Genomic DNA, 144179 nt, shown 5'->3' with positions numbered 1-144179 from the left:
ACCTAAATTTGATTACACTACTTTGGTAATCTAATTTAGCCATCTCTAAAGGCATCATTAATTAAATTCTTATTTAATTAATCCTTTGCCATCCCTAGTTGATTAATTTAATTAATCATCTATAGTCCTAATTGATAAATCAAATAATCTATTATTTATCAATTAAATCCTTTTCTCCTATCTAATTCCAAAAATCCCCATTTATTAAATAAATCTATTTGATAAATGAAATCCTCAAATTCAAAAACCCCTAACCTATCTCTAATCCTCCATTTAGCCTAATCCACCCCATCCACCCATAACTAACCAAGCTTAGCCACTAACTCACCCACCCTCATTAATGCCATCCACTTGCACATCTCTAACATCCCTAATCTAATCCTAAACCCAAGCCTAATCCACCCCCTAATGTTGTCACATTCCTTAAACAAGTTTAAGACTTTCCTAATCCAAACAAAAGTCTCCCCTCAAAAAGCCCAACCACTAAGTCATGAGTGCTCTTACAAAACATAAAAGACTCTTACAAGCCCACTCATGACTCTTACACCCATCTTCCACACTCTTCCCTCTTCCACACTCATTCCTCTTACATCCCTCTTACATACTCAACCCCACTCATCATGCCTTTAACCAACCCTTTACCCTACCCTCTCACACTCATCCTCCTTGTGACAAGTGTCACCTTCCCATTGGTGCTAAACAAGCACAATCCATGTGCTCTCCTTTGAGTGCATCCTAGCCCTCCTTAAGCCTTCATCCATCCTTTCATCTAAGCCCTCCATCCCTCTACCCCTTAGCCTATAAATTGAATCCCATCCCAAGCCATTTCATCAACAATCTTTGAGCTAAAGTTACCATGCTATTTTGAGAACCAAAGCCATCAACCATACCCTTATAATGCCAAATTGAGAGCTCACAAAGCTACCAATTTGCCATTACCCATCTCCATTGAAGCAGCTTTTGAGCATCTTGAGCATACATCCACAGCAAAAGGACACATCTACAGAATCAAAAAAGCATGGAGTGTTTTCTCTTGTGAGGTTTGCACTTCTTGTTTTCTTTCTTTGTCTAAGCATATATGTGAATTTAGTTTTTGGTTTGTGAATGTTTACTTTATTTGTTAATGTTCTTTGCATACTAATTCTTGTTCTACACTTCTTCCTTGGAGGTTCTTCACATTAGTAGTTTTCTTCTTGATGGTAGAGTTTTTGTGGCTTCTTCATGCTTCAGTGATGCTCTTCATGATCACTCCTTGTTCTTGTTTTAGGGGGCATTTCCCTAGTTGGAGGCTTCTTCAGTTCTTCACTAGGTTCTTACCTCTTTTTGGGGGAGGGTTTTTCCCACATGGTTTTCTCTCTTTCTTCATTTTTAGAGGTTGCATCTTTTGCATTTGTACATGGGTACCTAACATGGCCTTATTGCCAAGACCCATTTCTGTATTTCTTAGTTTCATGAGCTTAAGAAAATTCCCTAAGTTGCACTTAAGGGGGGGTGTTAGAGTAAACAATTAATTATTAATTATTTATTCTATTTACTTAAGCTTACTTAGGTAAATGCATTTTATTTATTAGTTGTAGTCTAGGAGTTTTTTCTTTCCTAAGTCATACTTATCCTCTCACCTTGTTCGAGGACTTTCCACCTCATGTGGATGTATGCTTAGTTGTCACACTTATCTCCTAGTATGTTCTAGCTTGTTCTAGGATATTCTTGGAGATCTTTGTATTCGGCCTCCCTCATTGTATTTTACAAAACATTCTCATTGTAAATACATAATTTCTTGTGTTGTAATATCTTATAGTCTCTCATGTCCATTTAGGGTTTTTCCCTTGCTCCACGCTCTTCTCTCCTTGGCTTTCTTTTGAGAGGTTTTCAAATGTAGGTGATCTTGGGAATCTTCACAGTTGGATTTAATCAACTCCAATAGTTTTTAGTTGATTGATGTAATAATCATTGGTAATTGTAACTCGTAAATGAGCTAACTTGATAATCTAAAAGGTATATATGAAAGGTCAAGTTATGAATTCTAAATTGTAATGAGCGAGCATGCAAGTGTGTTGATTGTGTGAAGAAAAAAGTGTGAGCAAATATTGAAGAAGGATCAAATATCCTTGAGGAGTAGAAAATTTATATTCAATCAGAGAGGATCTAGTAAAGTAGAACTGAGATCTGTATCAGCAATTCTGTTGCATCTCATTCAGGTCAAGTCATTGTTACTTTCTCACCATTGTAGTAGTGATTCCTAAATCTCTTAACAAAGTTGGTCTAACATCCATTTTGTAAATCCTCTATCAAGGTGATAGTTCTATTGAATTTTTCTAAAGTCCTCTAGCAAGGCCACTCCTAACAAGGTCACACCTAACAGTGTGTTCTGTAACCTTTAACAGGGTTGGCTCCTAACATGGCTCACTTCAGAAAAGTAAAAATCAGTAGCTAGTTACTTGGTGGTTTTTCCCATACTGGATTTCCACATTAAATCTAGTGTCTCTTGTGTTCATGTTATTTCTTTTATGCATGCATATTAATCACTATGAATGTTTAAGTTTCGTTATAGATAACACACGCTACATCTACCAAGTCGCAACATTTTTCTGTCTAGTTACTGAGTGACAACAGTAACTAGTTTATAAGACATCTAAAGGATGTGTGGATTTTTTTTTGTGGTAACTAATTCACCCCCCCTCTCAATATCTCCATCTATATTTTCAACAATTGATATTAGATATTTTGGTGCCTACAGGAAGGATTTCAAGAATCTAAGGCAAAGATTAGGATGTCTTACAAGAGGGAAATTCCAAGGCTTAACAAGGATAACTTTTCAGCATGCCAAGGTCTCATGAGACTCCATCTGGCTTCCATTAGAGATACAAGATTGAAATATCTTGATGAAGAGTATGTAACTCCTTCTAGTACATTATCTGTCAATGACATTGCTGAGAAGAAGACTCATAACACCATGATGATAGACATTGCATCAGCCCTAAGCTATGAAGAATTTGATGATATCAAGGACTACAAAATTGATTTTGCTATGTGGAACAAGCTGAAAGATATCTATGGAGGTGATGAAAATGTGAGGAAAGCCAAAGCAAAAAGTCTAAGATGACAATTTGATCAAATGATGATGAGAGAGGATGAAAACATTGCTAAATATGTTGAAAGAGTCAAATCAAGCGTCAGTGCAATCAAGGCTTCTGGAGGAGATATCAAAGAGGAAATAGTTGTAAGTAAAGTTCTTAGAATATTGCTTCCCATTTATGCAATTAGAGTTTCTACAATTCAAAAAAGAATATGTGAAGAAAATCATAAGATAAATTTTGAGGCCATAGTAGGAAGATTGACTCCATTTGAGCTAGATAACTATAACAACTATGTTCTAGCTTCCAAGAACATTGAATCAACATTTGAAGCCAAGCTTTCACTAAAAGAAAAGGGTAAGAATATAAAGGATTCTTAGTTAGAAAGTGAAAAAGAATTAGAAGAGAGTTCTAATAGTGATCTTGAGGTGGTTGAAGCTCTACTTGCAAGGAAATATTCAAGAGGCAAAGGAAAATACAAAGGTAAGGTTCCTCTAATTTGTTTTTCATGTGAGGAAATTGGTCATATTGCTGCTAGGTGTCCAAACATGCAAAACAAGGATGAGAAAAGAGGTCACAAGTGCAATTGCAAAAAAGATTTCAAATAATTCAAGGACAAAGGTAAGAAAACATGTTTCATGGCTAAGGATTCTAAGGATTCTGATAATAGTGAAGATGAAATTATTTACATTGCTATGAAAGATGAATCTAATAATGATGAAGAAGATAAAATGGCACTTATCTCTTATGTGAGCAAAAATGATACATGAATCATAGACAATACATTGTTCTCATCATATGATTGGTGACAAAACAAAGTTTGAACAATTTGAACATTATCGTGGTGGTAGTATGAGGTTTGGTAATAATGAACCTTGTTGCATAAAAGGAAGAGGAAGAATCTCACCAACCAAAGAGCTTGTATCTGATAATGCCTATTGGGTTGAAGGACTAAAAAACAATCTATTGAGTGTGGCACAACTAATCAATATTGGATTCAAAGTGGAATTCATGCATGGAAAAGCAAGACTGCTGGATGAAAAAGGAAAGTTGATTGGATTAGGCATACAGACAAAAGGTAACTTGTTCTATCTTGAACTTGGTGAATGTTCATGTTTTATTGCTCAAGTTGAAGAAAGTTGGTTATGGCACAAAAGGTTATGTCATGTGAATTTTGATAACCTGGTGAAAATAAGAAAATTTAGGAAAGTAAGAGGCATTCATAGTATAAAGAAACTTGATGTTGGTCTATGCAAGAATTGTCAGGTTAGTAAGAGAGGAAAGACTAACTTTAAAAGTAAAAACTATCAGTTTGAAATTTTTTTGGAAATTGTGCATATTGATTTGTGTGGACGTATTGGAATTAAGAGTTATACTAGAGAAAAGTTCTTCATTCTTTTTGTTTATGATTACTCTAGAATGATGATTGTCATGTATCTGAGAGAGAAATCAGAAGCATTTGAGAAGTTCAAATGGTATTTGGCTAGAGTAGAGAAGGAAACAGGGAAAAGATTGAAATTTTTGAGATCAGACAGAGGTGGTGAATTCATCTCCCATGAATTCAATAAGTTTTGCATTGAAAGAGGAATCAAAAGATAGGTATTAGCCCTTGGAACTCCCGAGCATAATGGAATAGCTGAAAGGAGGAATAGATCTATCATGGATTGTGAAAGAACTCTAATGATTGAAAAGAACATTGCTATCAAATATTGGAAAGAAGCTATTAGCATTGTATTTCATACCTTGAACTGAGTATAGTTGAAGAAGGACTCATTCAAAATCCCCTATTAGTTATGGTATGGCTATAAACCCAATGTAAGTTACCTAAAAGTATTTGGAAGAAAATTTTATATTTTGAAAGAATCTAGAAAAGAAAAATTTGATGTTAAGGGTGATGAAGGCATATTTTTGAGATATTCTTGCAAGAGTAAGGCATATAGATGTTTGAATTTGTCTACTCAAAAAATCATAGAAAGTGCACATGTGAAAGTTGACGAGTTTACAAAAAGGACTAAAGAAGAAAGCAAAAAGGAACTAGAAGATTACAAGAGATTTGTTTTCATTGAACCTAATATAGTGCCAGATACATCTGTGAATCAAGAAACTTTTATTCCAAAGTCTTCAGTCACCGAGTTGCAAGAAGTTCAAATCAATTTGTAGGAACCCGAGTCATATTCAGATGCTACCGAGCTAATGCCTAATGAGCTAGAGTAGCCAAAAACTAAAGTTGAAGTTCAAGAGGATGAGAATGCAATTCATTCAAAAGGCAAGAAACCTATATTAGCCAAGTATGTCAGGAGACATCATGCACTAGATCAGATTATTAGAGACAAATTTGAAGGTACTATGACAAGAAGTAAACTAAAAGGTACTTGTTTACTTGCTGATTTTGAACCTAGAAATGTCAAAGATGCATTGGAAAATAAAAGTTGGATTGAAGCTATGAATGAAGAGATAGAGCAAATAGAGAAGAACAAAACATGGACTCTTGTACTTAGGCCTAAAGATAAAAATGTGATTGGAACTAAGTGGGTATTCAGAAATAAGTTGAGTGAAGATGGTAAAGTATCAAGGAACAAAGCTAAACTAGTATGTAAAGGCTACTCCTAAGAAGAAGGAATAGACTATGGAGAGACTTTTGCTCTTGTTGCAAGACTGGAAGGTGTCAGGACCTTACTTGCATATGATGCATACAAAGGATTTAAGGTATATTAGATGGATGTCAAATCAACATTTCTCAATGGTATTCTAGTTGAAGAAGTCTACATTAAGCAACCTAAAGGTTTTGTTGATCTAGAAAAAAAGGACATGGTCTACAAATTACACAAAGTATTGTATGGTCTAAAACAAACCCTTAGAGCATGGTATGAAAGATTGCATAACTATCTTATTCAGATTGGCTTTTAGAGAACTAATGATAACAGTAGCTTGTATATCAAGGAAGGACTAGATAACAAGATTGTTTTGGCATAAATATTTGTGAATGCTACTTTTTTTATGGGGAATGATGATTTATGCAAAGAATTTTCAAAGAAAATGAACAAGGAATTTGAGATGTTAATGTTTGGTGAGATTAAATTCTTTGTTGGTCTTCAGATTTAGCAAAGCAAAAATGGTATCTACATTACTCAGTCTAAGTACATCAAGGAGATACTCAAGAAGTTTGGTATGGAAGATTGTAAACCAGTTGGAACTCCCATGTGTACTAGACTAAAGCTTACCAAGGATGATGAATCCAAAGAGGTAGATTAGACCTTATATAGATCAATGATTGAAAAGTTGTAGTATGTTGTTCATACAAGGCCTAATATTGATATTTCAACTGGTATAGTAGAAAGATTTTCAATAAAACTCAAAGAAAATCACATGATGGCAATCAAGAGGATCTTGAGATACTTGAAAGGCACTAAAGATTATGGATTGTGGTACAAATTAGGAGGAAATTTGGACTTGAAAGTGTTTAGTGATGCTGATTGGGCAAAAAACATTGATGACAAAAAGAGTACAAGTGGTGGAGCACTCTTTCTTGGAAAGAGGTTGGTTTCTTAAACAAGAAAAAAACAAAATTGTACATCCCAATCTACAATAGAAGCATAGTATGTTGTTGCAGCAGTAAACTGTTCTAATATTGTTTGGTTCAAACAATTGTTGAAAGGCATGAAGGTTGAGATCAAAGAACTAGTTGTTATGTTTTGTGATAATACAAGTGCAATCAATATATCAAAGAATCTAGTAATGCATGCCAAAATCAATCACATTGCATTAAAGTATCATTTTGTCAGAGAAATGGTGCAGGATAAGGAGATCAGATTGGAATATGTCCATACAAAAGAACAAATTTTTGACATATTCACCAAGCCATTACCTAAGGATGCATTCTTGTATCTAAGAGGTAAGTTAAGGGTCATTCCCCTATCTAAAGCTCACTAAAATAAAGTTTTAGTGATGCATCAATAGGAACCAAGTTAAAGATCTATCAATTGATGTAGCATAGTCATGGAAACATTGCATATGAATTAGTACTCAAGGTACATTATTACTCATTTGGTATGTGTTGTCTTTGGCATGTATTGTCAAAGAGGGAGAATGTACTGTCATATCTTTCTAAAATTTAATTTTTTTTGTGGAGAGTTTGCTATTTGAAAAGAAGCCATGTAATTCCTTCATAGAGGGAGATTATTGCATTAGAGAAGTTTGTGGCATAAATGTTCTGTCAAAAAAAGACTTGTTCTCAAATTTCATTCTGCAATGACATGTTATGTTGCCATCAATGTCAAAGAGGGAGATTGTTGAATATAATTGTTTAATTGTGTGTTGTCTTTGATATTACACAAATATCATATCAGTTGGTAGACATAGTCTACCGAGCTCAGTTGGTTAGCAAAACAAATTCTAGAGTCTACCAAGCGTTTCTAGAAATTACTCTATGGAAACAGTGTCTACCAAGCTCACTTGGGTATTAAAGAACTTTGTGGTAGAAGTTAGTGGTAACCAAGCTCACAAGTTTGGCAAAGGAAAGTTAGTGTTTACCGAGTTCACTCGATCTCCAAAATATTTTGTAGAGTTCATTGTGTTAACTAAGGTTCAATTGGTTAACACTAAAAATCAGTTCTGGAATAGTGTTTACCGAGTAGGATCGGCCAATGAAGGATTTCATTATTTTGGGAAATAAAGTTTAATTATTTCATGTAATGTTTGTAGCTGATAGATGTAATGATTATTGGTAATTGTAACTTGTAAATGAGTCAACTTGATAATCTGAAAGGTATACATGAAAGGTCAAGTTGTGAATTCTAAATTTGAATGAACGAGCATGCAAGTGTGTTGATTGTGTGAAGAAGAAAGTGTGAGAGAATATTGAAGAAGGATCAGATATCCTTGAGGAGCAACAAAGTTGTATTTGATCAGAGAGGATCTAGTAAAGAAAAACTGAGATCTGTATTAGCAATTTAGTTGCATCTCATTTAGGTCAAGTCATTGTTACTTTCTCACCATTGTAGCAGTGATTCCTAAATCTCTTAACAGAGTTGGTCTAATAGCCATTTTGTAAATCCTCTATTAAGATGATAGATCTATTAAATTATTCTAAAATCCTCTAGCAAGGCCACTCCTAATAGGATGATTAAATCCTCTAACAAGGTCACACCTAACAGTGTGTTTTGTAACCTTTAACAAGGTTGGCTCCAAATAGGGCTCACTTCAAAAGAGTGAAAATCAATAGCTAGTCACTTGGTGGTTTTTCCTATATTGGGTTTCTTTAAATCTGGTGTATCTTGTGGTCATGTTATTTCTTTTATGCATGCATGTTAATCACCATGAATGTTTAAGTTCTGTTAAAGATAACACACACTACATCTACCGAGTTACAACATTTTTCTGTGTGGTATAGGACAACAATAACTAGTTTATAAGACATCTAAGGGATGTTTGGATTTTTTTTTGTGGTAACTGATTCACCCCCCTCACCCCCCCCACCCGCAGTTACTCCATCTAGCAGTAACTAGTTTATAAGACATCTAAGGGATATGTGGATTTGTTTTTGTGGTAACTGATTCACCCCCCCTCTCAGTTACTCTATCTATATTTCCAACACCTCCATGCATTTTACTTTGATTTTTCAAGGTTTCCCTACCCTAAAATTGTATAAATAGTTGTAAACCCTTGGATGGTATAGGGGCATCTGAGATAAAACCATATTTATCAAACAATCCACCATCAACCTTCCAACCCTTAACTAGTTTTGGACCTTCATATTTATCATTGGTCAATGGATTTAACTGGTACAAGAAATCATAAAACATGTTCCTTTTATGTAATTCATCTTGGTGAAGGATTGATGAATTTTAGGGCTTCTACAAAAATAATTTAAACTATATAAACTAGGGCTTGTATAGAAATAATTTAAACTCTATAAATTAGGGATTTCTAACCTCATAATTTCAATCTAGTAAACAATGTACCCTAATTATAAAAATTCACCTCACTACAATATTTTACCCACCAAAAAACCACAATCCTCCATCAAAATTCAATATAAAATAGCCCAAGAATTATATAAACAAACACTAAGAGAAAATCCCACTTACAACTTTTTTTCTTAATCTTGTCTTGAATTTTTCTTTAAAACACCACCTCAATAAAATGGATAGCTTTAGATAAATTTTACGACTTGGTAGAATGTAGAATGAATTGAAAATTGGGCACTTCATGTCTTTTTATTACCTTTTATAATACCTTTTTGTCTTCTATTAATTCATGTGAATGAGAAATTAATTTGAAACCTTCAATTCTTCTATTTTAAATCTCCATCAAATTGGCTTGATCATACAACAATTAAATTTCCAACCTCTTTGGACCACAAACTTATTTAACATTCCCTCAATAAATCAACTAGAATATTCCACATTATAAGAACCTCCAAGACAACATCCCCATTAAGATCAAGCAATACTATGAGGGGGGTAAATCACTATTGCAATACTTTGCACCAATCGATAAATTTGAAACTTGTTCATAAACATCCACACATAGAAATATATACTTTTTATTGCTCCTGACTACTCTAGATATACTCTTTGTTTAGGGCTTGATGTTTGACCAATACTATTCTGGGAAATAAAATTCAAGTAAGCAAGAAGATTGAGTCCATATTAAGACTGCTCTATAGGGCTACCCATTAATAAGAGACACTTGATCCTATTAAGAATAATTTTCATGAAGACACAATGATATAGTATTCACATGAATGCTTCACATTTCAAATCAGAAAGCCCTGATGTTGTAGCTAGTTGTCTTTTTTCATTATATCTCCAAAGCTTAGTGGAAGAAATAAATTGCCAAAACAAAGATTTTTGGTTATCGAGTAGATGATAGTTGCATCACAAAACTTCAAAACTTATAGTGTTGTGAGATGGTGGGGTTTTTATTAAAGACTTTCATCAATCCTTAAACGAATGTGTCAAGTTCTTGCACCCTTCAATTTGTCAAGGAGTTTGAAAGTCTGAATGTGCATTACAAAGGTACTTGTTTGGTCAAAGACATAATTGTTTTAGCAATCAAGATATGTGGCTTGTTGCTGAAGGTGCAAAAATTACTATGATTTCCTAATTGAGGCTCAGGTTAGTCAATGGGAAGTCAATTGGACATGTTTGATAGAATATCAACACCATCAAACAAGAAAATTCTTAGTTCATTTGCCTTGGTCAATCATATCACCATAATTGCACCATTAGGCATCTAAGATATTAATGTTTGATTGATCAAATTCAAATAATAAACACCTACAAGAGCCCACATATAAAAAATGAACCTCAATTGGTAACTATATGAGATATCTAGTCATGGCCTTCTATGAGATGATGTGACAAAGAACACACATATTGTATCAAAGATAGAAGTATGATTGCCACATGAATTTGGGATTTTCGACATTTTACAATAATCACCTGAATAACGTAATGGATACATTCTCATGCTTGCTGGTAGAGGTGTCAACTCTTTGGCTTATTCTAATCAATGATAGATTGAGTAACTACATTATGAGCCATTAAAAGTCTTCAAAGGGGAGAAGATTCAAAGCCTGCTATTTCAAAATCTAATGTGATGATATTAGGCATCTCGTATCATACAACATAAAGTCTCTATTATTTATATGTCCAAAGTCATCTTCTTTCCAATAACCAATAAATACATATCATTAAATAATAATGTTTTATTCTTTTATAAGAATAAAATATTATCCTATCAATACAAAAGTAAAGTAATTTCAAGAATCGGTTACATAACCAACAAATTATCAAGAATAATATTTATTGTAATTGGAGGGGATGTGCCATGGTTCTTTCAGGAGTTTTTGTACTTCAAGGAGGGAGTCTTTTTGTTATTGTTTTTCTTGTAATAGAGATACTCAATTTTTTAATGTCATATATTGTATAGATTATAAAAATATGGGTTTGTTCTTTGAGATTGGATAAAAGGGGAAACATTATTGAGTCCGTGAATTGATTACTAATTCTTTGGATGATGTTGAGTTGTGTCTTATTGTAATAATTTTTTAGTACCATTGATAATGCAAATATGTAGCTTAGTTTGGAAATTTGTTTTCAGATAAAGTTATTTATTGAAAGGTAATATAATCTTTCTTGTTTCTTTTATTTAATCTTCATTGGTGAATGTGAGGGAGTGAGCTATGTACCAGTTCCCTGTGTTCACTTTCTTTATATTTAAGATTCTTTCACATATATTCTATGTTTACAGGTAGATGTGTGTATGTCTTTATTGATTTCAAGTTTAAAGCATTCCCAAAATTTATATTTATTTGAAGAAGGGACATATACCTTCACATAAAAATTCAAAGAAAATTTGCATGTAACCATTGCAAATGTCTCAATTTTTGGTTATAGATCATGTCTTAGGTTTTAAGTATTAGAGGGTAATTTGGTTAAGTTTTTGAAAAGCAAAATCTGTTCACTAATATCATATGAAATGCTTCAAGGGTCTGATTTGTCAAGACTCCTAAATGAAGGATTTGGTTTTGTAAACTTTAAAACACTTGGACTCAAGGGTTCTAAGGTTCCAATTCAATTCAAAGACCCCCAATCCACACAACTCTTCATCAAACTATTCAAAAAGCCTAGTAGGTTGTTTAGTAGACTACCAGTAGAACAAAAAACTAAATAACTCAAATTTCTTCCAAGATACTTGACAAGGTAATGGTATTTATGGATACCCTTTTCAATGTTCTAAAGAATATCAATTAATTTCATACAATTACTTTGGACCAACACACTTGTTCATCACTTATGCCCTATTTTTAATGCATAAAAATCACCCAATTTACAAAGGAAGTACCCTTCAATGATCTCCTATCAATCCCAGCTCCTAGACAATATCTTCTTATGTCTTCAAATGCTTAATTCTAAAAGGAAGTAGACTCCAACAATCTATAACCTAGAAATCCCCAAATTGTCCCCTCAAACCCTTGTAATCTAGGGCTTCCTCAATCTTCTAATTCTCCACACTTTTGAGCCAAATTTGTGATTGAATCACCTTTCATTCTCCATACTCAAATGTTCCAAAGCATAAAATGTATTCCTTAAGTGGACAGATCATCCACTGCTACACCTTGGTGTTCAACTTCAATAACTTTTCCCAATATCTTGACTATGGTCACCTCTATTCAATCCAACTCTACATATGCTTAGTTAGTCATTTATAATACAAGTTAAATTAATTTATTCCATAAATATCAAGCCTTCATACTCATGGAATGTTATTCATTACTCCGAGAACCCTACTGCAATAATAAACTTAAACAAAAACCCGACTGGTAATAGTTACTGGCACAATAGAAAACTTAAAATAAATTGCAAAATTGGTCAAATAGAAAGTAAAATGATCAAGAAAACCCTGTCAGTGCATAAGAAATTCAAACCAATCCAATTAAGATTCTAGGAATCATACAATTTGCTAAAAACAGAGTAGTTTTATTGCTTCATTCTCCAATTCAATACACCAGTCTTCTCATACTAGTTTGTCTCGTAACAGAGACTTCAGAAAAATATATACAAACCTTTAAAATAACTTCTCCAAACTACTTCAACCAACTCTCATCATTGAGTTGAATAGTTTAGTCTTAAAGCAATAACAAGTTAAAAATTCCCTCTAACTTCCTAAAGTACCCATTATGATTTAAAAATCTGAAGTAAAACATAAAATGGCTTTATTAAACATTAGATCCCTTCTCATTATTAAAGCCTTTCACCTAGTTTCCTAATACCCCTCCTAGACTTCTTAAGCACAATTCAAGACTTTTACATCATTAGTCCATAACAATCAAGTTCTTAGTCCATAAGAGGACATTACAAAATGAAAAGTAGTCCTTTGAGGACATTGTAAATATGCTAATGTATTGTACTATTTGAAAGTCATCATAGGTACTAGGATCCTCCAATTAATCTGTTGACTCTAATTGTGTATTCCATCCTCTAGATTTTCTTTGAAGGTCTTGAAAGTCTGCATAGTCTCCTTTTCCAAATTGTTTGTGAGGTGTTCTAGCACCAATCTGGTTCATTTTGAAGGAGGGTTTATTGTTAATATTACAATAGAAAAAAAATAGATTTGGAAGTGCAAGTTGTAGATTATCCACCATCAATTGGCCATACCTCTTCCTCAATTGTCTGTCCCACTTTTAGGAGAGACATGGGAGTTTGAGGGCCAAGCAACTAGGGTTTGGGTGGTTTCTTTCCATAATTGTTAGCACCTAGGTTTGGAAAATACATGGATATCAGCTGTGGGGAGAAGTGTAGATTTGGAAGGATTTGCACCATCATTGGAACCCTAGTTTACTAGTTAAAATATTGCTTCATACCTATAGCAAAATCAAATTCCAAATATGAGTTGAACATGTTAATTATTGTAAAACTCCATCTAGAGTCCCAACTCAATGTATCTATTTCAAACATAACTACTCTTCATGAATTTATGGGCATTAGACAACCTATATATTTGCTACTAAAATTGAATTAAATCTAAACTTGTATTGTAGCCTATAGATAATGTGATTAGTCCATCTAGGTATTGGAGAATATTTTTCTATTTGAATATTGAGAATATTTGTTATTGGGAACCTTTATAAGACAATTAGTAGTAAAGGTGCTCCATTTGCTAGTTTCCTTATTGGCTGAAGGAGAACATTATCTTAGAAAAGACACAATAAAAAATTAGTGAGCATATAACTGAGAAGAAGATAATAAGAGGGCTGGCAATTAGTCAAAATTCACAAGAAGTTGTCATGGGAGTAACAAAGAATTTGTGATTAATCTCCTCCATCCTGAAATATCATTTACTAAAAAAGTTTTAATGACCCCAAATCAAAGTCCCATATCCATGATTAATCACTGATATCTTTCATAAATACACACATCATAGAGTGAAACTAATCACATAGGCACAACAACCAAATATTCCTCTGAGATAAGCTTTATCAATTATATGCTTTAAACTAGCTAAATTTTGACAGGTTTTCTGATGTTGTGGATGATATTGTTTTTTGCCCCCAAAGATCTAGCCTTCTTATGAGCTCATTATAGATGATTTGAGTGCTCTTGTAAGTTCTATGCCACTCAAATTAGTTAAGCCTATGATATCTCTTCTATCTTGCTTTCATATTATGGAATATGCAGGCACAATGGTTCAAGAGGGTTTAACTTTTAACTTATAGTCTACTACAGGAACATTTGTAATTGGTGCTCTTAGACTATTATTGTTTGTGTGTTAGGCAATTTCAAGTTGATAAGTAGGAGATAATTTCCACAGCTAGTCAAATTGTGATATGAATATCAGGATTTAACTGTGTGATTTTGAGTCAAACTCGATGACCCATATTTCATGAGTAATGATTCAACATGAATCCATCTCTCATGAGAATAAATGGAACACTTAGCACTCATTGGATCTAGGTGATGCTCACAGGGGTGAAGCACCGGGACTTCCCGGGAGGTCACCCATCCCAGTACTAGTCCAGCTTGAGCGCGCTTAACTACGGAGTTTCCTCCTTAGTTAAACCCAAAGCTTGCAACCCCATTTTCTATTTCAATATAAACTAGGTCTCTCTGTTGAAGTATCTTGTCCACTAATTCATAGATATAATCCATGTATAAAAAGAAACTCCTTAGCTATGGTAGCTAAAAAGAAACTAAAATTTGCCTCTCAAACCTTGGTCATAGCATATAATATTTTTTTTACTTAAATTCTTCTTTTGAAAAATACAATCAACATTTCTAAAATTTATTTCTGACAAAATAAGACCTATTGTTTATAATATATAACAATATTCAGTTATGTGTAACAAAACTGAAAACTACTAGATTATGTGCCTAGCCATATACCAAAGGAACTAGAGACATTGACATACCTACTTTGTTCTGGCGTAACCATTATCAAACTAATAACATCCAGACAATAAAGTATTTTTTGTGAATAAGGAGTGGCAATCCTTGACACCAATAGCACATTAACAGTTAAAATTAGATGTACATATGTATTAGTAGAAGAATAAGATGTTTGGAAAATAGTGAAGTCTTATGAATAAGATGGTTTTCCTAGTTGCATTAGAGGAATAAGGATTACTCCAATATTTCGATGAATTTTCCAAGAAATTGGGCAATATGTCAATCATACCAAGTATGTATCTTCATTGTCATTAACACATTCAAGACATCATCATGAACTTTATAGACTACGATTGTGTAGATCAATTGATTAAAAATTGCAAAGGACAGTTAGAATCAATGCATATTGATGATTCATCTGAATCCTACTAAGACTGATCATATAATTAATATCATGAGGAAGCTAACCAACAAAGAAGGTTATTGAGCATCAAAAAGAAGATACTAATAAGATTACATTCATCAATATCAATTGAATATATCAATCAGATATCTACTCAAAACAAATGCATTGCAGAGTAGTGAGCAAGATTATCACCTCAGTCAAGAGAAGTGTTAGAAATCACAAACAAGATTAAGGGAGTTGATAGAAGCATCAATGGTTGATAAGGAACAACAAACAATATTGAGGGTTGAAGAGTGAATGCAAATATCAGTATATCTATTTGGTTTTGTAATAACTAAACAATTAAAGAGTAAGAGAAAGATTAATAGATCGACTAAGAGGAGGATCCATGTTTGCCATCAAAGAACATAATTAATGGAGAACATTTTCAAGAATCAATGATGGCCATTGGCAACTAGTATTGGCTAAGGCATGAACAAATCACATTAGAGGCTAATGTTTTTGAACATTAATGATTGAATAACATTCATAATCAATATCATAAATAGTGATTGATAAAGATAAAAAAGACTACCTTATCCATAATACTATAGTTAATGTTAATGTTAGCATTGAGTTGTTAACAAACTGATGTCATTATGCAAAGACAAAATGTTAATCCATTCTTGGAAATTACTAATCATGAATAGGTACCTTGATGATGGTAATCAAGTCCAATCTGGATTAAGACAATGAATTATGATATGTTCTAATAAGTAATTAATAATGGAAGGAGGCAATTACAAGGCTATGTTACAATTAGCTATTATGAAGAGTGACATTACAAAGAGACAGAGAAAATTCTTTATCCTACGTGACTTCTCACACCAAGTGCATCGTATAAAAGGACATTCGTTATCATTTATTTCAACATCAATTTGAAATAAACATGTTATGTTGAATGACTACCTCTGGCATTATTGGTTGTACACATTTAAAGAAAGATCAAACATAGCACCCCTGTTGCAAGAATAATTTGATCATATCAGATATAGTAGCATTTCCAAAATTTCATAAGCCTATCAAAAAATTGGAAACATCAATCTCACTTTAAGCAATAATTAGATTTGATTGTAAGCATTGAAGGATTATAATAGAAACAACATTAATACAATTGTATCACCATTAGCAATAAATAAGGATTAGATATTGCATGTTATTAAACTCATACTAGTGATAGCAATTTGCATTGGTAGAAGCAATACCATTACATCTCCGTTGCATATAGTTTATATCGACATAATTGACATAGCAAGGATCATTCCACCAAGTGCAAGAAGTATCAATTTTTTTTAGCATATATATAATTGTATATATCAGAGATAGCAAGTGAAATTGTTCATTGTTATTTTCCACACAATTATATTCATAGCATCCATTGCATAGTTTAATTGCAAACTCAAATATTCTAAGTTTAGGGATTGCAATAATTATCTTATAATGAAATTAAATAGGGATTGCAGTAATTATCTTATAATGAAATTAAATCTGTCGAGCAATTATTGTTGACATAAAAAAATTAAAATGTTGAAATCACTTATAGAATATACTATGGTAAATGTTGTTTGATGACCCATAGCCATTTCTATTCTGCTTTGAATCTGATGTGGGTCCAACACCACCCACATTCTGGTTTGAATAAGTTGATAGCAAAGATGGTCCACTAGCTTGAGCCAATGTCTGGACCTGTGATGGACTAGATAGGTCAGCATATGCCTGCACTCCTCCTAGGATGGATAAATAATTATGAGGTGCTACATATTGATTGCTACAAAGTGAAAAGAAACACTCCAATTAGATTCTTAAATATACAAAGTGAAAAGGAATACTCCATTAGTTTCTTATATAAGGAGATTATGAGCTTCCATTCGAGTAATTGAAAACTTCCATTATTTTGTTTGTAGGGTTCAACTATGTTGTCCTTCAAATCAAAATTCAAAAATTCATAAACCCATGTTTCATGACCAATAGTCTCAAAAAGCTATTTGTTATGAAAATGAATGGATTCTTGAGAGATGAATTCTTGAAATGAAAAAAATGAATGAATTCTTGAAATGGAAAGAATGAAGGGACTCTTGAAATGGAAAGAATGAATAGATTCTTAAGAGATGTGTTCTTGAAATGAGATGGGTTCTTGAAATAGGAACCTATTTCAAGAACCCATCTTTCAAGAATCTATTTATTTTTTATGAGAAATTGGTAAAACCATAGAGAATGAAATGTCTGATTACACTTAGTCTACAGTCCTTGGGATAATGATAACTATCTCTTACTCTAGTCTCAAACTATACAAACCTCTTAATAAATTGATGAAAATATGATGCCTCTGTTGAACAATTTTCAAAAGGTAATGTCTGTATGCTTGGAGCACACATAGATCACATATAATTCATATTTCCTTTTATATCTTACTGAAGAGCATATATTTCCTCAAGAAAAATATTGTTATACATTAATATGTTTCGATTTTTTAGTCATCTTCATTAGTTGATGCATTAATCACATTAGTCATTGCTATCAGGATTAGTCAAGGCATGTTGATGATAGCACCTAAGTAACTTTCACCTTGTGACATCTATTTGAGGTATTTTGCAAATAATTAAGATACTTTGTCTATAACTCCACATTTTGAAAACATCTAGGCCTTCTAGAAATTATAGGATCATTTTAGTTACATTTGAAAACATTAATCAACAATTTCCATATTTGCAGATATAAACATTAACTAAAACATGTCCAATTTATTTGCAGATATATTTTCCTATGAAGAAAGACCATGCCTAACAATATGAACCCAAAAAAAAGTAATGAGAAAATGGATACATTATGGTCTCAATTCTGAAGAAAGCCTGATAAATGTTATTGTCCTTGCAAAAAGCGTAAGGGCTTAAAGAATCAAAGAATTCTAATCACAACAGCCCAGAGTCATTGTAGGAAACATGGTCATGTTGAAGAGGGACATGATTTTTGTCCATTCTTGAATGTGGATTTCCTATTGGAGGAACATGGAGGTGTGAATATCCAAGCTAAGGATAACACTCCCATAGAAGAAGCTGATAATGTGCCAGAGGAAATTATTGAAGAAGATGGTATTGGAGTAGGTGATGAAGAGGCTCACAATGATGGTACTAGAAAATCTAATAATGATGATGATGATGGTCTTGATATACTTTTACTTGAGAAGGCACACGAGCCCTTATACGAAGGCTCCCAAACAACTCTACTCTTGGTTATAGCGTTGTTGGTGAACTTAAAGGTTATGAATAGTTTATCCAATGTAGCAATGTCATGTATGCTAAGGTATGCCATTTTTGTCATCTTCAATATTAGCATACAATTACTATTCATCATATTAATAATGCATATTTGTTGTTGTAGGTTGATAGGGGAGTTTTTTTTACCATCATCAAACATTTTTACCTTGTTCGTACCAAGAATTATCTACCATTATGAATTAGATTGGAATGAAGTATCAAACAATACATGCATGCCCCAATGATCACATTCTATATCATAAACAACATGAATTTGCAACAGAATGCCCTGATTGTCATATTAGTAGATATCAGTCAAATCAAATAACAAGAAAAGTGTCTCACAAGGTTCTTTGGTACATTTCCATTATTCCACGTCTTCAACAATTATTCAGGTGCACTAGCTTGGCACAATTTATAGATTACCATGCACGCAATAGAAGTCAAGATGACATTATGTGAATGCCTATTGATGGTTCTACATTTAAAGAGATAGAAGAAACATGGTCACACTTTAAAGAAGAACCTCATAATCTGAAGCTTTCATTGGCAGTGAATAGTGTCAATCCATATGGATATATGAGATCTATTTACTTAGTGTGGCCTATTTTTGTTATTAACAATAACATTCCTCCTTGGATGTCCATAAAGAGGGAGCACATAATGTTGTCAATGATTGTGTTAGGTATTTTTTTCATTTTATAGTTATCTAAATTAATTTATAAATAGTGCATGAAAATGGTCATAATAATTATGTAATATTTATGTTCATTCAATTACTAGGTAAGTACCAAGTTAAAGATATGAACATGTATATTGAGCCCCTAATTGATGAGTTGTTGAAGTTATAGAATGGTGTCACTATGTATGACATCTCTAGACCAATAGGACATCAACAATTTCAATTCCATGTAATGCTTATATGGATAATACATGATGCCATTGGGCTAACTCATTTTTGTGGTATGCTATATTGTTAAGATCACATATTTTTGGTCTATTATAGTGTTTATGCATTACTATTATATGCTTAAGTTGTGCATGATAATTGTATATGATCCAATCGTACATGATCTTTTAGGTCTTTAGATAAAGGGAAAATTTGCATGTCCAATTTGTGGTTCGAAGATGAAATCTCGTCATTCGAGAAGTTTAAGAAAGTAGGTGTTCAATGATTTTAGGCACTTTATCCACACTAATCATAGGTATCGAATTGCCAAAAAACATCTTTTCAATGGAAAAGAAGAGACATCATCAAGGCCATGAAGAATGACACCTCATCTATGGAAGTTGGAATATGATCGACTAAATCCTCGAGGTAATGTCCAATTTGTCATTGGAAGTTTAAAATTTGTATTTTGATATTGTCTTATATTTACTAATGCTATAATTGATGCTCACGAAGGTCGTCAAGGCATCAATGACCAACTTCTTAGAGGAATGAAAAGTTATTCTACTCAATTTAATAGGTTACCATACTACAAGGATCTCCTAATCGTGCATTTGTTTGATGCTATGCATATTGGAAAGAATGTAATAGAGACACTATAGAAAATGTTGGATGCAAGGTGTGATAGAGAATAAATTGCCAAAATTTGTACTAACATTCATGAATCCAATCATGCACTAAAATATTTCATTGAATCAAATGCAATGAAGACCACATAAATAAAAGTGTCCTTCCTTGGTTATTAATAGAGCAACAAAGTGATGCATTAAAAGAAGTCATAAAAAAAAAATTTTAAAATTCCAACAGGATTTGCTACAAATATAAGTAGTCTTCTATCAAAGGAAGGTGATTTTGGGGCAAGATTGAAAACACATGATTGGTATACCTTTGTCAAGGTAAGTCATGTTCTCTATTTATAGTATATTTGTAAAATTGAATGTACTACTTACTACATTATTTAATAATATATTGAAATGATCATTTTTTAATGATTGCAGTACATCCTACCTCTATCCCTTCCACACTAGTTTGACAATAGTATTAAACAAGTTATATATGATCTTGGAAAATACATGACGTTAGAAGTATTTTTTCTGAGATTTGTAGCTTTTTTATCTGAAATCTATTGTATAATTTTATTTAAAATATCATTTATATGTTTTTGCATGTTGAATCTCTGTTAGGTGGTTATCATCTAAAGAAATTGATAAAAAAGATATAAAATATTGGAAGAGAAAAATTCCACAGCTTATGTGTGAAATGCAAAAGTGTTTACCTCCAATCTTATTCAATGCTCAAGAACACTACCTCATACATCAAGTTGAGGAGATTAAATTGTGTGGACTTGTACAAATTAGGTCAATGTGGATGGTTGAGAGATGCTTGAAATTTATGGATGGTTAAACTGCCATCAGAATGCGTTTTCAATGCATGGAAAGCTCTATTTTTGGAACTAGCAATTTAACTCCTACAAATGCCCCATGAAAGATCAACTTCCATTTTTGGTGCTCCTAGACACTTCCACTTCGACTCAAAATTTCCTCTCTCATATTTCTTTGTTTTTAAATATGTAAAAGGCTCATGCATCCAATTAAATGAAAAAAATATGGATAGAGTCTTGTTTTAGCACCAGTTAGATTGTAGTTTGTGTATAATTAGTTTGTTCTATTAATTAAAAGCATTTTATTGCATGAAGAATATCTCTCACTCTCAACACAAATTAAGGAGATGGTTTCTTATAAATACCCCATTGTAATATGTAAGGAGGTCCACTATTATTTTGCAATAAAATTATGCTTTTGGTGCTCACATTTGGAGTGTAGTAATTCTTGCCTGAATGTGTCATTATTTTCTGGATTTATTTTCATGAAATTGTGATTGAGCCAAAGGTTTATTTCTTTAGTTTTTGGTTTCGCATTCCATTAGTTCTGGTGTTTGTTATGGTATTGACGAATTCTACTATGTAACTAGCTTGAGAAGAAATCATAGAATTATGCTTACATAACTTTTTGTCTCGTATGAGTGCACTTTCTGTGGCCTTGTGATTTGATGAAGGGTGAAACATCATACGCTCACAAAGTTTCTCACCAATGATTGTATCAGTGGAATTAGGGAAGCATTTCTCCTTCTTTCATTGGTTATTTACCGATCTCTTTGAAAGCTTAATTCACAGATGTGTTGTTCTCCATAACCTATCTCCATTAGAGAATTTTTAATTTCATGTTATTTACTTTTGAGATTTGTTATTTTCTTTGATAACCCCTTGTCAAAGTAGGAATTCATACTAGTTGTATTGTTAGATTGCATTCATCGAAAAAAAAATTAAAAATATGAAAAAATAGTTTTCTTGCATGTGTTATTTTGAAGCAGCGTGTAGATTCTTCATCTCATTCTAAAATCAAAACAAACTAGCAAAGGCCTCCATGTGAAAAATCATATTTATCTTCAACTAAGTGGATTTTAGTAGGTCACAAGATCAACCCAAAACCTTGGAGTTGATTCGCAAAATCAGCTTTTCAAGATAGGGATTCACAAGAATTCCTATCATTTAGCATCGTGCATAATGACAACTCAACAAGCATGTCTTGAGGGTTCTATGGTAGAGGGATATATGGTATACTAGAACATGGTGTACATTAGTGAATATCTTCCAAAGTTTGTAGCTAATATCCATGTAAATTGCATTTACGATCCCAACTCTAATGACAAATTTGAAGGGGAGTACCTAATGGGGAAAGGTAGATTGAAGACAGCGAGAGGTAATTATAAGTTTTTTTGTCTTTTTTGTAGTTTAATAATTCTTATCTATCATCAATATATATAAGTTATTTCTAACAAGTGTAATTATCTTCTTTATAGTTGGTTGTGAGTGAGATGCCCTACATTTGTATATAGCAAAAAATCTTGATTAGATGATGGTATGGATTGAAGAGTCTCAAGAAAATGGTCACTCATTAACATGGGATGATGTTGCATCATTGGTTAAAGAAGCTCATCGTAATAGAGATCCCAATGTTATACCAATGGTACTTGATCTATTATATGGTTTAATAAATACAAAGGTACACATAAGATTACTAATCATGAGACATAAGTTTAATATCAACTCACTAATCAATGCAAATAATCTTAACATGTTTGAATAATTGTAGGTCAAACACTACAAAGCTTTGTACTACCATGGTTGTAAATTTCACACAAAAAAGTGAGATGAAACAAAGAAAATGTGTGATTCTAGGATAAGTGTTGTCTTCACAATTACCAATATCTCATCTAGAATTGACATACATCCTCAATCTGAAAATTGATACTATGGCATTTTGGATGATATACTTGAGTGCAACTTTAATTCATTCAAAATAGTTCAATTTTTCATCAAATCGTACAAGTTATGGCTAAGTCAAAATGATCCTGATAGGACTATTATTGAACATGATAGTGGATTTACTATGATTAATACAAGGTCATTTGAGCTAGTCAGAGATGAGCCCTATGTTCTTCCAAGCCAATGCAAGAAAGTGTTTTGCTTTGGTGTTCCACACAAACTAGGTTGGTCATTTGTTGTTAGACATGACCCAAGAGGAAGGTTAGTAAAGTATAATGTGATGGAAGAAGAAGATATTAAAGAAGCACAAGATGAAGTAAATGATTATCAAGAATGATAGTTACCTAGTGATGAAGAAAAAGAAGATGGTGATGATTTGGTTCATGTTGACGATAATGGTGATAATGATGATGATGATGATGCTGATGAAGATCATGATCATAGTGATGAAGATGGTGATGATGGTCATGATGATGATGGTTATGAAGATGCTGATGATGGCGATGAAGTAGGTGGTGGTGATGACGATGATCAAAGTGAGAATTATGATGATGGTGATGATGATGATGATGACATATATAAAGATCATGATGATCAATGAAATGTTCAAGTAGGATCAATGTCAACTATGATGGGGTCATGTATGACTAAATTTTTCTTTCCAAACCATATGTGTAGATATAAACATTAAATAGAACATGTCAAATATTTTTTTGATATACACATTAGTTACACCAAATTTTTGGCTAACATAAGACAAATGATTTACATATACAATCTACTTTATTATTAATATTTTTTTTGGTAAGTCTATTACTTTAATTTTGCTGCTGATTTCTAAGACTTACTAATCTTTTTCATAAGGCAACATAGATGCACCATCTCACACACCTTCAACGGAGGTAAACATTAATTATTACAATTTTAATTTTAATATAGAAACAAATTTTTATTATTATGTTCTTTTCTTTATGGCTTTGGAGTTATTTTGATGAAATTTTACTAATATTTGATGTCACAAATGATAGGAAAAAGCTAGAATGACAGTTGATCAAATGTGATCTGAAATACAGACATCATTTCTACATGACATTGCCCTTAATGCTAACCCTATGTTCATGGCCCAAAAACTCAAACAAATATATACTAATTAAATTGTTAACATTATCGTCGAGGGTGACACAAGTGAGGAGAAAGAGGCACTAAGAAAAGAATCAGACCATAGGGTCCAATCTTTGAAGGTAAGAAATAATTAGATTAAAGCAATAATAGAAGTTTGATATATGTTAATATTTTATAGTATCTTATCGATCATGATCTCTAATTTTATGTGCTCTTGTATAGAAATATATGATATTTGTGACATCAAATGGTGAACATGGTGAGGGTTGTAGTGCACAACCTTCATGTAAGTAACTCTTTCTTTGTTTGTTTTCATCAACATTATAACACTTACCTTTTTTTTGTGGATGCTTCTAGATAGTATCCCATTTGATCTTTATCCATTGCAAATGTCTTTGCTAACAATATTGTATTCTTTAGCTCATGATGAAGTGTGAATGCCTCCTTTTGTCGACAGTCTAGTATTGCCTTGTGCATTGTTGGCAACAAGGTCCATGCAAACATCATTGTTTATGCCCACTACAACTGGTAAAACCTTGTTTTTCTATATCTTTTAACGTGCTAATCATGCATTTTTTGGTTGGGTGGATTTTGTACTCATGTACCTATCATACATACCAAAGTACAAAATCTAGTGATTAGTACTCTAGTACATATGATTGATCCATTTCTTGGAGCAGTTCACGTGATTAATACTTTAGTTCCACCACCAACAAAGCATTCCTCGTCAATGTCATTTTCAGCCTCATGTCTATATCACTATGTATAACTATAGATAAGAGCCTAGGGCAAATTGTATTTAAGACATTGGGATTTACAAACCTGAGCTATTAAGCCTTGCATGCAAAACATACTTCTTTGGCTTTTCATTTGTATATTTAATGGTAGATTTTGTTTATGCATTTAAAATCCTATTGAACTTTTGTAAGCCTATAGATCATTGATTCTTTCCACTACCTGATAGTATGGATATCAACACATATTAAATTACTTTCTTTCACATGCATGCTTTAGTCAAATCTAGCTACTGGAAAAAAAAATACATAACAGAGTAGGTTCCTCCCAACAATAGTAGTATTGGATGCTAACAAAAGAAGCTACACTCAAAAACATTGAGATACAATGAAATTCACCATAAGTTGTGTGTTATCCCTGCACTCTGGTTACAAACTAGAGAGAATAGTGATGCTTAAAGGATGTTTCTCAAGAACCCAAGTACTCTAGATGCAGTGTAAATCAAGTGTTTCAATCGCTGAAAAGTCATATTAAATGAAACATTAAATATGTTGTCTCCTATAGTGACATGCTTGAGGTATAAAACACAAACTATGTGAAATAGTTTCTAGGGAAAATTGTATATGCTTTTTGAATCAACTTTTCCCTTCCTGATGATAGATCACTGACTACAAACCAAACAATCAATTCAAAATACATATACAAGTTTTTCTATGAAACTCTTGCACATACTATATGAACCGTGGAAAGCTCATGCCTACTATTAAAATGATGATTTATATTCATCCATTTGTGTACTACCGTCTATTGTTTTTGTAATGATAGATTCTGTATTCCATGACCTGTGTGAATTGTTAAACATATTCAATTGAATAGTTTAGAATACTTTTACTACTATTACATGTATAGGGAGTAGGAAAAACATTATTTTACATGACTGTTGTATACTTGTAAATAGTAACAGATGCCTCAGCTAGAGAAATTGACAATTGATTATTAGTGCATGCACTCTGTCATTGGCACTTCATTTCTTTGTGTAAATGTTAAAGTGTACACCTGATGAGGTCAATTAATATTACAAGTATTTAACCCCATAGTAAGTGGCTCATGCCAAATGATTTGTCACAAACCTCTTCTAACAAAATCATCACGGAATCAGTTGCCCTTTTCTTATGGAAAAAACTACTATCACACACATAAAATAGAAGTTAAAAATGAAACTATTATATGTTACTATATGTGTAAACTGAACTATGTCAATATCAGATCTAGAATTGTTCAATATCAGATCTAGAATTTTTATACTACATGCATCCACCAATGCCAATCTATGATCAATGACAATCTTTATCAACTCTAGCTCTACCTATATCACTACTCTGACCACTCATGCTAAAATATTTAATTCTATTTAATGTTGCAAATCAAAACACAACTTAACTGATCACTCCAAAGTTCAGCTGTCAACTAACATAAAAGCTCTTGACCAAGGGCTTTCCAGAGGAAATTACATGCTATGCTACCATTATGTGCAACTCAATGCTAACCACTATAATAGAACAATAAAACTCAAAGAAGCCACATATTACATCATAAATAATCATAATTATGTATTAATATGAAAAAAGTTAGTTTGTAAAAACCACAAAGCAGTGATTTTTGAATCATTGCCACCATAAAAAGGAATTTTCAAACAACATACTCATTGGATAGCCCATGTTCTGCCTACATCCATATTTAGCTGGTCTTATAACTTCCACTCACCTAGACAACTAATAAAACATAGACTTAAGCTAATTCATCAAGTTGCTCTGATCTCCTCGTAGATTAAATTATTCCACTATTGTCAACTTTTTTTAATTCACAATACTAGTAATGACAACTTTTTGTAATTCACAATACTAGTAATGAATAGATAACTTGAGACTTGGATAAATTTTTAATTTCAAACTTAATTCACAAATTGGTCACTAATTTGTTTGTCTTGAAGGTTACTTGGCATTTGAAACTTATATTTGCTAGTCACACGTCAAATTCCTTGTAAAACAACAATGTGAGGCAACTTTCCACTCAACAGAACATATTTTCAACATAATGAGGTTTGCTCCACTTCTACTCAAGAAATTTTTCTTTTCCATAATATATGTGCTGAGAAGTAATAGCATTATTGTGTGTCAACACAAGGAGAATGAGTAGTGATAGGAAATATTAATCACCCTACAAATTTTACTTAACTAATTGGAAAAAGTAAATGTCAAAATAGAATAGAAGATTCATTAAACATTCCAACCTTTTGTTTGTTTGGTTTGAGTGGGCCAGAAGGGGTGTTTAATCAATATTAGCACTTATTCACTACTACTACTAAATAAGTTCACCAATGTTTATCTAAAATTCTGGGATGAGGGGATTGTAGTGATACAACCTGCAAAAGGTTTCCCAAATTTTGATGAGCTAACTGCCAAGAGTAGCTATTAAATTACTGTAAACAAATTAAAAGCTAGGGGCAAAAAAGTCAATGCAAGTAAAATGTTCGTTAGAATGTGTTTTGCAGTTAGAATGTGTTTTTCACATGTTGTTTGAGCTACAAAACCATGCATTTTATCTTTAAGATGTCATTTTAGCTACAAAACCATGTCATTCAATTCCACTTTAAGAGTCATTAGATGTCAATGAAGTAAAATATTTTAAATCTTTAAACTTGTCATGAGGAATGGTAGTAAAAGAATAGTATGGTTTTTAAATGTTTTCCCTAATTCATTAGCAGATGTAACTAGTGATAAAAGTTATGCTAGATAGATCTTACTATAGTCCTATTTTGTGTAGTAATAGATAGACCTTTAGTTGATAGAGCAACAGAGAGTACTACTACTGAAGTTGATCCATTTCCTAGAGTAGTTTGTGTGATTAGTACTGGTTCATATGCAGGGACATTGTTGTTGAACAAGAAAACTATGTTTTCGTTAAAATTAGAAAAGCTTACAGGTGCTTTAAAATTGTTATTATTTAAAGTGTAAATTTAGTTTACTTTTACATTACTCATTTTGGACTGATAATCCCTTTATGTTTTTCTAGGTAATAATGTTTTTTTTTTTTATCATCTTTTTTATATGACATTAAAACTATTTGGACCCACCATACATAAAAGGTACATAGTTTCATATCATTGCTACATAATTTTTCTTTTCTTCCATTTATTTTACTATACTAAAGTTATTGATATAACAATCTATTTTTTTTTTTTTAATGTAGAATTTACAAGCCGTGGAATTAAAAAATTAGTTGATTACATCTTTTGAGGAGAAATTTGGAAAAAACATTTTTGACACTAGCCTACTTCTAAAAAGAGCATCAAAGCATATAAAGACTGTGACGGATCAATATAGAAGGGGTCTTAAGGAGAACCCAAAGTATGATTGTCCTCCTATGATTCCATCGATGGAGTGGAATGAAATAATAGAAGATGCAAAGGAGAAAAGGCTATGTGAAAATAGAGTAACTAAAGCAGCACAGGGCAAAAAATGGTATTTCATGATAGTATTAAGTACACTGTAATCATGCACTAATTAATGATATTTGTAAATATATAATCTAAGATGTTTAAAATTGTTCATAGGTTGCAGGACACATTCATGGCTACAAAAGTGAGACTACAAAAGGTTGGCCAACACAAACTTGGCTTTGGTGGCTATATGAATCTCTAGTCTAGACTTGTAAGTAGGAGCAATGAAATTCCATCTTAATTTTTTTATATAATGTTGCAAAAAAAAAATTTAATGCAAATATACATGGGAAATTGATGATATTAAGAAAAAAAATAGGGCACAAAATTCAATGTGGAGCTCATAGATGAAGATAGAAAAATTTCCTTGAAGGAAGGCTATAAAGTCGTGGTTGCACATCTACGCGAAGAATCTAAAAGCCTTTCCCAAGAATCCAATGCACCAAATGATATCTCACAGGTAAATTGGTCAGATGAAAAGTAAATGAAATTGAATAATTGAGAAGATTTTTCTTTGCTGTTAGTTTTGAACTTAAATTGACTAAATAACAATGTGCATAACATTTTACTTCAGCCTTCATATCCTATCATAGAACCTGCTCATGACGAAGGCCATGATGTGCATTATAGTGGTGGAGGTATTAATTTGCTATTGGAAATTAACTATGAAATTATGAATACAATTTAACATCTTCAATTGCAATTTGACATGTATCATTTTTTTGAATATTTTAGAGCATGTTGAACATCATGGTGAAGGAGTGGAGCATGTTCCAAGTGCTCAACATGTTGACGAGGTGGCAGATCAAAATGTTAATGTACATGATGTGGCATTATTAGGTAAGAAAAATGCATGTTATGTTGTACTAGTACTTAATTATATACTTGTAATAGTTAAAAAAAGAAAAAGAGTATGCCAATTTATCTTGTTTACTTGTTCTTGCAATAGAGCCCCCTTTAGTGCAACAGCTTCCTCCTCCTCCAAAGAGAAGGAGCCATCGTAATTTGACATTACATGCGCTAGAAGAGGAGGAGAATGAGGAAGATATGGATGCTCCTATGAGCATTTTTCTTAAGAGAGCTAAGAAAAATAAAAAGAAGAAATGATGTTTTAAAAATGCTCTTTGATAAACCTTGTTAAATAATGAAAGAACTTTGCTTTAAATAATTATCTATAAATTATGCATATTAATATTGATTTTTATTTTATGTTAATGAATATTGTTATGTGTTAATTAGTATTGTGTATTAATGAATTTTATATCATATTACTGAATGTTATGTGATTGTATTGATTGAATTTTATAGTTCATAAATGGATGGATGAATGAATGAAGTATGTAATTAGATGATAATGGGTAATTTAGATTGATGTTAGGGGGATGGGGTTGAGGCTAGATGAGCTTCCACCTTCACATGGTTGGTGTTGTTAAGTAGAGAATATTATAATATTCTTGAAACCAAGTGAAGCTCAAACTAACATACGAAGGAATCACAAAACCCAAATCCATCTACCTCTCATCTTCTCATCCCAATAAGTCATCTTTTCTACCAGTTTTATTTGGAAGGGTCAAAAGCATAATTAATTCATCATCTGAATATCTTGAAATGATAACACTCCAAAGAAAAGAATGATGTGCTTGAATAATGTACACTATTTCTTTCACCCACTTTATTTGGATGCAAATTGTTTGCATCACCAAGTTGAGTTAGTATAACTTGTAAGGTGTCCAAAATATGTGCTCATATCTCACCTCAACTAATGTAGATTCTATAGCCTTAATCCACCAAAATCTTCTTAAGTGCCTAGTAGCACCCAACTCACTGCAAGATGTCCAGAAAGGTTACCAACCTTTACCCAATGTTGACCATTGTCTCTCCAAGTGGACTCCACTTCTCTAAGGTCTTACCCCCTCTCTAGGGCTCTTAGCAAATTTGGGTCAAATTAAGGCTTTAGGGACACTAGCCCTGAACTAGGCCAAATATGGAAAATTAGGCAAAATGCTTTCAAGGCTTCAAACAAAGACTAGTTTTGTCATTCCTAGTCCTATATACTTTAGTTTTTATTGAATACAAATACAAGAATTCCACCACTTAACCTTTGATTCAAATATGACCCCATTTTCCAACAAGATTATCTAATATGAATCTTAAAATCTCTTCCTATGATAATGGTTGGCTTTGACATGATTTCTACTAAGTTCATTTTTGTGTATAAAGGTTGGAATGGAGCATTAGGCTCGCTGGGTTCATAGAAAATTCTGGCATGGTGCTCTCTAGAATATCCATGAGGTATGAAATTAATTCTATTGTAGTTTGAGCTAAAGTGGATGAAAAAATGATCTTCAACCCTAAAATTCCACTATAACAGAAAAAAAAAGGTTTACTTACTCTATTCTAATCAAACATTCACTTGGTTTTGTAGTCTCATCATAGGCCTAGCAGAGTGATATAGTTGCTATTAGTAAGCAGAGGGAAAATGTGAGGGATGTGAAGAGATTGAGCTAGGCCAAGTGGCTACTTGGCCAAAGCCAAAACCTTGAAAAAACTACAGCTCTTTAGAATATTTATTTTTTATAAATTTCTTGGCTCCACTTTAGATGTTACTAGTTGTTTAAGAAATAAAATTTCAAATTAGTCATTAGTTATCTTTTTGTAATAAACATTGCAAAAGTGGTAAAGAAAAATGATTCTAACTCTTTCCCATACATGCTTTTATTGATTTTGGTACACATTTGTGCAATTGGGGCCATATGATTTCTAAGATTTGGAGATGACATAGAATTTGAAGGGGAAACTATGGATATTTGGGTTTGGAACTTTTGATAGGATTATATTGGTTATTTGCAATTTATTTGATCATTGATGTTCTTCTCCAATAAGATTTATGTGTGTAAGCTCTGAGATTAATAAAAGAATATCTCTAGTAGAGAACCATACAAATGTTCTCATGTTTTCCAAATTTTGATAGTAATATTTAATGCATTTTGATTTGTCTTTGTCTTTGTCAATTTACTATAGGGTTATGTTTTCACTGCTATCATGAAGGTTTGTGCCTTTGAAATGGAAGCTAGAAAGAAAGTAGAGCTAATACCATAGGTACTAAAGCTCTGTATATGTATACTTTATGTCTTTGTAAATAATCTTGGAATTCATTACCTTTTGTAAAATAACTTATTTTTGTTATGCATTTTATTTCTATGGTTATTGTTATCCAATGTCTACTTTTACATACAAGTATATACTTCTATATGCCAAAAATTACATTACCATATTATAAAATTATCTATTGTATACGTATGTGATTGAGGCTTTAACTGACACTATTTGTTTGCTTGCATTTCCTTTATAAATTCAAGATTGTACCTGCAAGAGATTGTCAAGCTAGCTTTTTGTAATATTTTCCATGAATGTTTGATTCATTACTAGACTTCTGAAAGGAGAATTCATACCTACCTTCTTGTGTGTTACTGTCTAAATAATACTTGTTCTACATTCTATCTTGTTAACTTGATTACATAGATTAATTTATCCTATTAGAGTAATCTGACAGAGACACTGAAATCTGTCTTCATTATTTTGACTATAAGCACTAGCCTACAACTATTTCTAAACCTAAGAATCATATAATGTTGATCATAAAGAAGCTTATTTAACTAGATTTATAATTATCAGAGTAGTAATAACTTCTATACAAATTGGATATGGTGATTTCAACTTGGATGCTTTATGTTAAATATATTAATTATCATTTCATGTTTAGCTTTGATTTTCATTTAGCCAGGTGAGCTGATGACAGTATCAGTAGCTTCTTTATGGTTCTTTTAAAGTGAAAATGGTAGAACTCACTTTCTATGCACAGGAATGGTTTGTACAAGAGAATAAGAAATAAGTTATGTGACCAAGCATATCCCCCTCCAACAACCAACACTTTATTCTCCCATCCTAAACTAAATGAAGAAAGGAAATAAATAACTATTATAATAAGATTAAAGTTTACATATGAGTTTGAAACATGTGTAATCCCAATGAAAAATTAGTCATGATCATACTTGCTAGATTTGACTATAGAACAGATGTGGCATGTTGAGTTTGAACCCAAACTTGGAGTCAGCACCTTGATTTGGAAGACACTTGGAAGATTGAAGAAACTATGAAATATAGAGGATTTTTAGTGAACTAAATGCTTTTTCTATGCACACTCCTCCTAATCAGCTTTAAGAGAGAAATAGGTGGAGAATTACATGCTACCTTGATCACATACACAAGCATATATCAAACAATTATGTACAAAAGTAGATTTGAACTAATGGAATGTTGTTCTATAAAATATTACTATTAAACATTCTCAAATATTAAATATTACTATAAAAAATTAGGAAATAAAAAGTGGCTACTTTTCAATTATAGGATGGCCTAAAAGTGATTTTTTTTTTTGTTTTTTAGAACTAGAGTGAGGATTTTTTGGCAGTAACCCAAGGAGGATTGAGGGTATTTTTACCAAATCTCTTAAGTTAGGTCTCTTCTTAAGTGTTGGGGATGTCAAACTTAGGGCCAAAACCTACCACATTGTGACCAAGTAGTGCCCTTTAGGACCAATTATTGAGGAGGGTAGGACCTCCTCTTCTAGCACTAGTTGATCAAGGGGGACATTCCTAAGGTGTACTACAATAAATTTGACTACAATGACTAAGCACTTACCATGACACAAACCCTACTCATTTTGGAGTGCACCTCTATAATCATCATTTCCTAATTTTCACACCCAATTACACAAAGGGAATAACTAGCTATTTGAAATGCCTTTTAATATAGCCACTTCCATTGATTCATGCATTGATATGCCTATAACTACTAAAACACAAATCATGCAATGTTTTAAGATTGATTGGTCTAGTGTATTATGAGATGATGGATCCATCGTTAAATGATCTATAAAGCCTCAAGGACTTGTCCTTCCATCTCATTTCCATTAAGTAATACTAGATTAAGTTGTCAAAAGCCTAGACTATTCAAAATCATGCTTGTGTTTATTTGACAAATCCCCTTCTCTAAGAGATATCTATCCAAGCTCCAAAAAAATACTACCTTTCAAATTGTAAGAGCTCAAGTTTAGGCTTATCAAGGTTGAGAAAGTGGTGATTTTCTCACTAATGAAAATCTAAATCTTTAAACCTTGATTCCCAAGATCAAAGCATGTTATAACAAGAGCAAAGCTATCTTTATTAGTGCCATACATTCCATGTAGAAGGAGCACATGGATCTCCATTACATCACATTCAATCAAGATTTTGAAAAGATTCTTTCAATGCTTTCATAGTTAAAACTTCTAATGTTTCAGTTGTGAAATCCATTAGAATCAATGCATAGTTCTCAAGACCACTGATTATTGGAGTTCCAGTAAGAGGTAATAACATTATGCTCATTGTTGGTTTGGTAATGTTGTGAGCAGTCTGCTGCCAATGAAATGCAGTGAAGCTTCCTACTCCCTTGAAGATATTTATCCAGTGTAAATTGATGCCATTGAAAATAATGTTAAACACTTCCTTCGCAATAGTAGTAATATTTGAATCAATTTCTATAAGGTGAGAAACCAAATCTTGTAAAGCAAACTTGTATCAACATACTCATAGTCTACATTAGGAGTCAGTGTAAGAGAAGTTTGATACAAATGAGCTGAGAAATAATGACGAGCTTGATTTGTAATATTTATTAGGTTCTAGGTCAATAATGCCTTTCTTCCATTGAGGCTATTAACACCATTGATGTTTGATTTCCAGGCACACCCAGAATTATCTGTATCATTCTTAAAGCTAGGACTAGGAGCCACATGTCAGGTGACAACAATTCACCAAGATTACATGCTTACCAATTGAGGGTGAAGCATAAGACAATGAAGTTACCTAATGAATGACCTAACAATAGGGGCATATGTAGAAATTCTATATAGGCATATTGTAACTTCACCATCTTTTGCAGAAGTAAAATTATTTGAATAAGCAGCAAACTTGGTAGTTTCATCTAGCCAAGGTGATCTCCAACTAAAGAAGACTTCCCTTATGGAGTGCACATGGCTTATATCAGATTGGATCAATAGATAATGTGTTAATTAGCAGTCCATGCCCATGACTTAACAATATTTGATGAATTTAAGTGTGATTTATCCTTTCCTCATGAATGCAAAAATTTGTACTTTAAACTAGCAATTGTAGTCCTCCATCCTTTCCACAGTGGATGACTATTCATGAGAAGAAGCTAGGGATATATTAAAATTTTAAGAAAAGTTGGGAAATGTTTCTTCTCAATTAATATGGAGGATGAAGGTAGTTGAAGTTGGGTTGGAATTGGATTCATTTTGTGGTTTGAGGTCTTCTAAATAGGTTGTGTATGTTGTAGTCTAGCCTATCTATAATTGATGCCTTATAGTTTTTCTCTATTATTGTTGGCAGCTATTATGCTAAAATTGTATTGATTTTGAATATAATTTCATGGTTGTAGATATGAATCAATCTTTGTTATTATTTTCACAATATTCCCATGCACTGTTGAACTTAGTAGCTTTCTAGGCTAATTTATTGCCCCACATTTGGTAATCATTTTTTGCCTTTCATGGGTTTGTCTAATTAACATTTATTTCAAGATAAAATTTCCTTCCATAAATAAATCACTATATGTTTATTTGATTGAGAGGCTTAAAATTATTACAAATCAATTTGTGTAAGGTCTTTTAATAATGTAAAGCTCTACTTGGTTTCTTCTTCTTGTTGAATTCAACACTTTTAAATGTTGTTTCTAGTGTTGGACTTATCACAGAGAACTGAGATAAGTTTTCACATCTTGGTCAGTTTGGAGGCATTTTCATTTAATCTATAATTCCATTTCTAAAATCTTACCACTTGAAAGTTAAATCCAAAGAGGTTATGCACATACTGCATAAGTTGCATAGAGATTTTGTATTCTTTGGTTTGTGTATGGTATTTTGTTAAGGAAAATGTTATTGATCTCTAATTTATAGTTGGAAGTAGCTATGAAGTGGGAAGTTAAGTACCAAAGCCTTCCTTGCATTACATTTTGAAAGAAAATTTATCTTTTCAATTCCCATTTTAACTTTAAAATCTTGCAAAAAGATCCAGAATTCACAGAGGCTATTCTCAGGGATAACTTAAATGCTTTTCAAAATATTCTTAGAAGACGCCATGAAGAAAGGTTACAACAACAACATATACAATAGGAATAATTAGTAAGTGAATTTTTTATTCTTTATTGACCTTGCACATTATACTTAAGGTTTTGAACTTCTAGGCTATACTTGTTTGAATGAAGGTTTTCCTAGTGGAAAAATTAATTCTTTGCTTGCTTTGCCATTTAGATTTTCCATGGTAGTGTTTATTGTGCTTAATAAATTAATTTCAAGTTTTCATGTATTCTTGTAGATGAATTAAATAAGTGATGTTGTTTCTTAAACAAGATACTAATTGTTTTTTTCTTTGTTTGTTGAAGAATTTGTTTTATCATGAAAAATCCTTTTTGATTTTGATATTTACTTAGAATGTGTAGCAATTTATAATCAGTACTTATATTAATTCTAACCTTTAGCTTGAGACATACAGAGTTTTTCTTGTTTAAGGTACTGTCTCTTTTTCTTTTCTAATTCTATAAGGGCTTTGTATGTGGTAGGCACTTCTTAATGCTGATCCTTTTGATATTGATGCACAACGAAAGATTGAAGAAATGATTTGATAGGTATGAATAATTTGATCACAATGAAGATTATAGAAGAGCGATAGAAGCATAAACTATATATTTTGCTATATATGGCTAGTATGCAATCATAAATAGCATGTTGAATACATTATCGATAACAATGTGAGATAAATGGTTGCTTTAGTTAATTTACCTTACTGAAATGTATATGCATCCTTAAAGAAAAACCAACAGACCACAATGATCTAACTAAAGTACTAATTTCTAGGAGCTTCAGGATCTGCCTATATTTAATGTTTGAAATCTGGCCATTTTTATTGGACCCAATAGGACCTCAAAAATTAGTCTAGAGGAGAGGCCTGAAATTCATGATGTGTGATTACAAATTATAAAATTTCCTATAAATAGACATTTCTTAAAGAAAGGTAGTACAGATTATATGCATATTTGTCCGTAGCTTCTTCAAAAGACCTTGGATAAGTATTTCTATGTAATTGAATCATTTCCATGATCATCTTCTAATGTTTTCTATAAATCTAATTTTTGTAAATGAAAATTTTATTGATAGATAATGATCTTTGTTATATAATTGATTTGATTGTCTATTTTATAGTCTGTATTGCAAATATATTACTAAAACTCCTACTTGTTTCTAAAGCATTGTGAAATTACTAATCAAGATAGCTCAAGAATATATCCTAATAATAAAATGACTAGAATCAAAGAAATGATGCATCTTTAATATAATTTTGGTTATGAAGTGCAATGTATTTCATATCTTTTGTCAAATCTAGTGGCCAACTTATTTTAAAAGCATCAATTTGTGTCTCTAATCCACTGTTGATCTTTCTTCAGCATTTATTTTCTTTAAGAAATCATGAAATGGTACCCCTAATTGATGGACATTGAAGAATTGCCTAGTCCATAGCCCTTAAATAAAAAATGTTGACCAAGTTGAGATTAGAAACCTTATTCAACATGCTTTCACTTATTTTTTCCACTTCAACTTCTACATCAACACTCACATAGGGGATAGGAGCCCACAACAAAGATGAAGATTATCATTCTATGGTGCAAGTTAATCAGTGAGAAGGAGTTCTTAAACCATATCGTGCAATCAACAAATATGAAGTGCCTCACACCCTTGTAAGTATTTCAATATTCTTAGCTTCTTTGAGGCATTCTATAAAATAGTTCACATGCCTTACGTATGATTTGACATTTTGCATGCATCATGCACTCTCTCATCCGACTGATGATGGATTACAGAGAGTGATCTAAAATGATGATGCTAAAACACACACACAATTAAATCCAAAATGAACTTGCATTACAAATAGATTGTGGAAATTTGATATTGTTAATTTTGATTGCATGTCTACCAAGGCAATCACAACTTAAACATATATGTATAATTTATATATATGTTTAAGTTGTGATTGCCCTGGTAGACATGCATGCAAAATTAAAAATATCATATTTCCACAATCCATTTGTAATGCAAGTTCATTTTGGATTTGATTGTGTGTTTTTTTTAGCATCATCATTTTAGATCACTCTCTGTAATCCATCATCAGGATGAGAGGGTGGAGGATGCATGCAAAATGTCAAATCATATAGAATGCCTCAAAAAAAAATTGATCGAGCATTGGTCTAAATTTTGACCAATGCTTGGCAGTTTCCTACCAAGCATTGGTCAGAATTTTGACCAATGCCTAGAAGTTTTCAACCAAGCATTGGTCAAAATATCGACCAATGCCCAAAAGTTTTCTACCAAGAATTGGTTAGAATTTTGACCAATGCTTGGTAGTTTTTGACCAAGCATTGGTCAAAATTTTAACCAATGCCTAATAGAAATTGCACTAGGGCTCTAGAAAGTTTTCGACCAATGGATTGGTCAAAATTTTGACCAACCAATAAGTTGGTAAAAAATTTGGCGAGAAAAACTTTGAGCAATTGGTTGGTCCAAATTTTGACCAACCTGAGTCACAATTTTGACCAATATTGGTCAAAAAATAGGGTCAAATGTATTAGTGTTTCAGTTTTGTGGGTATGGGTAATGTTTGAATTACCTCTATCTTAGTTGGATCCACTTGTATTCCTACAACGGATATGAAATGACCAATTACCACACCTTCTTGCATGAGCATGAAAAAATTTTCACTATTAAGTGCCAGATTATTTTCTTGACACCTTATTAGAGCATTTTCAAGATTCATCATGGCTTCCTCAAAGGTGACTCCAAATGTTGTGAAGTTGTCCATATATATTTCCATACAATCATGTGATATATCAACAAAGATGCTAATAATAGCTCATTGAAATGTTGCAAGAGGATTAGATAGACCAAATGGTAAAATAGAGTATTCAAAAGTACCCCATGGGCATGTGAATGTAGTTTTATCTTGGTCTTCAGGAGCAATACTGATCTGATTATAACCACTATACCCATCTAGAAAAGAGAAATACTTCTTTCCAACTAGAGTGTCTAGAACTTGATCTATGAATGGTAAAGGAAAGTGATCCTTTTTGGTGGCCTTGTTCAATTCTTTTTAATCTACACAAATATTCCATTTCCCTCCCTTTTTGGGAACTATGACCAGGGGTGACACCCATCTACTATCAAATATAGGATAAATAAAATAGGCATCAAGCAATTTTTACAATTCAGTTTTAACTATTTCTCTAAGGCTTGGATTTATCCTTATCTAGGGTTGATAGAGTGGTAGGCACCCTTCATTGATGTGTATTCTACAAGTGCATAATGTAGGACTCAACTCTTTCATATCACCATAGTCCCATGTAAAAGCCTTTTCATGCTTTTGAAGTAGTTTTGTTAATTGTTCCATTTGTGTGGATGATAATTTGGGGTTAACATGAAGATTATGACCTTTGGACATCTCAAAAGTATTAGTAGACTCTATCATAGCAGCTTCAAAAATTGGACTTGTATCTAATTCACATGATAAGAGTTGATGAAGAATGTTTGGTTCTTTGAGCAGGGTGCAATTCTCATCACATTGGTTATATGTGGTTAATTCTAACATAGAACTTTTAGATACATCTTTTTCTACCACACAATTTTTAGTAAGAATACTTTGAAGTACTGAATCCTCTTCTTGTAGCTTTAGAAAGGATTGTCTATGTAACATCATAAGCTATGCTATAAAGTTTAACTCTTCTTCTCCATCCCTTAAATCTGACTAGATAGATGTGCTTAAATCTAGTAATGGTTGTGCTAGAGGATATAAATCAAATTTCTTTATTGCTTGGCCATTTGATATGGTCATATTCCCTGGTCTATAAATTATATTTCCATTAGTTGTAGCTAACCATGGTCATCCTAGGATGATAGTGTAACTAGATGAATTAACTTTGGGAGACAAAATCATGAAATCTGTAGGATACTCTATAGAGTCTAAGGTTACAACTATGTTTTCTATCATCCCATTAGGAATGACAATAGAACTATCTTCAAGTTGCAAAATTATCCTTCTATTTTCAACTTCTTCATAGTATCCTTGGTCATGACATTTATAGTAGGACTAAGATCTATTAGAGCATTTTTAACAGACTGACCATTTATACTCACATTCACAACAAGACTACTTGGATCAGAATATTTTGGAGTGACCAATTTTCCTATCATAATCTCAATTAATTGTCTCGCAACATGGATTGTAGTTGGGTCCTTTTCTTCCTCCCAGGCTTCTTTAGGCAGGCTTCTCTAATGGCTTTTCCATAGATAGGAACATCTTTAATAGCTTGGAATAGGGGTATTTGGACATGCATGTTCCTCAACTAATGAACAATATCAAAAGACTATTCCTCTGTTTGTATAGGTTTACTTTGTACAAGCTTCTCTAGAAAAGGAGGCTCCACTGTTGGCTAAGCTTAGGCTGAGATAGTGACATTGGTTGGGTCAACCTGTTTAGAGATTGGGGGTTATGATGTTGTAGGAGTATTTGATATTTCAGTTATAAGAGGTGATTTAGGTGATGGTGAAGTTGTATGAGATCTTAGATGTATATTTGAAACATTCATAGCATAAGTAGGATATTGATGAGCATCAACAATGTACATGGGTTATTGTGGCTACTAGTTATTTGGATTTGGTTGAGGTTGTGTAGGTAATTGTGTCCACTTTTGAGGTCTAGGATTCATAGGTGGTGGCATTAGTGCAAGTTGTTAGACTGGGGTTGGTAATTGTGGAGTACTAGCATTTTGGTTAAGCAACTGTTGATGTCCTCTCCATTAGTTTGTAGACTACCAATTACGCTGGGATGGTTTTTTGGGGCCCATTTGCCATTGCACCAAAAGCCATGACTGTTAGTAAACATGGAACACCACATAATTAACCACTTGTGGGCAGGGGAGTGCGTCGCATCACCCAACAATCTCCCCCTCGACACACATACCAGGTGCTTACGCAGGTCGGGAAGGCACCGGGGAGATTTGAACCCATGACTAGGCAAAACCAGGCTCTGATACCACTTATTGGGGCCCATTTTCCGTTGCACCAAAAGCCATGACTATTAGTGAACATGGAACACCACATAATTAACCACCTGTGGGCAGGGGAGTGCGTCGCATCACCCAACATGGTTTCCATTGGTTATATTGGTTCTACAATTGGTTATTCTATTGGTTGGACTAGAATGGTTGGGAATTCTAAGGCCATTGGGGTTATTGCAAATTATTTTTCCTAGCATTATTCCAATTAGGTCGATTGTATTATGGAGGACCTTGGGGATTACGATTTTGCCATTGATCATCATATAAATTTGAATTTTGCAAAGGGTCCTGAGGCATACCTTGATGTTGGGTCCATGGCTGACATTGAGTAAAAAATAATACGTGCTCATCATCTCCATCTATCTTGATGTACTTAGTTGGAAGATGCTAGTTCTCCATGCTAGCAACCAGTTTGTATTGGCAATCCTTCTTTTGCTTTTGGCAATGGGAGTAGTATTTAGCTAGTTGTAATTCAACTTTTGCATGCTTCTTGTTTGCAGTCATTGTGTTGAGATGTTTAGTGACATCATTTATGATGTCCTACTTGAAATATGACAATAGGTTAGATATCTCAAGATTTGAAATACACTAACTGATTCCTTTAGCGACTATGGAATGAGGTCCTCGGTGTTTCTTCATAATTGACCTTGAATATTTTTGACAGATATTCTTGAGGTCATCCCAAGAAGATTGATATACATCACCACCAACCATTAGGTCTAGTGCTTCTAGACAATTATCATTCACACCTTTCAAAAAGACAAGCTTTTGTGAATCCTCAGACAACACGTGTTGAGGGTTCTTCTGTAGTGTACACAAGAAATGTGGAACATAGTCTTCCAATGGTTCTTCCTCCTTTGTGATATCCTAAAGATATCATCTCCTCTTGAACTAGATTCTTTGAAATACTCTTTATATTTATCCAAAAATAGAGTTTGTATTTCATCCCAAGTTCTTCTTGCATTGGCTCCTAAGCCCATGAACCATCATAAAGCTAACTCTTTCAATGTTGCTAGAAATAATTTGAGCTTATGGGCATCAGTGTTGTAGTCAAAACTATGACAAATTATGTCAAATTCAAACAAGAAAGTATCAGGGTCTTTGGTTGCAAGGCCATAGAACTTTAGAAGAGCAACTGCAAGTATATTCTTGAGGTTATCAGTATTTATGAGGCTTGGAAGAGAAAATGGAAAAGTAGGTTGTTCTATTACTAGAGGTATTAGATTATGAGGTTGTTGCTAAAAAGGATCATTGGGTACTAGATTATTAACAACTGGTGGATTTAGAGTAGTTTTATCAAGGAAACTAGCCAAAATTTGAGTAAAAAGTTGAAGACCACTTATATCTATAGGTTCTGCTCTTGAGAATGATTATATAGGAAAAACAGGGCTTGTGTCTTCAAAATGAAACTCAACTTCTTCTTCTTCAATTTCTTTATTCAAATTAATAGACTCCTATGAAAGAAATCTGCCATATTCATCTTGTTGTCTTCCTCTTTGATGCATGCAATTGAATTCTTCACACTAGTGAAGAAAGCTTTAAGACTGCAAATTTCTAAAAAAAACTTAACTAAGAACTATGACTCAAGAATGCTCCTAGCTTGACACCATCCTCGAAAATGGTGCCAAAAATGGTCTGCCTCACAATAGGTGTATAATAATCATTCCCAAGCCCATACCTAGGAATGGTGTATTCAATCTAAGGACTATTTTTCCCCACCATAAGATGCATTTAATTTTGTCAATCCAAGGATGTATACTTGAAATGGTCGACATAGTATGTGCACTAGGTTTCTTAATGAGTCATTATACTTATGCTATAAGAAAGTAAAATGCAAGAAAAGAATGTACACTAGTGCTGTAGGAAACTAACACACTTAACTCTTTACTAAAAAAATACTAGAAATGCAATTAAATACTAATATATATTCCAACTCAGTTCATCTATTATAATTGTTCTTACAGATGCTATAGGAACACTCACAAAGTATGATGCTACAAGAAGGAGCTTACAACTTCTAACTGCAATACTAAAGATATTTGAAAATAAATTTATACTACTCTAATCTAAACCACCTCCCAAGTGGGTCCCCTTGGTTGACTTCTGCTAATCTACTAACACAAAATGTAAACTAGGAGCTATGTTCCAAACATTCCTTACATGAGAATGATACATAAAATTGTAAAAAAAACTCACATCAAGAGTCAATAGTTTCTTGTCATAAACTTTCTTCTAACCTCTAACACTATTGGTCTTATCCCTATAAATAGAAGATTGACACTTATTTTGAAACAAAGAAGCAAAACAAACTAATTACAAATTCACCAAAGAAAAAGAAGGAAAGATAATAGCTCACAGAATGTATAATAAAGTCTAGATAATTACTTCAACACAATAATTAATGCAAAGAAAATATAATAATTATTCATAGCTCCTCCATATTAGTGGTAATGTCCCTTGGTACCATTATGACTCTTTCCACCGTGGCTAAACCTTAACATCTCTTCTCCTTGAATGGTGTTGGTTATCTTCAACATTTTCCTTTGAATACTTCCAACCATCTTCATCTTCCTTTGCTAGCAAGCTAGTTATTATGCAGAGATATTTTCAAATAAACATTATCAAATTAAATTCAAATATTAGAACACACATTCTAATGGTTATATGAAATATTGCATTATATATATAATATTGTCAAAATATGGCATACTATCTACCCATAGTTTAATCATTAGTTCAAGTAAATATAAGTTCACAAATGTCTTGGTGGAAGTAAAATAGAGTGTTTAGAACTATCATAAATAGAGGCAATAATTAGCCTCATCAGACATGAGTTCTAATATAGGTTCTTCTGACTCTTCATAACAACTTTGTTCTTCAATATTCTCTATTAGCTCCTAGTTTTCTCCTAGATTTTTCATCAGCTTTTTTTCTTGGCTAGAGATTCTCTCCATTTCTCTTTCAAGTCCTCAATAGTTTTTAATACTTCTTCTACCTTTCTTGCGAGTGATGCCAATGGATCTTCCCCTAAGTTGTTAGACTTGTCATTGTCAGGGTTTGAGCTATGATACCAATTGTTGGTCCCAACTAGTACTGAGAAGGGGTGAATCAATATGGACACATATACAAACTCTATTGGGAAGTCTAGTAATATCTACCACACACTTTTTTACTACCTCTTTAACTATCAAGGAAATCATAAATGTTATATAGTAAAATAATACAATATTCCTAATCTGGTAGCATCTTGGGTGTAAGAGAAACCCTACATCACCCAAAAATATTTCCTATTTGTTTCTCGAATAAGGGTTGTCTCATTGTAGAGTTGTTGTTTCTGGAGGCTTTCTATGTATTAATTCAATCATACGAGCTTAGAATGTCTTAATTCTAGCGGTGGATGTTTATCTTGGATATATTAGCCTATCAGTCTAGGCTCAATGCCATACCATGAGTATTTGTGGAGTTATAGTAGATTTTTGGTATGTAAATTTGGTATAAAACCTTTAGGATTAGCATTGAAGACCTTAGAGGCCCTAGATGGGCTCCAAAATGGGGTCGATTAGAGCTTGCACAAGTCAAAACCTATGGATCAAAAGTTGCAGATTTTGAAAAGTGGTTATAATAGTCAATCAAAGAAATGATTCAAAAGTTATGTCCTTCCAAAGTTGGGCCAACCAAAATTACCAAAATAAGTGTCAAAGGTGTATTGATTCAGCTCTACATGTAATTTGAGAGTTAGTCAGTCTCAAGGGTTAGGGTTTGATGTCTAGAAACTTCCTGGGCAGTATAAAAATGCCTATTTAAGGAATGCCCATACATTATTTAGAAAAACTCTAGGTGATAGTTTGCATCTTTGTGTTGCAAATTATTGTAAGGAAGGCATCCACGTGGGTTTTCATATTGTATTTCAAAATTCTATAATTTTATATTTTTGGTGACAATAGAAAGCCCATATTTTGTTCTCACAAATTATTGTTATTTCTTTGTTTATGTTATGTGTTTGTGGCATTAAGGGGAGCACCCTTCATCAAGTGTTGTTAGAGAAGGAATTCCTAAGTGTGTAAATAGATCACCGACTATGAGGAAGTTGCACCAGGAATATGGTTTGGCCTACATGTGTAGACATATCACTGATTGTGAGGAAATTTGTACTAGGGTTTCAGTGAAAGCACAAAAAATGCCTCAACAATGAGAGCATGGTGGAAGAGTCATAAGTGTTATACATGAGGGCTTTAGAGCCCTCTAAAGATAGATGCAAGCATTAGAAGAAAGAATGTGAAAAGGAATGAATCTTTTCATAAGAGATGAAAGCAAGGATGAAGGCAAAGAAGAAGAAAATGTTGAAGTAGAGGCAGTTATAAACCAAGAAGAAGAAAGACTTTTCAAGGCCATCTCCAAGGAAAAGACCTAAGTTTGAGGTTCCCACATTTTTCACAAAATCTTAACTTGAAGGAGTAGATTGATTGGATCAATGAATTGGAGGAATAATTTGAGTATGAAGGTATTGAGGATCATGATAGGGTCAAGTTTACAAAGGCAAAATTGAAGGGACATACAAAGATTTTGTGGAAGGAGATTCAATTAGAGAAAAATAGGAGAGGGAAAGAAAATATTATTAGATGGGATCGAATGATAGCTAAATTGAAGTAACAATTCATTCCCATATATTATGATCTTGACCTGCTCAAGAAAATTCAAGGGTTGAAGAAGTGAGAAGACTTGGTCAAGAGTAAACTAAGGATTTATATCGAGTTCTCATTAGAATTGGCTATGCGTAAGCTATTCAGGAGAAAGTTTCTTGTTGACTTAATGGGTTGAGGCCAAGCATTTAGGAGGATCTAAGTCTGATTTGAATGAACAATATTAAGATGGCATACCAATTTTATCTAAGAGTTGAGGAAAAGTTGAACAATAAGTTTGATAACAAGAATAGTGGAAGAGGTCATGGTGGAAGATCTAGCATACGGTCTTATGGAATCCAAAATTATGATCACAAGAACAAGGATGAGGCCAACAATAGTAGTAATAACTAGAGGGGAAAATTTTCAATCATTTCCATGATCATAATAATAGAGATCAAAGAGGTAGAGGGAAAGGTTTTGGAAGAGGAGTTTTTCATGGAAAATGTTTTCATTGCAGAGAAGAAGGGCATAAAGCATTTGGATGTTGTTAGTGAAGAGGAAGAAAGGATAGAAGAACTGAAGGCCAAGGGAGAGTTGTGCATGTTGATGAAGATGCCAAATCATCCCATTCTAAAGATGTTGAAGGAGGAGGATTCCTAGTTAATTGAAGATTCTTGCTAAATGGTGAGAATGAACTTGATCAAAGAGGGATTTTGTTTCACACAAGGTGCAAATGTGAAGATAAGTGATATGATGTGATCATTGATGGTGGAAGTACTAAAAATATGGTCATGAATTTAAATCTCAATAGGAAGAAACACCCATGTCCATATTACATTTCTTGGGTGCAAGATGACCACAAGGTCATAGTCAATGAGTAGTTATTAGTGAAATTCAACATTAGAAGCCACTAGGATGAGGTGCTTTGTGATATCATAACTATGGAAATATGTCATATGTTGTTGGGTAGGCCATGGTTGTTTCACAGATATTCTATATATGATGAGTGAACAAATACTTTACTATGACAAAGGATGGAGTGAAACATAAGTTAAAGCCATTGAAGGAGAAAGAAGAAAAGGTATGTAGTGTTGCTAGAATATGTTTTGTTGATGGAAATGATTTTCTCCAAGGTATGTAACATGAACATATATTTTTATTGTAATCCAAAAATATGGTAAAGAAGATGTAGAGGATGTATCTATAGAAGCTATAGATTTTTTGGGAGAGTTTATTGATATTGTGTCAAATAATATACCTGATCAATTGCCCCTGGTGAGGAAGATCAGTCACCAAATGGATTTTATTCTAGGAGCCAGTATGAAAAACAAGACAGTTCACAAAATGACACTAGTAGAAAGTGAATTGTTGAACAAACAAGTTGATGAGTTGTTGCAAAAAGGCTTGATTTGAGAGAGTCTAAGTCCATTTGTTGTACAACTAGTATTAGCACCAAATAAGAATGGAGAATGGAGTATGTGCACAAATTCACAAACTATCAACATGATCATAATCAAGTACATATTTTCATTGCCAAGGATGGATGATATTATGGTTTCTTTGAGTGGAGTTTTGTATTTTACAAAGATAGATCTATAGAGTGGGTATCAGTAGATTTGCATCAAAGAAGGAGGCAAGTGGAAGACTTCCTTCAAGAGAAGGGAAGGATTGTATGAGTGGTTAGTCTTCCTTTTGGGATAACCAATGCACCGAACACTTTCATGAGGCTCATGAATGCAGTACTGAAGGAATTTCTAGGTAAGTTTGTCATTATTTACCTAGATGATATATTGATCTTTAGTAATACATTGGAGGAGTATTTGATGCACATTCTTAAGGTGTTCGATAAGTTGAGGGAAGAAAATTTGTTGATAAACCTAAAGAAGTGTAATTTTGTGAAGAAGGAGTTGGTGTACTTGGGATTTGTAGTATCACAAGAAGTTCTTAAAAATGGACCTTGAGAAAGTAAAGGCTATCCTTGAATAGCCTACTCCAATGAGTGTGACTGAGGTAAGATCTTTCAATGAACTAGCAAATTTTTACAAAAATTTTATCAAAGGTTTTAGTAGTATTTGTGGGCCTTTGACTAAAACAATCAGAGGGGATAGGAAAGAATTTAAGTGAACTATAGGATAAGATAAAAATGTTAATATATTGAAACATATCATTACAAAGTAGCCTATTTTAGCACTTCCAAATTTTAATAAGGTGTTTTAGGTAGACTACAATGCTAGTGTTACTGCAATAAGAGTTGTTTTGAGCTAAGAGGTAGACCTATTGCTTATTTTAGTGGGAAGTTGAATCATGGCAAAAGAAAATATTATTCTTATGATTAGAAATTTTATTCTATGGTTTAGGCATTAAAGAAGTAGAGACACCATCTTCTTCCTAAGGAGTATTTTTGCATATTGATCATCAAGATTTACAATATTTTAATACTCAAGGAAAATTGAACTAAAGACATTTAAAGTGGGTTGATTTTTTGCAGAGTTAGACTTTTCTTTTGAAATATAGGGTTGGGAAGTCTAATAGAGTTGTAGATGCTCTAAGTATAGGACAAATTTTGCTAACAAAATGTAGATTGGGGTGGTTGGGTTCAGAGAACTCAAGAGTTTTTATCCAGAGGATCCTAATTTTGGTAAAGCTTAGAAGGCTTATACAGAACCTATTACACTTGATAGGACAAAGTAGTTGGTTTATAATCCAAGATGGTAAGTTTTTCAAAGGATGTCAATTGTGAATTCCCTGAAGTTCTATGAGAGAGAATCTCATCAAGGAGAAGCATAGTGGAGTTTTGACTAGATAGTTTGGTAGAGATAAGATGATCACTTTGGTTGCTATGAATTATTACTGGCCATAGTTGTAACAAGATGTGAAGAGATTTCTATAGAGTTGTAGAGTATGTTCGATGGAAAAAGGAGTGAAGAAGAATACTAAGTTATATCATCCATCACCTGTACTAGAGAAGTTGTGGGAGGATGTAAGCATGGATTTAATTGTTGTTTTACCAATGACATAATGAGGCCATGATTCCATATTTGTGGTGGTTGACAGATTTTCAAAAATGGCATATTTCATTCCTTTAAGAAGACTAGTGACAATGTTAATGTGGTCAAGTTATTTTTCAGAGAAGTGGTGAGACTACATGGTCTACCAAAGAATATAGTTTTAGATCGGGATTTTTTTTGGTTATTTTTGGTGTACACTATGGAAGAAATTGAAGATAGACTTGAAGTTTAGTTTATCACATCATCCACAAACTAATGGAAGAAAAAAGGTGGTGAATAGGAGTTTTGAGAATTTTCTTAGATGCTTGGTTGGAAATAAGCTAAAGAGATGGGATCTTATTTTACCACACAAATAATTTGAATATAATAATTATGTCTATAGGAGTACTAGTAAATAGCCATAATAGATTTTATATGGGACTAGTCCCTAAAATTCTTATGAATTGAGACAATTGGATAAAGGATAAATAAGTAGTGTTGAAGTAAAAGATTTTTCTAAATATTTGAAGAAAATTCATGAGGAGGTGAAGAAGCATATTGCAAAGATGAATATTTAGTACAAGGCCAAGGTGAATGTGAAAAGGAGTTATAAGAAATTTTAGATTGAAGATGATGTCATGGTTCATTTGAGAAAGGAGCATTTTCCAATGGGTACATATAATAAACTAAAAATAAAGAAGTTTGGTCCGTGCAAGATCGTGAAAGGTTATGATTCTAGAAATGCATATGAATTAGAGTTTCCTATTGAACTAAATATTTCACCAGTATTTAACATTTTAGATCTGACAAAATATCATGAAGGAGGTTATGGAGATGAAGTTGTAGAAGCACTATGGAGTATTCAAGAAGTTAGTTCAGTGATAAAGGAGATTGAAGAGATACTTGATAGTCATGTTGAAAAATGTATAAGGAAAAAGACTTATGAAGAGTACCTTGTCAAGTACAAAGAGAGTCAGTAAAAGATTCATCATGGATAGCAAGGGAGGAGTTTAACTGTCTTGGTTTTCTTTGAACACTTGAGATGTAACAGGGTCACTTCTCAAATTACCTTGAGTTTCTGATGTAGGACCATCCTGGGTGTAAGAGAAATCTTGAATCTCCCAAGAATATTTCTTTTTTGTTTCTTGAATAAGGGTTGTCTTAGTCTAGAGTTGTTTTTTCTAGAGGCTTGCTACTTAGCAAGTTAGTCATGCAATCTCAAAATGACCTAATTTTAGATATGGACATTTATCTTTGATATATCAACCTTCCAGTTGAGGCTCAGTGTCATATTATGAGTATTCATAGAGTTATAGTGGATTTATGGTTTGAAAATTTGGTATAAAAACTTTAGGCTCAATGTTGAAGACCTTAGAGCCCCTGGATGGGCTCCAAAATGGGATTGACTAGAGCTTTTACAAGTCATACCATGTAGATCAAAAGCTAAGGATTCTAAAAATTGGCTATAGTAGCCAATTGGAGCAACAATTCAAAAGTTATGGTCTTTCAAAGTTGGGCCGACCAAAATTTCCAAAATAAGTGTCAAATGTGTATTGGGCCTACTCTATATGTAATTTTAGAGTTAGTTAGTCTCAAGGGTTAGGGTTTAATGTCCATAAACTTCTTGAGTAGTGTAAAAATGCCTATTTAGAGAATGCTCGTACATTGTCTAGGACAACTCTGGGTGATAGTTCACAATTTTATTGCAAATTATTATAAGGAAGGTGCCAATGTGGGTTTTCATATTTTATTTCAAAAAAATTTAATTTTGCATTTGCATCGATAATAGAAGCTCATATTTTGTTCTCACAAATTGTTGTTATTTCTTTTACATTATGTATTTGTGGTGTAAAGGGGAGCACCCTTCATCAATTCCACACAAAATCATACATCAATGATAGTAATTATTTTTACTTGGAAACCTCCAGTGTGAGGGTGAAAACCATGGTGGGAGTAATGTACCTACTAGCCTTTCCTTTCAAGAAAAAGAGTGCCCTGTTAAAGGATTATCTTTGTTCCTTTTGAGAATACATCCTATTAGGAATTCCAATAACCTATTAGGACTACAATATCCTATCAAGGCTACCTTGCCAAAGGATTTAGATCTTTTTATAAGAGATACATTGTTAGAGGATTTCAAAGATGTCTTAAAACTCTACCCTATTAAAGGATTGAAATATATGTTATGGTTAGAAAGTAAACTAGTGTATGTGATCTAACTGCATGGCACATCTTTCCTAATAGTTCCTTTGTTGCATCTTCTCAAATATGTTATGATATTCCTTTGTTTCTCTAGCTTGGGTGAGAATCCTTCTATAGTCTACCCTTCTTCATCTCATGTACTTCACACTTTTTGTAGCTCTTTGTTCCCAAATAACCTCCTCTAATGGATTCTATAGTTTTCATAGTTGTAAAGACAACAACATTCTTGGCTCTTTTTGAATAGTGGTCTTCTACACTTTTTCTTTGCCAACAACAACTAAAAAATGAGTTTCAAGTGATCCTTGAATCACTTTCTCATACTATGGATGGAAACCCTAAAGTTATCCTATGCAAACTTTAATTTGAATTTTGAAATGCATAATCAGTGTATTCACAAGATTTTATCCCCAATTGATAATGTAATTAGTAATGCTATGAATATCTATGAAAGAGTCATGTCATTTTCTATATTACCATTGATGTCACTAGCTAGACATTATGCTAACTTAGTAGAGTTCCATATCATTTGATTGATGAAGAGGATTTGAAGAAAGTATGATGAAGATAATATTGACAAGTATGATATTTAATGGGTACTTGAATGAGTTGGATAGTGATAATGTATTATTGGTTTGATTGTCTTACAATCATGTAATATTGAAAAGTATTGAAAAACATGATCTTAACTAAATGACAAGGTTAATGAAGGGAGATTTTATTCATTGAGTGACTATAATGTTTCCTAAGAAATAGGGAAATTAAAATGGAAATTTAGTATTTCCCAAATGAATCTAATATCTATTGAGTTCTATATTACTCGAGTAAATGTTATGTTTACTGAGTAGCATATTGATGAAAAAGTTTGGAGAATTGGAATCTAAGATTGACTTTTGATGAAAATATGAAAATTTTGAGATGGTTTAAGGCATGAGGCATGAGTCAAAGATCAATGATTTGGAAAAATTCAATAAGGATATAATGATGGAGATTGAAGAAGGATAAGGATGACCACAAGGTTCTATGCAAAGTTTTATTTTCTATGTGATTAAGTAAATTGAACTTGAGATCTACGATTGTTACTAAGTGATAATAGATGGAAGAATTTGGAAGCTTAAAGAAAACTATTTAAGGAGGAGGTCAAGAAAATTTTAGTTGTTGATCATGTTGCTGAGTATGTTTATTATGCTCTTGTTTTGAACCCAAAGAACTAAGAAGAAGAACATAGACAAGTGAATTGAGAAGAGAAGATGGAAGGGAGAAGAAGAGTTGGTGAAAGTGAAGGTGTGAATTATGTAAGTGAGAGATTAGGTAGATACAAGAATAGAATAAAGATCTAAATAAGAATAGGTAGTTACTATTCTTAACATATCACTTATACTATCACTTTCTAATCATTGTAGCAAAAAATCTCAAAAAAATGAGTGGACCTAACAAGTTTTCAAAATTGTATATGGTAACATTGATTAATGGTTTTTGTAAATCCTTTAGAGTAGGTCACTCTTTATACAAGATCAAGGAGTGATAAGGTCTAGATGATCTTTTGGTGAAATCCTCTAACAAGGTCATATTAAGAATGTGTTTGTGACCTTTAACAAGGTTGGCTCCTAGTAGAGCTCACTTCAAATGGGTGAATATTTTTTGGTTGTTGGTCCCAAGTAGTTTTTACCATTATAAGGTTTCCATGTTAAAATCATGGTGTCAAATGTGTGAATTTTATTTGTGTTCCAAATCATTTTATATATTTTGTCATATTACTGCAACTTGATAACAACTAATTAATTGCAAGGTAATACCTATTTACTAACACTTAGTATTGCAAAGAATATTAAGTTAACATTTTGGAATAAAGTGATTGAAAAATTTAAATCATGAGTTGAATGTTTACACCCAGTGATTTGTGATAAATTTTATGAAGCTCTAATGGTACCAAAATTGTTTGAAGAGGTTGTATGATAATTGATCATAACTGATTCACCACCCCCCCACCCCAACCCCCCCCCCCCCCCCCCCCCCCCCCCACCACCCTACTCTCAGTTATATAACACATGACACCTATGACTATCTATCCATCACTACTTATGCTTAAAGGCCAACTTGATCATTTATAAGTCTATAGCTAGACTTGGGACCCTACGTGCTTCCTCTATATTTTGCTTCTCTTCTTTGCAATGTGTTTGTCATATTCATACATTCTCTCATATCATCGCAACAATTATGACAAGGTTGCAACCACTTTACTTTTATGCTTCCCCTTGACTCTACTATCTTTATCACTATTCTAATCTACTGGTGGTTGCACTTGTAATGCTTTGTGAGCTCTTGTTAACTAATTGCCAATCAATGACACCACAATCTTTAACTTAATGCTTAAGTTCATTGCTTACCACTTTCCTAGTTGATTTATCTTAATCCAAAAAAAAGAGGAAAGATGCAAAGATATTATGATCTCACATTATATAGGTGCTAAACCATCATTAAGTTGAAATTCTTACATTTTAGATGGTACATTTAGCCACAACTTTAGTGAGAATAAGGAATCAATCCAATCTCTTGGTAAATTTTATCACAAGACATAAGAAAATCTTATCATAGTCAAGGAGACAAAAAAAACCATCAGACCCCAAAGGGATTGATTATTAGCTAATTCTAATATCATAAAAAGAGAGAAATCTCTAATTGAAAGAAGTTGGGAGAGAAGGGATGTGATTAATTCTTCAATGAGAAATGCACATCTCATTATGTTATGAATGACATAAAAAAAATAAAAAATGTGATAGCCATGTAAGAGACTTAGCATGTTGTGCTTTAATGTGTTACCTATATTTGAAATTTATAAAATTATTATGTGTTACCCATAATATTTAGCATGTATGTTTAGATGTGTTACTCCTGTATGGGACTTAGCAAGTATGTACATGTTACCCATATATGAGATTGAAATTATTTGTGTGCAAAGGAGAGAGAAACCCATTGTCAAGGATTCTCACTTCCTAAATTGAAGGTGTACATGGAGAATCCATTCTTTAAGATTATGTATAATCTATCAAGTGTTTCACAATATGTGCCAACAAAAAGGGTGATGAAGAAAAAATACATAGATTTGAAGATAATTTGAAAAGTGTACCAATCTCCCAAGGCTAAAGTATTCTAAGAAATACTCATATTTTGTAATTTATACTTCATGAGAATGCTCTTAGACTATGGAAGGATAGGTAAAATAATATATCAAGTTTGTGTATCATTCTAGTCAAATGAATCCAAGTTATATAAAAATAAGGGAGCCATGTATTCCCTCCTTACTATGAAAAATAATTGCTTATTTTGACATCTTAAGAAAGTAAAGAACAAGGATAGCAGCAAGATAGTATCCATAAGCCACACCATTCCAAACCAAAGAGGTCACAAATCCTATGAAGTCATGGAAGGGTAGAGTGTAATGAGAAACCATGCAAAAATTGAAAAGGTATATTATTAAAAAGGAAATCACACTATTATGACGCTCCAAGGTAAGTGATCTATCTCCTATGAAAACCCACTTTCCAATAATATTAGATTGGATATGACATGATTAAAAAAATTTTAAAAGCCCAAACAAAATAGTGTATCATGGAAAAAAATAAGAAAGATGGATAAAATTCCCTTGCTCCACAAATGTAGGAACAAAGGGAAAAGAAGACCTAGTATTCTACTCACAAAGAGAGCCATGCATGATAATGAGCCCCCAAGAGATAGGTTAATAGTGTTACATAGTTTGGACCAACATAATAGGGATCTAGATGTTATTTAAAGAAATTGGGATCAACGTAGATCTCATCATAAAGAGATATACAAGTAACCTTATTATTAACAAGTTTTTGAGTCTTTTAATGTAAAACTTGATGATAATTAGTAAAGTGATCATGATAATGGTGATACTTACAAAAAGGAATGTTCATAAGTTTTTGTCAATGTTTTTTCTTTTAGGTATAGTAATCACCTTAGCATGGAGAAGCATAGGTAGGAAGACTTCTTGATTAGTAGGAGATGATAAAAGAGAGGATTCAAACAAAGAAAAACTATATTGTGCATATCCTAATGTATTATCCGAAATGGTGTTAAAGAAAAATTTATGCCCCTCATTGTCAAAGGGAAAATTATCATCATGTTCATAATGAGAATCCATACCATTAGATTTTAAAAGATTCATCATGAATGTAAGTAGAAATAGGGTTATTAAAAAGAGGATTTTTTCAATTTATCACAAATGGAAGTTTCTTAACTTTATATTGTCCTATAAAAGTTGGATTAAAATCTAATATACCCCAATCATCTTCTGATAGAGTGAAAGAAGGGTCTTATTTAGTTTGTTCCCTCACTTCCTATGTAGGAGGAGAAGCCACAACATATTTTTTATTTAAACAAGGATTAGGCACATCATTAGCATGAAGGTTATACATAAGATTGTTATAAACAAATATAACCTTGCGATGAAGAGTAGAAGGAACATCATACATAGAATGAAACCAAGGTCTTCCTATGAGAAGGTTATAGTTAAGGGGTCTAAGCATAACATGTATAGGAGTATCAAATATTACCATACCAACTTTCATGGGTAGTGTTACAATACCCAAATTTTTCTTATAAATATTATAAAATCTTTGAATAGGGATGTAATTAGGATGAACATATGAGAGATCAACATCCACAACCTCTAACATATCTATACTATAGATAGTCAAACCAGATCCATTATTAATCAAAGTCCTTCATATGGTAATTTTATTAATAGACACAAATATCATAAGAGTTTCAAAATGACCGTGAATCTCTTTAAAAGGAAAATCATCATGAGTAAAGATTGCATTGATGTTATCTTGATTAGGAGGTGGAATTGAGAGATTGGATAAATATTTTTTCAAGGCTTCATGATATGTATGAGATGTTTGAAGAAGTTCCCAAAGATAAATCTGGGCAAGGATATTATGTAATTGTGATAAAAAATCATAATCAACCCAAGATTTTGAGGAAGACATGGTGGAGGAGGAAGAAAAGGTTGAGAAGGTGGAAGAGATGTAGTAAATTGAGGATTATTCCTTGTATGATAGGTGTGAGATGCTTCTTGATAATATAAAGGATCATGAGATTTTCCTTAAGAGTTAGTTGAGGAAAACCTTTAAGAGTGAGAAGACACTTATTTGATGCAGGTTGAAGACCACTAATAGTGAGGATAGCTTAAGAAACATTGACCTGATTAAGATCTTGCATCTCCATAGAATCTTCACTAGAAGGTATAATGTTAAGTAGATGACCATTATCCTATTTTTTGAGGGAACAATGATTGTGTGGATTTCCATTAATGCTTTATCTTTACTAGGAGTATCAAATGAAGGCAAGGTCAGATTGATAAAATTATTTATAAAATCCTCTTCTTGGTCTAAAATATCATTAAGGGGAGGATATTTGTTAGGAGAAGAAGAAACATTAAGGTTGGCATGTTGAAAAGAAAGGGTATTAAGAATCATGTTAACTTTTTCATGAGGAGGAGAATAGTGAACATTATCATCTAGAAACTCATCCCAAATAGTAGCATTATTAATTAGTGGAATATCTCTATTAATAAAGCACACCATAGAAGAAGAATAGTCGTGAATGGAAGGAAGGTCCATAGGAGGGCAGAGATTAAAAGAAGATATAGGACTACCCTTGACTAATGCATCACCATAGTCATGTTGGTATCTCTAACTATTATTGTCTATTAGTGTCAAACACTTAATCATTTACAAGGAAGAGTCATATGGTCATCACTACAACTAAGCTACTCTATATAATAGGTTGAGTCATGTACATAAGAAAGTATGTACTAGAAGCTTTATAGGAGCCAAGTAAGTGTATGGTCACCAATTATTTTATATACAACCCGAGCTCAACAAAGATTGAGAAAGTTTTAAGAATACAAGTGTCGAGTAGCATAGTATGTGTCGAGCAACATAGTATGTGTCGAGCATAATACAGATCGGGTAATAGTAAAGGCTGAACAATGCAGATTTTACGTAAAAGTCAGGAATAGAACATATTTTAAGGTAAAATGTATTTGAGCCAACAACCAAAAGGAACATTTCATGTTTCTAGAGGTTGTTATAAAGAGTTTTATGCATGAATGACATGGATTACATATCTCTATGAGATGCGATCAATGATTCATATGGAGAAGCTATTATGGAATCATCTAGAAAAGTCTTTATGAAACTCTTTAAATAGAGAACATCTTAACATAGATCACTGTAAGAGAGAGTCGAGAAGTGTATGCATTCTAACAAGGAGTAATATGGGAGTGAAGGATTGAGATCAGATCAGAAGTTAGTGAAAGGGTTTTGTTATGACTTAATAGAGAAAGTGACCTATTCAAAGTAGTGGAGTGAAAGGAGAAGACAAGTATCATCATATCAGAGGAGAGGATTAGTTAGAAAGGAGAAGGCTCAAAATCACCTTAGAAAGTACACCGAGAGTCAAGTACTAAATCAATTCTAATTGATTTGAATCAGGGTAAATCTCTTAATAGAGTGTTCTTAATATATGTTTGTAAATCTCCTAGTAGTGCCTCTTCCATTTGATTTATGTAAGTCATCCTAATGGATGCAACCTTGTTGATATTTCTTTTTGAAGTGATCATGATTGGGATTATGAGTGGTCTACACCCTTGGGGTGATTAGATTTATGTTATTGTATAAGTTGGGTTGATTATGCTAATGGATGATTTATGAGATTGTGATGTGTTAGATAGTTTCACTAAGGTTTGTGCTAGTGGTTACTAGGATTGATGTGGTATCATGATGTTGTTCCATGATTACCTTGAGATGTGTGCAGAGATTGCATTGTGTATTATTATCCTACTACACTTAACTATGTTCTTGTAGTAGTGGTTAGTCATGTATTTGACCATGTTCACTTATGTGTTTTAAGTGCATTTTTATGTTGTTTAAAAACTATTATTAAATGTTTAAATAATTAAAAATGAATTGTCCATGTTGGATTCATGAGAGAGGGAAAGGATAAAAGGATGTAGAAAAATATAACTTGGTCATTTTTTTTAGGCATCTAATTCATCTTGAGAAGTAAGCCTCACTATGCTAAAATATTTTTGGTGTTTTATATTCTATTTCTATTGAGATTATAAAAGGATTTTGAAATAAGGTGTAGAAATATTGTGTGTTCTTAGTCATGTAGTTTGAACATGAAAATCTATTGTCCATTAAGGGTGTTTATGTCGGTTTTCTTCTTGCATTGGTATTGATTTTACTCCTTGCATGGGTGTGTTTCCATGTTTATGTAATTTCAAGTTGAGGTTCTTGAGACTTCTTTTGGTTTAGAAGGAATTGTAAGGCTCTTCATGGCGTGATGACCCATTATGTTAATATTCAAGTTAAGAAAGAAAATTTTAATTTAGTATGCTAAAATTCACCTTTAGAGATTTGTGATCTAGGTGTGGAAGTGGGGTTTCTTCTCTTTATGCCATGGTTATGTCCCAAAAAAATGAGTTAAAAATTTTCACTAAATGATTACTCATATGGAGATATTAATAAATGTTCTCAATTTGTTTGTTTGTTAGGCTTTCATCATATGTTTTAAATTAGATTGTATAATTTTGTATTCTAAAAAATCAAAGAGATAATAAAATTTAAAGATAGAATGTGATTAACCATAATCATTTCATTTTTATAGCTTCTACTTTGAGTTGAAATTAATCTATAATATCATCAACTTAAGTCTTAACATTTGTTAGTAATGTTGCATGAAGTATTATAAAGTACCCACATCAGCATTGTGCAAAGAATGTAACATAAAGTGGTAATGGAATATAAAACAAATATCTTTGAATATCAATTATGATGTTAAATTTTATGGGTATCACAACAAGGTCTAGATAATAGGGAATTAATCTTGACATTTTACTAATTCTAATTTGGTGAGAAATTGACAAACTCGTTATTTTTCTATGAGACATATTGGTACATAATTATTCTTAGATTGCTTTCTTATGTTATATATTTCTTAGTTTGTGGCTATTTATGCATATGAGGTAAGTTAGTTTGGATAGTAGGTAATATATTTTCCCTTAATATACACCTCCCCTCTTATTCTAATGTATTCAATTCACTACACTTAATGTGTCAACCTCCATCTTTTATTTGTATTTCTATCTCTTATTGTTTCCATTTTGCATAGTGTTCATCACAATTCTCACATGGTACCCCAACCTTGGGTAGTGCAATAAAGATGCAAACAATGTGCAAGAAAATTCAAATGTATATTTAAATGAATTTAGTAAAATTGATGTGAAATCGTGTAAAGTCAACACAAATTAATAACAATTTGGTAAATTTTGATTTGTATTTACAATTTTTTTTTACATTCAAGATAATATTTATAAATGTTTACCAAATTTATGTTTAAATATACAAATATATTTTTACAAATGTACATATTTATACGTAATTTGTAGTTATTTGTAAAATTTTGTAGAGATTAAGGTTTAGTTATATAGGAGGTTGAATATTTGCAAAAAAAAAAATTGATTCAACATACAATTCATCTTTGTATAATGAAATTCATATTTTTCATGAGTAGATTTTTATATTAATATATGTTTTAAAATAATATAGTTTTTTTAAATAATTACTTTCATTCTCACATTAATTTTTTTATTTAATTCTACTTTATTCCAATATTTAAATTTTTCTTCGAGAATCAAAGTAACAAAATCCTAGTAATTTAAATATTTGTGGCATTAATTTTCATATGATAGCATCTCATGGATTTGTATGGAATCAACTTACTCTTTGTTGGCATTGATTTGTACATTCCATATCAACCTGCTTTCAGGTTGAATTTGAGTTTTTATTCATATTTTCTCATATTTCATATGATCGTGTAAATTTTCCATAGTTCAAGAAAAAAAAATTGGCATGAGCCGAATCTTTTTTTTTTGGAACATAAATAAAAGTCATTTCATTTAGACTAAAATTGACTTTAGTGATGTGAATTATCATTTTGACACAAAAGAATATATTTTCTTAATACATTGGTATTGCTTCTAGCATAAGGATAGATCAAATCACATTGTGGCATCACATTTTTTATCTAGTGTTGGTCCCAACCAATCCTAAGAGGGGAGGGGAGGTGGGGGGTGAATTAGTACACACAAATTTACAAAATCTATCAATTAATGCATCTAGCATTATCACACACTTTGTTACTACCACTTTAACTATTAAGGAAATGATAATTACTACACAATAAAACCATAAAATATCACACACATATGCATACATTGATGGCACATATATTTTTATGTGGAACCCCCCAGTGTGAGGGTGAAAACCACAATGGGAGAAATATACCCACTAGTCTTTGTTTGCAATTAAAAAGGTGTCATCTTAATGGATTACATCTGTTCCTTCTGATAATGCATCATGTTAAGAATGCTAGTAACCTATTAAGATAACAACAATTTGTTACTTAGACTACCTTGTTAAAGGATTTTAATCTCCTTTTGAGAGATACCTTTTTCAAGCATTTCAAAGACTTAGTACAAGTCTTCCCTATTAAAGGCTTACAATAGTTGTGATGGTTTAGAAAGAAACTAAAGTTTTGATCTAAGTATTTGGCACACCTTTCCTAGTAGATCCTCTATGAAATCTCGTTGAAGATGCTTTGATCTTCCACTATAGCTCTGGCTTGGTGAACTTACTCTATTCACTACATCTTTCTCCTTCTTGTGTTATTCACACCTATTTTTGTCACACTTACTACACAATTATTCTTGTTATCCTATACAAACATTTGGTTCACATAGTTACAACAATAACAATGTCTCTTACTTTTGTCTCTCGATAACAATCTTCTCTTTTCTTGCTAGCCAACTCTCTTTCAAATGAAAATCCAAGTGACCTTTAAATCATGTCCACTATTCAAGGATAGAAACCCTAAAGTTTATCTCACTCAAATTTTAAATTTGAGATTTAAATTGTATAGGTAGTATAGTCATAAGGCACTTGTGACTGTCTATCCATAGATGCCTATGATGATAGGCTGCCCTATCTATCTTCAAGTCTATAACTAGATTTGAGGCTTTGCATACTTCAATCATAGTCGGCAGCTTCTCTCTGTGTGCATCTCTTGTCACATTTAGACCTTCTCTTGTGTCATCACATCAACAGTTATTTGGCTATGGCCATCACACTTCCACATCTTCCTTTGTTCTTCTATTGTGATTGGTATATTAGTCTACCGATGGTTGCACTTGCAATGCTTCATTACTTCTTGTTAACCAATTGCTAATTAATTACAAAACTTCATACTTACTCAATGCTTGAGTTCACTTCTGACCAATTTTCCCAATTGATGTAGCTTAGTCTAACACCTACTATATTATTTTTTCTTAAAATTTGGTTCTTCTCTCCTTTGGATGTATCCCTGAATTTGTGTGACTATTTTTGTGCTTTTTTAGGTAAAATAGAAAGGTGATTTTAACTTTTCCATGGGAGTAAGGTATACATGCTTCATTTTTAACAAAATTAGGTGTCCTTATAAGGAGTGTGGGGTACTCCCATTTTACTATAAGCCATATGTAGACCCATATATACATTTCCCAATATTGTGGACTAGAAAATTTTTTATTTTTTATTTTTTCTTTCCTAATACAATCTACCCACAATACATGTAGTTGATGTGGCATTAGTTTTTGTGCACTATGCCTTTTTTTTCACTTCAAACTAGGGAAGATTTTGGATAGAGTTCAACTTACATGTTTTTCACATTATTTTGTCCAGAGGACTTCATTTGGGGCAATTTGTATGAACATTATGTGGGGAAACAAAAAGTTTAAATTTTAAATTGATCTTGTAATGTACACATTAGAACTTTCAAAATTAATCTTGAAAGGAATTTGGCCCATAATTTTAATAGAAAAAATAGGAGCACCATCACTTGCAAAAGAGGCAAAAAAAATTGACCTTGGTAAAACCCTACAGTGACATCATTTTGGTCACTTTAGCCCTTGGTCAGATGGTTTTTCATCCACGGTCCTTTCCACCTCAGCAGGGTTTAACTTTACCTATTTTTCCTCTTTCTTTATTTAAATTTTCAATTTGTAAAAACATACTATAACAAAGGGATTTTTTTTTATAATTTTGCATTAAGCATAGAAGTAAAAAATCAAAATTAATAAAAAAAATTCTTATTCACTCAAATTTGAGTTTCATTATTTGTAAAAGTATTTTTTTATTCATAATCTAATGGAGTTGATTTTGCACCATGTTGATAGAGTTTTATATATCACTCCATTTTAGGATTTCCTATGCTTTGAACCTATAAAGTACCAATTATAAAGGAAGTCTATTATAATTAATGACATGATGTAATTTTTGTTGTCTTTTATGTTTCTATGCTTCCATAATTGCTCTACTTTAATTTGAGATTGTTGGGAACAGTAATTGGAGATCATCCATTTGCCATTTATTAAGATATATTTCAATTTTAGAGGGGTCCATCCTATCAAAATTTTAATTTCATCCATCTCTTATCAAAATTAATTTAAAGAGATATTTCTCATTGACAAGTCATAAAGAAACACTAGCATGTGCATGGCCTATCAACCAACCTACTTGGACTCATTCTTGAATCACTTGACAAATATCAAAATAATAAGTGGTTCAGAAAAATGAAAAAGGTTTATGGAATGCTATGCATTACAATATATCAAGGATATTTTCATCATATAGAGAACATTGAGTTTCCTTTCATTTCTTGTACCATCATCTAGCATTTGTTTGGAGATTTTTAATCTTCATCTATTTATGATGTTTTCTTCATTGATACACTTATCCATGAAGTTTATAGGAATAAATATTAAATAAATGATTAATTGACATATATTACTTCTCAAAATATCATTACATCCATAGTTGAGGAAATTTCATCTCCTTTAGTTGAGGACACCTCATTTTTTTTTTCTACTTTCAAGTTCAATAATTATTTTTTGTGAGTTTCTAGTAGTGTCTTCCTCTTAAAAATACCTTCGCAAAAGACCCTCAAATGCCCATATTTTTTTGTTTAGATATGATAATCCTTGTTGTGGTCCCAATTGTGTTCTTATTTTGAAATTTCCCAGCATCCATGGTCAATAAAAGTGAAGAAGTCATTTTTCAACCCACTAGATAATTGTATCATTACTTAGCTCAAAGGAGAGGTCATCTTGCATCGACAAGAACAACTCATCAAAAGGGTCTTTATGTATATAAAACATAATTTGGATACCAACTAGATTGCTAAGATTTTCCCTGATTTAGATATCAGTTGATTCAATGTTATAATAAATGAGAAGAGCTCTTTTGTGGCAATAAACTATTGAGGCTTATGAGACTTGTCATGTTTGGTAAAGCTTATGCTTTGCAAGTTATGTTATTACCCAATCTATTTAAGGTGTTATATTTTAAGTATGTCTTCAAGTATGTTAGCCTTTACTACATCTATGATTGTTGGGAGTAATCAACCCTTTTTTATCATAATGATAATATATGTAGATAGTAGTTTTCCACAATCCATTAGAATTCTTAGCTGTGTTTTCTGGGTAGATTGTGTTACAATTTTTCCTTCAGCTCTCTCATCCTGATGATGGATCACAGAGTGTGATCCGAAACGTTGATGCAAAAATTGTAACACAATCTACCCAAAAAACACAGCTAAGAATGATAATATATGTCAAATATGAGCTACCACTTTTCCTTGGGTGAAGTCTTGAATAGCACTCAGCGGCCATTTTAGGGCCACCAATAATAATCACACAAAGAAATTCTAGGCTTGAACGAACAAGTCAATTTTGACTATATAACACTTTTAGTCTAGGAATCAAGTCTTAGTGTGTTTTTCCATTTTATCATTTCACATAATGTCTTTCTTTCATCCTTTATGTGAATGTTTCTTGTGGCGATGGTGATTCTATCAAGCCTAAACATTATTTTTCTTCATTTTATAAACTTCCATTTATTTCAAATTTTTCTATGGATTTTTGAATCATATATTAAGTGAAAATTAACCCACCATATTTCATTGATATAAGTAGCCTTTGGTTAGAGAAAGATATGAATCCCATGGTTGTATTTGAAGCTTATCTATATGTTGGCTCCATCACTTATTAATAGGTAAATCTTTCCTTATGACTAATTGACAAACCTAATTTCTCATTTTAGTATCATAATCAATCCTATTCTAGTTTTGAATAGGTATATAGTCATGGTGCTCTCATTTTTAGGATACCTTTCTAATTAGATTGAGCTTGCTGAAGATGAACTTATCTGACGATGTTCTTTTGTAACCAAAGATCTACTTATTAATACACTTGCACATCTCTAGCTCACAAAAAGAACTAGGATTAAAAGGAATGGGAGAATCCTCACTAATCACAATCACTCTATTTACAAAAGGCTAATGGTGAATTTCAGTGAGTACACCAAGATGGTGTACAAAAAGGGGGGGTATAAGTGGACACCTTTTTTCTAAAATCATGTAAACCTAAATTTGGACGAGATGTTTGAGGGTCATCCACTTAAAATGACAAGATGTGTAAAACATATAAATTGTAGTACTCTGAGTCTACTTTTTAAAATACTAGAGTTTTTATAAAATGGATAAGATTAGGTGGGTCAAACCCTATGCAAAAAACAAATAGTTCTTGATTATTTTAGAAATTATAACATAGTTATTTTCGTGTGTAGCACAAAAGACATAGTTATATTCACTATTTTGCACATCACTTTGGTAGGATGATAATTAAGAGTCATATCTATAAGTTATATATTTTTTGTAATTTTCTTATGAGTATTTTAAAAATTAAGAATTATTAAACTAACTACACCCTAAAATTTTGGTACATGTTCCTGTGTTGAGCATAACTTGCACCAAAACAATAGAAAATGGAAACCTTTTTTTTTTTAAATGTGTATAGAATCAAGTGTAGAACAATAATATATAGTTTATTTTGAATTTATTTAAGTAGGTCATAAGTTATTAAAAAAATGGTAGACATATGTCTATGAGGAATGTTAGGGCATTGGTAAAAGTAATTGGAGTTTACCATGTTAATTTCTAAAGGAAAAAAATGGAGGGAAAATAATTTCCCAGGCCTTTGCGTCATTTCCCTAAGCTATCATGAAGCCACAACCCGATCAGGTTTTTAGAATTCAAATAGCCCAATAAGGTTATGAAAATGAAAAAGCTTATTCAAAACCCAATTGAGTTTTGAAGAAGTAAAATTTACTTGTTCAAAACTCGATCAAGTTTCCAAGAACTAAAAGTAGGCTTTACTTTGAAGGCCATAACTTTCACATACGATGTCTAATTGACTTCATTCAAAATGTGTTAGAAATATATTGAATAGATATATAATATGATGTAGATAAATCAATCCTATGACATCAAAAATTTATTTAACATTAATTTGAATTAAACATAGTTTAAAACAGGTAGTCATTGTTTTCTAAATATGCAATCAATAGGTAAAAATGAATGCTAACATATATCTCCCTTACTAAATCCTAACCTCTTGAATTCTTTCACTAGCTCCTAACCTCTCTCTCTGTCTCTCTCTCTCTCTCTCTCTCTCTCTCTCTCTCTCTCTCTCTCTCTCTCTCTCTCTCTCTCTCTCTCTCTCTCTCTCTCTCTCTCTCTCTCTCTCTCTCTCTCTCCCTCTCTTCCTTTGTCTAGTAGTAATAAATAACCTAATCAGGTTATTATTCAATATGGATAATTTAGTCAGGACTCAAAAAACCAATTAGGTTATTGAAAACTATAAATAAAATATTTCAATGGTTATTATGTTGTATCAGTGTGGTCCATGAGATTCTATTGCTGTCTCATATGTATTTTTGTACTAGGTATGCAAGTATCAAGGTTTTTGGTGCTTGGGGGTGCTAAATTTGATCTATTTTCATGTACCAACATCATATTGTATGTTTAATTTTGTATCTTATGATTGAGCATAAAATAATCATGCAAATTTGTTTAATTTTGTATTTAATCATGTATTTTTTTCATGTTATTGTTTGTAGGGTAATTTTCTTGGAAATGATGAATTTTTTCTATTAAATCTTGTGTCCACATATTAGCTTATGTTTGTATCTTGTGATTGAGCATAAAATAATGACGCAAATTTTTTTAGTTTTGTATTTTATTGTGTATTGTATTCATGTTATTGTTTGTAGGGTAATCTGCATCTACAAGCATGGGAAAGAACAAGTGAGGAACACTTGAAAAATAAGAGGCAACAAAGATACAAACAAGGGAGTGTGTGAGGAGATTTCATGAAAGGCACATCATCAAATTCCTCCAATGTAAGTAATGAAAATCTACCTATTGATGTTGATGTCACAAATCCACCTAATTTGACAAATGAAAATGTTCAACATACCCCAATTGAAATGATTGTGACCAGTACACTTACATTACTTAATGCCCCTAATGCAACATCTCAAGTTGAAATGGTGAATGCACATAATGTAAGTAATGATAATATAGAGCATGCAAGTACATCAATATCTCCTAGAATAATTTGTAGAAAACAAAAGTTTCTAATTGGCATTGATGAAAATATTTTGAAGCCAATGCATGATAAAATGTTAGATATAAATTGTAGGAGAATAATTCAATAGATTTGGAATAACTATTTTGAAATTTTAAATCAAAGTGGAAGATGCCAACTTGTTGTTGAAATGGTTAGAAATCTAAATTTTAGAGAGACAATGAGAACTTTAGGGTTAAGACCATCTGAAAATAGTAATGAAAGAAGCATTATTAGAAATTTCTTTGATGCTTACCAATCCATTGGTTCAAAAGCATGTACTTAATATGCTGATACAAGTCAGTGGGTCCTCACATCAACCATGATGGGAAAGGAAATGGAAAAGCCTTGTATGATAAGAAAAACAAGCAAATCATTAAAGATAAGTAGAAAAGAGTTAGTCAAAGCCTTAGAGAGGTGAGAGAATTTTGAGAATTCTAATGAGACTTCCTTTTGGTAATTCCAAGGTAGACTCCCAAATAAAGAAAAATTTGTTGTTGATGCACTATGAACATTAATAGAAAACTTTTGGCATGACAACAAAAGGGCTCCACCAAACCAAAAAGATGTTGTGAAAAGATGAAGTGGAAAAATAAACTATGAGCCACATGCAAAAAAAAAATTTGGAAATGAATCAAGCACAATTTTATGAAATGTTTCTTCAAATATTTCCTTGAATTAAAATCAGCCAAAGGTTTTTTAAGATGAAAAAAACACTCTATATTAAGATAAATCATACAAGCACTACATGTTGTTGTAGGGTTCATGTTGAGTTTTCTATGCATTATGATGTTTATCATTATATATGTTTTACTTTTCATGCTAATGACATATTGTAAGAATGTGGTCTACAATTACCTCCTATGTCACTAAGAGAATTTATTGTAAATTTATAATGTAAATGAGATGATGGGTGCATTTATTATAAGACCGTGTGTTTCAAAAGTTTTTGCCCTCAATGTGGTGGTTTGCAAAAGTTGCATAGATGCCTACATCTAGATAGCACACATGAAATTAGTAAGACACTAGTTTCTCTTGGAAAGTACAAATCAATTATATATGGTGTTAAAGATGGAAAAGAATTAAAGAGGTGTGAATTAGTGAAAAGTGATGTCTGTGTAGCTAATTTTATAAAATTGTTTCAATAGAAAATAGTTTATGAGTACATAGGTCATATACATAGAGCTAGATGGTTAGATGGGCCATTCAAGTTGTGTAAGGACACTTTTCCCTTGGGTACAATTGTGTCAATTGTTGACTTCTCTAAAAACTATACACTAAAACCTCAAAATGAAGTGCAAACAATGTATTATAACTCTATAAAGTATCAATTTTCGTACACATAGCATTTATTCATGAACATGATAGTACAAATGTGTACAAAAAGCTATTAAGAGAGTGTCACTTCTATATTAGTGAAGATTAAACTCATTCATCAAAGTTTGTGCAAGGATTTTTTAGAGTTTTCTATGACAATTTCAAGGAAAGAGATGTAAGATACAATCAACACATTATATGGTCAAACAATTGCACCACACAATTCAAGAATGCAATGATGTGTTGGTCTCAGATTGGTTTTGACAATTGAGTGTCAACACACTTAAGAAATTTTCTTAATTGATGTCGATTTATAGTATGTGTCGAGCCAAAAATTTAATAAGTGTTGAGTCATTTAGATATCGAGCAAATAGACAGTGTTGAGAAAAGTTCAACTGTCAAGTGACTAATAGATTTTGAGTTAGTATATGTGTCGAGACAGTATAGGTGTCGAGAAAGATAGAATTCCTATGTGTTTCGAGCATCAGCAATCAATAAGTGTCAAGCAACATAGAATCAGCATAAGAGTTTGTGCCCTCAAAAACTCAGATGTAAACCATTTTTGAGCTGAGTTAAGATGAATCTTGAAGGATCGAAAAGATAAGATCAAATATTTTTTGATTCCCTATGAAATAAACATGCAACCAATTAGAAAAATGGAAGATTTGAGTAGGAAAGATGGATGAATCTCAATTGTAGATTCATACCTAACCCTAAGTCATCAAACCTTTTTAAGGAGGACAAACCCCATAATTTTGTGTCTGTGTGTGTGTACAAGAATGTAGAAGAGAGTGCATACTAGTAAAGTTTGAAGAAAGTGAAAGGGGTATAAAGACTCAGAAGAAGAATAGCATTGTAGAATCAAGTTATCAAAATAGAGTATTAGCACTTCGAACAAAGGCATATTAGATCAAGAAGGATCAAATTAGATTACATAGAACAAGGATCTAAAATTAGCAATTAAGGATTGTAAGTTACTAGGTCAACACATTCTACTATACTTTTTAGCCATTGTATTAGGAGAATGAAAATCCTATGAAGATAGGGTGGTTTAACAACCATATTGTAAATCCTTTAATAGGGTGACATTCCAAGTGAATGTTTTTAAATCCATTAGATAGGTCACTTTAAACAGGGTGTTAGAGCCTTTAACAGGGAAAGCCTCTCATAGGGAAGACCATTGATGATGGTCAAACATTGTAACCTTGAGAAATTACATATTGCTACAGTGATAAGTTTTGGGTGTCATCCCCACCCCAATTTTACCTTCTCATTTTGGAGGGTTTCTAGGTGGTCAAATATTATGCTTTCTATTTTCATGCATGTCTTTACTTTCATGTTAATTGGATGTTCGATGCATGTATTGATTTCAGTTAAAAATTTTAATAGCTTAAAAGTTTGGTACTTTTGATTCAACCCCCCCCCCCCCTCAGAAGTATTCTTCCCACTTATAAATTCTAACAATTGGTATGAGAGCCTAGTTCTTACAAGGAGATTCCTTATAGCTTGAAGAAAAGATCCAATAATGAATGTCTACAAGCTTGGGAAATTGTAGAGAATCAAGAGATCGAGATACATCTCATTCTACATTCTTTGGAAGAAGCCAAGAAAGAATTGAGGAAATCCCTAAAGAGAAGAAGAGAAATCACCATAGCTGAGAATCATACATAGTACAAGGAGATTGACACCTCAAAAGTGTTTACTAATGGAGATTCTAAGGATTTTGATGCAGCAATTGCAAACCTGATGGAGAAAAATAGAGCTCAAGCAAAAGAGATCAAAACTCTCAAGATTGAGCAAGAATCACGAAGCCATGATGCTTTGTGAAGTGACTGAACAGAAGAAGAGAGCTATTGAAGATAAAGCTATGATAGAATAAGACAAGAGAAACCTTACCAATAGACTAGAGGAAAAGTCAATTGAGCTTGCAAGAATTTCTAATATGTAGCTAGACACCTTAAGCCAAATGATGAATGCTCATCATGAACTAAATGTCGAGGACATTGGAATCTCCACACTGGATATGCAAAATGAACAACTACAAAATGACTTGAGAAGAGAGAAGGAAATTGAAAAGAGCTTCAACAAAACATAATGAAGCTATCAAGTACTTTTAATAGCTACTGAAATCACCAAGATCCAGCAATAACACTACAAGACTAGGATACACCAACACTAACAAAGGAGAGTCATCAAAGACTATAGAAGAAAGAAGTGACAAAGGTAAGAACACAAAACCCACTTGTCATTTTTCTGGTAAAAAGGGACATACCTCTAGTGTGTGCATGAGAAAGAATGCCAATCAGCATGACAAACCTAAAAACATGGGTCAATGTCACAACTGCAATAAGCAAGGACATCATGCAATGACTGCAAAACTAGAACCATCATGACACCAAGATTTGAACGTCACTCCTACAATAGCAAGAAATATAGACATAGAGCCTTTGAATGTAGATCTAAGCCTATGTGGACACCAAACCAACTAGAAAAATCAAATAGTCATGGACATTACTACAATTGGGACTACAACACTAGGTAGAGTTGTCACTACTATCAAGAATATGGAAACATCCTAGAGAACTCCATAAAAATACACTTTAGTGGGAGCTATAGTAGATGGTTGAGCCAAACTACATGCTTTAGTTGTTTGAGGATTGGACACATTAGCAAGTTTTACCCTACAAGATCAAAGGCACCCAACTCAGAGTTCAACAAAGGAAAAGGAAAAGTTGATGTTGAGCATGTTAGAGGAGAAATAAATAAAACATGGAAGAAGAAATATGGATGCAGCACATCAAATGGAGAGATCACTTCACCTAAAAAGTCAAGTGGTCACACTTCATCCAACTAAGAAAAAGAAGGTATGTGGGACTAATATTTAAATTTTTTATCATCCATCAGTTCCAAGACTAAATTTGTACTAAAAAGGATAGATCAGCATGAATAAAGATGCTAAGTTAAAACTTCAAAATTTTCACATTGTTTCCAAGTAAGGAAAGTTGCCTTTAGATGTTGAGTTATCTACTAAAGACAATAGAAGTTGAGTTAGTAGTGGAAGTGGAGTGGTTAGTTGTTGCCAAGTAAAATTGTGCTAGTTGAAGTTGAGTATTGGAAAATCAATGGAAGCCGAGTGAAACAAAATTGTATAAACAGTTGAGTGGACAGTTGTATATGTACTAAACATTAAATGTTATGAAATGAAGGGTATAAGGTCATATTTTCAATCATTTTTCATCATCATGAATGTTGGTCTGATTTTTCACAATGCAAAAATTATGGAAAAAATTAGTGAAAAATCATTTGAATCTTAAAATCTTGCAAATTAGGGTTTTGTTCCTTGTATTTTTCAAACCTTTAGATTGCCCTAGTTCATCGCCCGGTCTTTGTGTCTTTGACATTCTATTAAATTCTCAAGGTTTGTCTTCAGAGAATTTCTTAGGAACGCTAGTGCCTTGTCTTATTTTTCCATAGCCTTTGAAAACCTTATAAAGTAATATTTCAAATAGATTTTGGCAGGGCAGTTTTATGCTAAGGTTTATCCGAACAAAGATACCTATATTCATCTTTTTAATAAACCTTATAAAGCTTGTTTTAATTGCAATATCTTTTGAGCACCATAGATCCTTTTTAGATCAAGGGTTGGGGCTTGCATGCATTATGGAACTGCAAGGTCTTTAAATAATGCAGACAAGCACCTTTATGACACATAACCCCTGCTGACATTCAAACCTTAATGCACTGCAAAAGTTCTTAGTTCTTAGAAGCAATCAGACCTTTTGTAGAGTAGTTAGTGTTCCCCGTGCACATTTTGAATTTCTTGTGATGTCATTGGTTAGTATTTTAATGATATTAATACTTTGCAGTTCAGATTTTCTGATCGTCGATCTTGCAAGAATCAAGGGCTATCGCATTCCCACAATAACAAAGTGCACGAATGTTATAAATTGCAGGGAAGTGCCAATGTGACGCATGGCATAGTGTGACATCAATGGCCCACCTTTCTCAAAAGGTAATAACAACTTGTCTTATGTGGTACTTGTCAGATGAGTTGGAGTATAGAGAAAGTGTCTCATTAGTCTGACTAGCTGACTAGATATTACAGTCATGCAAGATTTTTAATTGCCATAGATCTAAACAAGATCAACAGAATGCGCTTGCCTGCAATATGGAACTGCTCAAATTTTAAATAATGCGGGCAAGCACCTTTGTGACGTGTGGCAAAGTGGGACTGAGCTTTGAAAGGAATGCTAAGTCATACCTTCCTGGAAAGGTTAGATGAAGTAAAGTACGCTCATTGGTGGAATATGATAGGTATGCTGAGTTGGAAATGATGATGTCATAGGTGTGGAAACTCTAAATGCCACAGTCAAATTTGTCAGAGCACGTTGGTAAAAGGATGATATTTTATTGGTTAAAATGGCTAACTGGGCCTTAGTCAACTATAAATTTGTGTAATCATTGATCTTGTCTTAATCAACGATTGGTGCTTACCTGCAATTTTAAGATGCAAGAAATTTAAGGAATGTGGGTAAGCGGTAATGTGACACGTGGCACTAGGTCAAGGTAGATGATGACATGGTAGTGCAATGGATACGTCAATTAAATCATGACAAGTGGCACTCGATGGTAGTGGTCGACCAATTAGGAAGTGACATGTGGCACTCAGTCAAACCTAGTTTAACACAAATTTAGAGGGTGGGAAAATTTGAAAGAAATAAAAAATAATTATTGTTAATTATTTTTTGATAAGCAATTGTAGCATCAGCGAGTTTTAAATTCAAAAAGGTCATTTTGCTAAAGTTCAGACATTAGAACATTTTAAATTTTTGAAATTTAAAATATCAGGGATGCATATTTGAGTTTTCTAGCAGAGGGGGACATTTTCAAAATGGATTTCTAGAGGTTCCTGATAAGTGAAATATACAATATTATATATCACCAAAATCGGGAGAATCTAAATTTTCTAACTATGCAGTTAGTTTTTGCACAAGAAGTAGTCTGTTTGAGTTATAAGAGGTTTTCTATCAAATTCATAACTTGCAACCAAATTCAGGTATCAAAGTTCAATTTTGATTTTAGTAGGGTAATGACCTAAATATCAGTAAAAGACAATAAAAAAGTAGTTTGGGTCAAATTTTGATCACATTCACTCAGTAAAAACTCAAATTTCACTAGAATTTCATAAAGTTTTCAAATATTTTGGCTGTAGAATTATTTTCATCATTGAGTAGAGATATTTTCAAATCAGTTACAATGTAATGATGAAAACAAATTAGATCAAAATGGGAGAAGGAAGAGAGAGGTTATTCAATTGCAGAAGATTGAATTCCAAGTGGACACATGTCAATCTCACATCAGATCTGGTAATTCACTTCCTCCTATGTCTTTCTTTCTTTCATCTATTGTAAGGGTTGGAAATTTTGAAAAGTTTCTTTGGAATGAAGGCATTTAGTAGAACTAGCCCTGGAATTGATGAACTCTAAATGGAAGATTTGGGATGTGCTAGTTCTAGACCATGAAGCTTTGGCTTTGGCTGTGATACCCCCTTCCCATCCCATCAGTTTCTCATTCCTACCATTTTCTCTCTTGTACGATAGCATTTGTTCATTGAATAGTCTAGTTTATTAGGTTCTTTGTGAGTTAATTTCATGCATTTTTATGTATTATTTCAAGGAAATCAATACAAGAAATAGCAAGTGTTTAGTTTTAGTTTAAATCTTGTCTCCTTTCTCAATTCAGCTGTGATTTTTTATGGTCTTTGAACAAAGAGCCTAGGTCATAGTTGTAGTTCTTTAAGGCTGTATGTTGCTTCATTGTTGCTTGTAATTCAAGGAATTATGTAAATGCTTCAAAATTTCAACAAGGTTGCAGGTTTATTAAGGAGGATATCAGGTAAGAATGAGATTTAAGTTGAACATTGATGTCTATTTACAAGGTGAATGGATAGATCATATATCTAAATATATGAATAAGTATTAGATATCCAAAATGCATGAGGGAGATTCATGAATTGCCCAATGGATCAGGCATTGATTAGCTACAAGATCATTAGTTTTTTGTCTATACTTGGTTTTCATCCACTTTCCCCACCCAAATAAAATCAAATCATCTTTACATTTTATGTTGAAGAGCTAGAACATTTTAACCCTCACTCAGCTTGTGAATATCATAGAGTTGCAATTTGCTACTGTAGATCTATGTTATTACATGAGTTAATAGGAGAAATAAGGGTTTTATCTACTTTATATTAGATTCAGTGTATGCTTTGATAATTGGTATCATATAAAGAATCTATAGGTCCACCCACCTAGGTTTTGTAGAGCCTAAAGAAGGAGTTATGACTTATAGTTGGCCCAAGACTACAGTCAGATGTATCTGTCATAGGAATTTGCTAGCCTTAGATGCATTGGTCTGGTTTCTTGGTCATTTTCAAAACTATTCAATCAGGAGCTAACAAAATGGTGACTTTGCTGGCGAGATAAGATGGAAAATAAACCTTGTTAAAAGGACAAGAATCTCTGGTGTGAATTGAATATCTCAGTCCTATTTTTTAGTATGGTTTTGCCCATCTGAATCAGCCAACAAAATGGTGACTCTGCTGGGGAAAGGTTGTAAATGCCTGAATTATGGAGCTAGAAACCTCTGATCTATTTTGCATATTCAGTTTTGTATGCAAGGTTTTGTGATCCCCAGTGAAGCTTTATTCATGGACAATAGTATGTTGTGAAATTGGATGTAAATTGTGTTCTATGATTGTTATAGGTTTATCTTCAATCATTTCAATTTTTTCAAGTGTTGTTGAGAAAGTTCAAGGTCAAGAATTGATTTATAAAGTGTATTTTATTTTCAAGATGATAATGATCTGCAAGTTTCTCCTACATTGAAGGTCTGGTTCAGATTTGTCAAGTGACAAATTAAGTTTTATTTCTCACATGAGTGAGTGGCACCTCTGAAATCTTTGTACCAGTTTGTTCCTAGTTGATTTCATTACAAAATTTTGAAGTACTTTCAGTTGTATGGGCAGATTTGAAGTTTTTGATAGTCTCTTGGAAAGGAATTTTAAAATTCTTGATAAGTTTTAAAGTGTTGTTTGCAATCTGCTATTATAAGAAATTGAAGTGTAAAAAGTGAATCACAATAGTGATCTCTTTATCCTCTTGAAAGGAGGTGGCGACTCTACAAAGTTTGATCAATGGTGTAAAGGATTTTTAGTCTTACACATGTGCCATATCAACAGATCAAAGTTTAGCATCAGCACTTGAGGTATTTTGGTTTTCATGTTTTCTTTTCATGGAAGTCAAATGTTAAAAAATGGTAGCCTCTATTTAGTGATTTTTAGCACTAGAAGGAAGATGTAGAAATTTTGTTTTATAATGGAGTTAGATCTCAGATCTGAGATTAGTTTGCCAAATTTTGAGAGTTTAGAAACTGTGAATAATAACATTGTTATGTTAAATAAGTTGATCTACAAAAGGATTGTCAATCTTATAAGAATTGAGGTAGGAAGTACTCAAGGTTTAAGTGTCAAACAATGTTATTTAAGGCTTAAATTAGTAATCAGCAAGATGCCTTTTCATTGTAGACTTGAGGAATCTTCCCTGCCTAGTATTTTCCTTGATGTTCTAGTGCTTGATTCAATCAATTGGCCAACACCTTTAAGGTTACAAAGAATTTTGCAAATTGAAAGATTCATTAAGGAGATGGAAAGCGGTGATTATAGGTTTCATGTTATATCTTCTAATGATAATGAGTGTGCTGAAAGTCAAGGTAGTAATGAGTATAATGAATCTGTATATAAAGATAATCTATCTTTCAAATGTAAAGAGAAGGATTCAAATGCAATTGAATCGAGTAATTGCAATCAGCATAATGAAGATGGATATGAAAGTGAAAATAAATTTTGTTACAGTGAATATGAAGTTGAAGAAATTTGTAATAGTAGTAAGGGTAGTGATTGCCATGATAAGAATGAATGTTGTAACAATTTTGATTTTCTAGAGTGTTATACTAATGATCTTGCTATTGTAAGTTCTTCATGTTATTCGGATGATAATCACAGTTGGGAGAAGATTTGTGAGGCATTCTTCTTGAGCCCTGATTAAATCTCTATTTTGTTGGCTCATGATTTTTAAAAGCATGTAAGTGTTTCTAAGGATCTTCATATTTTCCCTCATAATGTTTCTTCATTCAATAAAGTTACTTGGACCCAAAGTTTGATGTAGAAAGAGATGTAGAATATGAACAATCCTTATCAAATTTTGGAGGTGTAGATGATAGTACCTCAAATGTCTTTGCACATGACAATTTTTTGGATGTGATGAATGTTAGTGAAAGGAAGTTTGATACTGTTTCAAATTCTTTTCATGCTGATCTTGCTGAAATTTGTTTTGATGTTTCATATGATGAAGACAAAAACAATGAATATTGTCAATCCAAATATGGATTTTCTTTATGTGCTGATAGTTCTTGTAGAGATAAGTTCAAGGCTTATTCTGACATTTAGTTAAATGAAGAAATTGATTGTAATTAGCATAGTTTAGATCAGCACTTTCAAAATGAGTTTTCATGCTTGTTAACTAATTAGTTGTTTGATGAATTTGAAGAGGTTTCAATGGAAGATAAATCTGATTTAATGAGTAACATGACTACAAGTAGGCAACAATCAGATTTCACATACTCTTTATAATCAGAGACACAAGGTGAGTTGTAAGTTTTTGGTAGATGCAACTTGGTAAATGGTGTAGAATATGAAATTTTGGTGTTTCCGATCAGCATGCATGAATCATTATTAGATTTTGATTCTCAGTTCTGTTTGTGTAGTCATGAACATGTTGATTCATTTTCTCATAGTGAGCATGGTGTAGAAGTTAATGTTGATTTGTATATGCACTATGAGAATGAAGAAAGATATTTCTTTTTTCCAAGTGATGTGATTCAAGATGCTAATCTAATTGGTAAAATTGAGAAAGATATTTTCAGCTTACCTCAGAGAGATGTAAATGAGAATCAGGTTTTTGACAGAGGTAAGAAGTTTTGAAAACTTTTCGGTGGCCTGGGGCTATCATGTGTACATAGTTAGAGTAGTTTACCTATTTTCAATAAAGTTGTTCAAGAGAGAAAGTTTTGCTGTCAAGTGTGTGGTCTGCTTCTCCCAGAGATCTGAATCCTGGCCATGTCTGCAAGGGACATGCATCCCTAGACAGAGCCACTATTGATCTAATTTTTCACAATGCAGAAATTATGGAAAAATTTAGAGAAAAATCATTGGAATCTTAAAATCTTGCAAATTATGGTTTTGTTCCTTGTACTTTTCAAGCCCCTAGATTGCCCTAGTTCAAAGCCTAGTCTCTGTGTCTTTGACATTCTATTAAATTCTCAAGGTTTGTCTTTAGAGAATTTCTCAGGAACCCTAGTGCCTTGTATTGTTTTGCCCTAACCTTTGAAAACCTTATAAAGTAATATTTCAAATACATTTGGCGGGGCACTTTTATGCTAAGGTTTATTTACGTAAAGATACCTATATTTATCTTTTTAATAAACCTTATAAAGCTTGTTTTAATTGCAATATCTTTTTTTTTTAAAGGGTCTTAATTGCAATATCTTTTAAGCATCGTAGATCCTTTTGAGATCAAGGGTTGGGGCTTGCCCACATTATGGAACTACAAGATCTTTAACTAATGCAAGCAAGTGCCTTTATGACATGTATCCCCTGCTAATGTTCAAACCTCAGTGTGTCACAAAAGTTCTTAGTTGTCAGAGGTAGTCAAACCTTTTGCAGAGTTGTCAATGTTGCTCGTGCAAGTTTTGAATTTCCTATGATGTCATTGGTTGGTCTTTTAATGATATTAATACTTTGCAGTTTAGATTTTTTGATCATCGATCTTGCAAGAATCAAGGGCTATCACATTCCCGCAATAAAAAAGTGCACAAATGTTATACATTGTGGGGACGCGCCAATGCAATGCATGGCATAGTGTGACATCATGGGTCTGCCTTTCTCAGAAGGTAATAACAACTTATCTTATGTGGTACTTGTCAGATGAGTTGGAGTATAGAGAAAGCATCTCATTAGTCTAACTACCTGACTATATATTACAGTCATGCAAGATTTTTAATTGCCATAGATCTAAACAAGATCAACAGAATGTGCTTGACTGCAATATGGAACTACTCAAATTTTAAATAATGTAGGAAACTGCCTTTGTGACATGTGGCAAAGTGGGGCCAAGCATTGAAAGGAATGCTGAGTCATGCCATGCTAGAAAGGTCAGATGAAGTAAAGTGTACTCATTGGTGGAATATGACAGGTATACCGAGTTGGAAATGATGATGTCATAGGTGCGAAAACTCTAAATGTCATAGTCAAATCTGTCAGAGCACATTGGTAAAAGGATGATATTTTATTGGTTAAAATGGCTAACTGGGCCTTAGTCAATTATAAATTTGTGTAATTGTTGATCTTGTCTTAATCAACAATTGGCGCTTACCTGCTATTTTAAGATGCAAGAAATTTAAGGAATGTGGGTAAGCGGTAATGCAACATGTGGCACCAGGTCAAGTTAGATGATGACATGGCAGTGTAACAGGCAAGCCAATTAAATCATGACAAGTAGCACTCGGTGGCAGTGGTCAACCAGTCAGGAAGTGACATGTGGCACTCTATCAAACCTAGTTTGACCTAAATATAGAAGGTGGGAAAATTTGAAAGAAATAAAAAATAATTATTGTTAATTATCTTTTGATAAGCAATTGCAGTGTCAATGAGTTTTAAATTCAAAAAGGTCATTTTGCTAAAGTTCAGAAATTAGAATATTTTAAATTTTTGAAATTTAAAATATCAAGGATGCAGATTTGAGTTTTCTAGTAGAGGGGGACATTTTCAAACTGGCTTTCTAGAGGTTCCTGATAAGCGAAATATGTGATATTATATATCACTGGAACCAGGAGAATCTAAATTTTTTGACTATGCAATTAGTTTCTACACAGGAAGTAGTCTATTCGATCTATAAGAAGTTTTCTATCAAATTGCTAACTTGCAACCAAATTCAGGTATCAAAGTTCAATTTTGTTTTTACCAGGGTAATGACCTAAATATCAGTAAAAGATAGTGAAAATGCAATTTGGGTCAAATTCTGATCACATTCACTCAGTAAAAACTCAAATTTCACTAGAATTTCATAAAGTTTTCAGATATTTTGGTTGTAGAATGATTTTCATCATTGAGCAAAGATATTTTCAAATCAAGTACAATGTAATGATGAAAACAAATTAGATCAAAATGGGAGAAGGAAGAGAGGGTTTATTCAGTTGCAGAAGATTGAATTCCAAGTGGACACTTGTCAATCTCACATCAAATCTGGGAATTCACTTCCTCCTATATCTTTCTTTCTTTCATCTATTATAAGGGTTGGAAATTTTGGAAAGTTTCTCTGGAATTTTAGACCAATTCCCAAGGTAGCTTATAAGAATGACTCTGTCGGAGCTTCATCCATGATTCCACCCAAAGTTGTAATAGTGCAAGATGTTAGGAGATGTTATAACTACAAGATAGGAGCTATTGGTGATATGGATATTAGGGAAGCATACAATAAATTATGTGAGAATAGAGTTTTGAAGGAAGAGTTTCAAATTGTTGAGAGGAAGGGCTTAACCTATGCCCTAGTGTTCCCTACTGTATTTAAGACTGAATGGGTAAGAATTGTGTTGAGCAGAATCCATGATGGACATCTATGGTTGGAAGATGGACCCATTAAACTATCCAAAAGGATAATGTATAGAGTAACTTTTGTGGTATCCACAACACACGCCACATTCCTCACTAGGAATGGGGACCCCCTACTTTCCTCTAACTCTCGGACTCATAGTTCGAGAATCGAAAGAAGGAGAAAGTCTCCTTTGAATCAGTTAGAGTCAAAAAAAAATTTAAAAATTAATCAATTAATTTTTTAAAATATAAAAAAATGCACGCATGCGCGCATATTGAGGCACGCGTGCTTTGTAAAAACAAGCAAGGAAAGGAGGTTATAGAACCCCCTCCCTCCTTGTCATTATCATTTCTTCACTTATTTTTTTTAAGCTAAGAGAAGAAGGTGAGAAAAATCTTCCCCCCTCTCTCCATTCACATGCTATTGCGCATGAATTTAGGGCTGCACGTGTGCCGTACCATCGCGTTGTCCTTTTGGACGCGCAGCCACTGCGCGTGCCTTTAGGGCTGCGCAAGTGTCGCAGTGCCCTTTTGGATCCGCGACATGTGTGGTGCTATGCACGCCTTTTGGGCTACACGCACGCTGCATCGCCACGCAGCCCTTTTGGATGCACGACGCATGCAGCCGCTGCACGCACACTGTGCCACCGCAGTGCCCTTTAGGATGTGTGGCAGGCACAGCTGCTGTGCATGCCTTTTGGGCTACGTGCGCGCCACGTCGTTGCACCACCCTTCTAGATGTGCGCACGCGGCCACCACCACCACCCTCATTTTTAAAATTTTTTTATTTTATATATGATCAAAAACCCAAAAAATAAAAAAATTTGAAAAAAAAAATCATAAGTAAAATAAAATTGGTTTTTGAATATCATTTTTTTTAATGTGTTATATGTATCCAATAATTAATTGTTCTTTTTCTTTGTGACGTGCAAGTAATACAATCAAATGGTGTGCACATCTGGATCAATAGCAAAGCCATTTGTATACAAGTTCCAAGGCGTAACCCTGAAGTCATGATTGCACAATGAACACTCTGAGATCAAAGACACAGAACTTGGACACACAGACTTGGGAGAATTTTTGAGGGTTTGTAACAACCCAACTAAAAGATCTTCTTTGAGATCCGCCTTAATACGGTCTGGATTGGTAAATGCAGCATCACATCTTGAGACTATTCAGTCAGCTAAATTGATTATGACCTTATCCCAACATTTTGTTCCCGAGGAAAGGGTGGTAAAGAGCGTCACTAGGGAAGTAGTCTTGGATCTACGACCTGATAATATCGAGAGAGTCTTTCACTTACCTAGAGCTGATCAGTTTATCAGGCTCTCATATGAAGCAGCTAAGAGGTGGCATAAGGATCATCACCAGGAGGCCATGGACATCATATATTCCTCATACTTCATTGAGAAGCCATCTCAGGGAAAGATGATCAACAAAGTAGATATGGCTCAAGGATACATGAGGGATGACATTGGATATTCAATCATTCTCCTAAGCAAAGTTATGGGATTGCCTGCAGTAGGTCATCTTGCTCCATTCATGATTAATTTCATTGAAACCATCAGACATGCAAAGATGCCACTAGATTGGGCTACCACACTTAGTGAGAACTTGTGTGATCAGTTGCGGATAGTAAAGGACAAGAAGAAGTTCTATATGACTTCTTATGTGATATATCTACTTGTAACAAGAGCCACTGACTATCTTGGGTTGTATAAAAAGGGTAGTATGCAGGATCCTAACACATGGCCATATATAGTTTATCCTCGGCTAGTTAAGAAAAAGCTCTCGCCACAAAGCAAAGAGTACAGGATTGTGAATGATGCCTTTATCTTTGCCATCATTCGATTCATCGAAGGTGACTATGGAAAGAGATTGTCTGATGAGGCCAAGGCACAGATCACAGCTCTCGGTGCATATTTTATCCAATTCCAGACATTCACATACATTCAGGTTGGTGGTGCATCTATCCATCCAAAGAAGCTCCCAAGGTACCCAAGTGACAAGTTGGTTCTGATGGAAATTTCTCGGCAGATTGAGTCAGCCTATGAGAGGATCAAAAAACAACGAAGGCCTTGTTGGGATTGGCCTTTTGTAATAGGGTCATATCAAGTAAAGAGAAAATAGGATATCTCAATTTTTGAGTGGGAGTGGGAGAACTATCCTCTTGAGGAATACAACTCTCCCTGGCCGTTCTTTGACAGTGTTGGTAAAGTGGAAAATTTGGTAGGAAAAGAGTTCTACCACGAGGACGCCATTGAAGATCATTGGATGAATGCCACAAATGACTATGATGTTTGTATCAGGGACTATTGTAGAATGACTTTGTATTTAGCAGAGAAGGCTCTCCATTTGACCATCTCGAATGAGATAAGGCTACAAGATTCACAGGAGCTACTAGGTCCCTTATTCAATACAGATAAAGTTGGCGAGAGGCCCATTCTGAATGCAAAAATTGATAGAGAGGAAGGAGATGATATTAATCATCGAGCAAGACATGTCATCAGAATGACAAAGAGTTGGATCAAGAAACCCTTTCCACTTGATCCAATTTCGGATATAGTGATATTCCATATACATGCTTACTTAGAAAAGGTAAAGGGGAGAAAGTCACAGTTCCTATCTTTGCGCTCCAGTCTCCTATCAGGCTAGAAATGATCTACCAGCTTGATCATCTAGTGGGATATTACCATCCACCAAAGAAGAAGAAAGAAAAGAGGAAGAGAGCCTCTCCTCAGAGGATCCAGATAGAGCATGTTGAAGAACAGGCCCCTTTGCAGCAACATGAATCTACTCCCCAGGACCCCCAAGACTCTGGGATTTCTCATATCCAGGTTGATTTTCCATTAGCTCCTATTTTGTCAAGCCAGCAAGAGGAGGGAGAGATTCCAAAGACATCCATTCCTCCGATGCATCAAGAGCTCACTTCTCCTATGGTTCCACAGAAGCAAAGGAGGGTCAAGGTTAGAATGAACAAGAGGCAGAGAGTTCATAAAAGATTAGTACCTAATCCATCTATTCCTGAAACCATTCCTGAGGAAGAATCAGATAAGGATGAAACAGAGTCAGATGGGGAGGAAGAGCAAGTGCCTCTACAAGGGAGAACCTGACTTTCCAAAGCTATAGAATTGGAAAGAAAGAAGAATGTCACAAATACCCCACAACCCACCCAAGCTGAAATAGTAGAGCTCTCTTTGTTGAAAGATGAAGTACAAAAATGGGTGAATGAGAAAAGAGAGCTAGGTGATGATATTCTCTCCATTCTAGATTTTGATTTCATGCCAGTAGGTACAGAATTGGTTGGAGATAAGATTAGAGATACTCCTACAGGTGAATTTCAATAGCAAGATTGGACACAGATGCCACCTGAGACACAAGGTCCTCATCCAACGCCACCATCTTCACCTCAATCTATGATGGTAGATAAGGTTTCAGTGACACCTCCACCTCCGAGTTTAGAGGAACATGTTCACAAGCAATCATCATTACAAGAAGAACTAGAACCAAGGGTTACTGATGAGCCATCAAAAGAGGCATAGGTAATAGAATGTATACAATAGCCTTCCCAGGAAATTGAGGATCAAACTATGGGATCTACGAAAACTAAGACTACAGAAGAAGAACCCTCACAACTGGAGACTCTGGGTAAGAGCAGAAAAGGGAAGGAAATAGTTGAACACATCCCTTCATCATCTAGAGCCAAGGTTACAAAAAGACATATCTCGAGATGGTTCCAGAAGGAAATAATGAGAAGTGCTAAGCATCAATTCCTTGCTTTAGAGGATGATATCTGTGACATTGTAGAGATTTTAAGCAAGCCTGACTCTCCATTATAGGATGCAACACCATTTGCATTCATTACCACTACTTGGAATCAAGACTTATTTGCACAAGTGGCTCATCCCCCGAAAGGTATAGATGAAGAAGTTGTCAGCCTTCAGGACTATGAAGTAAAGGATATCACGTTAGGAAAACCTACACAGGATACTTCTCGACAAATGATGACTATGGGAGTCAAAGAGGTTCTTAACCACATGGAACGTGATGAGATTGAAATCAGAGCACTTCGAAGGCAAGTTGAGATCTTGAAAGGATATCTAGCTAAAGTTATTGATCCTCTTGATTTTGAACACCCCGAGGAGACTTTGACTACCATTCTTAAAGAAGAGGAAGGTGTACGGCTCAATCCATTTTTGAGAGCTTGTCAGGATTGGCGAGACAACCTTGAGGATAGGGGTATCACTATAATTACAAGAAGTCTGAAATTATTGCATGCTACACAAGACAATGTTGATAAGATCGTGGAAATTTTGAGGTAGGACTTCAGCATTATGGATGAGGTATGGGTTCTGAGCAAGGATTTGCAAATTCTACATGCCATAAAAGGACAAAGGTACTGCATTTTGATTGATGTATATACTAGCGAAGAGCTAGACATGATAGATGATTGGATAGAAAAGATTGCAGAAGGAAATAAAGTGATGGAAACATTGCATGATGAGATACATAGGCTCAAGGACCAAGCTCGAGAGCGAATTTTGGAAGCAGAAAAGTTATATAGTGATGCATGCTTGGATATTTTTGAAGATGAAGAATGAGAGAAGCTTTTACCAGTTGAAGTAGTTGTAGAAAACTTCAAAAAGACATTAGAGGAAGCATCCAGTGATGAAGACATTAGACAAGCCTTCAAGACAGAAGAAGCATTGTTAGAGTTGGATACCAAACATGGGGATTTTTCAAAAACTCGAATTGAGGTGGACAACTATAGACAGAAGGTTAAAGATAAGTATGAGGCTTTGGATCTTCTCGATGCTGCTAAGATTACTAGGATTATAGAGAAATTCAAGGGCAAATATCCAAACATATCTTTAGGATGAAGATAAACAAAACCCAACTGCCAGAATTTCAATTTTGACACTTAGAAAATTTTTGAGGTTTTTGACTTAGTCGAGGTCTGCAGCTCCACATTTTTACATAGCTCCATAATTTAGAGGTGCGCCGATAGTTGACTGCCAATTTCAAAAATAGCACTTTCCATGCATTGGAAACGCATTTTGATGGCAAGTTAACTCCGACACACATCAAGTGAAGAGCTAGCTTCTATTTTTGGGTGTCTCCATGCACTTCTACTTCAACTGATGGCTTCCTCCTACTTTCTCTCTCATGTTTTCATTGTTTTTGACATGTAAAGGGCTCATGCATCCAATTAATGAATAAAATATGGATGGAGTCCCTCTAAGTACTAGTTAGATTACTAGTTTGTATATATTTAGTTTGTTTTAATTTTTTTTAAAGCATTTTATTGCATCAAGATATCTCTCACTCTCAACACAAATTGAGGAGACGATTTCTTATAAATATCCCATTGAAAAATGTAAAAAGGGTTGCCGTTATTATGCAATAAAATTATGCTTTTGGTGCTAGCATTCAGAGAGTAGTTATTCTTGCCTGGATGTGTCATTGTTTTATGGATTTTATTCATGAGATTGTGATTGAGCCAAAGGTTTATTGCATTTTTTTTGGTTGTGCAATCTTTTAGTTCTGGTGTTTGCTACAGATATATGAATTCCGTTGACATAACGAGCTTGAGAAGAGATTACCCGATTGTGTCTACATAGCTTTTTGTCTCGCATGAGCGCACTTTCTGTGGCCTAGCAATTTGATGAAGAGTGAAACATCATTCGATTTGTTAAAGATTCTCATCGACGATTACATCAGTGCATTCTAGGAAGCACTGCTCCTATTTTCATTGGTTTCCTACCGATTTCTTCAAAGGTTTAACTCACAGCGTGTTGTGTTCTATAGCTTATGTCCATTTAGGAATTTCACTTTCAAGTTATTTGATTTCATGTTATTTGCTTTCAGTTTCATTATTTTCTTTCAGTTTCGTTATTTGGTTTGCTAACCCCCTGTTAGAATAGGACCTCATAGTAGCTGCATTGTTAGAGTTGCATTCATTAAAAAATAGAAAATACAAAAAATATTGTTCTTTTGGTGTGGTATTTTGAGACAGGGAACAGATTTTACTTGATTCCAAGGTAAAAGAGTTTTTGGAACCAGCAAAGGCCTCCTCGTGAACATTCACATTTATCTTCTACTGAGCAAATTTTGGTACGTCGCAAGACAAACACTGAACCTTGGAGTAGATCCTTAAAAAGATTTTCTTTTCAAGAGAGGAATTATACTATGGATTCCTACCATTGACCTCATGCAAAACAAACGCCCAACAGTAACTAGGTACCCAACCCTAGAATGGCCAAAAGCCCTAAGGAGTGATTCTAAAGAGCCTATAGAAAAGAACATTGGTGTAAAGTGGAACAAGAGAGGGATGACTATTGATACCATCAAGGATCCTCTTGTAGAATTTGTTGTTAGAGTCATATCTCACAAATTTTACCAATCAAGCCAACTCAATAGTGTACCTTGTATAGCAGTTGATGTGGGATACAAATTTTTTAAGAAGGATCATACTTATGATCTAGCTGAACTACAATTACAAAAGATCATGGAGAATTTGGGAGCCATAAGAAGATCTAAGGGAGCCCAATGCAAATTTGGAGCAATTTTGATATGCATATTATTTTATGTATATAATGAATTCCCCTCATTTGGAAAGGTAAGCTAGAAGACAAACATGTCAATAGTAGTATAGGTAAATGAATACATAGAACAGATGGGGGCAAATTTTGAAACTATTATGACCAGCTACTTTGAAGACTTCAAGAAGTCAATGAAACAGAGACTGAGGAAACCTGTCTCTCTTGTTGAACAATACATTAATGACATATGTTTCTTAGTAGACATTGATTTCACATACATCCAAGCAGTAGTACCAAGGGTGAGATGGCTGAGGCCACTTGGTTATGAGATCAATATTGATGAGGCATCTACAGCAATCACAGCATTACTAGTAGAAGACATTGACAAAAGTGCTCAACCCTTTGGCACTTATGATTTTCTCAAATCCAAGGTAGATATGGAATTGAAAATAGCTTCAACCTTGAAGAAAAAGGACAAATTAGTGAAGAAGCTTAAGGCAAGATTTGGTGTAGGCATTGCAAAATGTGAGGAGGATGATGAAGAGGTAGATGATGATGAATAAGAGCAAGATTAGGGGCCACCTACATTAACTCAAGGCATGGGAGAAGATGTAGAAGAGGTAGTAGGTGACAAGGAGGAAGAGGAAACCAAGGAAACACCTACTAAGCCAGATGCAAAGAAGAGAAAAGCAACCACCAAACAAGTTGCCAAGCCCAAGAAAGTTGCTAAGCCTAGCCCAACAAAGCCTATAACAAGGGCCAGTGCAAGAGCCACATCAAAGAAGGCTAAGGAGTAGGAAAAGAAGAAGGCCATTGAATAGGAAGGTCCAGCCCAGAAGAAGCTGAGAAGAATATATGTGGCACCTCCTACATTAGATGAAGAAAGAATAGAATTAGAGGACACTAGCCAATTCAGAGTGGTAAGTCACACCCTTAAGTCTAATTTGGAAACGATTTGTGATAACATAAGCGATAATGTACACTTTTCAGGATTAAAAGGTATTGATTTTAATAAGTTAAGTAGAGAGGAGCAGAACATGGTTGAAGAGTTAGTCTATACCATGATGGAAAAGTTCAAGAACACTCCACTTGAACTTGACAATACAATGCCTAAGGATTTATATTCTATTGTAGAAAATAAATGGCATTATTGCCTCAATATGGAGAAATAAATAAGAGAGTCAACATTGGCTTGAGTAATGTCTAAACTTACTAAAGGGAAAATTAGTAAAGAAAATAAGAAGCATGGGAGAAAATTTGCACCCAAGTATAGAGCCTTTAATATTCTTTAGAATAAAATTGAAGATATTGTGAAAATGTCCACATAAATATGGAAATTGATTTATGGGCTAACAATAGTGAAAGAAGGAGAAGCAGACCCCTTTGAGGGTAGAAACAATGAAGAGGAAGAAGATGTTACAATGGAGAAGGAGACACAAAAAGATGAAATGGCAACTATTGAGGAGCAACAACAGAAACATAGTGTGCAAGACACATGATTACCACCATCAAGTCCTCCACATGTAACTCCCACACCTACAGATATAGTAACTATTCAAGATGTTCCTAAAAATTTTGGTCAGAACATAAATCCACTAACTATAGAGGATCTTAAAAAGATTCTTCACCAGACTACCCTGCAAAAAAAACTGTGTACTAATCTAGTCTTGGTGAGTGTGGAAGAATTGCAAAAGGTTGTAGCAGGCATAACAAGGGATAAGGTGAATCCACAAGAACCACCTTCTCATATCCCAATAGCCACAAGTAGATAACCAATAGTGCAAATAGTAGTAGACACATCTACAAAGGTTGACTCCATAGTTCAAAAGACACAAGGGACAAAGGAGACAAAGCCTACAAGGGAGAAAACAAGATAGATAGATACCTCTGTCTCTATAGCACAAGAACAAGGTGCACCTCCAAAGATCAATGTAATTGAAAAGGAAAGAACAAAGGAGGAGACCCCAAAGGAGAAGGAGCAAGAGGCAATACAAACAATGATAAACTTGTCTACAACAAGGACTCCTATTGGAGCATCTCAAAAGTTGAGCACTATTGCCATGCCACTGCAAATATCAGCACCAAGCTTGAGCTCCACAAGAGTAGCAAGGGTGCTTCACTATAGAAACCCTACACTAGATGAGGACATAGTCATTCCCAAGTATGACTATGAAAATATGAATATTGATCAGATCAATGAAGTGTAAGAGGCACTTGAGAGGAAGAAGAAGCAAGAGATACTTAGAAATGATTATAAACCAAGGTAGGATTTGATTGAGATAAAGGACATCTTTTTAGATGCATTCAACTTGCAAGTACCTGATGAAACCAAGCCTATTATGGAACAACTATCTAGTATAGTGGACCAGAACAACTATCTAGTATAGTGGACCAGGTATAGAATGAAGACCTTGATACTAATGCAAAATTGTTAGAATGGTTAGAAAAGAAGTTTAAAATGAAGGTGAATGAAACAATATCAGGTGAAATAGCACTATCTCAAGTTGAGTTGGCCAAGAAGATTGAAAAGGTAAAGGTAGTACTTGAGAACATATTCTCATTGTACTCAAAATTATGTGACCCATCCATTTTCACACAAGAGACAAGCTAGCAAATAATGAGCTTGGAGAAGAACCTTAAAATATCAAGCATGAAACTACTTAAGGATCTAGCTCAGAGTGAGAAGCATTTTCAAAATATGCTTCACACTAAGAAGGAACTAGCTATGTTAACAGAAGATGAGGCAAATACTAAGGCCAAGCTAATACAGATTCAATCTGCCATCACCCCACACATGGAAATTTTGCAAAAAGAACTAGCCTATGCTGAAAATTTTATTAAGAAAGACCCCAATCTTCCTGCATTGGAAGGCCTTGTTCACCTTGTAGAAAAGGCAGCCATCTAGCTCAAATCACTAGAAATTGTACTAGACAATTGGGACCCTACTCTAAGGATAGTTATGGAGGTAAATAAATCCTTTTTGGCCAAGTATTCCATAAATATTTAGAACCCTTTAACAAAAGTATCAAAAAAGGGGGAGATAATTATAATATAAAACAAAGGGGGAGATAAGAAGATAAATTTTGTGCCAATAAGAAATTATAACTACAAGGGAAGATGTGTGTAAGGGAGAGTAAAACTAGAGCAAGGCAAATAGAACAAAGTAGATAGATCAAAATCAGCATTCAGCATGAGATAAATCTAGCATGAGAAGTTTTGGTTATAGAAAAGGCATATCAACTCAGGGGGAGTTATAAATTTTGAGGTATCTTCACAAAATTTTGAACAATTTTTGAAATTTTTGTATATATGCCAAACAAAATGAATATTATACTCAATGAAATTAGATTTATCATGTATAGTTAAGTGTTTTTGGCACTCATGTCAAAGGGGGAGACTGCTGATCTCAGATTGGTTTTGACAATTGAGTGTCAACACACTTAAGAAATTTTCTTAGTTGATGTCAAGTTACAATATGTGTCAGGCCAAAAATTCAACAAGTGTTGAGTCATTCAAATGTGGAGTAGATAGACAGTGTCAAGCAAAGTTCAACTGCTGAGTGACTAATAGATGTCGAGTCAGTATATGCGTCAAATCACTATAGGTGCCAAGAAAGATAGAATTCCTATGTGTGTTGAGCATCAACAATCAGTAAGTGTCGAGTAACATAGAATCAACATAAGATTTTGTGCCCTCAGAAACTCAGATGTAAACTATTTTTGAGCTGACTCAAGATGAATCTCAAAGAATCTAAAAGATAAGATCAAATCTTTCTTGACTCCCTATGAAATCAACATGCAACCAATTAAAAAAATGGAAAGATTTGAGTAGGAAAGATGGATGAATCTCAATCACAGATTCATACCTAACCCTAGGTCATGAAACATTTTTAAGGAGGATGAAACCCCATAATTTTGTGTGTGTGTGTACAAGAATGCAAAAGAGAATGCATACTAGAAAAGTTTGAAGAAAGTGAAAGGGGTTTAAAGACCCAGAAGAAGAAGAACATTGTAGAATCAAGTTATTGGAATAGAGTATTAGCACTTCAAATAGAGGCATATCAGATCAAGAAGGATCAGATCAGATTGGACAAAATAAGGATCTAAAATCAGCAATTGAGGATTGTAAGTTATTAGGTCAACACATTCTACTATACTTTTTAGCCATTGTATTAGGTGAATGAAAATCCTATGAAGATAGGTTGGTTTAATAGCCATATTGTAAATCCTTTAATAGGGTGTTAAATCCTTTAACAAGGTGACATTCCAAGTGAATTTTTTTAAATCCTTTAGATAGGTCACTTTTAACAAGGTGTTAGAGCCTTTAACAAGGCAGGCCTCTCACAGGGTAGACCATTAATGATGGTCAAACATTGTAACCTTGACAAGTTACATATTGCTACAGTGATAAGTTGTGGGTGTCATCCCCACCCTAGTTTTACCTCCTCATTTTGAAGGGTTTCAAGGTGATCAAATATTGTGTTGTCTATTTTCATGCATGTCTTTACTTTCATGTAATTGGATGTGCTAGATGCATGTATTGATTTTAGTTAAAAGTTTTAATAGCTTAAAAGTTTGGTACTTCTGATTCACCCCTTCCCCCTCTCAAAAGTATTCTTCCCACTTGTAAATTCCAACAAGATGTTCTATTGGTTGAGTAGGATGCATGTGACAAGTGGAGTACAACATTTTTTTAATTGCGCTAAGGTGAGACATGGAAAGGAAGAGCATGATGGTGCTAGAGCATGTGTGAAAAGAGCCCTTAGTAGAGAGGAATTAAAGTATGAAGGTGGCACAATATTAGAAAATACTAAAACAATTGTCAAATGGTGTGATTCTATGATGGGACCAGGTAATACAGGTAAGTCTATGGTTTCTAGATATTTTTGGTTGATATGTGAACCTAACATTGAAAATTTGCAAGATTGTTGTACACTTACAAGATCAAGTGAGATGCATTCATTTCAAAGTTCAAATGTAATGTCACTAGCTATTCATAGTAGAAAACTTGCATGATTTTGCTCTTCTTGTAGGCAACATTTATGAGATGAATGTGAATCAAAAGAGTGGGTTGGCCAATGGTCTTGTAGACCTTTGCATCCAATTGATTCATATCAACTTCCTACAACACTTCAGCTCAACCAAATTGAAGCATCAATAGATTTTAAGCATGTATATAACCTAGTTGAACTAGGTACTAAGTTATCAATTTAATACTTGGTTAAATTATATTACTTTCAATTTTGACATTAACTTATCCTTCTATATAATGCAAGTCATGTATATACAGTTATTACATATGAGAATAATGATGAGGAAGTACATTACTTTCTATGTCAATGTATTGAGGCCAAAAAGAAACTAATAGCTATAGTCATTGATGGTGAGGATATTGAGTACCCAATAGCATCCGTCGTTGTGACAGACACATGGCTTAGAAGGTAGTATATTTGTGTCCCCTACTTTGAAGATCTATTTAAGTCAATCTGTCATGTATAATGTATCAATTTTGAGTTTAAATTATCTTTACAATTAAATTTAGGTACCCTATCAAGAATTCTTCTACATGGTTATTTGAGGATTTTGAGACACACGGACATATTCTTCATTACTCTAACCTTATTGTTGCAACAAATATTCAATTGATATCATATCATGGTAGACCTTTTAACAAGAATTTTGAAAAGTATGTGAATCTAATCAAGAGGTAATACTTGATATAATAAGGGTTAGAGCTCACCCAAAAGGTTCCCTTGATTTATTGTGTGCTATATATCTTAATAGTTCTACATATGGTAGAACAATTTTGAAAATTTTGTATATATGTTATGTGAAATTTTGCAACTCCACATTGATGTGCATATGCAGATGCTAAATTTTGTATATAAAAAAGATAAGAAATGTAACATGTGCATATTTATATGCCATATTTTATATAAAAATCAGATAAGAGATGTCACATGAGCATATTTAGATACCAAATTTTGTATATAAAACCGATAAGAGATATAAATATTGTACATTATTGCTATAAATTTGTACATTGAATTTATTGTTATGGTTATAAATTTGGCTCTTAAACTCTTTTTCATGGGTTTTATGATAACATCTTCTTAAAAAAATATTCAATTATCTTCAACTTAAATGGATTTATAAGGGAAATACAAAGTTCACCTAATAGGCCTAATGACACTTAGATAGTTGTCCTCTTACATTTTTCTCCCAAATTTCCCAAAACATTAGGCAAATAAATTATAGATTTGGATACCCATTTGGCCTCTCTACAAAATATGAAAATATTAGTTGGGTTATTTTGTAACATGTTCTTTTTGTCACACTATGGCACCCCTTTTGAAGCTTAAAATGGACCACTTTTACAAAGAAACTACTCTTTATTCTTAACGCATGAGTCCCCAGCTTTGTATAATATGTATATAGATTTAAAAACCATAGATTCAATAGTTTTAAAGTCCCCTTGGCCTTGTTTACATTCCCAACCATCAAATCCTCACCACTTGCTCCTAAAAACTAGGGCCTTCTAAAAATTCACTCTCTAATCACTTTCAAAACTGATTATTTCAATGTACACCTTCAATCCAACATATATAATTAACATCAACTCAAAAAATTACCCCTTGTTAATGCATATCATTTTCTAGTATACCTTTGCATCAACTTTATACCCTCCAACAATGCTTTCTCATGATGTACACCCCTAAATCCCTCTTTCCTGCATATCTCTAAGCTCGTGTGAGGGATTGACAAACTGTCAGGTGATATAGGATCATGTTGTCTAGGCTAGGCCTACAAAAACCTATCTTAGTTTTTAGAGATTTGACTTTGTTTAGATTTCGCATCCCTTTCTTGTCTAATGCTAAAAGTTGCAATGTTGCTTAGTTCTAATGAGCAAGGTTGTGTATATTTCAAAAAATTGGTCCTAGGATCAAATCATCTTCTTAATTAGCTCTAGTTGGTTGGTTTTAGACTAGGACTAGCCTCATTTCAGCCACAACATCCCTCAAACACTCTCAACCACACAGAATGGAAACACCCCTAAGGGTCTCTAAGCATCATTAGGCTATGATCTTTGAGTGGGTATTTCTTTGAGCTCATGTGAGGTATTGAAAAACTATCAAGTGCTATATGATCATGTTTTCTAGGCCTAAAACAACCTATCTTGATTTTTAGATATTTACCTTTGTCTAGATTTGGCATCCCTTTCTCGCCTAATGCCAAAAGTTGTAATATTGCTCAATTCAAATGAGAAAGGTTGTGTATATTTTAAACCATTGGTCCTAGGATCAAATCATATGCTCCATTAGCTCTAGTTGGTCAGGTTTAGGCTAGGACCAACCTCATTTCAGCCACAACATCCCTCAAATGCACTAAATGAAAAAGTCCCTAAGAGTCTCTAAGCACCATTAGGTTGCAATCTTTGAGTAGGCATTTCTCTGAGCTCATGTGAGGTATTGACAAACTATTAGGTGCTATAGGATCACATTATCTAGGCATACAACAACCTATCACTTTTTTTAGAGATTCAACTTTGTTTCAATTTGGGATCCCTTTCTCACCTTATGTCAAAAGTTGTAATGTTGTTTAGTTAAAATGAGCAACAATGTGTATATTTCAAATCATTGGTCCTAGGATCAAATCATCTGCTCTATTAGCTCTAGTGGTCAAGTTTAGATTAGGACCAACTTTGTTTTAGCCACAATGTCCCTTGGATACTATCGACTACACTAAATAGAAGTGTAATGCCTACCCCTAGTTTAGTTTTATCTTTCTTGTAGGCTTCCAGGAGTAAGCCTAAGTCTAGGAGGAGTGGATGTAATGCCTACCCCTAGTTGACTTTTCTAATTGTATTGTCAGATTCTTTTAGGCTTGTTTTATGTTCATGTTTATGATTATTGGTACTTGGTTACCATATTAGATAATGTATTTCATATCCAGTTGATATATGTGTTGAGTTACATAGTTATTTCATGTGTTCATGATTATTTATATGATGATATATTATGTTCATACATCAATTTTAGTATTGCATGATGATTAGTTAGATAAATTATTTATATGCATTTTTATGGATACTTACCCCATAATTGCATGTAAATGATGTATGTGTATATTTTACTTTATGATTGGCATTCTTGATGTGGTTGAGGGAGAGAGTCATAGTCACCTACCAGTCGGGATCTACATGATATACCACTCCCTACCATTGCATATTTAGTTTAGATTATATGTGTATGTACATGCATGGATTTTATGCAAATTGCTAGTGCTGGGTATCGACTTCCCTGAATTGTCAAGATGAGTGCACCCTATCGCAATATCTCAATGGTATAAGTGGAGAGATAATTCTTGAGTCCAAATCCTAACCTAAGCCAATTTTCCTAAAAAGTAAGAAAAGTATTAAATTTATTTACCCATCTAAATTCATCAAGTGATGTGAATTCATGATTTTGACCTTGGAGTTTGATTTTATTCTTTGTCTTTAGTTGAGTTGTCATTTTTAGTCTTGTAGGTCTGTGGTGATTTTCAATTATAATTAAATCATATTAAAAGATAATTTAATGATTTAATTTAATAAAAAAATTATAAAGAAAAATCAATATTTAATTATATTTAATTAATTGAGAAATTAATTAAATAAAGGAATTAAATTTAAAGATTTTATTAATGTTTTAATTTTGGCATTTTATATTTATTTAATTTAATAATAATTTATTTAGGATTTTTATTTTAATAATAAACTCTAAAAAATATTGTTAGTTAAATTAATAAATATTATATTAAAAGTGTCTCATGATTTATTAAGAGAGAGAAAGCATTAATTTAATAAATTTTATTTTAATTAAATTTTATAAAGCTTGTGCATGAAATTAAAATATATTAAAGTAATTAGAAAGGATTATTTGCATGATTGCACTATTGAAGCCCTAATTTGGGGAAAAGCTCTTTATTAGGAAATCAGAGCTCATTTCTCCATACACAAGTTTGGAGGAGCAATTTCACAAAAGAAAGTTTTCCAAAGAGAAGGAAAATTCTTGCATATTTTGTGTGTTTGTTATTTAGCATTAGATCCAGGTAGGATCTTGTGGGTTTGTGCAGTAGTTGCTCATTCTTTGTTTTCTCTATCTTCTTTGTGTTTGCAAATATGTTTTCAAAATCCAAGTGGGTTGAAACCCTTACATGTGATTTATAGTTCTTCATTTGAGAAGCCTTTGCATATGAATTGAATCTAAAGCCCTTGTTTTGATTCTATTGTTTTTTTGTTTCTAGATCGTCTATAAACAAATTTCTAGATCGTCTGTAAACAAATGAAGATTGAAACCCTTGTGTATGAATTTGATTGTTCTTTATTTTCAAAAGCATTTGTGAACGAATTTAATATCTAAAACCCTCATTTGATTTAAATTGGACAATTCGTAATGGATTTGTTAAAATTGAGATGTGGATTTTGAAAAGAAAACTAATTTTGTTTTATAGATTTTGACTATTTGATTTGGGTTTCTATACTAGGTTTATATTGGAAAATTTATCAAAAATATATATGTATAATAATATAATTACACTATAATTATATTATTAAATATATAAAAATAAAAATAAAAAAATGGTCAGGGGGTTGTGTTTATATAATAATTTAATATGCTAATAGTGGGCAGGGCCACCAACCCCCTACCCACCTCTCCTTTCTTTCACCGATGGTTCCATTTTAATGGCCACGTACGGTAGTCATACTACGTCAGCAAGGCTATGCACATCATGCTACTAGTCGACGGGTTATAAACATTTTTCAGGTAAGTTTGTTTGTTATTTTATTTTAATTATATTTTGTTGAATTTTTAATCAATTTTAAATTATGTTAATTATAAATTATGTTATTTAAATATATTAATTTTTATCATTATTAAATATTATTTAATATGATTCTTAATAATAATATTATTATTATTATTAGTAATTATTATTATTAATGGATTAATTAATATAATTTTATTAAAATTTGAATAGCTATTATTATAATAATATAATGCTTATTATTTAGTAATAGTTTATTTAAAATGTTGGTTATATTCTTTTTTAAGAAATTCAATCGAAATTGGGAAATTTAATAAAGTTCAGAGTTGTTAAATGGTAATTCATTTCTATAAAAAAATTGTGGTTTCTTAAATTTATCTGACTTTTAATGAATTTTTTATTAAAATATTTTAATTATTTATTTATTTTATATATAAAAAATTATATATTAAAATAAATGAATAGATGTGTTCCTTTGTAATTAATATGAAGAACATTATTCTAGAGGGGATTTAGTTATGAAATATTTGAATATAGAAGAAATCTTATTTTATTTTGAACTCAGAAGACTTGAACAGATAGAATACTTGAGGAAAGCGAAAGTGAAACCCTGCTTGTATATTGAACCTTTGGGTTTTGAAAATGAATTGAACTATGAAAATTGAAACCTTAATTGAATCTTTGTGTTTTGAAAATGAAAATGGAAACTTGGAAACCTTTAGTGAAAATTGAACTTTAGTGTTTTCATAACCTAATGAATTATGAAAGTTACTTTGGTATGTACTCTTTATGATGTGTGGTTTACTGTTATAGGTTTTGGGGTTGACTTTGCTTCAACCAAATTAGGTTGTATTACCAAAGGCTTGGGAGTTGTGTTATGTGATGATGCTATGTATCTAATCTTTTATACCTGACCATTGTGATCTAGTCACATGTGTTCTATGATGAGTTTGATCAAATATTTCGTTGTGCTTTCCAATTTCTCGTGTAGAACTGAGGTGAATGATATTACTATTTTGGTATAACCTTTGAGTCTTTGATCTGTTATCTTTGGATTTCTTCCCAATTGCTTATATAGGACTGAGGTGATTATGTGATTTGTTTTGATCATGTCATGTTATGTCATGGTTTCGTATATGTGCACTTGATTTTGGATAAGTACTATTAGGATGATTGTATTAGTGAAATCTGTGATTTTGATCAGTGATACTTCAATACCTTCTAGTTCCTTGTTGAAGAACTGATGTTTGGTTTATGGTCATATGAGACCTTCTACTTTTGTTGAGCTTAGGGTAGGTCATTTGTATGTCATGTTGGGAAGTGGCTTGCAATGGAGGTCAAAGCCCTAAAGAGGTTGCTTAGGTAACCATTTCATTAACTGAATTAAAATGAATTAACATAAAGTGACAAGGTAACCTTAGAGTTGACTTGTTAGTATACCTTGTTTGTATGAAAGGATATTGATGCTACATAGAGACACTAGGGGGCCAGAGTCTGGTGAGGTTGCTAGGGTAACCTTAGAGTTGGCTCATGTGATGAAACTTTCCCACTTACATAGTAGATTTCCTATGTGTCTTTGTTGCCTCTGGGATTAGTTGATACTTGTGTCTTGGTACCCTTTAAGATAGTTTTCTTTTAGGTGTTTCTTTGACTTAGATGTTGGTTGTGGCTTGTGTTTTGATATCTATATGGGACTTGAGTTTATCTCCTTGGCGCAGTGGGAGTGGGCCATTTAGGTTCCACGAGGTTGGGTGGTAGTGCATTTTTCTTATACCATTGAGATTCGATTGTTGGATGTCATTGTTCAATGTGCTTGTGTAGATGTTCCTTTCTTTCTGATCTTGTGTTTCTAATGGTGGTTATATTTTCCTATATTGTATTTGATTTCACAGAACTTATGAATTGATGTATTATATTTATGATGCATATTCTTTGAGCTTTTCATACCATGTGACTTGTACAATAGATGATTGTACATTCTAATTATTGCCAAGTGGCATCCTGTAATTATAGATTATTTAAATGGATTCATACTTGTAGTTATTCTATAATGTGGAATTGTTATGCATTACATTTAATATTAATAAACTTAAATGTGATTCAATTTCATGGGACCCTTAAGAGATGTAATTTGTTTATGATGGTTGTATGTATGTGAGTTATTGCTTTCATTATTCTATATCTTGTTATTATTGCTTCCATTGTATTATCTATTGTTGTTTATTATCTTTTTTTTTTAAAAACTATTTGACAAACTTAGTGAAACTTTAGGTTAATTTCTTTTGGCTTCCCTAGTAGGACGTTAGAAGAAGCATCTCTAAGGATCTCTAAGCATCATTAGACTATGATCTTTGAGCGGGAATTTTTCTGAGCTCATGTGAGGTATTGACAAAGTGTCAGGTGCTATAGGATTGCATTGTCTAGGCATACAACAACCTATCTGTATGGGACTTGAGTTTATCTCCTTAGTGTGGTGGGAGTGGGCCATTTAGGTTCCACAAGGTTGGGTGGTAGTGAATTATCCTTATACCATTGAGATCTGACTGTTGGATGTCATTGTTGAATGTGCTTGTGCAAATGTTCCTTTCTTTCTAATCTTGTGTTTATGATGGTGGTTATATTTTTCTATATTGTACTTGATTTTATAGATCTTATGAATGATGTATTATATGTATGATGTATATTCTTTGAGCTTTTCATACCTTGTGACTTGTACAATGGATTGTTTATTTTGATTATTGCCAAGTGGCATTCTATAATTGTATACTATTTAAATGGATTCATACTTGTAATTATTCCTTGATGTGGAATTGTTATGTGTTATATTTAATATTAATAAAATTAAATGTGATTCAACATCATGGAACCCTTAGGAGATGTAATATTTTTATGATGGTTGTATGTATATGAGTTATTGTTTTCATCATTCTATCTCTTGTTATTATTGCTTCTGATGTATTATCTGTTGTTGTTTATTATATTTAAAAAAAAGAGTTTGACACACTTAGTGAAACTTTAGGTAAATTTATTTTGGTTTTCCTAGCGAGACATTACAAGAAGCATCCCTAAGGGTCTCTAAGCATCATCAGACTGTGATCTTTGAGTAGGAATTTCTCTAAGCTCATGTGAGCTATTAACAAACTGTCAGGTGCTATAGGATTTCATTGTCTAGGCCTACAACAAACTATCTCTATTTTTAGATATTTGACTTTGTTTGGATTTGGCATCCCTTTCTCACCTAATGTCAGAAGTTGCAATGCTATTTAGTTCAAATGAGAAAGGTTGTGAATATTTCACACCATTGGTCCTAGGATCAAATTGGCTGCTCCATTAGCTCTAGTTGGTTAGGTTTAAGCTAGGACCAACCTCATTTCAGCCACAACATCCCTTCGACAGTATCAACCACACTAAAGGCAAGCACCCCTAAGGGTCTCTAAGCACTGTCAAGTTGTGATATTTGACACAAATATAAGAATCATGACATATTTTTACTTTTCATTCCCTATTAAATCAAAATAAGTGACATATGATCTTGATCCATGTTATAATGAATTTGATAAACATGTTACATTTTCTATATAAAATAATGAACATTCTTGTGTTTGATTAATTAAGATAAAATACAAGTTTATATGCACACACTAAACAAGTTGGATGGAAATCCAAGTTTAATGCATATCAAAATGAATAATATATTTTGTCATATCACTCATATAGTTTTAAAAAAATGATGTCTCACTGGTACAATACAAAAGTCAAATACCTAACAAATGTCGAATGTGTACAATAGAAATGTCAAATGTGCACAATAAAAATCTCAAATATACATATAATACAAAAGTCAAATATATATCAATATCATGTAATGACCATAGATACATATGTATATCACTATCAATATTTATGATTGTGCAAGATCGTCAAAATTGAGCCTCTTTGATGTAGTCTGTGGCTTGTCAAGTGTTCGCAGAAGAAAAATTAAAATACTTTATCAAATACCCTATCTATAAGTAATATGAAAATAACTAGAAATTGGGTTCTAAATTGTGGATAGTTGATTTGTTCATTACCTCATCCCTTTGTCCCATAGTTGGTTTGAATGATAATGATAATGGGCTCCTTCATTGATGGGTGGGACTCCTAACAAAATGATGAAGTAGAGTGTTAAAGGGAGACACAACTACCAATGAATCAATGCTCATGGGAGGCAAAACCATCGATGAATTAGTGTTGATATGAGGCATGACTATATGGTAAGTGATATAATGTTAGAATTATAGAGTGGCATTAGGGATTTCAAATAAAGAAATAAAATAAAATAGTGTACTACAGCCTAAGCTAGATCTCACATGCTAGCAGGAGGCATAACCATTAATGAATTAGTGCTAGTATGAGGCATAAACTTTATGGTAAGCAATAAAATGTTAGAATTATAGAGTAGCATTAGGATTCCAAATAGAGTAAAAAACAAAAAAAAATGTACTATAACCTAAGCCAGATCTCTCATGCTAGCAGGAGGCACAACCATTGATGAATTAGTGTTGATATGAGACACAACCTATATGGTAAGTGATAAAATGTTAGAATTATAGAGTGGCATTAGGGATTCCAAATAGAGAAAAAAAACAAAAACTTAATATAGCTTGAGATGGATCTCTCATGCTGGCAAGAGGCACAACCACTGATGAATCAATGTTGGTATGAGGCACAACATATATGGTATGTGATAAAATGTTAGAATTTTAGAGTAGGCATTAGGGATTTGTATCACACACACAAGCAATCCAAATTGAGATCACAAGAGGGCTTCAACTAAGAATCTACATGTATGCCTCTAGCCTCTATTGTGTTTGACCCCATCTTTGACACTCGGGACTTCTAACAAAATGAAATGGGATAGGATTCGCACGAAGTCTCAAAGAGTGTTGTCATAGGTAAAAGATAAATAACACATGTTAATAAGCCAAATTATTGATAATTACTATAGAACTGAAGAAAAAACATGTACTCATTTGTAAATTCAATTATTTAATATGTATATAGAAGAAATGCATACTATAACCTAAAATTTATGAGATGGAAAATATGAAATTTTACCTCTTCCATTGCTTCAACATCAACAGTCTTAGGTGCATTCATCAACTCTAAAAAACTCAATTATTTCTATATATATTCAATAGACAAGTCAACACGTATTCATCAATATTGAATACATGTATATACATTCATTCATAATAAATTACAAAATATAAACTTGACTTGTATTTAATACCTTTTTTGTTTGGGTGTTCTTGTTGATTTCCTCTCCTTTCCTCCAGACCTCGAGCTATGTGGAGTACCCTAAAGAAGAAACAAATATAACATAAGAGGAATCAATAAGAAACATCATGAGCTCAAATTAAATTGTAAACTTGATACATGTGCTATCTATGATACTGCATAGCTGTTAAAGTTAAAGGCCAAAAGCAGAGCATCCTCAACTTGAGAAATTTCAGCCCCCAAAAAGCCCTATAAAGTAGTAAAGAGTATTGTTATAAACATGAGATAATGTTGTAAATGGAAAGAAGGCACAATAAAAACAAGAAGATCATAGGAGGGAAAGAAGACACAAGAAGGACTTGAAGAATGAGATTGGAAGGATAGTTGAAAGATAGGAAAATTTGGGGCTAAAAAATTCTACAAGGCCTAAATTGAAAACCAAGAGATCAGGAAGGAAAGAAGAGATGTGAATGAACTTTTGGCACCTTGTCAAGAAATACAAGTGTATATTCGTGATCTCCACACTCCTACAAGAAACCCTATATGATATGGAGGTTCTTCAATGGGGATGGGTATATAGAGGATGAACTCATGAGGCTCATTAGATGGGGTTTGTTTATGCTAGGAGCAAGAGATGTGGATGGGAATTAGATGGATTTAATGAATTTGGGATGGTTTCAATGATGGTAGGAGATGGAAGAGGATTTATAAGAGGGGTTTAAATAATGGTAGGAAATGGAAGAGGGTCTATAAGTGGGTTGGATGAAAGAGGGATGATAGTTATGGGACATGGAAGAGGAATGATGAGTGTGAGAAACAGGAAGGTTTCAACATCCTAGCAACTTTACATGATGTAATTAGATGAGATTCCCTCATCAACTTAACTTGGACATGGATATTCTATTGGCTTCCTTGTAAGACTTATTAGAGACTAAGTCTTCATTGTATAACAATTAAGAAACAACATTTAGGGAAATTTGTGTTGTTAGTGGCATACCAAATAAGAAACAATATTTCAAAGCCAATGTATTATTGTACTTCTAAGAATATTTAATTTTTTTACCTCAGGTGTTCTTACTCCTAGCCCCACACCTCTAGTATAACAAGTATTGTGTGGTGTTCTTGTACTACTTGTTGCACCCTACATTGCATATTGTTCACTTATCAATCTAGAGTGCTCTATAAAAAAAATTTAAAAATTACTTTTACGATATTTAGGTGATTAAATAATATCATGTCAAAACTCATGAGGTTCATTAGATGGGGTTTGGGTAATGCTAGGAGCAAGAGATGTAGATAGGAATTGGATGGATTTGATGAATGGGAGGGTTTCAATGATGGTAGGAGATGGAAGAGGTTTAATAAGAGGGGTTTAAATAATGGTAGGAAATGGAGGAGGATCTATAAGTGCATTGGATGAAAGAGATATGATAGTTATGGGACATGGAAGAGGAATGATGAGTGTGGGAGATGGAAAGGTTTCAACATGCTAGCAACTTCACATGATGTAATTAGATGACATGTCCTTATCAACTTAAATCGGACATGGATATTCTATTGGTCTCCTTGTAAAACTTCTTAGATACTAGGTGTTCATTGTAAAATAATTAAGAAATAACATTTAGGGAAATGTGTGTTGCTAATGTCATACCAATTAAGAAATAATATTTTTTAAAGCCAATATATTATTTTACTTGTAAAATTATTTAAAAATCTTTACCTTGGGTGTTCTTACTCCTAGCCTCGCACCTCTAGTAGAATGAGTACTTTGTTATGTTCTCATACCACTTGTTGTACCTTGCATTGTTATTGTTCACACATCAATCTAGAGTGCTCTATAAAATAAAATAAAATATTTACTTTTACGATATTTAGATGATTAGATAGTATCATGTCAAAACTCAAAAAAACTATGTCTCTTTCCCATCGAAGACCATCGTCATCAAATCATTTGTGAGTGTGAAATCCCCACCTCTATATGAATAACAATTATGCCTGCAATGTACACATGGATGAGATGACACTCCATCCTAAGATGCCTCAATATCCATCCCATCACACATGCACTAAAAACTAAAAATAAAATATTGGTTGGGCCCTGAAGACTATAATGATGCATGTGATGATGATGCAGATGGCACAAGTAAGGATGAAATTGGTGGTGTAGGTGATACAAGCGGGGATGACATTGGTGGTGCAGGTGATGCTGATAAAGCTATCATAGGTTATGATGACCCTAAAGGCACATTTGATGATGGTTGAGATGTCATAGGTGATGATGATGGAGTTTTCACAAGATATGATGGACACAACTATTGAATCTCAAGATAGATGCAAATGACATGAAATTATGCTAAATGAGTGAAGAACACTTTGAGAAATGACTATGGAAGAAACCATTCTTGAGAGCATTTAAATGACAATGATGATGGTATGCAAAATCAAACTAACAATGTGAAGCTAACATGAACATGCAAAAACTTAGAATAAAATGAAAACATTTACCAAATATTAATTCTATGCATAAATCTCTTAAAGCTTTAACAATAAACTAACATGATAACAATTCATATGAGAGAGATAATGAATGCTTGAGACAAGGGTCTTATTTATAGGCTTGAGGGATACCTTGAAGATGTGGCATCTATGTGGCATCCACATAGGTGCCATGAGGGAGACATGTGGGATTAAGGAAAATCCATGAAAAATTGTAAAGGAGTCTTTATGGTTTGAGTGGCTCAAAGTGTGCTCACACGTGTGAGAAACCATGGGGAAAGGAATGGGAGACAAAGTTGGTAGAGTCCTTTTGGATAATTTAAGGAAGGTGGGTGGCCTTTTTGGGATGAGTTTCTCACACATGTGAGCAGCCACTTAGGGGCTAAAAGGGGCTTAAAAGGCACTTTACTAGCTAATTAAGTGAGATTAACTAGTGGGTAGCCTTAGAGGGATGAAAGTGATGGGTACTAGACTAGGCTTTAGGTAGGATTTAATTTTAATAGCGGGTTTAAGAAATTTAAATCTTATGTAAGGATTTAAATAAAAAGGGGATTTATAGAGCACTATGAATTAAATAGATTTAATACATTAGGGGGATGTATTTTAATTTAATTTGAAAACTTTAGGGAAAAGAACATATTTAATTAAATAATGTAAAAATGATAATCAATTATTAAATAATCAATTAAAGTGCCATAGGATATATTAAATTAATTAATATAGCATTTCGGATGATTTTAAGCATCTACACTATGAAGAAATATTTACCCTCCCTTCTCTTGGTTTTTCGTCTTTTAATTATTAAAATCACAATTATAAATTAGAATTTTGAATCATGGATATCTTCTTCTCAAATATCTATGACTTAAATTGTCCTTATTGATTGCATTATTCTTACATTGAATGAAGAAATTTAAATTTTGACACACAAATTTAGTCTGGGATCTTTATCCCTCCCCCTTTCAAAACCCCCCAAAGTTGAAAATTTTTAATTCATTAAAATCATATTCTTTTAAAATATGCCATGTGCTTTGGGTTGAGTCCTAAACAACCAAATTTGCATAGTAAGCCTAAGTTGTTACACACTATTATACTTTTACCCCTAAAGCTACTTTGCAAATCATAGCCCTACATTTAAGAAATAATATGAACTATAATTTACTTAGTGTTTGTTTTAGCTCAATCAATAGTTTTTTGGATCACTCAACAGGACTCTATTTATTATTTTAATCAAGATTTGGGTTGCATGAATAAATACCTATTTCCAAGTCATAATCAACAAAAAACCCACATTTTTTGTTAAGATATTTGGTAATGATTAATTGATTATTAATGAATGGACATGTTGGTATTGGAAATCTAATAGGGAAAGTATGAAACTAAGATGAGGGTGAATCTAGATCTATAAAACTTCTTTCACTTCAATATGAAATATATTTGATATCACCACATAAAACTCTCATTTAAACATTCATCTCATATCAATGAAACCATTCGCATCAAAATATTATATGATCTACCTTCTAACTACATAAATGCAAGCTCATAAACACACAACACATTAACATAGAGATTTGGGAATGCAAAAACCCTTCAAGGTGAAGGTAAAATTGTGGTGAGGATGACATCCACAAAATCTTCACTACTGTAACAATAAAGTTATGCCTATTAAGGCTAGAATGATTTGATCACTTCTTATGATCTACCCTATTAAGGGCTAAAAGAACTACTAGGTTCTACCTTGGCTAAAGGATTTTACATCAAAATGAAGTTAGTACTCTATTAGGAGATTTACATAAGCCTGTTAAAGCTACTCTATTAAGAGATTTAAACCCTAATACACTTGTTAGAATCTTCAATACCTAATCTTTTGTTTAGCACTTCAATTATTGATAATAGATCTCCTCTATGCAATATAATATCTCCTTACTATGATAGGCATGTTGTGATAGATCTCATGTGTCTCTACTCAAAACTCTTCACTACACTTCTCGCTCTCTACACTTTAATTCAACTCCAAAAATTCACTCTTCACCTATTCAAGCACATACATCCTCATTACATTGAATTAGATCATAGACCCTTCTTAAATAGATAATTGGGTGAACCTTATAGATCCAAATCAATGATTTAGAATCAATCCTCTTTTCATTTAGTCCTTGCATTTTTTTGATTGGTGGATTGCCTTGTCTAGGAATTATTGATCTCCCTTTGAATGTGTAATCACCTCCTTTAGTATCTCCTCGATCTTCAAAATATGATTCCATCTCAATAAATTGGTTAACATAGGGTTTAGTGTCATTCCAAACAAAAATGTTAAGTTGTGTTACTAATTAAAGCTTTGAGTATAGGAGAAATTAACATACATATTCCAGGGGATATGCTAGTATTAGAATCCTTTTTCAGGATTTATCAAATCTTGGGTTAAAATTGATAATATATTCTTGGAGGCTTTCATAATCATGATCAACAATTGCTAGACAGAGGATTAGTCCCCTTTTTGTTTAACTAATTGAATAATTGGTCTTATTGATGATCCTAGATTGTGATCAAATTAGGTGGTAGGGATTTGTACTAGACATGAGATTTTATTTCGAAGGATGTAATGAGAAACCTAAGGGTCACATTATGCTAAGTTATGTGGTACATGGTACAAACATTTTACACATCATCCAAGTATTATGCACAAGTTTTGAGATCTTTCCTAGTAAATTTAGGAAGAAATTCCAATACGCTAACCAAAATATGATATCATACATCTAGAGTTACTATAGAGATGGGTGCATTTCCACTATTCCATGACACAAAGTTTATTGGTGGTCTTGGAACAACCATAAGTACCTACACTTGTCCCTAAGCCATGTTGTTTATTAGTGTCAAACACTTAGTCATTCACAAGGTAGAATTATTCAATCATCACTGTGACTAAGTCATCTCATATAGGTTGAGCTAAGGAATGAAGACTTGTACATATTTGAAGTCATGTGTTGATCAGTAGTTACTATCAAGCAAGATAATGGTCATTGAGTACTCCAATGAATGTTGAGCTTATTAGATATAATAGTGAATGTCAAGTTATCCCGAGATAATAATGGATGTTGAGTGAAATGAAGGACAAGTTATTCAATTCATACCAAGCACAGTTCAGGCCAAGGGACAACATGAAGAAAAAATTTATGCTAAGCACTAGTGTGATGTAAGTGTTGAGTAACACATCTTAACATTTTTGTTTGGAATGGCATTGAATCCTATGTTAAACATTTTTATCAAGCTAGAAGCATGTTTTGAGGATCAAGGAGGTGATTATGCATTCAAATGGATATCATTAATCCATAGACAAGGTAATCCACCAATTAGAAAAATGAAAGGACTAAATGATGAAAGGATTGATTCTAAATCATTGATTTGGATCTAGAAGGTTCACCCAATTATATATTTAAGAAGTCTTTGTGATCTAATTCGATGTAATGAGGATGTATGCACATGAATAGATGAAGATAAAACTTTTGGAGGTGAATCAAGGTGTAGAGACCAAGCAATGGAGTGAAGAGTTTTAAGTAGAGATAGAGGAGATATATCACTGTAAAGTGATATTATATTGCATAGAGAATATTTGTTATCAAGCATTAAAGTTCTAATTGAAGTATCGTGTACTAAATATTCTAAAATGTATTTTAGGGTTTAAATCTCTTAACATATTATATTTAATAGGGTTGAAATATCCTAACAAAAAACTCACTTTATTGTGATGTAAAATCATTTAACCAAGGTAGAACCTAGTATTAGTTTTAGCCTTTAAAAGGGAGAACCCTTCACAAGAAAAACTTTATTGTTGCAGTATAAAAAATTTTTGGTGTCATCCCCATTGCAATTTTACCTTCACCTTGGAGGATTTATGCATTACCAAATCTATGTGTCAATGTGTTATGTCTTTATGAGCTTACATTTATTTAGCTAGAAGGTAGATAAGATATTATGTTGATGTGAATGGCTTCATTGATATGAGATGATTGTTTAAATGAGTTTTTTATTTGGTGATATCAAATATGTTTCATATTGAAGTGAAAAAAGAACTATAGACCCTAATCCACCCCACCCCTTCTTAGTATCACACTTTCCCTATTAGATTTCTAGCAATTGGTATCAGAACAATTTTCTCTTGGCAGAATTCTAACTATTTGGGAGTTAAAGATCTTAATGATGGAAGCCTACAAATAGGGAAAGATCGTTGAGAACTAGAAGATTGATGTTTAACTTGCATATGAACAAGTAAAGCCTACAAAAGATACACTAACGAAATCCTTGAAAAGAAGGAAGGAGATAGCTATTCAACAAAAATGACATCAATACAAAAAACAGGTTGTTGAAGAACTATTTGATAAAGGAACTCTAATGAATCTGATGTAATAATACAAGATCTATTAGAGATGAATAATAGCCTAAATGAGGAAGTCAGAGCATTCAAAAAGAGAACATGAAATTCAAGTAGTAAGGCCTTTGAAGTGACCAAACAAAAGAAAAAAGATGACGAAGATAAAACAAAGGTTGAAGATGAGAAGGCAATAGTTGATGGAGACAAGAGACAATTGGTTACAAGATTTGATGAAAGAATCAAAGAAGCTAACACACAATTAGTTTGATATGCTCAATCAATTTCTTAGTGCAAATCATGAGATTACAAGAGAGGAGTTGGAGATTACAAATCTGAAATCTGAGAATGACAAACTGACAAATGAATTAAAAGTTGAAAATGAATTTGTTGATAGGTTGAATAAACCTAAAGAGGCTATGAGATTTTTGAATTAAGAGATGAATGCTCCAAGGAGAACCCGAGACACCTCTAGGCTAGGCTATGTCAAGCTCCTATCAGGTGTCAAGCAAGGAGAAACATCAAAGAAAAAAGAATAAAGAAATGTAAATACAAAGTCAAAGAATAAGAAGCCTACATGCTATCACTATGAAAAAGTAGGCCATACAAGAAACATTTGTAGGATTAAGATTGGTAAGTCAAACCCAAAACCTAAATTCAATGGTTATTGCTTCCCTTGCAGAAAACAAGGTCATCAAGCACATGAGTGTAGATCTAAGGTCAATAAAGCACCAACTACTTCTAGATTTGAAGGTTACTATTAAACATGTCACAAGTCAAAAGATTATAGATCTAAGGCAAAGAACAATTGGGCACCTAAAGGTCAAGGAAAAGAACCTAAGAAAGGTAAAAACATAAATTGGGATTACAATACTTGGGTAAATTGTCAATATTGTGGAAAGTGTGGACAAATTGCAATAAATTGTGTCAGGATACATCTTAGAGGAAGATCTAGTAACTGGAGGAATTTTGGACTAGTATGTTTCAATTGTCAGAAGGTAAGTCATCTAAGCAATGAATATATGAATTTAGCACCATCATCAAGTGTTGAGGTAAACAATGGAAAGACAAAGGTCAATGATTAAGAAGTAAGGAGTGAAATGAATCAAACATGGAGAAAGAAGTTAGATGAAGGAAATAGTGAAAATGGAGAAGTTGTGATCACCAAATCCAATGGAGTAGGCGATTCTTCCACCTCAAACTAAATAACAAGGTATGTATGGAACTATGCTTCAAATTGCTATATCATACATTGGTTCCTAATACTACATGCATGAACATCCAAATCAGCATGATTGAATATGCATAAGGACAAATACTAATGTTTGAGTTGAAGATAAATTGTGGTATCAAATTGAAAATTTGGTAAGAGACCGAGTGCTACTCTTGAATGTCAGTATGACCGAGTTTCCAATATTGACCAAGAAAAGTTGAAGGATGTGTGTGTGCCAAGTTTCATTGAGTAAGCCGAGATAACTATTATGCACCTAATATTCACATAATAATCATAGAAAGCATTTAATATAGTTATTTTTTAATCTTCATTTTGACTCACCAAGTTTTAGAGTTTACAAAGCGAAGAATTTAGGTGATTTGTAGAGCAATTTGTGCAAAGTGTGAAGATATTCAATCATGTGCATCTTCTTAACAAGTAAGGTGTGTGAAGTTGTTTGAGTTGAGTCGTAAAGTTGTGAAGTTTTTTGTGTTTGAAGGCCTAGATTGTGATAATGACATCATCTACATCTGTGAGTGAGATGAAGGAAGCATTGAGGGATAGAAATGCACAAATTGTCTAACATGATGCATGTCCTTCACCTAAGCTCAAAGCATACCCTAACATTGCATTAATAGGATATTTGTTCGGAGCATTACCTACAATTCCACCCAAAGTGATTATGGTTCACAATGTCAAATCATGTTATATGTGCAAGATCAGAGAGAGGCAATTTTGAGTTGAGAAATGCCTATGACAAGTTATGTGAAAATGGAATGTTGAATGATGAGAACAAGGTTGTGGATGAGAAAGGGTTAACTCATGCCCTAACATTTCCAAAGGTATTCAAAGTCAAATGTATAAAGATCATGTTGAGCAGGATATATGACATGAAATTATGGTTGGAGAATGGACCAATTAGAATCACAAAGTCCATTATTCATCACATGACTAGTTACCATGTTTTGGACCAAGTGAAAACTATTCAATGTTAGCCAAGGGAAGGAGTTGAAAACCTCACAAAGGAAAAATGGAATGGTCAAGATGATTTCTCACAAGTTTTATTAGTTGAGACAACTAAATAGTCTACCATGTGTAGCAGTTGACATGGGCTATAAACTTGTGAATAGGGAACATAGCTATGATTTGGCAGAGTTACAACTCATCCATCTTGTAGAGAACCTTGGAGCAATAAGAAAATAAAAGAATACATCTTGTAAGTTTTCTTCTCTTATCATGTGCATATTTCTCTATGTACATAATTCATTTCCTACTTTTGGAGATGTTGTTTGGGATAAGACCAAACTAGTGACTGAGGAAATAAATGAGTACATTAAATTGATAGATGAGAACTTTGAAATCATAATAGATTGTAATTTTGAGGATTTCAAGAGGAAAATGAAGAAAATGTTCAGAATACCTAAGTCAATCATTGACCAATACTATGATCCATGTGTTTTCTTGTGGATACAAATTATACATATGTACAGGTAGTTATTCTTAGGGTGGCATGACAAAGAACTATGCATTATAAAGTAAATGTTGATGAAGTATCAGCCACCATCACATCATTGTTAGTTGAAGAGATTGATAAGAATGTCAAACCCTTCAGTGCATATAAGATAGCAAAAATAAAATTGATGATGCAAACCAAGGTTCCTAAGTTGGATAGGAAAAGAAAGAAGATGATCCAAGACTTGGAAGGTAAGCTTGGAGAAACACCATTGTAGATTATTGAAGGTAAAGGATAAGATCTAAGTAGTGATGAAGGTGATAAAGAAGAAGAACATGAATGAAAGGGATAATAACTAGTTGTTGTCGATCCTAAGGTAACCAAAGGCAAGAAAATCATTGCGGTTGAGCCTAAAGTGAGAAAAGATTGAAGAAAGTGACTGCCAAGCCTACTACCATACCATAGAGGGTTACTAGACAAAGATCTAAGGTAGAAAGTCTTGTAGCCACCAAGCCACCAAAGAAAGTGATTTCTAAGATCACAAGGTCAATTAAGAGAAAAAGTCCTAGAAAGAGGACATTAGATGTAAAAGGGGTCGAGCAAGGCCATCAACTAAAAAACTAAGAAGAAATTTGGTTATCAAACCAAATGATGACGAGGAAGATGAGGCTAAGAGGACTAAGTTAGATGATTGGAGTCAATTTCAAATTGTACCATAAAATTTCAACTCAAATATAACCATGATGATCTAGTGACTTGGAGGTCAAATGCTCCTAGATGCTATGATTTTGTTGTAAGAGTAAATAATAATGTAGTAAGTGTGGGAAAACTTCTACCTAGGAAAAATATGCTCATGTTTCTTGAATTACCCATACCACCCCAAAAATACATTCTAAGCATTGTGTGTGTGTGTGTGTGTGTGTGTGTGTGTGTGTGTGTGTGTGTGTGTGTGTGTGTGTGTGTGTGTGTGTGTGTGTGTAGATAATAGTTATGGTTTCATTATCCTTGCCTGCAAAGATGAATGCCATGAATAAAATTATTTGAATTTTTCAAACTAAACTAATAGTCTTACCAAATTATTAGGGAGAAAGGCTAAATTATTAGTAGAATCAATATCATTTTCTTTTAGGCCAAACTAGAACTAATATTTTAACCAAATTCGTCCAATTCTAACTTCAGTACAAGTGGCATACCTAATCCACATAGGTTATTGGTTGTAAGTTGAGTTATTTTGTGGATAACTCTAATGCATGGTGTTTCCCTTGCAATGATTCTCACATGTGTTGATATCTTCTATGGGGTAGTTAAAAAGGAAAAGACTAACAAAGGAGCTAAGGGGTGATACTTGAAGCATTACCTCATCCTTATAGATATCAATCTTTTAGAGGGGAAGTTGTACTTCTAGTAGTGCACATACATTGGATTTCCTTCAAAAAAAAGAATAAGAATTTGGAATCAACCATATAATTTTTCGAGTTCTCATGGGTTGAAGGTGAATTATTTTTTTCTAATGATTAATCTACTTCAAAAGTGTATCGAGTATAGTTAAACTATTTCACCAAGTTAAAGAAAATAATGGTTGATAATTTAGAAGTGATTCCATGACTTAAGACAACTTTCCAAAGGAATCCAGTAGCATAAGCAATAACTCAATGATCTCAAAAGTGACCAGTTTTGGATAAAGTGAAGGGTCTTGGGCTTTAACAATAAGTGTTGTAAAATGTAGTAGAGAAATTGATAAAGGACCCTAATAACATCTTCTTAGAACATGTATGTAATGCGCTGCCCGGAGATCCTTGGAAACAAGGATGAAATGCAAGCAAGATAAATTATTATTTTTAAACAAGTGTAAGTGTACATGATAACAATATACACGGATCACAAGATCACAATGGAAGACTGACAATCATCCAAACACCAACAAATCTCCAAATGCCACTACTAACCAAAAACACAAACAAGAAAACATTAGAGATCAACCAAGCTAAAAGACCAAAGCTGACTCCTGAAAATTGGCTACATCTAAAATCCTAAAGCCTTGAAATCTCCTAGAATCTTTATCTTAGCCCATAGAGATCTAGAACCTATCTCAAATGAATCTTCCCATTTATTAAAATATATCTTAAGTATGAGTTGAATTAATTATGCGTCAACTTATACTTAAATGATATATTTTAAACCCCAAGGGACTAACCACAGAAACACACACAACCAAAATCAAAATGTGACACCATAGGGTTGAAGAACACTGAAGAGGGTATTTGAATCAACTCCCGAAAATTTTGGATCAAACCAAAAAGTGCCTATTGCCTGCTTGGACAAGTTTTTACAAAACCTAGTTGATACTTTAATATAGCATTGGAAAGTATCGCATGACATTCCTAAAGGAGGGTGACACTTTCAAGGAATGGGCAACACTTCTCTTGAAGGTGTGCAATACTTTCAGGGTATTGTATGAAATTTCTTACAAAGAGGTGTGATACTAGAAAGTATCACATTATATTTCTCCAAGAGGTGTGCAATAGAATTAGGGGATGCACGATACAATTTCTATAGCCATGCGATACATTTTTGTGTCGCACCATGTTGATAAATGGTCACCCAGGAAACTTAAGAAACACTAATGAGAACGCAAAAGGAGAAAAATAGAGAATAAAACCTCTACACCGAGGAGTTCCAGATCCACAATTTGAGGCGTGAACACTCGAACACATTATTGGAAGACATAATCTACATCTAACCACCTAACAAGTAGTGAAGGGAAAGATACAAAAGTAAACATCGCAGTGTACTAAAGCAACATTGCAATAACTAAAATAACATCGCAATGAACAAAATAACCAAACTAAGTACATGGTTTCTCCCAATTGTCAATGACATCATATGATCATCATGGGTCCTAACCATCCCCCGCATGTAACATCCCAAGCCATTGATCAAATCATCGGTACTATCATAATAGGGACGTCACTACTAAAATATGCTAATAACAAAAGTATAAGGTAATCTAACATGCTAGTATTAATGCATAGAATAAACCTACACATAGATCACATCACCTATCACATGCTAATAATCATAATAAGGAATGCATCAAAACTAAGATCATCTAACATGATAAACAAACATCCTAATGAAAGTATAAATCACAAGAAAGCATACTCCATAAACCAAAGTACCAAGTGATCACATCTAGCAATGGTAGCACTAGGATACAAGACTATCTTTGTACATCAGTCCCTAACAGTGGTAAAGGAAGCTATGCCTCCCAACCACATGACACCCGTAGGTCCACACCTATCATGCTGATGGAGATAATGATCCAATGACAACATATGCAAAACATCCATGGCTAACACACACACCAAGCAATATGATGAATCACCCACCAAATTTGCTGAAAATGACAACAAAGCATAAACTCTCAGAGCCAAATCCAACGAGACCAACCTCGTGAAGATCTCACACTCACAACTCCCAGAACAAACAAAAACAAGAATCCTTCAGAAGAGGATTTCTAAAATAGCTCTCAAATTTTCAAATTCTAAAAAGTGAAAAGTGAATAATGAATTCACTTTTCCTATACTTATTCACTTTTCAAGTGAATAGTCAATTATGGAAAATAGCCAACTAGAGTAGCTAAACTCCAAATTGACCCAAACGAAAGTAGGTTATTATCCATAACAGAAATTTTCCTAAGGCAAAGCTGCTAGAAATTAAATCTAAAAAGATTTAAAACCCAAAATCACAAAAAATCATTGTATGCATGAATATGTGGCCTATGCTAACACACACACTTCAACACGATCTTTATTTGCAGATTCATCCTGGAATGAACATTGGATTGTTCATCCAAAAATTAGCCAGCAAGGCGACCTATTGCCTTCTATCTAAAGGGATTTTTCTTATTAGATATCCTCAGATTTGAGGTGTTAAGTAACTAGACCCTCTAAGAATGAAGGATTTAAGAAATGAAATTAATCTATATGATTATGCAGATTAATCTAGAATGAGAAATGCATTCTAATCTAAGAACAAGTAAAGGAAACTAGATTAATCATATGCATATTATGCTAAATGAAATTAAACTAAAAATGCAAGATGTATGCAAAAATGTGAGCAAATGTGAGTATGAATTCTAGCAACAATTTGATGCAAATTCCAAATTCATCCTCCTTTTTGAAATGAAGAGAGGAAGGTCTCTTATATAGATTTTCCTAAAAACCATCAACGGTTGAGATCGATTCAGATCAACGGTCAGGATTGAAGATGAGGTTTAGTCAAAATGGAAACTTCCTTAAGAAAGGACAGTTAACTAATTTCTTTTGAGTAGAATACGGAGTTAACTGATTTAATATGAGTAAAATAAGGAGTTAACTGAGCTTTTTGAGTAGAATAATGAGTTAACTGATTTAATTCCTTTTTGAGAGATAGTTTACTCAAAGTTTCCATTTTAGAACTAAAGAGAAGATTTTGAAGATATTATTTAATTTAATAAAGTGAGATGTGCTCTCATAATTACCTTTTTCATTTAATTAAATAATTCTATTTAATTAATTAGAGGCACTTTTCTTATTTAATTAAATAACTTCATTTAATTAATTAGGAATAACTTCCCATTTAATTAATTAACTTTGTTTAATTAATTAGAAGTAGCTTTTCATTTAATTAAATAATTTTTTTTAATTAATTAAAATAGGCATATTTATTAAATTTAATTCCATAGTACATTAGCCTTAGGATATAATTTAATTTAATTAGAGTATAAATACTTAGTAATTAAATTAAATATTAATCAATAGGTTTAATGTGACTAATATGAGTAAATGCTATAGGAATTAAATAATAAGCATGATGAATGCAAATTTAGGTTTTATGCATCTGACAATTAAGTCAAGTAGTAAGTAGCAGAATGAGAATTGCCTATTAGAATAGGTCTTAGGATTGATCAGGAATAGACTAGAATTGGTATAATGGCAATGAGCCAATTTTGGGGTATTACATTTTGCCCCTCTTTGAATGAATGTGCGAGTAGTGCATTCAATTCAAAGAAACATCAGAAAGCATGATGCAAAGATGAGATTGGTTCCGAAGTTGATGATACGAAGACCAATTGATAAGCTTTTAAGAAACATCTCTAGAATAGAGCTTAATCCTAAGGGATCCAAGTAGAGCACTTAGATACCTAATATTGATAGCATTTAGAAGATTATCTCCAGAACAGAGCTTAACCTTCAAGGATCCAGATAGAACACCTAGATACCTGAGATTGAAAGTATTTAGAAGATTATCTGTAGAATGTAGCTTAACCTTCAAGGATCTAGATAGAACACCTAGATACCTGAGATTGAAAGCATTTAGAAGATTATCTCCAGAACGGAGCTTAACCTTGAAGGATCCAGATAGAACACCTAGATACCTGAGATTGATAGCATTTAAAAGATTATCTTGAGAACGGAGCTTAACCTTAAAGGATCCAGATAGAACACCTAGATACCTGAGATTGATAAAAGATAACAAGATCCAATCATGAGTCGTAGAATCATCCCCACAAGGAGACTTGATCCTCAGGAGTCAGGGTTTAGACTGTCCCAATTCCTGTCCATCAAACTCTGAGAAGAGCTGTTATAAGATTGATCAATTGATGAAAAGATAAGATAGATAGAAAAGATGCCAGATAGGAGGGAACAAGATGCCTCGAGTGATGAGATGCCCCAAGTGACGAGGACATAAGATAAGAACAAGATGCCCCAAGTGATGAAGATTAAAATTGATTTGAAATTCAAGTTCAATGATGTAATCATCCTGCCCCCTTGGGAGCAAAATTGAAAGATGACACACCAGAAATATGATGTAAAGCAGTAGAAGAAATCTGAGATTCAACAGAATGTAGAAGAGAAGAGATCATAATGATCTAAAGAATAAAGAAGAGATCATAATGATCTAAAGAAATATGAAGAGATTAGAATGATCAGAAGAAATTTGGAGAGATTAGAGTGATCACAAGAAATTTGGAGAGATCAAAGTGATCTGAAGAAATGTAAAAGTTGATCCGAAGTGATTTCGAGATCCAAAAGACCAAGTTTGAGTTGAAAAGATTCCAAGAATTGCAAAGTATCAGAAAGATTTGGATTGCACAAAAAAATTTAAAATGCATTTTGATCCACTTAAGTGTGTCAGATTTCGAATTTGATCTCAAAAAAATGGGTTCAGAGCAACCAAAATAGCCAAGAGGGTGATTAGTCAATCATTTGTGTAGTTCGTGAAAGAACATGATACTTTGAAGAGATCAGCAATCCCTCATCAGAGAAGGTGAAAGTAAATTTGCAATTAAATTGCATGCTTATGCAAGTGAAGTATGAAATGCAAGACTATGTTAAATGCAACTCTAGGTCTGGTTACCAAGCCTCGATATTTAATCATCACTGGATATAGAACAAAGCTCGTAGGTCATACAATTTCCACTGACATTGCAATCATGGAAATATGAATATAACATACATTATTGGTTTTTCGGGATTAAATGTAAGCATTCGAGGCACAAGAAGCCAGAATGACCAGAACATTTGTCCCTTTTAATCTAGCAAGTTAACATAAGCATCAAAGCATAGACGCTAGGATGACCTAAATGTTGCTTGCATAATAGACACACCAAACACACGGGAGATCCATCTTATGCTAAGTACTCAGTATTTATACTATTTGCAACGACCCTTGCATTCGTAACCTAAGACAAAAGTATGCTAGATATACTTGCAGTGACCCGTACGTTCACTTAATAGGATGAGTATCAGTATGTATTATAGCATGAAGAGTTCACTCCAACAAACAAGAAAAAGAACCAATGTCATTGATGTATCTATATAAAAGGAGTCGAGGTACACATGGCCATCCAATACAAGATGAAGGCATAGTGGACACCCCTTTTATAGGAAAGTATCAACTTGTTGGAACTCAACCATAGACAGGATGCCAAGAAAAGATCATGACCCCAGTCATTACTTCTCTAGTCAAAGATGACATCATCGAGTTGCTCGAGGAGATATGATAAAGCAAAAACAAAGCAAACAAAGAAAAAGCTCAGCATATCCAAACAAGTATATCATTTTTGAGTTCAATGTTTTGGGATTAATGTCAAGTGTCAATGTCTAAAATACATTTGAAAGAAATCTCTTTAGTAGGGTGACAACAGTAGGCAAACGTAGTCAAAACGACTAGTGACTGAGGTCAAAGAGGAATCTTCACGATGAAGAACCTAAGAAGGACTGAGCGATAGTAGGCAGACACAGCCAGGATGACTAGTGACTGACGCAAGAGAGATCTTCCATAAAGGAATCTAGAGATATAACCTGAGCAACGGTAGGCAGACACAACTGAAACAACTGGTGATCGTTGCAAAAGAGATTCTATGAGGAGAATCTCAAAAAAGTGACACTTGCAATAGTAGGTAGATGCAGTGAGGACTACTGGTGAGTGTTGTGAAGGAGATTGTATGAGGAGAATCTCAAAAAGAGAGTAACACTGGCGACAGTAGGCAAACGCAATCAAGACCACTGGTGACTATCATGAAGGAGATTTTATGAGGAGAATCTCAAAAAGAGTGACACTAGTGACAGTAGGCAGACGCAATGAGGACCACTGCTGACTGTCGTGAAGGAGATTCTATGAGGAGAATCTCAAAAATAGTGACACTAAAGGGGGAATGCCCCCAAGCTATGAAAAGACTCAATCCATGGATACATGAGCAGAAAGCAGGAAAGCGAAAGCGTGAAAGCAACTGTACAGAATAGCTAGAAGATGCACTACAAGATGGAGCATTGGGAACAAGAGGTGCTTGTTTACCAGGTTTTCACCCTCTTGGCTGTATTTTTCTTCTTCTTCTTTTTTGTATTTTTGAGATTTTATCTAATTTTTAGAATTTTTTTTTTTTTTTGTTTTGCCAGGACTTTTAGATATGTACATAGAGCTTGCTGAGATTAAATCAACTATAAAACTGCTTTATGTGGAGAGTGTTGATAGGCTCTTTAAGAACTTCTCCTTCGGTTGTGGAAAGCTAATAGGTGCCAGATCCATATACTGCAGTAATGATGTAAGGACCTAACCAGTTTGGTTCAAACTTTGCCTTTTGCATTCATTGTTGTTGATTCTTAGGGTTCTCTCTCAGAATGAGGTCACCCAACTGGAAGTCACGTGGCCTGATCCTCCGATTATAGCTTCATGCCATTCTTTGTTGATATGCTCGTAAATGATCAAATGCCACTTGTCGTCGTTCATCCAGTAACACAAGTTCTTGAAACTGAGCTATCTGGTAGTCATCATCAATGATAAGGCCTTTCATAGAGATTCTCAAGGTAGGAATCTCGACCTCTATTGGAAGCACATCATCCACCCCATACACCAATGCAAAAGGAGTCATGCCCGTTGGAGTTCTAATGCTTGTCCTATATGCCCATAGGGTTGGGTTGATTTGGAGATGTCAGTCTCTCCCTGACTTACTGACTGTGTGATGAAGAATTTTGAGGATCGCCTTATTGGATGCCTCAGCTTGGCCATTACCTTGGGGGTAATAAATGGAAGACCAATGTTGTGTGATCTTGAATTTCTTGCACAGTTCCTTGAGGTCTTTATTCTTGAACTGTCCTCCATTGTCTGTAATGATTGAGGATGGTACACCATATCTATAGATGATGTAGTTTGTAATGAAAAGCACTACAGTTTTGGCATCAACAGTTGTGAAAGGGACTGCCTCTACCCATTTTGTGAAATAATCTATAGCTGTGATAATGAACTTATGTCCATTAGAAGAGGTTAGGTGAATCTACCCTACCAAGTCGAAGGCCCATTGTTGAAATGGCCATGTTGTAGTAGAGGGAATTAGCTCTCTGGCTAGAGCGTGAAGGAGATTCCCATGTAGCTAACACTGCTTGCAGGACCTAGCATACTTAATAGCTTCTTTCTCCATTTTAGGCCAGTAGTAACTAGCACGAAGGAGTTTGCGAGCTAGTGTCAGGCCATTGAAATGAGATTCACAAATGCCTTTGTGAACCTCAATTAATGCATGTTTGGACTTGTCAAGTTCTAAACACCTAAGGAGTGTTCCATCGAGACCTCTCCTATACAAATCATCAGCAATAATGACATAATGTGAAGCATTACAGATTAGGTAACGTTTCTCATTCCAGGTCAGACCTTCTGGAATGGTTTGATTATGAAGGTAGGAATAGATGTGATGGTAGCGGGATGATTCTTGTCCTATAATAGAACAGATCATTCTGGAATTAGGTGTGTCATAGGCTGGGTAGTGTAACGCTTCCACCAAGAACTCATGTCGGAGATCATTTTTTGGCATTTATAGCAGGGAGGCCAGAGTGGCCATGGCATCAGCTGCTTTATTATCTGCACGTGGAACTTGTTGGAAGGTGATGTGTGCAAAATACTTTGTCAAGTCATCAACCATGCATTTGTAAGGAATTAGTTTCTCATCCTTTGTTTGATACATATCATTTAATTGATTGATAACAAGTTGAGAGTCACCGAAGATGTCCAACTGATCTACTCTCCATTCAGCTACAATTTTCATACCATTGATCAAAGCTTCATATTCAGCAATGTTATTTGTACAAGGAAACATAATCTTGTACGCTTTGGGCGATGAGTATCTCTGTGGTGTAATGAAGAGTAATCCAACACCTAATCCTTATTGTGTGAAGGACCCATCAAATAACATAACCCATGTATGGTGTTTGAGTGTCATAATTGACTCATCTAGGAAATCAATGTTCATTGGTAGAAGACTTTGTATGGGTGCCTCGGCTAGCTGGTCTGCAATTACGTGTCCCTTTATAGCTTTGTGTTCAACATATTGGATGTCAAACTCACTTAGTATCATGACCCATTTAGGAAATCTTCCTGTGAGAGCTGCCTTACTGAGCAAGTACTTTAATGGATCTATTCTAGCCACAAGCCGTGTAGTGTGGGCAAGCATGTAGTGTCTCAACTTCTGGGAAGCAAAGACAACTGCCAAGCAAGCTTTCTCAATAATGCTGTAGTTTTTCTCATAAGAGACCAATGTTTGGCTCAAGTAATAAATAGCTCTTTCTTTTTTGTCATTTTCTTCTTGAGCCAACAGGATTCCCAAAGATGTTTCAATGGCTGAAATGTATAAAAGCAAAGGTTTCCCATGCATAGGAGGCATCAAGATTGGTGGATTGGCAAGATATTGTTTGATCTGTGTTAAGCTTTGCTCACAATCCTGGATCCAATTGAATTTCACACCCTTATGTAAGGTCTTTGTGAAGGGTTGTGATTTATCTGCCAATTGTGAAATAAACCTGTGAATAGATTGAAGCCTTCCCTATAGTCCTCTCATCTGACTGATGTTCCAAGGTGGTGTCATTTCCATTATTGCTTGTACTTTTTTTGGATCTACTTCAATTCCCTTTGCAAAAATAATATACCCCAACAATTTCCCTGATTTGATACCAAATGCGCATTTCTTAGGATTGAGCCGAAGACTGAATTATTCCATACGATCTATGATGGGACCTAAATCTTGTAGATGAGTATTGCATTTAGCACTTTTGACCAAGGTATCATCAACGTAGTCCTCCATGGTTCTATGCATCATATCATGGAAAATTGTAGTAACAACTTATTGATATGTAGCACCAGCATTCTTTAAACCAAATGGCATCACATTCCAACAAAAGGTTCCCCATGCACATGTGAAAGCCATTTTCTCCTGGTCTTCTAGAGCAATTTTTATCTGATTGTATCCAGAAAAACCATCCATAAGTGAGTACATTTCATAGCCAACTGTCCTACCTACGATCATATCAATATTAGGGAGCGAAAAGTCATCTTTAGGACATGCCAAGTTAAGATCATGGAAGTCTATACAAAATTTGATAGATTTATCGTGCTTGGAAACAAGAATGATATTGGATATCCATTCAGCATAATCAATTGCACAGATGAAACCAACCTTTAGAAGTTTCTCCAATTCTGCTTTGATGAGAAATGCAACATGAGGGTGCATTTTTTGAAGCTTCTGTTTAACTGGTTTGATGCCTGGTGCTATGGACAAGTGATGCATGATAAGATCAGGATCCAATCCTGGCATGTCAGAATATGTCTAGGAAAAATTTATTTTCTTTTCCTTGAAAAAGGCAATGAATTGTTCCTTCTCTTCAGGTGACAGTGACTACGCCAGATGTATCACATGAGGATGTTCTTCTGTGCCCAGGTTAATTGGCTGCGTCGACTCTATTAACACTAATGATCTCTCCTAAAAATGACTAGGAAGGACATCAAATACCTCATCCGCGGGTGCCTCAGAGAGGTTTTCACCCTTGGATACATCTTTTTTTTTTACTTTTTTGGAATCCAACACTGCCACAATGTGGTTTTTACCATCGGACCTCTTGTATTTTTTCTTTTTAATTGTGTGACTGAGATATTTGATGTCAACCTTAGTCATGTTGACGATCTGCTCATTGGTGGAAGACGTTAAAGGTTTGATAGTGTTTAGGTAACAGGCAAGAGCATAGTCATTCTAGAACATGGGGACTTCATTAGATGCACTGGGGTTCCACTCTATAAGCTTGGGATGTGCGAGTGAGAGAGTAGTGGCTGGTTCAATTGCGTTCATAGTATAGTCATTAAGTGCATGGACCAGCAATTCGAGACCTATGGCGACCTCATCCATAGGTGTATTAAAACGCCTCAGAGTACAAACATTAGTAATTGACGACCCTAGGATACTAGTTGGATCAGACCCCCGTGACCTAACCCTAGACGTTTCACCCACTTCGATTCGATTTTCATAGACATGCAATTGGTCAATGTCTTTATCAGTAGTAGCTTCTGAAAGATTTTCAAACTCATATTCATGAGAATCGGTGTTACATGGTGAGAGACTATAGAACTCCCCAACAGTGATAGGGACATACTCTCCTTCAGCCTCTAGATTCTTACACAAATACTCAATACGGCATGACTGACTAGATTCTCCCTTTTTTGAATGATATTTGACTTGCTCAGTATTGTCCTCAGAAGAATCACTAGTATCATCCACAGTGCTAACATGTGGCACAAAGTCATCTGGCTCAGCAAAGAATTTAGTGAGATCATAAGGAATAGGATGAGGGTAGGAATCCTCATCATCCAATTCTTCCTCTTGAGTATCTGACTCAGCTTGTGACTCATTTTCATATGAACTTTCAGGTTTGGGGATGAATTTATTTGATCCCAAATGGAAAGGGACCTTCTTAAACCCTAAGCCAGTTATATCATTGTTGCTTCAAGCTTTTTCTTTGATAGGATCAATTAGGTAATTGTTATTGCACCCAATAGGGCCAGTTCCCTTGTAACCAAAACGCTTCATAAGCCTAAGACCAGGTCCATATTTCTTAGGAGTGATTTCTCGAGCTTGTTTTGTTAGGTCCATTGGAGCCTCTTCTTTGTAAAGCCATGCAACAATGGCTCTATTTTCACTTTCATCTTCTAAGGGAACTATAGCCTTAACAAAAGAGCCATTAAAATTGGTCTGAGGTGTCAGCACAAATGGCTTCTTTACTTATGAAGGCCCCCCATAATGTCGAGGGGACTCTAGAAGAGATGTTAATGATAGCACTCATTCCATGTGGTACTCTTCCATACTAGTTTCTTTCAATTTAAATGATTGCTCAATATGTTTTAGCTTATTGTCATGACAATCAGTAGACTCATGGTTAGCAGGGATGAAAGAATCAGTAGCTTTGAGCATATTACAGGTGTAGCTAGTAGTGGTAGGAATAGTAACTTCGGAGCCATGAAATGGGAATTTGATGCATTGGTGATATGTGGATGGCACAACGCGCATCTCATGTATCCATGGTTGTCCCAATAGAATGTTGTAGGCTAAGGGAATGTCAAGCACCTAACAGGTGATATCCCTTTTGACAGGACTGACGCGAATTGGTAAAATCACAAGACCTAATGACTTTCGTTCCACTTCATTGTATGCTTTAATAGTGATCTTTCATCGAGGATCAACAGGGTCCTTAGAATAATCCAATTATCTAAGTAGAGCAGCAGAGACAATATTTAGGCCAGTGCCATTGTCAATGAGTACCTGACGAACATGTGTCTAGTGGATCATAACCTCAATGTCTAGAGGTTGATTGTGTGGATGATTCAGTGAGTTGTCATCCTCCTCAAAGAAGGTCATAAGATAAGGTGAGGTCAAGTGACCTACCATGGATTGAAATCACTCAAGATCAAGATCTTGGGGAACATTTGCCTCAGTGAGGGCTTTGTCCAGAATTTGCCTGTGAGCAAGTGAGATTTTAAGTAGCTCAAATATGAAAATGTGAGCATTAATTCGTTTCAACTGATCGAGAACACTATAACTAGTTATTGTCGAGTTCGTTGTGTGTTTTGCACCTTTACTGGATGGACTAGCAAGGGCTTTGTCTTTGTGTTGTTCAAGATTTGAAGTAGGAGGTGCAGGGCCTTTGAGCACCAACTTCGCATGAGAGTGAGTAACATCGTTAGCATAGTGTTGCAAAGACGCATTATCCATCTTATTGGAAGTAGGGCCTCTCAAGACAAATGGTGTCTTGGGTTTGTTATTATCTTGCTTTCCCTTTATGGTAATAACGTCACTGTATTCAGAATCTACAGGTTCAACCATGTGAATGACATTGTCATCATTGGAATATGTATAGTTGACCTTATTGTAGGGTTATGGTTTCAAAGTCTCTCCTTTTTCATAAGTTAGGAAAGGCTCTTTGAATGCCTTGTGGTCTAAGTTTTTGTTATGTCCATCTACCACAAGATCACCAGCATCAATCATGTCCTGGACTTTATGACGCAAGTTTATACAGTTGTTGGTTTTGTGTCTCTTGTTTTGGTGATACTCACAAAATGAGGTCTCATTCCACCATGGTGGACGTGGTTGTGGATCATAGGGATGAGGGTTATCCATTGGTGAGATAAGTTTGTGTTGTAGCAATGTTTTGTAAACCACATCCAAAGGTTCTCCCAAAGGTGTATACTCTCGCTTGGGTCGTGTTGTCCATGAGTTTCTCGGTTTGTTCCCAAACGTCTTGTTGTCAGGGGGAGGCTTCTCAGCATTTTTGGTGACTTTGAGGCAGTCTGTGAGATTAAATGCCATTTTAGCAGGTTTGGGTGTGACATTGTCAACAACCCCATCATGTACAATTTCTTGATTTTTGTTGACATGTTTGGTTTTATCCCTGTTGGAAGTGGAACCTTGTTTGGTGTCTCTCTAAAGAGTGAGCTCACCTTTCTTGACCATAAATTCTTCGATACAGATAGCCTATGTAATCATGTCTTCAAAGGTACGTGGACCTTGTAGTTGGACTCTATACTCGAAATCAGGTAAGAGGTTATCAATGAAAATGTTAAGCTTCTCTGTTTCTAGAATTTTACGAGAATACTTAGTGTATAGTTGTCTCCACCGTTGGAGGAAAGCAAGAAAAGGTTCACCAACCTTCTGTTTAAGGTTGCATAGATCTCGAATATTGATAGGGTGTTGAATGTTATGAGAATATTGTTGAACAAATGAATTGGCAATTTTGTCAAACGTCTTGATACCAAAAGGTAAATGTGAGAACCACTCCAAAGCCTGACCACCTAGGTTTCTAGGGAATAAACGCATGAGGTATGTTTGATTGTGTATAAACTCCATAGACAAAGCACCAAATTCCTGCAAGTGATTTTGGGGATCAGTAGTACCAAAGTACTTATCATATCTAGGTAGTTCTACGCTTCGTGGGAAAGGCAGCATGTTTATACTTTTGTCAAATGAAAATGAACAAAGAGTGTCCAATGTGTATGTCTTTGTGAGTTTCTCTTTCTCATGCATCATCTGAGCCAATTGCTTTTGCATAATTTTCAATTGTTTTTGGAGTTTGGAGGTCTCAATTTTGACAATAGTTTCTACATTGAAATGAGAAGGTAACTTTGCTCCCTCTTGGGCAAGTTTGAGAAAGTATTTTTCTTTCTCTTCGTTGATTAGGATTCCCATGACCTTCTGAAAGTTTTTGTCTCTTCGACATTTTGCTATGTGTTCAGGGAGGATTTCCACCTCTTCTTGTTCCTCATCAATGTCATAGTCTTTTTCTTTCTCTTTATCATCCCTAGGTGGTTCTTGATATCGACTATGACTACCTTGTTCAAGTTCACGATTAGTCATTATAGGAACATGTTCAGTTTTAGTATTTCATGTTTCAAAAGGTTCTCTGGAGAAAGGATCATACATCGTGTTTGGGAATGCAGGACCTCTACCTATCTCAGTATCCTCTTAGTAAAAAGGATTCCTAATTTGTTGCAAATTGGAAAATGTTTGTTGAACTTGAGATGACCTGGCAGGTGAGGGAGATCGTGAAGATGCCTCACTAGACAAACTGGATACAGATTGCGTAATGAAAGGTAAGCGACCTCTGTCGTGATTACGACCCCTAGCACAACCACGTTTAAGGTTATCAGGATAAAACACGTTGTCGCTTCTGGTTATGACAATCATAGACAAGGACAAGAAGCTAGAACCTGGACAAGGACTACACTAAGACTGAGTCTCAAAAAGGACAAGATAATAGCAAGAATGCTATTCACTAAGGCAGAAATAGTCTGATTTAAAGGCTAGAACAGCTAGAGATTATGACCAATGCGACACAAAGTATGACAAGCATTAAGACAAGGACCAAAATTACTTATGAGATGAGACTAGTCAAAGTACAAGACATAAGTCTTCAGCTAAGCGAAGTGTCATTGTTTCAGGACTATTTGCAAATAGAGAGTGATAAATGAATGTAGAAAAGGACAGTGTGTAGGCCACAGATAGCTAAAATAAACCCAAATTGGTAATACTGATACAAAGTCTCACGCGAGAAAGTTTTTAGGCCGCGCGAAGAAGTTTTACAGGCCGCGTAAAGAATTTTTCTGGCTCACGTGAAGGTCAATGATAGTGGTTTAATTTTGCATGAAGAAGTTCACAGGATCGCGCAAAGATGTACAATAGCAATTTAATTTTGCGCGAGGACAAAATGACTTTGCGTGAGTATTAGATGATTTCGCGCGAGACCTAAATGATTTCACGTGAAAAGACAGAATAGTTTCACAATAGCGACTGATTTTGACAAAGTTTTTGGACTTTAAATTTGATTGTTTTAGTAAGCAAGCAGATAAATAGGCACGTAGAATAGCAAGCAGGTGATTTCAAGCACGTCTGAAAACAATGAGCAAGAGCAAAAGTAACCTTGCACATGAACAATCAAGTGACTTAGTTTGTGCTAATCCCTAGGAGAGTTATTTGTGTATGTTTTCAAAGAGTTTTGCAATCACGCATACATCCCTAGAGAAGAAAAGTTGGCTTCTCTAAGGTTTTTAGTAATGGTTTGACTCTGCAACTTGTATGACTCACAGGGGTGACCTCCAATCCTAGCGCACTGAGGTTTTAACACAGTCTAAGAACTTAATCTTCAAGAGCTGCTGGGGAGATCTGACAACCCACAATGAACCACACCCTTGGAGATTTCTTCCACAAGGACATTTATATAGCAGTTGTCACTACCACGTCAAAAATGGCTATTACCGCTTGAGGTTCCGTCAACATAATTTTCCCTATAGAGGGATTGTCTGCTACAGTTAACCCTCTCTAAAGGTGACTGACTCATAATAGTGCACCACAAGGGGACTTAGCTTCCAGATCCAAAGTCTTGACACCTTTTCACTTTTAGCCAAATCAAAGCAGACAGATTAATCTGACACACTAAACTAAGAGTATCTCTTAAAGATCTATGATATCAACTCCCGGTGATCTATCAACCTCTCTGGAGAAAGGATGCCTTAATCAACAAGTTGAAGATTCATTTATCTGCAAGATGCTTGAAGTATCCTCCCCACCTACAAGGAATCCATCTTAGAGAGGAGTTTCACTAGGAACCCACTCCCTCAAGATCCACGAATAGTGTTCATGGGGGCTTAATTACTATGTGTGTACAAATGTTAATTCTCGAAAGAAAATCTATCCAAAAGCAATCAAAAAGCACAAGGTGGTACACTTAATGCTTTAACTATTGTGAGGTGAGTCCAAAGATGTGGAACATTTAACCCCTCACACAAGCCAAAACGAGTCCACAACTCAGAAACTAGTGAGTTCTAGAAAGCACAAAAGGGTTGCCTTGTGGAGCATTTAACGCTTCTTTCCTATAGACCCCTCCCCTTTAATGTGGTACTAATCTTGCAACCACAGGGTGGAACAAGGGGCTAGCGGATCAGTGAGTCCAATAACCCAAGATAGCTAATTAGATCTATCACTAATAACTAAGCCTACTAAATGAATACTAACGAAGATCACACCCTAGTATCAAATTATGCATGTGTTGTAAAATGAAAACATGGAAGGAAACACACACAAGCTTGACACGAGAAATATTTGTTTTACATCCAAATGAAGTGTTATCAGCTGAGGAAGGTTACTTGGTGATCCTCGTAACGCGTTTAGTAGATTTTACCTGATTTTTAACAATTCTTGTGCTGTTTTCGAAGCTAGCAAAAGCGAGATGCATGTTTATTTTTTATTTTTCTTTCTTTTGTCATATTTGGATGGCCTTTCTTTCTTCCTTGCTGTTTTTCAAAAAAAAACCTTCAGTAAAAATTATTGATTAAAATTCTAAGATTTGCATCATGAGTTAATAATTTTTTTTTATGAAAACACATGAAAAAATTATTAAAAATAGAATTATGATCCAAAAAATCTAAAATTTTTACTGAAGTCTACAGAAAGTGTCCCAAATTGGCAATACAAATTTCAGATCAAAATGTTGAGATTTATCTGATAAATTAATTTTTTATGGAAAACCATAAAAGAATTAATAAAAATATATTTTAAATTTGAAAACTCTAAATTTTTTATTAAAATATTTGGACATCATCCTAAACTTTTAGTAAAAAAATTAGATTTTAATTCGATGATTTGCTATATAAATTAATTTTTCAATGCAAAAACCATTAACGAATTACTAAAAATCCAATTTTGATCCAAAAATTCTGAAATTTTTACTGTGCATGCCAAACATTGTCACAAATCTACAAAAAAAAAAAAATATCAAAAAATTTTATTTTACTAGCTCAAATAATTTGCATATGAAAAAATTATTTAAAAAATATATAAAATAAAGCTTTAATCAGAAAAATCTAAAATTTTGTATGTGATTTTTCCTTATTGTCTAGAACCTTTAGTAAAAATTTCAGACCAAAATTCATCAATTTGGTCTACTTTTTATGATTTTTATGAAAAATCATAAAAAGAATTAAAAAAAAAAGTTGATCAATTTTTTTTATTTAAAACTTTAGAACATGAGAAGGAAGAAAAAGAAGAAGAAGAAGAGAAATAAAAGAGGATTAAGAGGAGAAGAGGAAGAGGTTTCTCAAATGCTCATTTTCTCATCATTGTTGGATGCCTTCTCGAAGTGTCTTCAAACCTGCAACAAGACAAACCTGCAAAACAAGATATAAATAAAAAACTAAAATGCAAAACAAAAAGAATGAGGCCAGAAAATTGATTTCTCAACCCCACGGTGGTCGCCAGAAATGTATGCGTGAATATGTGTCCTATGCTAACACACACACTTCAACACGGTCTTTATTTGCGGATTCATCCTGGAATGAACATTGGATTGTTCATCCAAAAATCAGCCAGCAAGGTGACCTATTGCCTTTTATCTAAAGGGATTTTTCTTATTACATATCCTCAGATTTGAGGTGTTAAGCAACTAGACCCTCTAAGAATGAAGGATTTAAGAAATGAAATTAATCTATATGATTATGCAGATTAATCTAGAATGAGAAATGCATTCTAATCTAAGAACAAGTAAAGGAAACTAGATTAATCATATGCATATTATGCTAAATGAAATTAAACTAAGAATGCAAGATGTATGCAAAAATGTGAGCAAATGTGAGTATGAATTCTAGCAGCAATTTGATGCAAATCCCAAATTCATCCTCCTTTTTGAAATGAAGAGAGGAGGGTCTCTTAGATAGATTTTCTTGAAAACCATCAATGGTTGAGATCGATTCAGATCAATGGTCAGGATTGAAGATGAGGTTCAGTTAAATTGGAAACTTCCTTAAGAAAGGAGAGTTAACTAATTTCTTTTGAGTAGAATAAGGAGTTAACTGATTTAATTTGAGTAAAATAAGGAGTTAATTGAGCTTTTTGAGTAGAATAAGGAGTTAACTGATTTAATTCCTTTTTGAGAGATAGTTTACTCAAAGTTTCCATTTTAGAACTGAAGAGAAGATTTTGAAGATATTACTTAATTTAATAAAGTGAGATATGCTCTCATAATTACCTTTTTCATTTAATTAAATAATTCTATTTAATTAATTAGAGACACTTTTCTTATTTAATTAAATAACTTCATTTAATTAATTAGGAATAACTTCCCATTTAATTAAATAACTTTGTTTAATTAATTAGAAGTAGCTTTTCATTTAATTAAATAATTTTGTTTAATTAATTAAAATAGGCATATTTATTAAATTAAATAAATTTAATTCCATAGTACATTAGCCTTAAGATATAATTTAATTTAATTAAAGTATAAATACTTAGTAATTAAATTAAATATTAATCAATAGGTTTAATGTGACTAATATGAATAAATACTATAGGAATTAAATAATAAGCATGATGAATGCAGATTTGGGTTTTCTACATCTGACAATTAAGTCAAGTAGCGAGTAGTAGAATGAGAATTGCCTATTAGAATAGGTCTTAGGATTAATCAGGAATAGACCAAAATTGGTATAATGGCAATGAGCCAATTTTGGGGTATTACAATCGCTAACACTTTCGTGACAATTGCAAACTTCTAAATGCACAGACACACTCACTGGTCTAATCGCATAATGCAGATGAGTTTGGATTTACTAATCACTGAAATGTTTTAATTAAAATAAAGGTACGTTGACCATACAGGGATGACATTGGTAAAATATGAACAGCTGAATCACTATCTCCATGTCCCACTGCTAGGGATATAATTCCTGCACACTAAAATACACAATCAAGTGAAATTGCATATAATATCATAGTTGAAGAAACATGTATTAAAATACGTATTTAATCCATTTACATCACTCACGTTTGCAGAAAGCATAAAGATACAAGAATGAAGTAAATAACCATAGCATACAATTCATCTCATAACATAACCAACAAATATGTCCAAATAAATCATATAACCAGATATCATCATAAATCTACTGTCATCTCAAAATAGCATCAACATGCAAATATGATAAACTGAATAGTATAGAAGTAAAGCATCTACGGTATCGAATCAAAGTATAACATCCAACCCTTGGGTCATCATAAGGTACAATATAAGGGTAACAAGTATCTATCAAATCAAAATAGACAAGGTACAGACTGTAAACATGAGAGGCACTACATCCTCCCCCACTAGCATAGGCTTACTTCTAGAAGCTAGCAAAAAGATAGGGGTACAATCCCCTCAGTCGAGTAGCATCCTCCCAAGTTGCAGAGGTCTCATCGCTCGGGTCCCATTGGACCCTTACCTGCTTTATGCCTTGACCTCATAAGGTTAGCCTCTGGTGTTGTAGGATACGAATGGGCTCCAAAGTAAGTTGCCCGTCCAATACCTACAAAGCACCCCAATTAAGAACATGGGTCACATCCAAAATATACTATCTCAATACAGAAACATGAAAAATATCATGAATGCACGATAGGCTAGGTGGCAATGCTAGTCAATAAGCAATAGGACCAATCCTCTCAAGGATCTCAAAAGATTCAACAAAATGTGGTGCCAACTTAGAGCCTTTCCCATAATGGATGGGGCTCTTCCTCGGACGCACCCTCAAAAACACCCTATCACCAATAGAAAAGTGATGATCCAACCTATGGGCATCTGCATACTTCTTCTGACTATCCTGAGTAGTAACCAAATGCTCCCTAATGCGAACAACCTGCTGCTCCATATCTTGAAGCATCTCTGGACCCAAAAGAACTCGGTCCTCTAAACGATCCCAACTCAAAGGGGTACGACATGGTCTACCGTACAAGGCCTGAAAAGGTGGCATGCCAAGAGAACTCTAATGCCCATTATTGTATGCAAACTCAACAAGTTACAAATAGTCCTCCCACTTCACCTACCTATCCATAACATACATGCGAAGCATATCCTCCAGAACCTAATTCACTCTCTCAGTTTGACCATCGGTCTCTGGGTGATAAGCCGAATCAAAATTGAGTTGTGCACCCAAAGCATGCTAGAGAGATGTCCACAATGCAGAAGTAAACACTGGATCTCTATTTGAAATAATCTGATGAGGAATCCCATGCAAATGAACAATATCCACCAAGAAAACATGCACTACAAAAGAAGCTATGTAGGATGCTCTCATGGGTGAAAAATGTGCTACCTTGGACAACTTGTCCACTGTCACCATGATACAATCATGTCTATGCGATGACATAGGCAACCCTGTGATAAAATCAATAGATATCATATCCCACTTCCACTCTAGAATGGTATGTGGCTACAAAAGACCCGCTGGATGCTGATGCTCTACCTTCACTCTCTGGCACTCAACGCATCTAGCAACAAAATCAGCAACATCATGCCTCATCCCTACACAAAAGTACAATTTTTTGAGATTAACATGCATCTTCTTAACCCCAGGATGTGCAAAATATGGTGCACGATGTGCTTCAGTTAAAGCCAAGGTACAAAGATCACCCAACATGTGTACATAGATACTCCCTAAGTGACATAGTAGTCTATCGAACTCAAGTACATAACCTAGAAATCTCCCCTCAAGGGCATGTCTGGACTCGATCTCTGCCCTCACCTCCTGATACCAAGTGTCACTAGGGAATGCCTCCAAGATGCAACCTTGCAAATCCACTCCCAGTAACATCACTGATACCTCATGTCACCTTCTGCTCAAGGCATCTACGACAACATTCTCCTTCCCTTTAATGTAATGAACATCAAAGTCATACTCACATAAGAACTCCATCCAACGACGTTGTCATGCATTCAGGTTTGGCTGAGTAAAGATGTACTGCAAGCTCCTATGATCGCTATGTCCCAAAAGAAAATGCCTCCAACAAACAAGGGCATGCACTATGGCTGCAAGTTCCAAATCATGAGTGGGGTAATTAAGCTCATGGTCTTTGAGTTTTCTAGACTCATGCAATCACTCGACCATCCTGCACCAACACCGCACCCACGCCTTTCAATGAAGCATTTATGCAAACCATGAAATCACCTATAGGATTAGGTACTACAAGGACTAGTGCACAAATCAAACACTCCTTAAGAGCATTAAATGTTGCCTTGCACTGGTTTGACCAAAAAAATTTCTCCCCTTTCCTCTGAAGAGAAGTGATGGGATGGGCCACTCGTGAGAAATCCTTCACGAAGCGATGGTAGTAACCCACCAATCTCATGAAAATATGAACTTCTAAGACATTAGTGGGTGTCGGCCAATCCATGATAGCATGAATCTTCTTCGGATCCACTGCAATTCCATCACTAGTGATGATGTGTCCCAAATACTTCACCTTTGACTAGAAGAACCCACATTTACTCAAGTTACCATATAACCGATGGTCTCTCAAACACTACAAAACCTGACATAAATGGACCTCATGGTCCTCCACAATCCTTGAATAGATCAATATGTCATCTAGGAATACAATGAAACACTGATCGAGGTAAGTGCAAAATACACCGTTCATCAAACTCATAAATACTACTAGCACATTGGTTAACCCAAAGGGTACAACTGTGAACTCATAATGCCCATACCGTGTACAAAAAGTTGTTTGATGAATGTCAGCCTCCTAGATATGAAGTTGATGGTATCCCGACTTAAGATCAATCTTCGAGAACACCCGAGCTCTCTTCATCTGATCAATCAAGTCATCTATCATTGGCAAAGGATAACGGTTCTTCACCGTTACCTTATTCAACTACTAGTAGTCAATGCATAAACGTAAAGAACTATCCTTCTTCTTCACAAGGATGACTAGTGCACCCCACGAGGATACTCTAGGACGAATATGGCCCTTGGCCACCAATTCCTCCAACTACAATTTGAGCTCACTCAACTCCTAAGTAGTCATGTGGTAAGGAGCTTGTGAAATTGGCTCCGCTCTTGGCATAAGATTGATTTGAAAATCAATATCACGCTGTGGTGGCGTACTTGGAATCTCATCATGAAATACATCTACATACTCACAAAGGAATGGGTGATCATCAAGTGTCACTGTACGACTCTCAACTTCCTCGAGATCACTAACTCTCAGCTTCCTCAAGATCACTAAGAGGCACAAGAAACAACTGGAACCCTTTTGCACACTCTACTTTAGCTGATTAGCTGAGATCATACAAAGCGAGACTAGTCTCTAGACTCCCAATAGTTCCACCTATCCACTTGTGTCATCAACACACCGTACCACCTTACAATGGCAATCGATATTCACTTGATGGGCAGCTAACCAATCCATGCCCAATATAATGTCATACAATCCTAGAGGTAGAATGTGTAAATCCACTATGGTGGTGAAGGTTCCCAAATTCAAATAACAACTCCTAATCAACGAGTCAACAACCACCTTAAAACTTGTGGCTAACTCAACCTGCCACCTATCAACCTGATGCATTGCCACTAGCCCACATCGTTGAACAAGAGATGGTGAAACAAAAGAATTAGAAGCACCAGAGTCAAACAAAACTAAAGTAGAAATACCATGCAATGTACTTGTAGCCTCGATTATCATACCTTGATGCTCAGCTTGATGGTTGTCAACCGCCACAAAGACTATGATTCCTACCTGCATCTCCTACAGTATGCTCAAATCTCATTGTGCCCTTACTAGGTCCTGTGGATGGTTTGATCGAAAAATCATAAGATTTATGGCCAAGTTGATCACAAGAATAATAGTTACCAGAAAAGTTGGGTCTGTCCCACGACCACCCTAAGTAGCACTAGGGTAAGGTGCACTACCCCTACTAGAATTTTGTTGAGTACTCTAAGGAGGACGATCTTGCTGTGATTTCTACCCTCAATTTTGGTTATCTCCTTTCTTACCTGAGGTTCCAGAATCCTATCCACCCTTGGTCCAAAACCCTTTCTTAAACTTATGACAAGATGCACCCTGAGAGGGTGTTGATTGGGTCTGACCCTTCCCTTAGGACTAAGAATATTGTGTTATTTCTACCCTCAATTCTGGTTATCTCCTTTCTTACCTGAGGTACCAGAATTTTGTCCACCCTTGGTCCAAAACCCTTTCTTAAACTTATGACAAGATCCACCCTGAGAGGGTGTTGATTGGGTCTGACCCTTCCCTTAAGACTAAGAATATTGTGCCTCTTGCCCTAAATTCTTTGGACTTTAGTTCTGAGAAGTAGATCTGCTACTAAAACCTCTAGCCAAATTTTCCTCTACAATTCGTGCCTTCTCAACAGCGAGAACAAGGTCCTAGGTTGATGCATGCAAACTTCTCCAATGAGGGAATCCTTAAGGCCTCATATGAAATGATGAGCTAAGAGTAAATCATCATTATTGTAGCATGAATACTACCTAAGTTCAAAGAATTGGATCTTGTACTGATCCACAACCGTGTTTCCCTGTCGAATTGTGTGGGACTCATCAGCACGGACCTCTCTAAACTAAGGAGATAAGAATCTCTCTCAGAATCTCTCCTCAAAGATCTCCCAGGTGAGATCTACAATGCTAACCTGAATCTTTTGACTCTCAATATTCCACCAAATGGATGTGTGGTCCCTCAACTGCATAATTGTACAACAGGCCCTCATGTTGGTTGAATACAGATACATGGTGAAGCAACACTCCATGTCCAACAACCAAGTCTTAGCCTTGAGGCCACTTCCCTTTCCATTATACGATGGCAGTCTGGAACTCTGAAGGGACTTCATGATATCCAATTTGATGGAATCCTCATTGTTGCAGTCTCTACCACCCCGATGGTACCTTCTACCCCTTGGTGGGGTAAGAGAATGCTCAAATTCATGTTCCTCATCTCTATGCTCTGAATGATGGGAATCTCCATGGTAAGACCCCTCTTCCCGATCATGATCTTGTTGGCGCTCCTCAACAGAAGGGCCCAACCGAGCAAGAATCTCATGGAATACTAGCAACAATACCCCCATGCCATCCTGATTAGCATTATTACCTCATTCTCCCTCTCCATCCTGACATTCCTCTTCATGATGTTCTTCCTCTTGAACAACCCATCGATTACCACCCCAACCAAACCTACATGCAGGAGGCATCCCTATGGAAGCAATAAGATAATGTTAGAACAATCGAATCACAAGTATAAGAGTCAAAACATGAACCCAAGAGATATCAAAATAACAACATAATAGAGCAATACACAACATCAAACAAACCATAGTGGACGCATAACATAGAGATCCCAATGTTGCAACATGGGCTCTAATACCATATGTAATGCCCCACCCGGAGATCCTTGGAAACAAGGATGAAATGCAAGCAAGATAAAAAAAATTTTAAACAAGTGTACCTGTACATGATAACAATATACACGAATCACAAGATCATAATGGAAGACTGACAATAATCCAAACACCAATGAATCTCCAAACACCACTACTAACCAAAAACATAAACAAGAAAACATCAGAGATCAACCAAGCTAAAAGACCAAAGCTAACTCCTGAAAATTGGCTAAGTCTAAAATCTTGAAGCCCTAAAATCTCCTAGAATCTTTATCTTAGCCCATAGAGATTTAGAACCTATCTCAAATGAATCATCGCATATATTAAAATATATCTTGAGTATAAATTGAATTAAATATATGTGAACTTATACTTAAACGATACATTTTAAACCCCAAAGGACTGACTACGGAAACACACACAACCAAAATCAAAATGTGACACCATAAGGTTGAAGAACACCGAAGAGGGTATCTGAATCAACTCCCAAAAAGTTTGGATCAAACTAAAAAGTGCCCATTGCTCGTTCGCATAGGTTTTTACAAAACCTAGGCGACACTTTAATACAGCACTGGAAAGTATCGCATGACATTCCTAAAGAAGGAGGGCGACACTTTCAAGGACTGGGTGATACTACTCTTGAAGGCGTGTGATACTTTAAGGGTATTGTATGACATTTCTTACAAGGAGGTGTGATACTGGAAAGTATCACATGATATTTCTCCAAGAGGCGTGCGATAGAATTATGGGCATGCGATACATTTTTGTGTCACACCATGTTGATAAATGATCGCCCAAGAAACTTAAGAAACACTAATGAGAACACAAAAGGAGAAAAATAGAGAATAAAACCTCCACACTATGGAGTGCTAGATCCACATTTCGAGGCGTGAACACTCAAACACACTACTGGAAGACATAATCTACATCTAACCATCCAACAAGCAATGAAGGGAAAGATACAGAAGTAAACATCATAGTGTACTAAAGCAACATTGCAATAACTGAAATAACATCGCAATGAACAAAATAACCAAACTAAGTATGTGGTTCCTCCCAACCATCAATGGCATCATAAGACCATCATGGGCCCTAGTCATCCCCCACACGTAACATCCCAAGCCACCGATCAAATCGTTGGTACTCTTGTAATAGGGACGTCACTACTAAAACATGCTAATAACAAAAACATAAGGTAATCTAACATGCTAGTAGTAAAGCATAAGATAAACTTGCATGTAGATAACATTGCCTATCACATGCTAATCATCATAATAAGGAATGCGTCAAAACTAAGATCATCTAACATGATAAAGAAACATCCCAATGAAAGCATAAATCACAAGAAAGCATACTCCGTAAATCAAAGTACCAAGTGAACACATCCAATAATAGTTGCACTAGGATACAAGACCATCTCTGTACACCAGTCCCTAGCAATGGTGAAGGTAGCTATGCCTCCCAACCATGTGACACTCGTAGGTCCACACTCGCCATGCAGATGGAAATAATGATCTAACCACAACACATGCAAAACAACATCCATGGCTAACACACACGCCAAGTAGTATGATGATTGAATCTGAGACAAAGACAATGCATACACTATAGGTCTTGATCAGACATCTCGATGGGCTACTAAGTAGGGGCTCACATCATGGAGAGTCGCTTGGGATCGACAAGCCCAAGCTGGTACTAGCAGCTCTCCACTTCCCAACAAAAGGAGCACATCCTAAATCATTTTATTATCTTTAAATTTTTATTACCACCCAATGTTTAAATTTAGTTATCACTTGTTTACAAAGCTTCTGCATGCTAACCCTCGAGAAATAGGCACCAGGCTGTGGAGACAAAAGCCCCCTCCATATGCTACTCTACCCTACCCATGCTCATCCAATGATGAGTGCCTGTAGGCATGCAAACTCCCAACCCAAAGCTAATGATCATAACTTTCGAAAGTAACACAGAAGATCGGGCCCCGCAGGTCACCTAATAATTGGACACGTACATACTCGTGTGTGGCACACCACCATCACACGGATCAACACAAGGACTAAACGAGAACACAAATGTAAAGTCACTCAACCAAAATAGACTCAGGAAGATAGACACAACATGCATCCCAAAGCAACATAAAGTGCAAAAGTGGTTTGACAGATATCCAAATGGATCATCCAAGTCCACGACTCAGCACACAAAATGAGGCAAAAACCTCAAATTTTAGAAAAATTCTAAAATTAAAACCCATTTGGCCTTTGGGTGCAAAAACCCCAAAAATTCAAAAATAAATAAAATTGGACATTGTATGCAAAAATGGCCAGCATAACAGCTCAAAACCCCAAACCCCCATTTAAAAAATAGGGAAAACATTCATACCTAACCAAACGGGCAAAACCAGTAAACAAAAATGGAGGGGAACACTAGTTCTCAACCTCCTAACATACTGCTACAAGAAACAGAGCGAAAACAATAAAACAGGAAGGCCCTACCTGAAAGCAAAAAGGGTAGAAATTGAAACCTGCGCAATAAAATAAATCACTCGCCAAATTTGATGAAAATGACGACAAAGTATAAACTCCATGAGCCGAATCCAATGAGACCAACCCCGCGAACATCCCACGTTCACAGCTCCTAGAACGAACAAAAACAAGAATCCTTCAGAAGAGGATTTCTAAAATAGCTCTCAAATTTTCTAATTCTAAAAAGTGAGAAGTGAATAATGAACTCACTTTTCCAATACTTACTCACTTTTCAAGTGAATAGTCGATTATGGAAAATAGCTAGTTGGAGTAGCTAAACTTCGAATCGATCCAAACAAAAACAAGTTATTATCTGTAACAAAAATTCACCTAAGGCAAATTCACCAGAAATTAAATTTGAAAAGATTTAAAACCCAAAAACCCAAAATCACAGAAAATCACTAACACTTTCGCAACAATTGCAAACTTCTAAATACATAGACATGCTCACTAGTCTAACCACATAATGCAGATGAGTTCGAATTTACTAATCACCGAAAGTTTTTAATTAAAATAATTAAAATAAGGGTACATCAACCATACAAGGACGACATTGGTAAAATATGAACAGTTGAATCACTATCTCCATGTGCCACTACTAGGGATATAATTCCTATACACTAAAATACACGATCAAGTGCAATTGCATATAATATCATAGCCGAAGCAACATGTATTAAAATACCTATTAAATCCATTTACATCACTCACGTTCGTAGAAAGCATAAAGATACAAGAATGAAATAAATAACCATAACATAAAATTCATCTCATAACATAACCAACAAATATGTCCAAATAAACCATATAACCAGATATCATCATAGATCTACTATCATCTCAAAATAGCATCAACATGCAAATATGATAAACTGAACAGTATAGAAGTAAAGCATCTATGGTACCAAATCAAAGTATAACATCTGACCCTCAGGTCATCATAAGGTACAAAATAAGGGTAACAAGTATCTCTCGAATCAAAATAGACAAGGTACAGACTGCGAACATGAGAGGCACTACAATTTATGTTTATCCATCCTTGAACACAAGATTCATGTTAATTTTTTTTCTCTTTAATTGTTCTATTAAATGTTTTGGAACACTCTCGTTGGCCTAGTAGAGAGAAAAATGTAAGACGGTTTCTTACTCTTGTCAATTGACACAATTTACTTGTGTTTTTATAGTGAGCCACAATTAGTTTATTTGAATTGACTTTATTCACTAGGTTTAGATTTTAATGTCTCCTTTATAACTAAATGTTATAATTTGGAGCACCAATACATCACACCAATTATTGTAATTTATAAATCCAAATAGTAAAAATAGATTAAGAAATTAATGTACTAAGGTCCAAAGCATATAGTGGGGAATTTGATGCACCAAATCATTAAAATGAGTCGAGATCATTTTTAAGAGAAATGATTATCTATATAGTTAAAGTTTTCATACTTGCTTTTCAAATATTTTCATATAGCTTCCTATATAGGGATTACTGATTTTGGAGCATTTGGCACATTGATCTTCTTACACCACAAGAATGATAGTATGTGCCACATATATTTTCCAATCAAGTTTAAGATAATTTCATATGGATGCAAAAAAACTAATAAAAAAATTCCATTCAATGAATATAAAAGATTAAACAAGTAGATGGTTGGTGAGTTATTATGTTTATTGGAATTCCCACACAAATATGAGAGTTGGATTTCTAATGGAAAAAATATTTAAGAGTATTTTCCTTAGATAACATCAAGACTAGTGATAACTTTGTGAAAGATTATAGGATTGAATCATCTTAAGAAAACCGAGATTGAAGGTGCCTAGTAGGGGAAGAACCAAAGAAAACAAGAGGATCTAGTACAATACCACTAACAAATTATTTATTGCAATACTAGAAAAAAGAAATAACATTTTTACTCAAAGAATTCATGGTTTTTTTTGAAAACAAATCTCACACTTTTAAAGTTCTAATAGAGATTACTCCTAATATAAACTCAATAAATTAATTTGTAATGGTTAATTTGTCTTTTAATATTATATGTGATTATTTGATCATTTATAGACTAGTATTTGCACCCAAGTGAGGTGCAATAATTACGCCAAAAGACATATATTCAATGACATTTTCTCAATCATCTCTATACCATATAAGTAGATATTGAATTAGACATGGAGTTATTTTCTATCAGTGTTTAATGCATATTAAAAGGGAACATGAAAGGAATGATTGCTTTGGTGTTGTAGCCTATATTTGATTCACAATGTAAGTTCTCGCAGGCGAGCTTCTTCTTTTTCTTATGGCATTGTATATTTGTTACTTTGCATTTAACTATCCCTCTCTAATGAAAACATCGGTTGAGGTTACTTAATGAATTGACTCTTGATACGACTGTAAATGTCAAACCCTTCTGCTCAACCTTACCAATGTTGATTGTTTCCTTTTGTAGTGTTAGCTAATTAATTAAGAATGTTATATGATGCGAAGTTTTCTAATTAATGGAATTAAATTTAAGTGAAATTATAGCTAAAACAATGTGAGTTTAAATGTACTTTTGATTTGACAATCTTAGTTTATTCAAATTTAACTTTTAGACTCATGCACAAATATGATTGTCCACTTTTGTAGATCTTAGCCCAATCTTCAATAGAGGAAGATATTGATCCTCTTTTGATAAATTGATCATGTTTTATATTGAATATAATCTTGTATCCTTTTCAAATCATTATACATTATGCCCTACTAGTTTGCATAGGTTGTCTTTTTATACCTACCTCTACCAAATATATTTGAGAGGTTGCACTAACTAGCTATATGAGAGAGTTGCGCAAGTTTTGGGTCTTTAAAAGTTACACATGTGAAATAAGAAATTGTTAATGACTATTACATTTGGGGATGCTACTTAGATTTTTACATCTTTTGTTGAATTGTAACTTCTTATTATTATCTTTAGTTGAATTGTGACTTGTTATTATTATCTCACATTTTGTCACAACTTTCTAAAGAGATGGTGGCATAAAAGAATTTGACACTTTGATGCTCTTATTGATTACAAGGATGATGGTATATCCCACATGTCTTCACCATAACTTTAGGATAATCATAGGGATGCATTATAGAAGGTGAGTCATTATGTCTTTTTGTAATGGTCACATCATCTCCTCAATGCCTCCTCCTCTATATTAATATAGTATTGTTCATACTATTACTCATAAAATACAATTATAAGAATGATAAGGAAGTTGGTAATTGAACAAGTCTATTCAAGTGTCAATTTCTATATAATAATTCTACTTTTGTTAATATGATCACTATAATGATTGACTTACACTATATATCTTATTAATAACATGTAAATTGCTTAAAATTAAGATTCAAGTTTGTCTTCTTGTTAAATAATTTAATATTTGAAAAATTTCAAATTATAAAAATAACTCTTTAAAAATATTGTTTCCTTCTAATATGCTTTATAACATGCAAACCTACCCTATAATGACTTTTATAATGATGACTTTTATAATGAGTGGGTCCCTTTCCAAATTATTGAAACTAACTTCAATCTATCCTATTAACTTTTACTCCGTTATATGTGCTCATCAACAGAATAGTTCAACAAGAATCGGCATAAAACCATTATAGAGTGGCTGTCTTAAGAAGGAAATATTTTTTCCTCTTAAACCCAAATAATAGGGGATTTTTATTATTAAATAGGTATGATTTATTTAAGAAAAAAATGACAAAATTGCCCGTTACCTGACCGTGAAAGATCCGTTCCGTTCAAGCTCTCGTTTTACTGGATATAGACTCCGAAAAAATTTAGGGCCATTGAATAATAGACGTTGGAAAAACCAACGGTCATATATGCTCGAATTTCAAATTATAATCCCGTTCCATTTGTGTTCACTCACCAGTCCTTTCCGCCATATGTTTAGAAAAGGTCTGAAAGCTTCCATACTCCAAAGTATATGAAATCATTATTGTTTTGGAGAAATTTCTGATACATAAAATTTATAGAAATTTGCGCGCCATGGCTGTGAAAGAAGAGGAAAAAGATGCTTTTGTTCCATCGCTCTGTGTGTTCAAGAATGGAGCTTTCCTGAATTCCATTTTCCTGACCGATCCCGAATGGGAGGAAAATGACGACGAAGAGAAAATACTGAAGCTGGGAAGGCATCCGGATTGTGATATAGTTGTCGATCATCCCAGCATCAGCAGATGGCATCTGCAGATCCAGGTTCAAAAATCATCTCGGGAGCTCCTCCTTACAGATTTATCTTCAGGTAAGAATCAAAGAGAATTCTAGCTAATTTTCTCAATTGCTTGGTGGGAATACTAAGGTTTTTCGCTTCACATGACGGTGGTAAATTTCCCTCTACTTTGGTGTATTCTTCTGTGATAACAACATTATTTTGCGTGCCCCCCTCCAACAGAATTTCTTTAGTTTTTAAGTTCATAGTTTACCCAATCTCCTTACCTTGACAAGCTGCGCGGGAGAATGTCTTGGGAGTCGAGTTGTTTATTTGGAAATACTTTGCAGGGCGACTAGTCCCAGCATTTTAAGATCCCCTGCCTTTGGAAACTAGGTCATATTCTTGGGAAAGAATCTCTCTCGGTATGAAGTAGCATTTGCGCCATGAGTCTTATCAAAATAAATTTTAAAAATCCAACAATGTACACTCAGATTATTGAATTCATTGTTGCAGCGTTCAAAAATGTGCTACGATTTTGTTTTTGTTTGCAGTGCATGGAACATTTGTTTGTGGACAGAGAGTCGCTCCCAAATTTCCAATAGCTCTACGAGTGAACGACACATTCAGGATGGGAGCTTCCACCAGGGTTTACAAGTTTCAGTTGCTTCCCTACCCGTCAGAGGAAGAAGAAGACTGTCCGGTGGGTTTTCCCATTACTTCTTTAGTTATTTGTTGTCTCGTGAATTGTTTTGAACTTTAAGATTATGTTCTGTTTTTCTTTTTTTTTATTAACTAAAATGTTTTTTGAAGGTTCTCTTTGTCAATCATTAAATTCTGTTTGTATTCTTAAGGTCCTAATTCTCAATAATTAATTCTCCTTGGGCAAGATTCTCTGTCAGTGCCTCAGTATACTCTTTTGTTGATTAAATTCTGCCCACTTGTAAATTGGAACCATTTGATACCCTGGACTACAATTTGATGACTTAGTTTGTACCTACGATTTTAAGATATAAGTTGTAAATTCAAATATTTTGTGCATTCCACTCGTTTAAAGTAATTTTTGCAGACTAGATTTGGTTGCACAATTGAATTGTACTATTTTTTTGTATAGCCGTTGGCACAACTTTTCAATGATTTGTGGGTTAACGGTATTTCAGGTCATTTTATTTAATTGGAGATTCAATGGGCACTCTTACATGAATATTGAATTTTATTTGAAGAAATCTATGCTTTAATAGAGCGGTTTTTTTCCTTTTCTAAGAACTCTCCATTGAGACTCGTTTTAAGCTTTTAATCATGAAAGTTAGTCTTTGTTTATTTTGCATTTTTTATGTCACGCTTATGTTTAATCTCAAAAGAATTTATTCGCAATATTTTTGTGTTACAGACCCCAAAGTTGTTGCACACTGTTTATGAACCCAACAAACACGAATGTTCATCTGATGGCAACAAAAAAGAACGAGATATATCAATCAAGAAGTGTGGGCAAATGGGAGCTGCTGGATCAAATTCTTGGAATACGGTACAACCATTGACACCTCTGTTATTACTGTCATATTATATGAAGACCTCAAGGATACTCTCTAACATGCTTTCCTTCCGAAGAACTGTTCTCTTCATTGTTATTCATAGAAATTTGAACATTTTATTGTATCGCTAACCATATATATAATACAACAAATAGGAGTGCGGCTATAGGGATGCAAACAAAGGACAAGTCTTAGAGAAAGAAGCATGTCCCAAAGCTGTTGAATCAACTATGGTATTAACAAGAGCTCTTTGTTTTAACTTTTAAAAATCTCTACCATCATAAATCGCAAGATGCTCATTCCACAAGAGCTTGACGACCGGCTCGTTTG

At 33.9% G+C, this 144179-nt stretch overlaps 1 protein-coding gene and 1 pseudogene across 6 annotated transcripts in view; one reads left to right on the top strand and one right to left on the bottom strand.

Moving 5' to 3' along the window:
• Window positions 1-33226: 33226 nt before the first annotated feature.
• Window positions 33227-135301, bottom strand: LOC149562558 (uncharacterized; annotated as a pseudogene).
• Window positions 135302-142054: 6753 nt separating this feature from the next.
• Window positions 142055-144179, top strand: part of LOC149562557 (uncharacterized) — a 10899-nt gene continuing 8774 nt past the window's right edge. For all 6 annotated transcript variants that reach the window (XM_089826052.1, XM_089826051.1, XM_089826050.1 and 3 more), the window contains exons 1-3: window positions 142055-142410; window positions 142872-143020; window positions 143708-143842. In XM_089826052.1, coding sequence (XP_089682178.1) covers window positions 142158-142410; window positions 142872-143020; window positions 143708-143842 — 537 coding nt within the window. In that variant the 5' untranslated portion in view covers window positions 142055-142157. The remainder of the gene's footprint in view (window positions 142411-142871; window positions 143021-143707; window positions 143843-144179) is intronic.

This window comes from Cupressus sempervirens, chromosome 4, assembly GCF_028749045.1.
Source record: "Cupressus sempervirens isolate cs-2001-9-10 chromosome 4, ASM2874904v1, whole genome shotgun sequence".
NCBI classification, from domain to species: Eukaryota; Viridiplantae; Streptophyta; class Pinopsida; order Cupressales; family Cupressaceae; genus Cupressus; species Cupressus sempervirens.
This window is presented reverse-complemented; position numbering and strand designations above follow the sequence as displayed.